This window comes from Rutilus rutilus (assembly GCF_951802725.1).
Source record: "Rutilus rutilus genome assembly, chromosome: 19".
NCBI classification, from domain to species: Eukaryota; Metazoa; Chordata; class Actinopteri; order Cypriniformes; family Leuciscidae; genus Rutilus; species Rutilus rutilus.
This window is the reverse complement of record NC_140232.1, coordinates 23,397,624-23,506,836: the sequence shown is the minus strand read 5'-3', so window position 1 is coordinate 23,506,836 and position 109,213 is coordinate 23,397,624. Positions and strand designations below refer to the sequence as shown.

The window sequence follows — 109,213 nt, the reverse complement described above, 5'->3', positions numbered from 1 at the left end:
GGATCTTATATGTTGTGGGCCTATTTATTTGCTGGAGGTCCTGGACATCTTGTTCAGATACATGGTATTATGGATTCTAGCAAATACAAACAGATAAAAAATCTAAACCTGACACCCTCTGCTAGAAATCTTATAATGGGCCGTGGTTGGATCTTCCATCAGGACAACGGTCCAAAACAAACATCAAAATCAACACAAAAATGTGTAACTGAGCACAAAATGAAGCTTCTGCCATGACCGTCCCAGTTCCCTGACCTGATGAGTGGAGTGAACTGAAGAGAAGAAGCACCAACATGAACTTGTGAATCTGAAGGATCTGGAGAGATTCTGCATGGAGGAATGGTCTCTGATCTCTTGTCAGTTATTCTCCAAACTCATCAGGCATTATAGAAGAAAACTCAGATCTGTTATCTTGGCAAAAGGAGGTTGCAAAAAGTATTTAATAACAGGGTGCCAACAATTATGGCCAGCGTGTTTTGGAGAAAAACATTTATTTTATAATGTGATTTACCCCCACTTTCAATTCTTTTACTTCAATGAAAGGTTAGAATTTTGTGAATTTTTTGAATGAAAGATCAAAAGGATAAACAATGCAGATTTATTTTTTACAGCCATTTTTTATCATATTTATCAGGGGTGCCATCAATTTTGACCACCACTGTACCTTTTTCATCTCCGTACGTGCTGTAACTCTGTCTGACGCACCCACCGCTAGCCTAGCTTAGCACAAAGACTGGAGGTAAATGGCTCCAGCTAGCATACTGCTCCCAATAAGTGACAAAATAACGCCAACATTTTCCAATTTACATGTTGTGATTTGTATAGTCACAGCGTGTACGAATAACAAGGTTACATGAGACACAGCCATCTTCTAACCGTATACATACTGGGAACTATATTCTCAGAAGACGAAGCACTGCTACTTCTGCGGAGTGATTTACTCCAATTCTGAGCGAACTCTCTGCTCCTCACCACAGGGCTTCTCAGGTGCTGCGAGCAAATCACTCCGCCCAAGTAGCAGTTTTTTTTTTTTTTTTTTTTTTTTATTATTAAACATTTACTTACAAAATACAAAAGTTAAAAATCATAAACCAGAGAAGAAAGCCAGAGGTTCAGGGACTGATAAATATTACATCAAATTTGAATTCAGAAAAAGAAAGAAAAAAACAAAACAAGAAAATAAACCAAATTAAATTACAAAATGAGGAAGTATCAATTAAAAATTAAATAAATAAATAAATACTCTCCCCACAAAACATAATAATAATAGAACAATAATAATAAAATTTATAAAATATTTATACAAAAACGCCAAAAAATGAGCATACATTCAAAGTTTTAGTTGCCTTTTTGTTACAAGAGGTAAGTTCTTAAGTGTACAGACACCCGCAGAGCGTTGAGAAGCATGAGAACAAAAAATGGCATTTCCCCATTGGGATTTCCAAAAAGGCAAATCCTTAGAGATGCTGTGAGTTTCTTGAAGAAAACAAAAAACAAAAACAATTTGTCGGTGGTGGTAGTTATGTTTGAGGCCTATAATAAAATTTTACCTAGTAGTGTGTGTGTATGTGTGCGCGTCTAGCAGAGAGAGCGCGCATCAGAGAGTCAGAGAGAGCTCAAAGTGATATTGATGTTGGTCGGGTTCGGGCTGAAAAATTACAGACGTTTTCGGGCTGGGGCCGGATTAGGGCTTGAACACCACGGGCCAGGTCTCGGTTAGGGCTTGATGTTTTGCCCCGTGCAGGGCTCTAGGCAGTATGCTAGCTGGAGCCGTTTACCTCCAGTCTTTGTGCTAAGCTAGGCTAGTGGTAGTGGTGGGTGCATCAGACAGAGTTACAGCACGCACGGAGATGGAAAATGGTATGTATGGACTTATCTAACTCTGGGGGATACGGCGAATAAGCTAAAGTCCCAAAAAGTCGGCGTGTTCCTTTAAAGTCAGTCGACAACTGACCAATTAATATAAATGTCTTCCTTTATAGTCGCTTTGCACCTATACGTGTTGTTTCTAAATTTCCTTCAAATTTTGACTAAAGTGAAAGTAGTTTTGACTTATTTCCAGCTCCTCACACTTGTTTTCAGAGGTTAATCTGTAAATGCTTTTTTTTATGTGCAGTTTTATAAAAAAAAATTATTGATTTGGTGGTTTACTTTAGAATTTCAATATCCATGATATTAAAATATGAATTATTATGTTTATTTATTCCATATCAGTATTATGTAAAAAACAACAACATGTTTTTCCCTTTGTATTTAGGAGCAAAACAAATAGTCATCTATTTTATTTCCCAAAATATTTAAAAATGTCAATTTTGCATCAATCATTTCCATCACAAAATGCTATTAAATAATAGGCTATTTGATATATTTAGTGGAGATAACATGAAAATGTTTTTGATGTTTAGGGAAAATGTTATAAATGGCGGAATTTGATGCAGCTTCACAGTAGACAATTAAGTAAATGAATAAGTGAGTGTGTGAAACGTGTTTTCAGAGATTTATATCTATTCTCAAGACAAAAGTGCCTTTATTTGAAGAAACGCCCAAATGTAGGCCTATAGGCAAGAAAGGTCAGCTGATTCTTTTCTGTTTTTTTTTTTTTTTTCCAGTTTGTTTGGCAAAGAATGGATATGCTGCAAGATGTTTGTGGAAATACAACCTGCACAAGATCTGATTTTTGAACTACTGTCTTCTTGTCTCCCAGTTTTCAACAAAATCCCCCCTTGCTCACTCATCAGACCATGCAACTAATGGCACAGCTAATGTGAAGGCTGAGGAAATGTTTCAATTGCTCAATTGCTCATATCAGCTGTCTAGACTCCACTGAGATTTATGTGACATGTTCACTTTAAGGATTACTCTTCTCATTACTATTATTGTTCCACTTAACTATGATCTTTGCTTTTGTCGATGTGCTCATGCTGAATATTTGATAGATGGGCAATGCTGCCCGATGTGTGCTCCTGGTAAGACTGCTCATAATAAGTTATACCATATAGTTTACATATTTTATTTTTATTTTTATGCTTTTTATTTTTCAAGTCATCTTCATTTATATAGCGCTTTTAACAATGTAGATTGTTTCAAAGCATATTTTCAATCTATCTTCTTTATCAAAGTTTGTTAAATATAACTTCAGTAGTGATGATAATCTGCTTTATTCTGCATTAATGATTTTTTTCCTGCATAAAAGCAAAAAAAAGAGAAAGTTAGTATACTATGACAATGCATTTTGCATCACATTGCCAAAGTTGACAAATTGTATGTGCTGCTTTTCAGGAAACTGTGTTGTTTGGCACTGCACAGATGACACCAGTACAACGTGTGTTCCATGCCCTGAATTCACTTACATTGATGAACCCAGCGGCTTCACAAAATGCTTTACCTGTACCGTGTGTGATGCAAGTGAGTGTTTCCTCCTTTATATTCGTTCATCTGAAAATGAAAAAGTTGTTATAAATTGTATTAATTTGAATCTGTTTGATCTTTTAATGCAGGTGATTTAGCATCTGAAGAGATGCTAGCTAGTTGCTCAGGTGTAACTGTTCCTAACAGTAACTTATGTAATATGGTTTCTGCTGACTTGTTTCTATCTTAGACAGAGGAATAAGAGTGATTAAAGCATGTACTCGGTCGTCAGATACTGTTTGTGGGCCACTGGAAAGATTCTACTGCATTGAACGAAATAAAGACAGTTGTAGATCCACTGTGCAACACTCTGAATGCAGACCTGGACAATATATCAAACAAGCAGGTAAATGATAAAAGTATATAAATATACATGTACAGTGCATGAAATGCTGTTTATTGTTATCTGTGGTGCATTAGTTGCAGTTAAGGAAACAGAGCATTTAAAAAACAAAACAATAGTAACCTTTTATGTTGTCAACTATGTGTCCATTGTCTTTTTAGGTACTGGCTCCACAGATACTGTGTGTGCTGACTGTACAGGTGACACATATTCAAACGGATCTTTCTCATCCTGTTTACCACACACAAAGTAAGTACTCCCTTAAACTGCTTGTATGTGCTGTTATCCATTTTTGACAAATCTGATCCTGGATATCATTCACAGATGTGATGCCATGGGACTTACTGAAACAAATCCAGGAACTCAATCATCTGACAGTCAATGTGGAAATCCCCGGACTGCTTCAACAGCCATAGCTATTAGTGTTATAGTTCCTTTAATAATAATTATATTAGTAAGTGTTTTTACAATTGTACATATTCGAAAGAAGAAATGTTCTAAACATTCAGGTAAGCTTTATTCATTTTTTTCTGAATATTTATGTAGTATGAGATCTATATTGTTTTATTATTCAAGAAACGGCTGAAGACGCATCTTTTTCAGCAACACCTGATCTATAAATACTAACACTTTATCTTCTATATCTATTATCTTTATATACTTTTTTTTTTAAGTACACGTACTGCGTTAGATTAAACTGGGAAGGGTCATAGCACTTGCATATTGTTGTCCTATTGTTAGTTTAACTGCTTCTATTGTTCTCATTTTTAAGTCGATTTGGATAAAAGCATCTGCTAAATGAATAAATGTATTTATGACTTTTCTATGCAAAATCAACCAAATTAAATACATAATATAGGCCTACAGTATAACTGATACTGTAACTTTTATTATAATTTTGACAATCATTAATTTACACTATACTGTATATTTGCTACAATAAAAAAAGATGGTGATGCAGTGAGAAATATAATATTGATTAAAAAACTAATAATTTGTCTTCATTCAGTTCGTACAGGAATACAGGTATACTGAAAGTTTATTTTTTTTTTAACATTAAATAGAAAAAATACAGCAAATATCTTTTCTATGTTTTAAATAACAAAATGTATGTTTATTTGTTTTTTGTTAAAAGGAGACAGGAAATGGTTTAAATGAAAAAGCCAGCACAAAAGGTAAGAGTAGTAAATCACAGAAATACAACACAGTTTAACAGCTCATGTACTGTACATATAGGAGAAACTTCAGTGACATAATATTCTTTTATGACCGTGAGAAAGCAATGCACAACATTTTTTTGTGCTTGTACAAGCTGAAACGTAATGCTTTCCTTCACTGTGTTTTCAGTTGTTGGTGGCAGGATAAATGCTGAGACTGCATTCAGATTGGAAGAACAAGTCCTAACAAATTGTGAATGACTACAGTTTCCAGACTTGTCTTCACATTCTCTAAAGAATTTGTCATGCCTGACGTCCAGCAGATACAGCCACAAACTGTCCTTAAAACAAACTGAGGCACCCATTTGACCAGCAACGGCTCTGCTTATAAAGTGCTGTACCAATAAGCCTCAGAAAAGAAAGTAGCAATATGAGTGTTTCAACAGTATGAACATGAGGAACATTACAAAACTGTGATAAAACACTTTTTTTTTACAGAAATACTACCTTCAGTGACTTTTGCACAATTATTATTTTTTTGATTACTTTAATGTATTAATTTTTCATTATATGAAATCGTCATTTTAAAACACTAATGAGTGCTCACTTACAACTCGTGCATATCTGTGTGTTTTTGTTAACTTCTCAGTAGCTACTTAAGTTATTGCATTTAATACAATGTCAGTATTCTATATCAGTTCATTCTGATTGTATTTACAATTGATATTAGTGGTTTGAATTATTTCTTATAGAATTTGGCATTCTATAGCATATCCTATCCATAACCAACTCCTCCTTGTCTGATTTTAGTGAACAAACTGTCAATGTGGACCAGAGCGCCTTTGCACATACTTCTGAACAAATTTAGACTATTCCCCTACTTGTATAAATAGTTACATCTTTCTCCTTTGCTAATGTGACTGTATTGTAACATCCGGGAGACTTTTTACCCTTTATCTTTTCATATGTATACAGTAATTTTGGAAAATATTGATTTAACCACCATTGTAGGAATTATACACTTTATACAGGTGAAGTGGATAAGGATGGTGAGAAATATACGGTTCTTACCGTAGAGATTATAACATGTTTCACTTTTAAAGCTAACACTTTATTTGTAAATTGTAAATCATTAAAGTGATACTCATCCATGTTTTTTAAACTGGTATACAAACCAAGAAAAGAGACATTACTTGTAAAATTCTGCCTACAATGAAAAATAACATCTCTAGCACGCTGATCAGAAAGCTATTACAAACATTAACAAAACTGAAAAATATAATCACACCCTTTAAACTAAATAAGCAATGTTTAAAGAGCTGAAGCATGTTTAAAGAGTGAAAGTGTATCAAGCTCATGTGTCTCTCTAAGCAAAACAGACTGATCAGCAGCTGACTGTTGCATAACTGTAATAAAATCTTAACAATGGATTACTTTGTATCTTTCAGGTTTAGTTTTAGTTCTGTTAGTTTCACTCCCTCAAGGACCATACAAAGGACTTTTTAGACCTGGTGTGTCTCACCCTCGGACCTCTGACTCTGCATATTTTTCCACACTAGTCTCAGCGAGCAGTCCAAGGCATGCTTGCCCATGAACAGTCCTCTGAGAAATTCTGCCACCTATGTGGGAAGTAGTGGATCTTAATTCATGTCTGCACTGCAGAAGAAGACGTCTCTAGCCCCACTCCGGACCCAGACCCCAGCCAACTGTCCAACATGCCCATCACAGACATCTTGCCAAAGCCCACCACAGGCACAGAGCCTGAGCCCACCGTGTCAGAGTCGACACCTGGGCACAACATCGCCCCAGAGCCCGAGCTCAATGGAAAGTCTTAACATGTGCTTGAGCCGCAACACCATCATTCCAGAGGGTCTCCTCGTGGAGTACTATAGGGGATGGACTTGAGCCCCGCCCATACTCCCACCGCTAAGGATAAGCTGTGCCTGGCCTTTGTAATGTATTGAGGAAATAGAAGAGGCAATTCCCCAAAGCCTCTCATCTCTGCTGGTCCCGCCCAGATCCAGTCTCCTAATGGCTTTGCTGGTCCTGCCTAGCTCCAAGGGTACTTCGCAATATCCTTCCTCGTCTCCTCGCTCCTCTGTCCTCCATCCTATGACCCGGAAACCGATCGAGCTCAGCCATCTTGAAGGACATCTCAATTCTCTAATTGCACCTCTAATTGTTTATCGACTAAACGTGACGCACGTATAAATTCACCTCCCCCTTTACGTCGGTCACAATAATTTTAATTTATACTTTACCTTTGCAGTTTATATAAACCACACATCTCACATATTTCAACAGGGTATCTTGCTTTATTCATATTTATTATGAATTTCTTAAATAAACAAACTTCAACAACATAAGGGCAGATCCTTTGAGTGCTGCTGATGACGCGGTGAAGTGCTCCAGTGATAAAGTATTCCAATGTATAAAGAAGCTTTCATTCGATTCCTCCGTCCTCCTTTTCTTTCCTTGCAGCCTTCCCTCGTATCCTACAGGGGGAGGAGCTGAGACGCGAGGAAAGGAAACGAGGATGCACAAATAAGAAATGAGAAGCACCCCAAGTCTCCTTTGAATCCACTGGTCCCGCCCAGCTCACACATTATTCACATTAATCAATAGCTACATTGTTACATTTTTGTACGTTGTGTAACAAAAAATCTGAAATTAAAAAAACTTTTTTAATTTTTAACATTGAAATAAGACAGTGAAATGTTGAAAACACCAGAAAAGTTCCCCGTGTGTTGTGGACTTAAAGAGACTGTTCTAGCGCTAAAAACTAAATTATGTCCCAAAAACAAAACAAAAAAGACACAGTGCCATGTGGGGTGGAAAGGGGGAGGCTTCTGTGGTGGTCCAATTGACACGGAGACTCCTAACACCGCCCCTGTTAGTTGACACATACCTTCGGTTTGGAAGTTGGTTGTCAGGAATCAGGATTTTTATTTTTATTTCATTAGAATTCATATGCAAACGACCTTCAACGGTAAGTGTTTTCAATTGATTAAATCGAGATGACTGACGTGACTGTACGTCACTGTCGTAGCCTACATTACATTAAATATTTTTTGTGTGCAACTTGTATCAAGAAGCTGCTGTTTTCAGACATCGTTATGCACAGCGAAGATATCCTCGTATCTTTTAAAACATCCACTGTGTTTGAGAGAAATAAACTAATTCGTCAACATTTAGGCTACATTTATTTAATATCCTAAAATGTTAAATAGCCTTTCCTACCGAATGGGCACAAGACACAAGCTTAGGGTTGCCAGGTCTGCGTAGCAATAAGGCCGCCAAGCAATAAGACTGTGTCCGAAATCTCCCCCATGTCCTTAAATATTACTTATGTTGATACACTTTTATTGTAGAACTCTGTTTACAAAAAAAATAAAAAAAATAAATAAAAACCTATTTAGCCTCAATTAACTGAAATAACTATTAAATAATAAAATAAATAACTAGAGAACTGGGTGACTAAAATCATCTTGAAAATAAATACTATGTCATGAGATGAACTCCCCGATAGAGTAAAACGTTTCCTGCTTATCGTTGAGCAGGTTCAAACTCCGGTCCGAACGGCACTCACCACGAGCTACGGGCTCCTCTGTCACGGAGCATATTTATTTAGCTATAGGATTTTTTATTTATATAGTATATAGTAGCCTATATTTTATAATTTTTTATTTTAGATCAACTAGAAATTATGTTTAATTTACTAATTTTTATTTTGAAATGTATGCAATGAAAATTGGCTTGAAGCCAGAGCCAATAGAGTGGTGCAGGTGACACCACTTTGGTTCCCTCGACAAAAACCCAATAGGATTTTCCCATAGGCTGCAGGTGTTACAATATATTCGGTTCCTGAAATATTTGGTTCCAATGGGTGGAGCTACCATGAATATTCACGAGACCATAGCGTGCATGGGCGGGGCATATACAAGCGAGTGGAACAGAAATTATTAGCGTGAGCGCCTCAGATCGCGTTTTGTCCTAAACTACTGCTAACTGTTCGTTTCTCACGAATGACTGAGATTAAACTTTTTAAATGTATATTATTGCATGTTTAAATAAATATTTACAAATATATTCTTGTGTTTTGATTCTGTCTCCCAAAGTTGTCTGTAGGCTATTATTGAAATAGCTTGATGATAGCTCAAGGCAACATAGGCTACTTGGAGTTGCATGTTGTTGCATGCTTTGAATGTTGCTTTACACTCAACTGAAAATCTTTTTGATACACAACTGTCAAAGGTTATCATAAATGTTAAGCTTCAGTTGCTTTAATAGTTGTTTTCTCTAGCAATGCTTTAGAACATTGGTCAAATTAAGTGATAATTATTTCAATTGTATTGATGTAGACATAGCAAGGTCCAACTAAGTAATTTTATACTTAGTTTGTGCAATTTTTAGTTTTGAATGTACCATTCCAAAGGAAAGTGCACTTAATTGTAATAAAACAGAGAGAAAACTCCAGCAAATTGATTCATTTAATTTAGTTTTTTATTTGGCAATGCCAAATTAAAAAAATTTCTTTCATTGATATCATGCATGGGAGTACAAAATTAAGGGTGTTTGCATCTAGGGCAAATAAAAACCTCACTGTATAATATAGTATAAAACCTCATCTAAAAGTAGTATGGTGTTACTTACTCACCTCTCATTGTGAAGTTTTGTGCCCTTCTAAGAAGGACATATTTTTAATTTCTTTTAGAAACACCATGAGGAACCTTTCCAGATGTTTTTAATCCATACAAGGTTTTAAACATTTCCTTATCTATATTGACAGCCCAAGTGACAAATTCAACAAAGATGGGTTGGTTTATTTATATGAATTGTGGTTGAGACTCGTTATTATTTTAAAACTAATTGGATGTTGAATTCTTCACAAACAATATGTACTGAACCAATTATTTATTGGCCAAAGCTGTGTACAATAGTAAATTGCACAGACATAGAGGTCAGAAATAGAGGTCAGTTTCTCAGGTGTGGTGGGATATGGGCATATAATTAAAAAGTATTCTCATTTAAAGAATATAATACATATAATTTTTATAATATAAATCTATATGCATAAAGTTATCTACCTATCCTAAATCTGATCTATTCTAGACTGTTTAAAACTGATAAACAAAAACATCTGGTTTTTTTAAAGCATTCATTCATTAACTCGAAATTATTTTTATAGTAAGATACAGTGTCTTAAAATTACATATTTTATTCATATTCAGCTGTAAAAACAAGAATGTTAGACAAGAGAAAAAAATGGGATCAAGGACAAAATTAACCCTCTGATGGTTTACGGGGTCTTTTGGGACCCCAAATGACATTTACTCAAATAAAAAAAAAATTTCCCTTTGTCCAAATGGTATGAAACCTTCTACGGCTCTCAACACTTTCTAGATCTACAAAAAAAAAAAAAAAAAATTGGAATGATATCTGTTTTTATGTTAGCGTGACAAAAATTGTGACACTTGTGGTCTTCGGGGTCTCTGGAGACCCCGCAATCAAAATAGACAAAATTCATCATCAAAATCAGAAACAACGCAGAACACATCGACAGAAATGGCACAAATAAAGTGGCACACTTCCACCAATGCAAAAAACATCCACAATGCTAAATTATATTGTTCACAACACGCGTGTACACACACACACACAATTGTGTGTGTCTAGAATCTAGAATTAGATTAAAAATAAATGATTGAAATAAATGATAAAATCTTAAGACTCCAACATTTCTCTTTGTAACATTTTGTTCAGGTTTGGTTCTAATCATAATGTAACATTATTGAAAAACTGGGTTTTTTTTGGTACAAAAAAATGCTAAACTTTGACAAAAATATTTTATTTTTGTTATAATTGTGATATTATAATATTTAGATATGAATCCAACTGAATCCAACTTGTGAAAAGATATCTTTCAGGTAGTCAAATAGCAAATAGTATATAGTGGAGCTCTATAGCCATCTAGTGGTTAAAATTATTATTTTTTATTTTAAAACTGCATTTTCCAAAAAATGGGCAAAAATGTTACATTAAACCATTTAAAATTATCCATGTTATCCCCATGAATGAAAGTTAGAAATTTGGGTCTTTTATAAAGTGAATTTTACATCAAATGCTGTTTTTTTGTAAAAAGGCTATTTAAATATTTATTTATTTATTTATTTATAGAAATTTAAAATTATTATATAAGAATAAAATTACATTTGTAAAAAAAAAAAAAACTATTATCTTGTTACAAAATTAAATGTTATTGTCTGGGGTCTCTAGAGACCCCAAAAACCTCAAGTGTAGACATAAATAAAGACCATCAGAGGGTTAATACAGCAGGACTAATAAAATATTTACTATATTATTCAAATATGTATTTATAAATATACCTTTCCTTAATATTTTGGTATACCCATGCCTTTTTCTGTTCACTTGTTTATAAAAAGATTACATAAGAATGATAACATTAAAAAAAACTGATAAGATGTAGGCCTAATGTTTATCATTAATGGTTAGTCATTATTATCAATTAATTTGACCAATGTTCTAAAGCATTGCTAGAGAAAACAACTGTTAATGCATCTGAAGCTTAACATTTATGACAACCTTTGATAAAGTAAAGGTTGTGTATCAAAAATATTTTCAGTTGAGTCAGTATAAAGCAACATCCAAAGCATGCAGCATGCAACTCCAAGGCGCTCACGCTAATAATTTCCGTTCCACTCGCTTGTATTTGTCGCCCCGCCCACGCTATGGTCTCGTAAATATTCATGGTAGCTCCACCCATTGGAACCAAATATTTCAGGAACCGAATATATTGTAACACCTGATTACAATCTCTGTGATCAACAAAAGTTAATTGCACGTTTTGTCCATCAAGGTAAGTATCACAAGATGAACACAACTTTAATGAATTTTGAAGCCATGCATTTTGCAGTCGCCAGAAGTAAAAAGCTAAAGGTAGGCTATGCTATAAATGAACTACACCACGGTCCCACGAATTCAAAGTCACCACCATTAAGCCTCCGACAACTCTCAGTTTTTATCTAAAAACATTTTCTCAGAACGTTTGAGTTAGAATAGTTTATAAGAGCACTATTATAAGCATAACAAGGCTTTAAAAGCAGACAAAGCTTACCTGTTCGGTGTGATGATGTCTAATCTCATCGACAGCCTATGTAGTCCCATTTAGCCACTTGTTAGCAACCACCTTTTTCAAGACATGTAACAGCTTCAAAAAATCACGAGTGGGGTAATATTGATGTATTTTATGTCGTAGAATAAAACGTGAAAGTTTCTTGAGCTTGTGTTCACCACAGACCTTATTTCAGCCATTTAACCAAAACCTCACTTCAAAAAACCCATTGACTTCTGGGCGATAGAACCGGAAGTGCTAAAATGTTAACTCGAGTTTGGGCCTACAAAGTGATATCATACCTGCACCGCTCTATGGTGAAAGTCTTTGCTCATGCCCCTTTTTGGAGGTTTTGTCTATTTTTGAAGTTCACTCCCCATTTTGGAGATCTTTGATCTGCAGCCATACCTACTTGGAGAAACTGGCTCAAATTAACTATATATGCCTATAATGCCTATCCCAGGATCTGCCACTGGGGTCTATATAGGCTACACTTTTTTTTTCTCACAATTTAGAGCAAGGGTGTCCAATCCCCTAAAAGTTAAGCTCCAGCTCCAATTAAACACCTTTGAACCAGCTAATCAAGGTCTTACTTGGCATACTAGAAACTTGAAGCTAGAAAGGTGTGAAGAGGCAATTTGAAGGAACAGTGAACTCTGCAGGACAGTGACCCTCCAGGACTGATTTACATGTTTACATCTGGCATTAGCCAGATCGGCCGTTCTGGCTGATCGGATCACAAGTTTTTGACGCTAAATACAGGTGTACAGGTTCTCAAACGTTTTGAGCCTGTCCAGTTTCGACACCCTCGACTTGGACATTGTTGATTTAGAGCATACAAAAATAAATGTTTTTTATGATTCTTAATAAATTAGTAAGAATTCTGACTGGTTAGCATGCTAGCTAACCAGCGTATATGGTAGGTAAAAATAATAGGGGCATCAAATAGACGTCTCTGTTGGATCCTTAAAATGGATTATGTCATTGACTCTGCTCATCAAAGTTTACAAAGCTGATATACATTATCGCTTTATTTACATATTTAAATAGAACTGTAGGTTATACATCGTGTCATGTTTTCTACTAATTGTACATGGACAGCAAACTGTTTGTTGTTGTTGAGTCATTGACGATGTCATATGAGTTCTCCTTACTTAAGAAATTAGACTTAACCACAAACCATGCAGTTTTTCCACAGCAATATCACAGAAGTATTGCTGTAGTAATCATAGATCTTGGCCTAGGGTCGCCAATCTTGTTCTACTAGTAAAGATCTACCTGCTTGCTCAAACCTGAAAATTAAAATGATTTGATCTGTTTGAACTTTTCTTTTGTTCACGATTAATGTACAAAAGTCAAGGCAAGTTTGATTAAAAACACAAAGGACAAAAAAATGGTTTTATGTATTTGGATCTATGTTTAATGCATAAACATTAATTCTAGGCTTTGAGCATCGCATCAATTGTTTGGGAAACTTGATAAGGTCCAGAAATAACAGAGACTAACCCTGAACACTTTTAAATCAACACTTTATTCATGTTTATGTTGGTGTAGAACTTAGTACTGTCATTTTGTCATTTCAGCTGTTTCCAGAATGCAACTTTTGGAGTATTGCTTTGTGTGAACCTGCAGAGACACTTAATTCATCTCCAGGAATCTTTCGGTTACAACAAAACTTTTAGTGGCAATCCATTTGGCCAGCGGTGGCTCTGATCATAATTACTTCATCTAATGCTGAAGAAACCGGCTCATACTATTTGTCTCCACTTTAAAACTGAATAAATAAATCTGCATTTCACTTTATATGAAAATGATTAAGTTAGGATTTATCTTATCCATTGCTGCAGTTGTCACTTTGCACTTCGAACTGTGTTTCAGTGTATGTGCTCCTGCTGAATATGAGTTTAATGGAGAATGCTGCCCCATGTGTGTGCCAGGTACAGTATACACTGTGTAATGTTTGGTTCTGCCTTAGAAAATACTGAATGAGTGACAAAACTTAAAAATGTTCAGACTTTATTAGGCAAACAAAATGAAGTTGTTTTCTCAAATAACAGTAAACAAAGGAAAGTTGTTGTTTGGCTGTTAACAAATGTGTGTAAAAACTGCAGTTGAGAAAGTATCTATCACTTGAGGAAGTAAAGTCATCCCTGTTGAAAAATCCAGCATTGCTGGGACCAGCAAGGGATGTTTGGTGCCAGTAACACCAGCTCAGTTTTTCTTGAGAACAGCATGTCTATACTGGTCCACCAGCTAGACCAGCACTCTAACCACCTTAAACCACCCTGGACCAATGTTGAAGTTATGTTGGATTTTTCAGCAGTGATATACTTATCTAAGAAGACATTCATCAATTTATACAAAAAATGTATATTTATGACACACTGAGGATGTCACTGCATGATTTTATGACTTCACTAGAGAATTCATGTTTTTCATATTTTACCTTTGTAGGAACCCATGTTCATTTTCATTGCAATGAATATGTCAGCACCACTTGTTCTCCATGTCCTGCGTTAACTTACACAGATGAACCCAACGGACTCACAGCATGTTTTCCCTGCTCTCTGTGTAATGCAGGTGAGCATGTTTCACAAAATTAAGACTTGAAATAAAGAAGCGATTTCTACAGAAATGAAAAAGTGTGTTATGGTTTCAACAGGACAAAGAGGAGTAAGTGTAAAGAGAAGCTGCACACGCTCTGCAGACACTGTCTGTGAGCCACTGGACGGATTCTACTGCATTGAGCAAAATAAAGGCAGCTGTACATTTGCTGTGCAACACTCTGAATGTCACCCTGGACAATATATCAGACAAGCAGGTGGGTGAGGTGTATCTGTGTAGAATAGAGAGAATAGAATAGAAAGCAGCCATTATTAGTCTTGCTAAACATGATGACAGACCCAAGTAGTACTTATAATGATTATTAAGACAGTTATTGTCTTTATATTCTTACAGGAACAGCATTTACTGATACTGATTGTGGTAACTGTGCAGAAGGCACTTACTCTAATGGTTCTTTCACTACCTGTCAACCACATTCAAAGTAAGAGATTATCATTAAGTGTTAAAAAGATTGTTTTATAAACGACTACAAATTCTAATATTGCTCTCACAAATTTACAGATGCGATACTGAGGGACTTGCAGAAATAAAACCAGGAACAATGTCATCTGATGCTGAATGTGGGAATTCAACAAATGTTAATGCTTTTGACAGTTTTTTAAATTGGACTTCTGAAACTATAGCTCCTTTTCTCTAAACTCTACACACAAAACCACATAACATGCACACAACATGCAAAATGTCATGCATCTCTTGCGAAAGCTAACACTTCATTCAAAATGATTTAACTCTGCTAAAAATAGTGTTTTGCATAGTAACTCTATTCACAAATCATCAAATGATTAGCCATATACACAAACACGAATGTGAAAAATGTAAAACAGTATTATGTGCTTGTTCAGTGTGCAGTGGACTCTACAAGAGTTTGTCATGGCAGTCAAACATAAAAGTATGTGCACAAATTACATACAGTATGTATGCACAATTGTTGCACAATCGATACATTTTACAGTTATTGAACTGAATCAACACTGAACTGACTTGAGCTGAATAATGATACCATTGGTTTGTTAGAGCTGCTTATCAGGAGAATTTGGTGAACAAATTATGTGCAAGTGTTTCCACACTTTTCCATGATTGTTGGATGTAGGTAATCAGTAGTTGAGTGTGGAATTTAAATGCCAGTGTTTCTCAAATTAAACACAAGAGTGTGTTTAAAATTTTGCAAACTGAGTGTAAAGCAGATAATGCAGACTTGGTCTGGAGAATAGGTATTGCCCATGAGTGAATGGTTTCACCGAGTGGCAAGTGCACTTTTAATGTGTAAAAGCAATTAAAAAAACTAAAACCAGGAGAAGTGTCATCTGATGCTGAATGTAGGAATTCAACAAGTGTTAATGCTTTTTATGTTTTTGATATAAATATGTATATTATATCATTATAATTATTCATATCTAAATAATGACTCTTTATAGTAACCAGAATTAGTATATAAGAGCCTTTGATACACTATTTTAGCAGCTGCGTATTACAGTAAAATTTAATTGTGTAGTTCTTCATTTTCACTGACATTGACTGTAGTCTCTAAAACTTTACATGGAGTAGAAAATGCTCCACATCAAATCAGAAAAAGCTCCTCAGCAGCTATAAAACATGTTTTATTGCTTAAAAGCCAGTTTACCAGGAGTAAAGCCACATTGAAAGGAGTTATTGAATTTTGTGATACTATTTTGGTCTCTTAAGGAAGTCATGAAAGACACATTCTTCATGCTTGTGCAAGCTTACAAGTAATGCTTTCCTTCACTCTTACACATTTTCAGTTGTCAGAGAGCTTGGAAGTTACACTAAAGAATCTGAACAACTAAACAGAATTGTCTACATTTTCCACTCAAATGTATGCTTAAAGTCCCGCTGTTTGAGTCCTTGCGACAAAACCAAAATTAACAACAAATGACTTTGCTTTTATGAATGATATGTCTTCAGTATGCTAAATTGAGATCTTCCATTAATCAATCCATTACTTATGAAGTAGGCCTATACTCAAAAAGCCTTAAAAAAAGAAATGCAGCAATGCGAACGTGCTCACAGCTCACATTAAGCATATTACAAAACTATCTAATCTGCATCAAGAACTTTCTATACAGCACTTGTTTACAAACACTATATTCAGTAACTTTTACGAAATGATATATTTTTATTGATTGTTACTTAAATGTATTTGTATTCATTTCTATAGGGAAACTATCTTCAAAAACAATAAAATAAATGATGAGTGATCACGTACAGTGGATGCAATGTGGGAAATCAGTGTGCTTTTGTATTTAGTGATTTCCAATTTAGTAAACTTCTCAAACCTATTGCCAGCATTATACATGTACTGATTCTGGTTGTAAGTACAATCACATATAGTTTTGAACTATTCATACCATAGTGCTGAGTCGATAAAGGACAGGCAGATTTTTCAAGCACACAAGACATATCTCTTCAGACCATTGGAACAATGGATATTGAGTGGAAGGACAACTGTAGCTTTAAAAATGTTGATTCAGACACAAGAACAATAGTACTTGTTATGCTACACTCTCATTAAGACCGTTCTTATCTTAATAATATCCTTACAGGAACATCATCTACTGGTTCTGTATGTGTTGACTGCATGGAAGGCACTTACTCTAATGACATTCAAAGTGAGTGGTTAACATACTCATAACATTCATGAGTGCAAAAAAAAAACATTAATTTTTTTTATTTATAATTTTTCAAAACAAACTACAATTTAGTGCATTAAAGGGGTCATATATGTGATAAAAGAGTTGTGTCCTTTGATTTTTGCGTTTATTCTGTTTTCAAAAACATTACCTGAGTTACTATGGGATTATAAGGATGAAGAAGGATAGACTATATTATTCCTAAATACCAGAAGTACGAATGAAAGTAGTTTACATTTGCCAAACCTTGCGTTGTGTAGCACCCACCATTCAGTAAATGAACAGCTGGAGTTTATTTTAAACAATGCATCATTTCAGTCTGACCAAAACTTCTTGATCCCTGCTTTACAGTCTTTTATTGTTGAGATAAAACATTACAAAAACTATTTTATTGCATTACAGTTCTTGCAGCAGCATTATGGAAGGTCAACTATGCTGTTGGAAATGTTTTTATGATAGCAGTCTTTCATAAACCATAAGCCACATTCTATAGATACCAATCAACTGTTTTGTGTTTAATAAGTCAAGTAAGGTGGTTGAAACGGCCATTCCGGTTTGAACTCACCCACTGTATGGCTATACGCAATTCTATTTTTAAAGCACCCGATAGTGACACCAAAGGGTAATGCGTCGAAATTGACGTCGAATTGACGTCAGAACCCAGTGTCAGAATGACGTCAGAACTCAACCTCATATTGACGTCAACATCAACCGTCGGACATATGTTGGATATGTGGTTGGATATGAAAGTCGGGTTGTTTGTTTCTGACGTCAACACGATTTTTATTTCAACCACAATACAATGTCTGTCCAACGTTGGAGATTAACGTCAATCTGACGTTGGATTCTGACATCAACCTGATTTTCATTTTCAACGTGGGGTTTGGTCTTCTAAATGCGAATTTTGTCATTGTTTTGGAGCACACTAGCTTATAGATAACAGTAAGATTTATAATATTCATAATAAAAGCCCAAAAAAATTCAAATAGGGCAATATTTGAGGAAACAGCCATTTGGTTGTCTGAAACCATTGTTGACGTTATTGAGTGCACTTATTCAATCTCACATTCAATCTCACGACTGGAACTTTGTTCTAGAAATACATTTGATATTGATATGAGGTTAGGTAGACAGACATAGATTCAGAGGCAAGGTACTGTAGCCTACATAGGCGACAAAAATGCAACAATAATAAAACAACGCATTGACATTTACTTTTGATACTTAAGTACTTTTAAAAACAAGTACTTCTGTACTTTTACTTAGGTCTTTACAACTTTTACTTGTAACGGGGTAATATTTGACCAGTAGTATGTACTTTCACTCAAGTAAGGAAGATGTGTCCACCTCTGCTTAAAAATGAGTGTGCTTGGTTGGGAAACACTGAAATGAATGGGGTTCAAAATGCTATTCAGTGTTTGGAACTATTGGTTGCCCATGACACAAGTTACTTTCCCATGGGAGCAGGTAGGCTAGTGTTCGCCAATAGTAGGCCTAGCCTATCCAGCTACAGAACCGTAGCGTCAGCAGTTTGAGAGCGCAGCCACAGAACCGGAAGTGAGGGACGGGGCCTTATAAGTAATTTTCTTTTGTTAAATATAAGCTGTTTTCACATGGATTTTGATCGGATCTATGTCTACAATATTAAACAACAATGCTTTTAAATGAAGTCACTTTTCTGTTCATAAAATATGCATAAGATATCATGTACAATGATGATTTTTTTAATTAGCCTATTGTTAATGAATAGCCTAATGCAAGCTATTTTTTTTATGGCATAAATTATTTGCATAAACAGAGAAAAAAATTCACCACATATTTAAAAATAAATTAATTAATAAATGTGTAACCATATAGTAAAATGTCTCCATAATTGACTAGCCTATGTGATCATATTATTTCCTTATGTAGCCTATGATCATGTTGTGAACTTGTGACAAATATAGTAGCCTACTTAAAGACACGGAAGTATGGGCATTTAATGTCAAATATAGCCCTCCATGTATTTAATCATTTTAAATCCTTGAACAAGTGAAACATGCATTTAAGCCAATGAGACATTTGAAAACAGAAGCATGATGGATAATACGTCGGTGAGATGTGTGTGATATTTATGGTGTCATAATACGGTGAACGAATATTATTAAGTGTTTATCTGCTAAAAATATTGAATCTGTCCACGTCTTTCACATTTTATCATTAAAGATTTAATGTTTTAAGATGATTATTTTTTGTTTGCATGTTTTTTAAATTTTTTTATTATGAGCCGTTTAAATATATTTTAACCTAGACTTTTTTTTTTAAATATCCCCTAAGCTATTTGTTTTCATACAGAGAAACACACGTTTCACTGTTGTTTCACACGTTGTTCAAGGCTTTGTATTATATGTTTATTTTTATTTGACATTAAATACATACTCAGGGTCTAATTATTATTTGTTACAACATGAACATAAAGGAAATAATACGATCAAATATAGTCAAATGGGAAAAATAAATCTTTTTTTTTATAAAAAAGGTGTATAGATTTAGCCTTACTAGCCTATAACCTTGAAGTAAACTGAAAACTACTGTGTTTGTATCCATTCATTGACATTAAGCATGATGAGGCTGTTTTAAAATTGCTCATTGTACATCATGATCAATTTTGCATGAACAGAAATGTGACTTTATTTAAAAGTATTGTTGTTAAATATTGTAAACATCTGATCAAAATCCATGTGAAAACATTTTATATAATAGTATATTACGTGTAAGGGTTGCGCAACTATGACTATCAAAGCAACGTGACTATATGGTAAGCCGTTTTAATGTTTAATCCTTAAAACCTACTAGTCTCTATTTTCATGCTACTAGTACTTATTTTTTAGATACTAGTATCTATTCCATTAAGTACTTGTACTTATTCATTAGCTACTAGTGCCTATTCGTTAGATACTAGTATTTATTCCAAATGTTACCAGTAAGATTTTTTATTTTACTAGTAAGATTTTTAATTGAACTCTCCAATGGCCGTTCTGACTAGTCATAACATAAGACGAGTTAAAAAAGCAGTTGTGACTAGTCATAACATAAGACGAGTTAAAAAAGCAGTTGTGACTAGTCATAACATAAGACGAGTTAAAAAAGCAGTTGTGACTAGTAAAATAAGAATAGTTACTAGTAACAATTACAAAATATACTAGTGTCTAATAAATAGGTATCTAGTATCTATTGAATAAGTACTAGTATCTATTGAAAAAGTACTAGTAGCTAATGAATAAGTACTAGTATCTATTGAATAAGTACTAGAATCTAATGAATAAGTACTAGAATCTAATGAATAAGTACTAGTATCTATTGAATAAGTACTAGAATCTAATGAATAAGTACTAGAATCTAATGAATAAGTACTAGTATCTATTGAAAAAGTACTAGTAGCTACACTCTAAAAACTCCTGGGTTATTTCTTCAACCCATTTTCTGGGTTATTTGTGTTGGGTTAAAATTATGGGTTATTTTTTCAGAGAGTAACTATTTTCTGGGTTATAGGGCTAATATTTTGACCCAATTCATGGGTTGTTTGGGTTTCTGGGTTATTTTTCAAAGAGTAACCCATGTTCTGGGTTATAGGGTTGGCTTTCTCTCTCTCTCTCGCCCGCAGTTGTTCTGGAATTTTCTCACAACAGTCGTTTGAAATAACCGTCGCTTTCGCGCTCGATCCGTTTTGGCCTGTGCTTCATCGGTGCAACTTCATCTATATTCAAGGTAAGAGAGTATTTTCAGTGTTGATGTAATGTAAACTTTTCTGTGTCCATGTCCCTGTTGCTAGTTTATCACCATTTGCTAAAAAAAATACGTTGAGACTAGCGTTAGCCGTGGTAATTCTGTGGTTGGCATGTAGCCGCGGCTATCACGACAACATCTAGGACAACTCGAGGTAAGTTAACGTTATCACACACCGGACGCGATTTTGAACACGGTCCTGAGCCGTTGCTGGGTGTCGCGCATACTATATATCTATGGGTGTCGTGGACAGATGCCGGATGGCGCCGCCGGTGTGTGTACACTCATAGAGTGTAATAATGTGTTCGAATTTTAAAGACGGCTTTAACCGCGGCTACACTGCGCTTCGAGTCCGGTGTGTGAGCCCCTTGAGAGACTGCACGTCCGTTGAGCGATACCTCGAGTTGTCCTAGAGACGCGACGCGGCACTTCTCGTCCGGTGTGCGAACCCCATAGCCGCGGCTACAGAGCGACGAGGCAACACAATAGTTGAGTTATGTTTTCCAGCTGCGCCGTGCTTATCATATTATACAGTGCTCTACTGGCTGAAGTAGTGAGAGTTAAAGAAGCGGGTCAAGTCTTCAAATTGTTGCTAACCTCTATATTGCTATGTTTTCTCCAGGTCATCTTGAATGGACAGTTTTGTCGCTGATAAGATAACTGAGTGGCAGCTGTCTGAGCTGACAGATAATTTTAGAGGTGAGCATTTTACTCTTATTGCCCTTATATCATCTCTCTATACCTACATTTTTTTTTAATAAGACTTAAATGTGTCAGTGCAAGATTTTGTGAAAGTCACAAATTCTTCGCCAGTGGGGTATACACAACGCTAAAAGATTATTGTGCCTTGTCTTTAAGCTGTTATGCATAAGAATGGGAAGATATTCACCTTTGCATTAATGTCATTACACTTTTTAATGAAAGAAAAGATGTCATTCACACAAAATGGGTAACGTTAATGCTGCAAAAGAACCACATTAGTTAACTAGCAATTTGGGCACGTAAAAAAAAAAAAAAAAAGCCACTGCATTCCCTTAAAAGTGATTATTTGTTAGCTTGATAATGAAAGAGTGTCTGGTGAGTGGTTCACAATTGTCTCAACTTATTAACAATACTCATGTTGTCTTGTTTTCTGTCTTTCAGATGAAGACATAGGCCTAGATGAGGAGGCATTTCTTCTCTTTGATGAGGACACTATCAAACATCTTGTCCCCAAAGTTGTCCCCAGGCTTAAATTCCTGAGGCTCTTCTGAGAATTGTTGTTTATTTTTCTATTTTTTATTTCTAATATTGTTATTACAGTGTGACCTAAAATAAATAGGAAAATAAACATGTCCAAGTGTGTGTTTTTTCATATAGATTTTAATTTAATGCAATAAAAATGTAAAAGTGCTTGAAGTGTGTAATATAATGTAAAACAAAGTTTTATTTTCTGAAATAAGGCATACTGGGATAGTGAGGTTAAGTTAGGTTATTTTTGACCCAACTCCTGGGTTAAAAAAGGATTAACTCATTTTTGGGTTATTTCTACCCAGATGTTGGGTTTTTTAAACCCAACATTTGGGTCAGGTATTTAACCCAGAATTTGGGTCAAAAAGCATAACCCAATTTTCTGAGTTGAAATAACCCATAAATTAGTTGGTCCCTTTTTAACCCAGGAGTTGGGTCAAAAATAACCCATTATGGGTTATTTTTGACCCAGGAGTTTTTAGAGTGTAATGAATAAGTAGTATCTATTTAATAAGTACTAGTATCTATTTAATAGGTACTAGTTTCTAATGACTTCCTAGTATTTATTGAATAAATACTAGTATCTAGGAATAGGTACTAGTATCTAAAAAATAAGTACTAGTAGCCTACCTAATAAATAACTACTAGTATCTAATAAATACGTACTAGTCACAGCTGGAATACATACTCAGAACTGAATAGGTGATATCTGAATGACAGATCCCCATAGAAATCAATGGCAAATTTTTTTAATTTGTTACTAGTAACAAAAGAATAGTTAGGCCTACTAGTCACTATCAAAATAAGTACTAGAATCTATTTAATAGGTACTAGTAACTAATGAATAAGTAGTACCAATTTAATAGGCACTAGAATCTAATGAATAAGTAGTGTCTTTTTAATAGAGAATAAGCATCTAATGAATAAGTATCTATTGAATAAGTAGGGTGAATACTGGTAAAGTGGGACACTTTCTGATAATTTACCTTCCGCATAATGTTTTATTATGATCCAAATGTCTTAGCCCCTCATATGATACTATTCTAAATAGCTTAAGTGCTCTATTCTACTATACAGAATAAAAAAGAAATAAACATTAAACACAGGATGGATGACTCTTCCTCAAACACACATGGACCCCAAACCACATTTTTCCAGGCGCTACTGTCAAACTGGGACACCTTTATTGGCAAACTGGGACACTTCAAACACATTAAATTGTTATTCAAATGTAGGCCCAATGAATTAAATACACAATAACAATATAAACAACAACAACAAAAATAATAAAAATCACTTTTTTTAAGGAGGGGTGCAGGTACAGCAGATTCTTTCCACCCCTCCCTCCCTCCCTCGCCTGTCCACAATATTTTGTATTGGGTTTAGTTTATTTCATATAAATAAAAAAAAAACAGAAATCTTCATAAACATTTCTTCTTATAGGCTAATTTTATTCCACACAGGCTAAGTTTCATTTCTTTTTTTTTGAAAAGTTTTTTGCAAATATTGCAAATGTCCCAGCCATCCAAGCTTGTATCCTCCATCTTTCTTTCTTTTTTTTTCTTTTTTTTTTGGAATTGGCATTGTTTTTTAAAATCATTTTACAATCTTTGTTGAAATATCTAGCTAGCTAACTAAATTTATTAGGGGCATACAAAAAGGGAACTCAATTCCTCCATTAGAATGACTTAAATGGCTGTCCCAGTTTGCCAGTAATACCCTGTCCCAGTTTAACAATACGCTATTGGCAAACTGGGAGTGTCAAAATCATATATATATATAAAAAAAAAGATTCATATGAATGTGATTTTTACAAATTCTAATTCACCATTACATCCTATCACAAAATATATAACAATTACAAATGATCCATGAGTGTTTTAATTTTTATAATCTTAACATTATTCACCTCAGAATGCTATGTCATTTTACTTTACCATCACGGTTCACTGTAAGGTTGTTGAACATGGTGTGCTACACACCCCGGAAGTGATGTCATAGCCACAGAATCTATAGCTGTGTCCCAAAGTGAAGGCTGCGTCCTTCGAAGGCCGTATTTGAAGGCCGGATGGCCGTATAGGCCGATTGCGTCACCGCGGCGCGACAAAGGACGTCCCAATTCAAAGGCTGCATCCGTGTGCTGCGTTCCAGTCCACTTTTAGACACGCACTTGCGAACTTCCCTAAGCACTTCCCCTTGGGGGAATCCCTGCCGCCATTTTGAAGTGCGTTCGTGAAGTGGACGAGGGAAGTTTATATGGACAGACCCTCGTTCCCTCGATTTTGACCGAGGGAGCGAGTCGGCTTCAAATGTAAACTTCAGGCACCTATATGTCCCACAATGCAGTACGATTGTGACGTCACCACATATCTCATCTAATCACCACCACAACAGACAACTCTATGATATATTAATTATATATTTTTTGTTTAAAACAACCCAAACACACATAAACATTTGGATGCTGCATTAAACAAATTCTTAAAGGAAAAAAAAATGTAAATAATAAATCAACTCCACAGCTGATTCCAAGTGATCAAGGGCTTAGGATGTTCCAGTTCAGCCCATTGCAGTTTCCGCCAGTAGTGGGAACTCGCAATGACGTACATCCGAGTGAACGAGACGGAGGGAAGTTTGCGAGTGAAGGGCATGACAGTTTTGGACTGGAACGCAGCATTGGAAGGTCGCATTTGAAGGCCGATTGCGTCACCGCGGCTCGATGAAGGCTGTCAATTCTCCATCCTTCGAAGGCCGTATTCGAAGGCCGGTTGCGTCATCGCGCCGCGACGAAGGCTTCCCTGATTCAAAAGCGACGCCAAATGCACCCTTCGTTTCCCCGTGAAAAGAAGGATACATAAATGGACACTCTAGCGGCCTATTTTACCCCATAATTCATTGCGCGCCGTTGACGACAGCATTTATTTATTTATTTTTAAAGGCGGCCGAGACTAGAGATCGGTGGTGGACAGCAAATTCACAAATTCACATTTAAATGTAAGTATTATGTTTTCATTTACTCAAATAGCTAGCGAAACCAGAGTTAAATTTTCTTATAAACTTCTTCTTAACTCCTTCGTCACCATTGCGTGGCTTCATTTGTCAGGTAGTTTTAGGCAAAACTTGTGGTAATAACGTTATTAGTTTAAAGTCCGCGTGAACCGGAAGTTGCAAACGACTTTTCTCCAGTGCTGTGACGTATTTCCCAGTGAAAAGGAATATTGAACAGAGGGCAGGGTTTTACCAGAGAATGTCTAATATGGCGAGAAGTTTCACTCTCACTACACTTCCGGCTTCTGAACTGGTTGCAGTTCCACTCTGATTCCATATGAGGGCGCTCACAGGACGAGTGCAGAATGAATGGAGGTCAATGGCGGTATACCCCTCAAAATCCACTTTTCTCAGGATATAATTTTTTGTCTAGTAATTTGAATGCTGTATTCGAAAGGAGATGCAAAGAAATTACACATTGCTGGGTGTTAGATTTTTTAGAGTCACTTATTTTCTTTAAAAAAGTCTTTCAAAATGTCAATGACGTCAGAATGCTGACGTCATTAGCAGAATGCTAGCGTGTTATGGGCAACAACAACTCAACCTGTAAGAAATCAAAAGGACATAAGTACTCGTTCATTCAACTTTCGACCTAAAACCCATGTTGAACTTGCAAAATCTACAATCAGATCTGAGATTTCTCAACGGCAATCGGGTGAGGGAGACAAATTTAGCCGTCTAGCCCCATTGACTCCCATTCATTTTGCACTCATGGCGAGCGCCCCCATTGGAACTCTGGTGGTACTACAACCAAAATTCGGTACAATAGGGCTTAATAGGGAGTGGACAGGCTCTCCGTAGACGGGCTCTGGTTTTACTCTAGCGCTCCTCCTCTCCATCTCTAGCTCATAGCAGACTAACCGTTTGAGGGGAGTGGTTAAGCGTTTCCCAAACCAAGCCGTCAAACATACGTCATCAGGGAAGGTCCTCCAATGCAGAGGGGAGGGGCATTTTCAGATTTTGATTAAAGATTACAAAGCCAAAAAATTTTTTTGTGTGGATTGACTTGCATGGATGAATTGTTCACCACAAAACTAACAATTTAGGCAAACAAAGTAAATATGGTCAATTTTGAATTCATGTGGACTTTAATGACCTATTTGTAATATTTGCACTTGTGTATTATAAGAAATATCACTCACCCAATAAAGCCCAAAACAATAAGAAAAGCAGTAGATAAGGCAATGGGGTTTCACTTTTATGTGTTTTTGTAGTGCTGTCATGCAAGCTATGTGGTTTTAACCAAATGTTAGTATACAGAAATATGATTTCTTAAGTATTTTGTATTTTGTATTTCTTAAGTATTTTGTATGCATGTCATGATGTGTCATATTTTGCAGTGTTAACAATGCACTTAAGATTGCTCCTCTGTGTTAAGTACCCTTTTCTGCTTTTTTAGAACAATTCAGGAAAAAATGGGTCTATCTATATATATATATATATATATATATTAAAGAAAAGTAATACACACATCTTTGCTGAAATGTATTGTCCTGTTGTTGTTAACAAGCCATGGTTAATTTGCTCTGCCTTTAGGATTGCAAGTGTCCTGGGACAGGAGAGGGTGTGAGTGGGAAACCCACTGCTGCAACTTGGCCCTGGTTTGTCCTCATGGATGAGATGTTGGGACAGAGGCATTGCACCAACCCCCCGTCCTCATCGCCTCAATCCCTGAGGACACACCAGGGCCGAGTTCAGTAGTGGGTGCCACGGTGAGGAGGAGCCAGGCAGCAGCACCAGCACAAAGGCGGTGAGACAGGACGAGTTTTTGGACTTGATCAGAGAAGAAATGCAACTACAGAGGGAGGCAGAGGCGAGGAGTGCACAGGAAAGAAGGGAGAGGATGGACAGGCTGTTTTCTCTTCTTGAGAGAATGATTGAAAAATATATATATTTTCTACATATTCTTGTTTAACTTTTTTCACTTTTATTTTTTAAAAGAAAAATTATGTACATTTATTTTATGCAACTTTAATTGTGTAAATAAAAGAGAATGAATTGTTCTGGACATTGTTTATTTTTGTAATGACAGTAATACTTTCAGCATGAAACAAATTCTATACCTTTTTATTTTTTCAAATAAAATTGGTAAATGAAAATCATTTGTTCTTTAGGCTACATTAAAGTACTTTTTCCAACTATTTACAAAATACGTTAAACATATCAAAATCAACATAAACATTTAATTTTACAATACATAAAATAAGAAAAAAATTATGTAGACTCTATTGAGCTGAGCTGCTGGACCGGGATGGGCTGCCCCTGGTAAGGCCTCCTGCTGGTGGGACATCATCTGGGATGGTCTCCAGAGTGTTTGAGTGCATATTTCCACTATCCACTAAGTTGTCTACCAACAGGTTTGCAGGGCTGATTCAATCGACGGCTTTCTGAAAAAAGTACTTTTAATAACTACTGCATTTATATTAGGCTACTACTGCATTACTGCGTAGGCTATGTTGCATTTTACTTCTGTATATTTTCAATATACAGTAATATCTGGTTGTTACATTATACTTTTGTGTAGTGTAATGTAATCACATTGTGATGTGAGGGAAAAAAGTACTTCAGGTTACTTCACATTTGTAAGTGAATACTAACGAAATATGCAGTTCCGAAAATTAAAGTAACAAAATGTAGGCTTATTGTCACAATATTAACAAATTGTTGCTAACTACAGCAGCGTCCCATATCAAAGGGCGCATCTGAAGCGCTCGGACCGGTCTAGCCTACGAAGGATTGTTCTTGTCGCCTGGCAACCGTGACAGCTGCAGATGACGAGCGCGAAAAAATACTGGACTTTTTATATTAAATTGGGTTTTGTATTCAAACAGGGCTAAACCGAAAATACATGATCCGGCAGCGCCGGGGCACACCATGTCCTCCAGTAAAATATAAAACATAAAAATGACAATAGCCAATTCTGGCTCCATAGCTGTTTACTTATCAAAATGAATGATCACAGCAGCTGTCCTCTCGCACCGTTGCTTGGCGCCAGGAGCAGTGATCGGGAACACCTGGTTGCACAATTAGGAAATCCTAGGAAGGCTACATGGTGCGTCCTTCAGAGGACGCATAGGCTGCATCCTTGTCTGCGTCCTTCGAAGGATGCAACCTTCAACTTTGGGACACAGCTCCTATTTTTTTTTATCACATACTTGCTAATGTATTCAATGCAGTTCTGTTTCTTCTTTGTAAAAAAAAATTGTTTTTTAAATGTAAAAAATTATCACATACTTGCTTATGATGAGCGCAGTGCTGATTTTTAGTAATGGAATAATTTATACGTAAAGATAGTAATTAAGAAGCTTAACTGTCCCACTTTACCCATTGTCCCACTTTGCCAGTATACTAGTACCTAAAGAATAAGCACTAGTATCTAACGAATAGGCACTACCTAAAGAATAAGCACTAGTAGCTCATGATGAAGTACTGGTACTTAATGGAATAGATACTAGTATCTAAAAAATAACTAATAGCATGAAAATAGATACTAGTAAGTTGGCAACAATTACTTTATCTTAATTTTTTTTAAAAGCTGTGATATAAAATCTATGTTTTTACAGTTAGTTGTGAGAAGGGGGCTTTAACTTTTAAGAAAATACAATTTATGAGGTCACATGACCAGGATATCCTGTTTGCCAGTCCTTTTTGCTCATGGACATTGACATGCAAACATCACTGTCTGGGGCTCCTGAAGATAGCCTTTTATTCAGAATTTTGAAAAAAAATTCATCAAATAAAAAAATTAAATCAGTATCTGGGGTAAGTAAACTTTAATTTTTTAACATTAAATTCAGTTTTGATTTTATATGTTTTTTGTAATATGCTAAAATACATTTGTTGCCATATGGCAACTATATGCAAATATGGAAACGTCTTGGTGCATTCAACCTAATGGAGTCCCATTGACTTACATAGCATGAAACTACTCTGAGACTATGTTTACAACTTTTGCTTATATTTTAAAGGAAAAAACATTAGACCTTCACAAGCTGTTGTGGTGGGGAAAAATAAAAGAGGGCCCCAAAGCTTTGTCCCGCCAGATCCTGTCCGCAGAGACCGCACAGACCACTGGCCCTTGCATGCATCTGAGAAGGGCAGATGCAAAATGCCAGGATGCAAGGGCATTGTAAGAAGCAAGTGCTCCAAGTGTTTAGTTTTCCTCTGCTTCACTGACTTTCACAAGTCATGAAGAGAATTAAATGAAATGAAACAGCAAAAAAATGACTGAATGAAATGAAACGAATGAATAGTGTATTTCAGTGAGACAGGTTCCAGGTCCCTGGTTATTACCAGACATTTCAGATAACTGTTGAAATTATATAATGTTTTTACTGTATACATGTTTGTTTAAACATTTCACTAAGTATGAGATGGATTTGTTGAGTCTTGTTTTAAATAAAATTAGTTGTTTTAATTTTTAATTTTATTTTATGGTACTTTCCACGATTGCATATTGTTGCCATATGGCAACAATTTACCAACGACCCCCCTTTAAACTTTTTTTTAGATTTTTTTTTATATATATATCTGTTATTTAGCTCATGTTAAGTAATAAAAACATGCAAAACATTTTTTACCATGTCTAAGTAATAATTCATGCAATAGAGGGTTAACGATTAAATGTTAAAACTGCTGCTTGCCATAATGTGTGACTCCACCCCTGCCACATCGTACAAACTGTACTCCGGACTGGGGCTACCTGTTGTTCTTTCTAGGAAAGGCAGACAAGAGGACTAATCTGTTTCTTCATGTGTTTCATCTTCAAATTACTTTCTTAGGTGAGCCTTTTTGTAATGTGATTGTCTAATTCGTTGATTTTACAATTGGTATAGCAAGTGTTGATATCAGTGCGACATTAATTCGTTACCATATGTAACGTTAGGCCTTTCGAGTAGGCCTAGATAAAAACAAGTTTGACGCAGTTCTTAAAAATGGTTATTGCATATTGTCAAAACATCGTCTGTTGTCACTTTTTAAAGTAGCCTACTCATACAACGTTTCGCTCAAATACGTGGCCGTTCAGTGAATACAAATATAAAATTATATATAGCAGAATTACTGCGAGACGTTCGTAGTTGTGATTTCACAAGATAAACTTTCATAACTCTAAATAGGAGTGTCGACTACCTATCAATAAGAAACCTACAACGGCTTTTGGTTTCAGTTTAAGTCCCAGGGACTTTCCAACAAAATGCAAGTGAAACTGTCTTTACACCTCGAACGCTAATAACCTCTGCCCGATGATATAACAAGTCAGTCGTTTCACGAGTTCGCCTGCCTTTCCAGTGTTAAAGGGATAGTTCACCCCAAAAATGAAAATTTTGTCATCGTTTACTCACCCTGAAGTTGTTCAAATCTGTGTGGTTGCATGAAAGAATGTCGGTAACCAGACAGTTTACGGTAGTCATTGACTTCCATAGAAGGAAAAATCATCAATCATGTCTATTTCAGTCATGTCCATGATTGTGTGTGTGTGTGTGTGTTCACACAACAAGTGCCAAAACGTAAAAAAAGTAAATTAGGTAAAAAAATTACATAACAGCACCAGAGGGTTAAATTATGCTTTATGTAAGCATGCCTGGATCTGTTTTAACATGTTTATTGTTCATAAGCTTTGTAAGAACAAGTCAGACCTTGTCACAATTGCTAAATATTCAAGATATCTTGCCGTTTAAATTCCTTTTAGTCAAAAATGGCCACAATGAAAACCCAACACTGCATATCCAATTTCCTTATTAAATGCATAATTTTTGTCATTATTTTATTCTGTTCTCTGAGGCCAAGGCTCCCTCTGACCGTTAACCTGTTAAGATCGGGGACCATTTTTGGGGATGCTATCCTACCCAAATTGAAACGCTTCCCATACCCACATGCGTTTGTCAAAATAGACAATTTTGGTGTCATTTTTACAAGAAACCCTTTGAAGTAACATAAAACAGTGCTAAAGGTGATAAACATTTAAGTCTGAGCTGTAATACAAGTTTTTTTTTTATTATTTTTTTTTACCAACGACAGCTCACAGAAACGTGAAAATGGTCTCATTTGAAAGATAACATCATAAGCTAAAAGGTGATATAAAGTTTGTGGCTGACTGAAGCAGTTATCGGAGTTGGAATGTGATGCTTGTCTCTTTTCTCAGTGTGATCCTATTTCACTGCGCGATTCTTTTGAAGATCATTCGACCTATGATTTTCTCACAATGAAATAAACTATATCGGCAAATTCCGTAGAATGAGAGCTTTCTTGTGATATGACTTGACTGTTTTGTGAAATATATAAAAAATACATATTCTTCGCCATCATCAAGCGGAAATTCATGTCTGGGACCAATGCATATTTAAGCTATAATATTTAATTAAATATTTATCATAAAAACAAAAGTTATGGTATACTTTGTAAAGTTTAGATTGTAAAGATAAGCTTTTGTGATACCATAAATTGGGTGATACCATATAGGGAAGCCTATAAAAAGTATGTGTAAACATTATAACGAAGTTTTTCGGACCAGTACAGGGTCCGTGGAGTTAAACAGGTAAATAGAAATAAAAATAAACCTTTTTTGCTGATCAACCTCTTTGCATGTGAAATGAGTACTTTTACTAATTGCTGCTCAGATGGCCTTTTTGGACTAGTGACATTTTTAGTTTTCAAACATACAGCATATTTACTTTGTATATCAAATAGCCTACTGATATGACCACTTTAACACAACTCCGTGGCACCTTTAAAGCAGGCCTCATAATGGTGTAGCTTCACCAGTGCGCCGACGCACTGATTCATTCTTTGTTTAAATACTTCAAAGTTACTATTAGATTTATTGTTATTATTACCTTGACAAACTATACATCATTAAAAAGATATAAGATTCAAGTTTCAGTGTTTGACAACGACCACTATCATATTCTGAGAAACTTATAGTGACAGTTATGTCTTAATTTGTGTCAGGAGTTATGTAATGAAAAAATGTGTCGATACCTTTAATATGAATTATGAGCGTCAGCCGCTCCCATTTAGAAAAAAACTCCTGTGTGGTCGTCATCATAGATATTATGATGTCTATGGTCGTCATGAAAGCGCTTCACAAAACAACGTCCCTCAGGGCTTTTAGCTCAAAAATGTGCAGATTTGGAGAAATATTGATCGATTCTCATAGGTTTATGTCAGATTTCTATAGAGAGGAATAATATTTATTGAATTTATACCCAAATGTGCCGATGTAATCATTATGAGCACTGGATACTCTGTGTTTTCAATACACACTGGCAGCCTGAGGGCGCCCTTTGCACATTTAGTCCATATATGGAACACATGAAGAAGAGCCATGTCATGTGACATTCCAGGAACTCACTGACATAAACAGAGATAGCTGTAACATGCAGATAAAGATGTTTTGGAGACAATAAACATGATTGCAACGATATATGATTTATCTGTGTTCTTCGAGCCATGTCAGGTATTTTCATAATAATAGATTTATAATGTAATGCTAATCGATATAGACTTTATCATTGTGCAGAATACTATAAAATAAATTTTCTGTCTGATTTTTTTTATCCGAAGCCAAATCAGATCACAGAAGGTTATTTAAAACACTCGACTTGCGTTATAAAGTAAGTTTGGAGCAAAAACATGGTTTTAATCTCACAAATGTCATGTATTGATGGTGTGCTAAGCTAACATGCTACCTAGCCCAAGATGCACCTGCCACCTAGCTGTTATTTTTATGAAATTTTCTTAAATAGGAATGCTTACTGAAATGTTTATTTTTTCAAGAAGGGCATTTGATACAGTTTCAAATGTGAAGTGAGAACTTTGATAAAATAAATTAGGTATTAAAACAGCGTGAATAGCCAGTCGTTAGTAATTATAATGCAGACAAAAGAAAAGCATATTTAGAACCATAACCAGGCCGGAGAGGTGTGAATGTGTGCAGGGGAGACTGAGACTGAATCGGGCTTGTTTGCACCACAAAACAATATAGACAATAGACTGATTAGATGCTTAGAAGATGACAATAAACATCAGTTTGCATTTTAGAGTCTAATCAAAATAAAGTCATATGACACGATCTTTAGAAACATTTAATTAAATACAGAGTTTTAGACTTATCATCTTCAGATTTTATATATAACATGGTCAGACATGTGGCTTTAGCTGCAGTGCATTTCTAGATTGATACAATTCCTACTTCAATAATATTTCATAAAAATACATCTCTAATAACTTTACAAAACTTTGAAGCTATTTATAACAATTTTGTTCATTATGACAATAATTAATTCTTAATTTACAATAAACTGCCAAGTGTCAGCTTTCAAATGAGACCATACTTGTGCTTTTAGTGCAAAGGGTTCATCAACTGTATCTGTTTTAGTTTGGGTATGCCATTTCTGGGCATTTTTCAAAAGTGGGGGCTGGCTAACAGGTTAACATAGAGCATTGGCTATAACCATTTTATTTCAACTCTTCACAGAATTCAGCTGATTACTCTGCTTACTGAAGATGAGTCATGTCGAGTGTGAGGAGGAAGAAATGTCTGGTGGAGTGTTCTGCCAAAACATCTGAAGACTCCATCAAGCTGATGCTGATCATCTAAAGGCAGACAGCCTGTCATCAGGATCTGAGATAACCTTTATATGCATATAAACACAGAACTAAAGCACCTCTCAGTCGACAGGAATGCCAAAGTATTCCGGCATCTAATCTACTATTTAATGTGAAGTTGTGAAAAAAATAGGTTCATGAAGTCTGAGGGAGAATCGTTTTCCTTCACTTTCGAGTGGACTAAATAAACCTGCCTTGCACTTTATATGGACATGTTCTTGTTAAGGACCATTATATCTACAATTGGCATTGTCATCGCTGCTAATTTTGAACTTTGTTTCTGTGGATGTGCCCGTGCTGAATATGAGATCAAAGGAGAATGTTGCCCCATGTGTGCTCCCGGTACAGTAAAACATTTTTATTTTGGGTTCTATACAATAATGGCTGGAATACACAACACAACTTTTACACAGATATTTGCCCTGATTTGCAGTCTGGAGAAGTTGATGCTAGTTGTCAAAAGTCGGAGCAAGTCTGCAGATTTTAGGCAGACAAAGTTGACTTTTTAGCGCAATTTTCCACCGGACAAAATTGCGATTGTTAACTCATGATTTCTGTTCTGTCTGTGCGCACCAATCTTGCACTTCTATCTACTCCTCAACCAGACCACCTAGAGACTTCGGGTTTTCGGCATTATGTTAAGGAAGGTCTAATCTCGGGAACGCGCAAAAAAAATCCAGGAAAAGATTTTGGATTTCCTGGAAATTCCAGAAAAAATTCAGTTTTTTGCAAATTTCTCGGCAACCATAATAGCTATCGAGTTGAAACAAATTGCAATCGATAGCTTCTAAAATTTATAATAATATTAGAAAAAAAGATTTGATCAAAAATCTTTCCTTTATGCTTCAAAAATAGAATTTTGAGTGTTGTGATCCCATGACGTGAGAAAATTGCGCTAAAACACTCACTGAGTTTTTATTACTTGTTTTTTAGCTTTAGACTGATTCCATCCAGTTGGAGGAGATCAGACCTCTTTTATATTTTGATTTGTTGTGCTTAAAACGACTTGAAAGTCATGTAGTGTGTTATTCTAGTTTAGTGTATGATGTCCAGTTTTTCCTCTGTAACCATTTACAAAGTTGGCAAGTGTATGATGCGTTGTGTTTTAAAATCTGGTCATATTTTAAAAGCTGTGTATATACTACACCAGCGTTTCTCAAACCTGAGAAAAAAATAATGATGGTATTCTAGAAAGCAACTTTAACTTACCGTCACATATACCCTGAACTCTCGGTTGATTAACCCAAACCTTAAAAAAAAAAGTCCAAACCTTGCTTATTCGAGATATGCAGGTTTCAAACTACAGTCTGGAGTAAGTTCAGTAAACCCCAGAGTATGAAACTCAGAGTTAACAGTGACCACTCAAAGACATTCTCAACTGAGCACAGAATCAAGGAGTCACCAGTAAAAGGAATTCCAAGAAAAAGCATGCCACATTACTTCTTTCTTCGTCTTTTGTTTGATGGCGATTTACATTCTTAGTGCATACCACCACCCAATGGGCAGTTGTGCAATCATTTTTTAATCTTTAATCAGTTTTTTATTACTGTGAACAAGAATTATATGGTTTGTTTGATTATAATTATGAATTAAAAAATAAAGATTGATTGAACTAAAAAACAGGTTTACAAAGATAATATGGCTGTTATTAGTTTATTTTAATATGGCTGTTATTTATTTTATTTTATTATTTTTAGCCATTTGTCTTTCACATTTGTTGTAAGGTGAGATATATTTTATATTATAGAAATTATAGGGATAACATCCCATTGCAAAAGAAAACCTTTTGAGTGCAGATCCACAGTGTGTGAGATGAGAATAAAATAAATGAAATAAATAAATTAGAGTAAATAAACATTGCTTTATGTTATAAAAGTGCTTTATTTTATATATATATATATATATATATATATATATATTGTGGAAACATAATTTTGTGTGAAATCTGTCACACCCACTGGAGTCTCCTCAATAGGGCACGTATGCTCTGAATACCTCTTAAGGAAACTAACCCTGGAACATAACCTGCACCAGATCAGGTTATAAAGGTGCTATGGCTACGTACTTACCCTGAAAAATACCTCAAGTTTTTCAAAATTGTATTACACAATGAACTCATTTAAACTATTGATTCCGTAAAGAAATAAAAAAAATAAGAAGAAGCTGTTATGTCATATCTTATGTGTAAATGTTTTTGGCTGTAACCACCCATCTATGGTATGACTAGAATTCAGCTGATTAAACACATGATCTTTTTTTTTTATTTTTTTAGGAAACCGTGTTTATTGGCATTGCACTGAAGATACCAGCACAACTTGTGTTCCATGTCCTGCATCAACGTACACAGATCAACCCAACGGACTCATGGCATGTTTTTCCTGCACTGTGTGTGACACGGGTGTGTGCCCAGTGATAAATGCAATAACTTATGATAAAGCTGTCTAATGCATTACACTTTAGATATGATTATTAAATGCTTTTTTTGTGTGTCCAAAGTCCGAGGACTAAGAGTGCGGAAATCCTGCACACGCTCTGCAGATACAATTTGTGAGCCACATGAAGGATTTCACTGCATTGAACCAAATAAAGACAGCTGTAAATTAGCTGTGGAACACTCTAAATGTAAACCTGGACAATATATTAAACAAACAGGTGAGTGTGTGTATATACTCAATTGTAGAAGTTTTAAAACAATAATGCAAATAATAATTATGACCGCCGCTAGCATAGCTAGCGAAAGCGGTCATATAGGGATTGTCAAAGGTTTTTTTTTGTTTTTTTTTTCGTCACCTTACTGAATTTTCCGTCAACGATACCAGGGATACCGAAGCACCGGGGAACATGAAATTTGGTGGGCATGTAGCCCCACTAGACTTCTAAGGAAAAATTTCGTTTGGTCCCCGGGGGCCACTCCCCCCCCGCGCTGGGCCCCCCCAAACCCCAAAAAATGCAGTTTTTCCTAAATAACTACCTGAACCGTGGCACCGAGGATGATGAAATTTTTATGGTATGTTGGTCTACTAGACTTTTACGGAAAAATTTCGTTTGGTCCCCGGGGGCCACTTCCCCCCCTGCGCTGGGGCCCCCTTAAATTTTTCGTCAACGATACCAGGGAGACCGAAGCACCGGGGAACATGAAATTTGATGGGCATGTAGCCCCACTAGACTTCTAAGGAAAAATTTCGTTTGGTCCCCGGGGGCCACTTCCCCCCCGCGCTGGGCCCCCCCAAACCCCAAAAAATGCAGTTTTTCCTAAATAACTACCTGAACCGTGGCACCGAGGATGAAGAAATTTTTATGGTATGTTGGTCTACTAGACTTTTACGGAAAAATTTCGTTTGGTCCCCGGGGGCCACTTCCCCCCCTGCGCTGGGGCCCCCTTAAATTTTTCGTCAACGATACCAGGGAGACCGAAGCACCGGGGAACATGAAATTTGATGGGCATGTAGCCCCACTAGACTTCTAAGGAAAAATTTCGTTTGGTCCCCGGGGGCCACTTCCCCCCCGCGCTGGGCCCCCCCAAACCCCAAAAAATGCAGTTTTTCCTAAATAACTACCTGAACCGTGGCACCGAGGATGAAGAAATTTTTATGGTATGTTGGTCTACTAGACTTTTACGGAAAAATTTCGTTTGGTCCCCGGGGGCCACTTCCCCCCCTGCGCTGGGGCCCCCTTAAATTTTTCGTCAACGATACCAGGGAGACCGAAGCACCGGGGAACATGAAATTTGATGGGCATGTAGCCCCACTAGACTTCTAAGGAAAAATTTCGTTTGGTCCCCGGGGGCCACTTCCCCCCCGCGCTGGGCCCCCCCAAACCCCAAAAAATGCAGTTTTTCCTAAATAACTACCTGAACCGTGGCACAGAGGATGAAGAAATTTTTATGGTATGTTGGTCTACTAGACTTTTACGGAAAAATTTCGTTTGGTCCCCGGGGGCCACTTCCCCTCCCTGCGCTGGGGCCCCCTTAAATTTTTCGTCAACGATACCAGGGAGACCGAAGCACCGGGGAACATGAAATTTGATGGGCATGTAGCCCCACTAGACTTCTAAGGAAAAATTTCGTTTGGTCCCCGGGGGCCACTTCCCCCCCGCGCTGGGCCCCCCCAAACCCCAAAAAATGCAGTTTTTCCTAAATAACTACCTGAACCGTGGCACCGAGGATGAAGAAATTTTTATGGTATGTTGGTCTACTAGACTTTTACGGAAAAATTTCGTTTGGTCCCCGGGGGCCACTTCCCCCCCTGCGCTGGGGCCCCCTTAAATTTTTCGTCAACGATACCAGGGACACCGAAGCACCGGGGAACATGAAATTTGGTGGGCATGTAGCCCCACTAGACTTCTAAGGAAAAATTTCGTTTGGTCCCCGGGGGCCACTCCCCCCCCCCGCGCTGGGCCCCCCTTAACCCAAAAAAATTCAGTTTTTCCTAAATAACTACCTGAACCGTGGCACCAAGGATGAAGAAATTTTTATGGTATGTTCGTCTACTAGACTTTTACGGAAAAATTTCGTTTGGTCCCCGGGGGCCACTCCCCCCCCCCCCCCCCCCCCGCGCTGGGGCCCCCGTAAATTTTTCGTCAACGATACCAGGGACACCGAAGCACCGGGGAACATGAAATTTGGTGGGCATGTAGCCCCACTAGACTTCTACGGAAAAATTTCGTTTGGTCCCCGGGGGCCACTCCCCCCCCACGCTGGGCCCCCCCAAAACCAAAAAAATGCAGTTTTTCCTAAATAACTACCTGAACCGTGGCACCGAGGATGAAGAAATTTTTATGGTATGTTGGTCTACTAGACTTTTACGGAAAAATTTCGTTTGGTCCCCGGGGGCCACTTCCCCCCCCGCGCTGGGGCCCCCGTAAATTTTTCGTCAACGATACCAGGGACACCGAAGCACCGGGGAACATGAAATTTGGTGGGCATGTAGCCCCACTACACTTCTACGGAAAAATTTCGTTTGGTCCCCGGGGGCCACTCCCCCCCCGCGCTGGGCCCCCCCAAACCCCAAAAAATGCAGTTTTTCCTAAATAACTACCTGAACCGTGGCACCGAGGATGAAGAAATTTTTATGGTATGTTGGTCTACAAGACTTTTACGGAAAAATTTCGTTTTGTCCCCGGGGGCCACTCCCCCCCCCCCCCCCCCCCGCGCTGGGCCCCCCTTAACCCCAAAAAATGCAGTTTTTCCTAAATAACTACCTGAACCGTGGCACCGAGGATGAAGAAATTTTTATGGTATGTTCGTCTACTAGACTTTTACGGAAAAATTTCGTTTGGTCCCCGGGGGCCACTTCCCCCCCCGCGCTGGGGCCCCAGTAAATTTTTCGTCAACGATACCAGGGACACCGAAGCACCGGGGAACATGAAATTTGGTGGGCATGTAGCCCCACTACACTTCTACGGAAAAATTTCGTTTGGTCCCCGGGGGCCACTCCCCCCCCGCGCTGGGCCCCCCCAAACCCCAAAAAAATTCAGTTTTTCCTAAATAACTACCTGAACCGTGGCACCGAGGATGAAGAAATTTTTATGGTATGTTGGTCTACTAGACTTTTACGGAAAAATTTCGTTTGGTCCCCGGGGGCCACTTCCCCTCCCTGCGCTGGGGCCCCCGTAAATTTTTCGTCAACGATACCAGGGACACCGAAACACCGGGGAACATGAAATTTGGTGGGCATGTAGCCCCACTAGACTTCTACGGAAAAATTTTGTTTGGTCCCCGGGGGCCACTCCCCCCCCCCCAACCCCCCCCCCCGCGCTGGGCCCCCCCAAACCCAAAAAAATGCAGTTTTTCCTAAATAACTACCTGAACCGTGGCACCGAGGATGAAGAAATTTTTATGGTATGTTGCTCTTAAGGGCCCACATCAACCTAGCCCATAATCACTCATTTGTGATTTGCGCCCCTCCCATAAAAAATGAAAATGCAATATTATTCTGCTTTAATCGCCCCTATCTTCAGTGGAGATGTTCAGAACTGCACCATATTTCATGTGTATGATTAACTTGACATCCTCTGGGGGTATCCTCTGCTAAGTTTTGTAGAATTTCATCCATGGGGGGGTATAAAATAAATTCATTTATGTGCACATTTAGTGACTGTACACTCATCGGCCTGTAGATGGTGCTGTTGAGCGAAGGGTTGCTGGTTTAGGATGATACTGTCACACACACACATGCAGGAATACAAACAAACGCAAGCATGCACACACACTGACATCCACACGCACAGACACACACCCATACACACACATACAAATCCACATGCACAGACACACACACACAAACACACACGCGCACACATGTACGCACACATACATACACGCACAGACACACACACACACACACACACACACACACACACACAGACACACACATACATACACACACACACACACACACACACACACACACACACACAGACAGACATGCACATACTATTACTTTTTTTAGGTATATACATAAACACGCAATACAGCCAAATTACTCCACGTCATTTATTTTTGTGGAAAGCCAGTGCAGGTCATATTTTGTACCGCGATGTGGTACATCTAGTTTTTAGTACTTTACTCATATATTTAGTACAAGCTTTTTTCCCTGTATTGAACAATTTTGACTCAATTATGAGGTAATCTGTATTTTTTGATTACCAGTAACCTTAGTATCAGCTTTGTTAACATTTTGTATCTCATTCAGGCTCTCAATATTTTACACAGGAACAGCATTTACTGATACTGTGTGTGCTGACTGCACAAATGGCACTTATTCAAATGGCTCTCTAATGGCATGCCAACAACATACAAAGTGAGTAGTGTGCACAGATTTACAAATATTAATTAAAGATTACACTAATAAGAATGGATATACTAATATTATTGAGTTAAACATTTTCAGATGTGAGATTAAGGGACTTACAGAAATAAAAGCAGGAACAACATCTTCTGATGCTGAATGTGAGAAAGTGACATCAGTTGGACTTATAGTTGGAGTCACAGTTACAGTTCTTGTTGCTGTTTTGGTGCCATTAATAGCATGCATCATATACAGAAAACATAAAGCATGTTGCTGTAATAAACGTAAGAACTAAATTCTTATAAGAAAATTACATTAAGTACTAATTTTAACATGTTAGTATTATTAGCATTAGCAGTGTTAATACTTTTTATATTGCAGATGAACGTTACACAACACCACAGCAAGCAACAGAGGATGATCCAGAACCAGTAAGTGAATATTTGACCAGTTCTTCTATGTTAAACATTTAAAATAGGATTATAATAGGAAACAGTCTAAAGGTTGTACATAAAGGTTTATTATGCTGAAATAATTTCTGTTTTTGTACAGAAAGGACAGACTTCGTTGAACCTACTTTGATAAACCAGGTTTAGGTAAGAACCAACAGCTGATCATTAGGTCCTTATATAATGGTGCTGAAATGAAACCATTTGTGTAGTTCTTCCTTTGAAAAAGTGCTTGCTAGTGAATGTCCTGACATTTTTTTAATCTATGTCCCACAATCTCAAAATGACATCCAGTTACTTTTTATCACTGACTAGGTAACCAGTATGTTGCTGACAGTTTAAAACCGCCATACTCATAGTATTCGTTTGCTGCTCTTCTTAAGAACAGATTAAGTTTTTCTTTTCAGTGTGTATTGTGTCACAATGTAATGCAGGCTTTGCAAGAAGGCTGTTATTGATTGATGGGGCAAATTATGTTGGCCCTAACAACTCATGAGTAAGCATTATTACTCATTTTATTGTGTGAAGAGGGTGTTGTAATCTTAGTCTTGAAGACAAAGCGTAAAAAATGGCCTGTTTAATTTTAAGGGTCAGAGTCATGATTGTGAGACATTAAATAAATGAGTACTTTTGGTGCAAAAACATTTTACTGACAAAATGGACTTTAGGAAAAAAATTAAATTTTAAATATGCATGACACTGCAATTATTTTCAGATATTCGTTTCCTGTCTAGACTATGATAGGAGAAACTGAGCCATTCAAATCTCTTAATTGTGTCTCAACCAAGTGATTCACTCTTTAAAATTGCTTGAAAAACCACATGCTGGCGACATAGTGTAACAAGAAAACAACCAACACATGTGTAATGTCACTTTTTAACCAATTGTAAATGTTTTCAGTGTATTACTATTAAAGTCTATTAAATATAGGCCTAATCTATCATAAAACGAAGTGTGTACATTTCTTTATTTAATTTGTAGTGTTTGTTTAATCAGGCCAAGATAATGAAATATCAGTCTCAATTTTTCCATTATACACACATTATGTCATTAAAACTGAACCTAAATTATAAAACTGACCAGAGATCAGTTAAAACCAGACTCTGATTCAAAATTTCCAAACATTTCAGAACAGTGCTATTCTAACACCCATCACTATATATAGTCTACCCTCTCACTGCTTTCCGTCACTTGCATGACACAAGTAGTGCCGTGAAATAATAAAAAAACATGAAAAAGTGTAGGCTATTATACAGGCCATTTTTATGTTGAGACAGACACACACAGGCCTTTTTACAGATCACATGAAGAGAAAGAGAAAAATGGCTAAGCAGTGGAGCAAATTATTAATAATCCTTTTCTTTCCACAGAATCACAACAGTTCAGAATCCGGCCCAGGCTCTGTTGCTTAAATGCATACTAATAGGTTGATAGAAAAATATAGCAATATGTTTTTGAAATTCCGTTTAAAAAAAAAAAAAACTGAAAAATGTTTTATTATCCATCAGATGACAAATTCATTAAAATAAATTTACAACAACTAATGAATTGTAATTTTTATTGCAACATGTAATCTTGTTATGATGCATACATGTCAATTCAAACAATGAAAAGTAATATACAGATGATGCATGTGCAACAACAATAAACTGCATAGTTCTTATCTACCGTCTTAACACATTATAACTATCATAATATTGTTGGTTTCTATCAATATCAAAGGCTATATGATTAGCTTTTTTTTTTTTTTTTTTTTTTTTTTTATTTAACCTTTATTTAACCAGGTAGGCACATAGATGACTCATTCTCATTAAAAGCGGCGACCTGGCCAAGATAAAGCGTCAAGGTGCAGACAACATAAAGTTACACATAGAAGAAAAAACAGCATAATAATTACAAACAGTTGTTCAGTCAAAAGTACATCGTACAAAAATAAATAAAAATACAACTAGACAGTATTCCTAGTGAATCAATGGTAAAAACTATTTTTACACAATAGTAAAAACAAGATATTTTAAACTATAAAGTGCAATATGCATTAATTAATCAAAAAAAAATAAAAACTTTTTGCACAAGGGAAAAATAACAATACTAACATGAACAATGATGTGATAATTTGTATGCTCCATGTCTCTCGCCAAAGAGGACCATGTCCTAAAAAACGTTGAACCTGCTTTGGACAGTGACCATGGATGGCCTGATTCCAACACCCCTGTCAAGAAGAGAACATCACAGCCGTTTTCTGTTAAAAGCAACATCATATTATTCTTTGTCCATTGTATTATGTTATTCCCTTTGTTTACATGTTAATGTACTGGCTAAATCACATCGTGATCAACATTTCAAGAATACATTTAAAATGTATATTTCAAGTCAAAATGAAGTAGCCTATGTGTTCTGAGTTTGTCACACCCTATTTTTTACAGTCTATGGTCACACCACAGAAAAATAACGTTTTGTGGGTGAGACGTATACGGAAGCAGTCCTTGAGTCTACACAAAATGGCGGTCTAAAAAACAACGAGGACAAAGAAAGATGGTGTGTTTTTTTTACAAGCTGTACGACATGACAACAACGTTTGTGATTGACATTTTTCTTTACGGTAAGAGCAAGAGTGTTCCGGTTGTGGAGAATTAAAAAGACAAAACGCATAAAAGACCTAGTAGTCACACTGCACCGACAGACGACGATCAATGCGAGCAGACACCATATTGCAGTACTTCACACGACCGACAAACACCGATCGAACGTCGGCAAAACCAAGCGCCGAACGAGGACAAGTAACGCGCTAATCAGACAAAAACCGGTGTCTGTTGTCGTTGATGGCGTCTGTCGTTGAAGTGTGAACTGGCATTTATAGAATAATGGCAAAGAAATCTCGAAAGTGAAAGTTAAATATTCTCATTCAGTTGATCATTAAATAATTACAGTTTCAAATATCAGTACCTAAATTGGTGTATTCTTTTTTCCCTAACAGTTCTTTGTACATTTCTCGGGTTTGGAAAAGCTTGTGGCCCGAGTGAATATAAATCATCTGTTGGAGAGTGTTGTCCAATGTGCAATATTGGTAGGCTCACAAAAATTATTAAGCATATTTTAAATAATAAATGATATCCTATTAACATTGACATTTTTACAATGTGCAGCATTAAATCATTTTTCTCCCTTTTAATTTCTATTTCAAATGACAAATTTCAAGCTAGACCTAATACCCGGATGAGCGACGCGTTGTGACAAAAAAACCCTACTGTTGTGACACATCTGAAATAAACTGCTTCATTTGTAGTAGTTGCTGACGTTTCGTGAATTATATTCTATATGTATTGCATTAGTTTTATTATAGTTTAACTTTACCATTATATGATTAATATTTGAAATATCAAACAATTAAAAACAGAATAGACGTATACGCAGATGTAGTAGCAATTACGGTGTATATACAATTTTCCTAGAATATACATTAGGATAAAAAATTATTCACCCATGCAATCGTTGCTGAAATCTTGCCTTGCGCTTACAGCTGATGCTTCATGTAATTCTGGTGACTGATGTGCCGCTATACGCTTACAATATGTGTCCTCGCGGTCGTGGAGAGGGTCTGTCTACGTCTTGGGTCCATCCATCAATGCCTTCAGGTCCTGGGCCGTTTCTAGCCATCTTGACACCCTATGCGAAATCGCGATTGGCCATGCCACCTTTAGATACTGGTGAGAGAAACAAAGCCCTATGAAGGTAAAATGATGCCATAAAGTATTGCATGCGCAGGGTAAGATTTGTGAAAGTGTACATAAGATTGCAAGCGTAAATTAAATTTGCATGCGCAAGAGAAGATTTGTAAAGGTGTAAATCGCCTTTCAAGTGTAAGAAAAAAATATTTGCAGCATTTAACTGTTATTCGTAAGTGTAATTCATATATTGTGAAGCTGCAGCTTCATGCTAACGCAAAATAAATAGGATCTGTATTCCTCTGACTTCCATTTTTCCGCGCGAACACTTTTGGCACGGTTTTTGCGCTCAAATACGGCCAAAAGTATTGCAGGCCCGTGAACAGCAATTTGCGACCGAAAACAACAGAGTTAGGAACTGCAAAACAGATTCACTGCATAAAATCAAACTTTGTGTAAAAAATAAACTGTTGCAAATGTCTAAATGTGTGCATAGGGCAACAAAGTTCCCGAAATAACCCGATTTGTACAGTTGCGTCTTTCTTTTACCTGCGCTTCCAGTTTTGGCACGATTCTCTCACTCATTGAGTTTTGCAAGCGCGAAGAGGAGGGCGGGTCCACCTTCTTCATGTAGCCAATCAGATGAGCTTCTCACTGACTCTAGGTTTACTCTTATCTGATTGGTTCAATAAACACGCCAGTCACCAGAACACATCTTTATCTTCATTTGGCTCAGAAACCTTCTGGTTGCCGAAATGGTACTTTTAATGCACACATACATGTTAAATAAATAGATAAACAAATAAATAAACAAATAAGTCATGATTGCTTAATAAGCTGTGCACCATAGGATGACTATATGAGTACATACTGAATTTCGAGCTGGTGTGTTAAAAAAAAATTGTATCTGAACTACTGTATGCATAATTTCACCTGTCTACTGATAGGGGGATTCCACTATTATTATGTTACAATAATATTTTTTCGTGTGTTAAAGAGCATCTCTAAATTATGCACCATTTATCACCTGCAATGCCATCGTGTAACCACTAGATGGCTGTATAGCCCTATATATGAACATATCAAGACGCTGTATATTCCCTGGTTGCTGGGTTTTTATTCAGACATAATTAGTTACTTTTTGTAAAGGTTGAGTTTAAGTTGATTTAGTATCAGTTTTTCATTACAGTCAAATCTGGACAAAAAGAAAGCATTTTGTAATTTATACTAGCTACATATAATAGCTTGATCAGTCACACGAAAGTAATCACTAAATCAGAATTAATATTGGCAGTGCGACCAAGACAATATTTCAAAATATGTAATTGAGTGTTAAATGCCTCGAACAGAGACATGATGTGAAAAACACTGCATCAGAATTGTATTATTACATAAAGAATGGGTATTAAATGTTTTGATTGTAAAGTTTAACATCTGCTCAGTGGTGTAACAGATTATATAACATATCAAATTTCAATCCAGTAACGTTAACACCAGCTTGAAATTCAGTATGAATGTTAGTCAGCTTTAATCAGCCTAATGGTGCACAGCTTATTAAGCAATCATGACTTATTTGTTTCTTTATTTGTTTATCTATTTATTTAACATGTATGTGTGCATTAAAAGTACCATTTCGGCAACCAGAAGGTTTCTGAGCCAAATGAAGATAAAGATGTGTTCTGGTGACTGGCGTGTTTATTGAACCAATCAGATAAGAGTAAACCTAGAGTCAGCGAGAAGCTCATCTGATTGGCTACATGAAGAAGGTGGACCCGCCCTCCTCTTCGCGCTTGCAAAACTCAATGAGTGAGAGAATCGTGCCAAAACTGGAAGCGCAGGTAAAAGAAAGACGCAACTGTACAAATCGGGTTATTTCGGGAACTTTTTTGCCCTATGCACACATTTAGACATTTGCAACAGTTTATTTTTTACACAAAGTTTGATTTTATGCAGTGAATCTGTTTTGCAGTTCCTAACTCTGTTGTTTTCGGTCGCAAATTGCTGTTCACGGGCCTGCAATACTTTTGGCCGTATTTGAGCGCAAAAACCGTGCCAAAAGTGTTCGCGCGGAAAAATGGAAGTCAGAGGAATACAGATCCTATTTATTTTGCGTTAGCATGAAGCTGCAGCTTCACAATATATGAATTACACTTACGAATAACAGTTAAATGCTGCAAATATTTTTTTCTTACAATTGAAAGGCGATTTACACCTTTACAAATCTTCTCTTGCGCATGCAAATTTAATTTACGCTTGCAATCTTATGTACACTTTCACAAATCTTACCCTGCGCATGCAATACTTTATGGCATCATTTTACCTTCATACAAAGCTTTTTAAACCTGTGATGTGGGCAAATCGGTTACGCAGTCGAAAACGCTTCTCTGTTTGTTCACGCCCTGGTGTTCTACATCGGCTGCGGCTGGATGATCGGCGAGAGTTGCCGAGTGCAGGCGAAGAGGAGCTGCAAACGGAAATGTGAAGTGGTTCCCGTAGTGAGGCTCGCGCTGTGTTTGCATACTTTACCACAGCTGAAGATAAATAAATCCAATATTTGCCAAATACACAGATATTTCACAGACATATTCATTCAATACTTCATGAAGCCTATATGATTCATAGAGTGTCTGTTTGAACAAGAATAAAGTTCAACATAAGCCTATAGCTACTATCAATGAAGTGGAGCCTACGTTTTTTAATCAGTTTTATTTTGAGAAACATGACACAATATAACATCGCAACTACATGAAAAGAGTATTAAAAAACTGATTTGTGAGCTTTAGTAGAGCTAAAGGTGTGAGAATAAACACTAAACACGTGATCGTTGTCATGCAGTGAATCCGGCCTGAGAATGTCTAATAAGGGGAAAACTTCCACTCTCAGTAAACTTCCGGCTTCTGAATCCCTCAAAATCCACTTTTCTCAGGATATAATTTTTTGTCTAGCAATTTGAATGTTGTATTCGAAAGGAGATGCAAAGAAATTACACATTGCTGGGTGTTAGATTTTTTAGAGTCACTTATTTGCTTTAAAAAGTTTTTTAAAATGTCAATGACGTCATACACATCGTACGACCAGAGATACTGCTTTACGGCAATCCTTCAGTCACTTTGGTGCTTTCGCGCTCTGCACCTTCTTTTCTCTCGAGGCATCGACAACACAGCTGACACAAGTAAATACATGTGCTAGAAGAGTTTTTGTTTTGTTGTTTTAAAAGTCCGCCTTAACATTCTGGTCCCGCTTCGGATGCCACGATGCCATGACCAATCAGCGTTCATTAGCAGAATGCTAGTGTGTTATGGGCAATAACAACTCAACCTGTAAGAAATCGAAAGGACATAAGTACTCCTTCATTCAACTTTCGACCTATAACCCATGTTGAACTTGCAAAACCTACAAACAAATCTGAGATTTCTCAATGGCAATCGGGTGAAAGAGACAAATTTAGCCCTCTAGCTCCATAGACTCCCATTCATTTTGCACTCATGGGCGATCACCCCTAGTGGAACTCTGGTGGAACTACAACCAAAATTCGGTTCAATAGGACTTAATAGGGAGTGGCCAGGCTCTCCGTAGACGGGCTCTGATCCGGCCAATCGTGGAACAGCTGTGTCGTCATCAGAGCTCGTGCAGCTGCTCTTGAGAAGCTGCTCTTGAGAAGCTGCGCTGAGTTCCTTGGCTACTCTCGAATCGCTCTCGCGATACTTTGGTGGCATACGTCACAATCACGTGGCCTCGACGCTGTATCAAGTCGGCTTGTTTGAGATGTGCCTAGCCTCGCCTGAAATGTATGCGAGAGTAGGCGGCTGCAGTGAGGGGAGGAGTGAAAAAAGCGCAGGCAAGAGGGACAGTTCTCTCTTCTCGCAGTGGATCTGACACCTGTGAGATCAAAGATGGATAGTGCGGGATTCACGCTCGTGCACAGTGTTGCTAATAAACTGGATGTAATTTAAGTTCTGTTGCTTTTATATGAAAATAATTATAATGAACAAGACACCCATTTAATTACATACCAAGGACGAGTTTATCAATAATTTTTACTTTAATTACAGACATGTTTTATATATATATATATATATATATATATATACAGCGGGGGAAATAAGTATTGAACACGTCATCATTTTTCTCAGTAAATATATTTCCAAAGGTGCTATTGACATGAAATTTTCACCAGATGTTGGTAACAACCCAAGTAAGTCATACATACAAAGAAACAAACAAAAATAAGTTCAGAAATTAAGTTATGTGTAATAATGTGAAATGACACAGGGAAAAAGTATTGAACACATGAAGAAAGGGAGGCGCAAAAAGGCATGGAAAGCCAAGACAACTGCTGAAAACTTACAGTAATTAAAAAGCAATCCAGCCCCCTGTCAGTGGAAATTAATAACAGCTGGTTCAGTCCCAAATGATGGCCTACAAAAAGGTCTCTTTGCCAAGGTGTCACACAAGACGCATCTCATGATGGGTAAAAAGCGAAGAGCTGTCTCAAGACCTTCGCAACCTAATTGTTGCAAAACATAATTATGGCATTGGTTATAGGCGCCATTCTAAGCTTCTGAATGTTCAGGTGAGCACTGTTGGGGCCATAATACGGAAGTGGAAAGACAATAATTTCACCGTAAATTTGCCTCGACCAGTGCTCCTCGCAAGATTTCTGATAGAGGAGTGAAAAGAATAATCAGAAGAGTTGTCCCTTTAACCCTTTAAGCAGTAAGCACAACTTGAATAATGTACATTTAACAACAGCTCTCTGAAGAGCGCTCGCTCACAGAATTCACTTCTTTGTAAACGTCGATGGTAAAATGTGTTAGTTATATATGGCTCCTTTTAAAGCATAGGGTAAAAGTGTTTTTTAATAATCACTGACTCTCTGTAGCATGTATGAAACACCTAATAAGTGAAACAAATGATTGATCGTATATTTATGAAATTATGCAAGCTTATCGCAGATATGCTTTGCTTGCATCTGATGTAGACAGTTTGCTACACCTGTTAAATTCTGTAATCACAATCACTTATAACTGCATGCTTTAGTTTTAAACTTATACAAACAACATAGCAGTGTCTAATGCATTATAATACATTGGTTGAATGTCTGGTCTGCTGTCTTTCCAAACCCCCTGAGGTTAAAAACTTAACAACTGTTACTTTGTGTTGTTTGTAGGATCAGTAGTTCGCAGTGACTGTAAAGGGGATTTGAGCACCACATGTCAACCTTGCGCTCCAGGAACATTCATTAGTGAACCTAATGGTCTTCATAAATGCTTCATATGTGGAAACTGTGCTGAAAGTATGTTTGTATTTTTAATGTATTTTTATTAACTTCAGAAATTGTCATTTTCTTGTATTGCCTATATGAAAGTGTTGCTAAATGTGCGCTTTTAGATCAAGGCCTTTACATCCAGAGTAAATGCACTACAATAAAAGACACTATCTGTGACGTGCTTGATGGATATTACTGCATTGGATACTCCAATTCACAGTGCCGTCATGCTCTAAAACACAGTGTTTGTGAACCAGGACAAGAAACAAAAACACCAGGTATTGTTTCTGAATAATTTTTTTTTTAAATCATTGGCATGATTCAATATTTAAAGATGTAGTTCACTCAAAATTAAGGTTAATTTCTGAGAACACTCTGTATCTGCCTATAGGAACAAAGAATTCAGACACAGTTTGTGTGAACTGCACTGCCGGGTTTTATTCTCCATCAGGTCTGAAGTGCACCAAGTGGACAGAGTAGGTGAAATATTTTTACTCCCTGTAGTTACTTTTTTATTTGTTATTTATATTATTATTTTTTATTTCAGTTGTACAGCTAGGAATGAAATACAGACAGAAAATGGCAGCTCTGTAAAAGATGTCACATGCACACCAAAAAGACGGGGAAGATATGGTCTCATATTTGCTATGGTTTTAACATCATTAGCATCATTAGCATTGTTTTACCCAATTCTACGCCAGAAGATCACAGGTGAGTACATGCAGGATTTATCTGAATTAAAATTTTCACAAAATGCAGAATGGTTTGATTTGTGTGATGGATTTTTGCTGAAACTTGTACAGAAATGAACAAATTGTAATGAATTCATGTGATACTGCTTGTATAGAGATCAGTTTAATTTATCAGTTTAAGTTTTTTATTCTCATTAAGTTTGTAAATTGGGTTCAGAAATGCTTCTATAATATACATATAATTGTACAATGTAAATAAATACCCACAATTAAAATGTTGTTTTAGCAGATACTTTCCAGTTTTCACAATTTAAATGGGCTTATTTTATTGCAGTAGTCAGTCATGTTAGAGAATGTATTGTGTCTGTTGCACTGTTGTACTTGTTTGTATTTTCACCACAAATATTTTCTCTCTTTTTTCTAGATTGTAAACTTAAAGTAACGGTAAGTCCTTTAATTCTTTAAATTGAAATAATAATGCTGCATTTTTCGATAATTGAAATGTGTCAATCACTTATTGTACAGTTATACTTACGTTTGATCTTGAAATCTTGCTCTGATTTGAGTTCATGAAACAGTCTTCATGATTTGCCTGGATATTGACTGATATTGGTTGGTGTTACTCAACAGCATCCTGTTGAAGAAACCTCTGCAAGTCCAGAACAAAACCCGTGAAACACACCGTAAGAAGTGATAACTTTCTTAATTCTAGGCATTCAGGTGACATGAAGTTATAATAAACCTAATTTATGTACATATGTTTGTTTACAGGGAGGAAAACAATGTCAGTGTTAGTAACCTCACCTTCATGCCTGAATCCCTGCATGTCCGCTTATTATGAGAGTGTGACTGCATTGGGGTCTTCTCCGTATGCTGTGACCTTGACGTGGTGGAGAAGCTTGAGGACCTCCAGGAACTTATCCCAGTGGAACCTTTTATCACACCAGATTAATCCCAGGAGGGCAGACAAACTACAGCAAGCTAGCAGCTTTAGAGTAAACATGCATGAACAGCAATATCATTAAAAGATCAGGGGGTATTCCAGAAAGCAAGGTTAACTTAACTTACCCTCACATATACCCTGAACTCTCAATTGCTTTGCAGGAACCTTGCTTACTCGAGGTATGCTGGTTCCAAAAACGCATCCAGGAGTAAGTTCTGCCAACTCAGAGTATGTTCATGGTTAACACCTGACATTCTCAACAGAGCGCCAAATCGACTAGTCACCATGAAAACAGACGCTAAGAAAAGCATGCCATACTATTTCTTTCTGCTTCTTTTGTTAAATGCAGATTTACATTCTTAGTGCATACCATCACCTATTTGGTCTTTGTGCAGTCATTTTTCAATCTTTTCGTTTAATAATCTTTAATCACTGTTAATAAAACTATATTTTTTGTTTGATGCAAATTATATAATGAAAAGAAAGACTGATTTTTGTTTAGTCGTTTTGCTTCTACAATGCTTGAAAATTGCTTGAAAAGTAACATATATCATGTCATATATGCATTTTATTATAGAAATACATTATAGCATAGAAAACATCCTTTTGCAAAAATAAAATAATGTCTGAACTCAGATTAACGATGTGAGAAGAGAAAAATATATATCTATTTTTAAAATTACCTTGCCTTACTATCGCTTTATTTATAGATATAACTATATATAATATTGTGCGCAATCTGTCATGCCCACAGAAGCCTCATCAGTAGGGCATGCATGCGCTGAACACCTCTGAGGTAAACTAACCCTGGAACAGAACCTGCTCCGGAGCAGCTCATGTTCAGAGAGTAGGCTGCTATGGCTACTTAAATACCCTGAAAGTTACATCCGTTTTTTGGAACCGAAAGTTGAAGTTATCCGCTTACTTGCCCTTAAACATACCCGGGTGTGTCACATAACCTGCTTTCTGGAATACCCCCCAGCTCATCTCTGACACAAAAACAAATACACTGCAAAAAGTTGGTTTTGTCACTTGTTTGTTTTTTTCTTGTGAAAGTATGCTTTTTTCTTTCATTTAAATTGCATGTCAATATTTTATCAAATAAAACATACTTACATTTTTAAGTGAGGCCTACTTTTTTGGTCGTTGCACTGAAGGTTTAGGCTGAAACATTGCTGTGTTTCAGTCTACTGGAATGTGCAGGACATATCCTTGAAAATTTATTTTTGTACTAGTTAGTATTGACCATTGCTGTGATGAAAGCAATTTTGTATTGTCTTTTGTAAATATTTTATTTTATATGCCTTTTATACATATATGTCTTTGCACTACATCTAATGATCTAAGTTCCTTTCTGTTTTGATCTAAAGTATGTTCCAGTGCGACAAAAATGCAAATAGTTGGAAGAACTTGTGTTGGTGTCCAAAACGAAAACGGTTTTTCTGAGTGTTAAGTTGTCTTTAAAGGAACACTCCACCCATTTGCATTAAGCTTTGCATTGTTAGAAACCCAGTCATGCTATTGAATGGTCGTGCAACACTCTCTCATTTTCCCCTGAGACGGGAAAAATCCGTATTTACCTCTTACACTTCCTCCCACAATGACGCAAAAATCGTCATTTTGCGTCATTAGCCCTATTCGCACGGGATTAGTATTACCTGGTGACCTCTAGTAATTTGTAATAATTGCGGAGGTTGTCTGTGATCTTAATCCCGTGCGAATCGGTCATGTCTGTAATTTGTAAAGTAAAAATTCCCCCGCAAATGAACTACCATATTTCGCCGAACACCGAGGTCCTTTGATAATATTAATCCCGTGCGAATCGGCATCTCTGTGATTTGGCGGGGTCATTTATAATTTTTTCAAGGTTTTTGTTTCCTGTGCGCTTTTTTATCCATCTTTCGCGAAGAATGGAGGCTGCGTTGGAGTGTTTTAATAGTATTTTGGGTGCTGGGTCATATCGCTATACACCATGAAACGATATAACTATACAATTTGCTGAAAGAGAAAGCTGAAAACCATCAGAAGAGCAAAACAAAAATAATGATTAGATGGAGATGGATGACATATAGCAGCATGTGGTAAGGAACATTCTTCTGTTTATGATCATACAGCTAGACCTATAATAACAAGACATTTCCAAGCAATAGCCTATTGACATCATATCCGGGAGATAAATCAGTAATTTCGAGTAAAATCACAGGCTTCGTTTATCCCGTGCGAATGCGCCACACGAAATTCAGATGTGGGTGGGTAATTTCTAAATCACACGAGGTCCCCAGATAATACTAATCCAGTGCGAATAGGGCTTAAGTACTTAACTTTAGATTTTATAGGGATATCATAAGCCTCAGTTAAGTGACATCGATGAATTGGCATTAATTCACACTTGTTCAAATTCATTTTTAAACCAGAGGCTTGAGAGAAGGTGTGACTTATTTGTAATATTTTGGGGACCTCTGTTAACCGTTTCATGAAAATGGTAGTATCATCTGCAAACTGGCTGATGATTACTGGCTGGCCAAGTACCTGTAATGGGGCTATGCTTGAGTTCCTGATTAAGATAGATAGCATTTCTGTAGTTAAGTGAGTACTTCTAATTGACTTCACTTTTCTCCGTTGAACCCTGTGTCGCTGTGTCCATTTCTTTTACTGTCTATGGTTGAATCCAATGGCGTCGCTGTGTCCATTTCTTTTACTGTCTATGGGTATGTGCAGTTGCTCGTTCATTTCTGTGTTAACTGAAGTTAAAGAAGTTAGAGATCAGATGAAGCATTAGTTTATGAACTACTGTTTAGTCCACATGTGAACATAAACATTTATTGTTTGTATTGATGGATTTTCATGTCCTGTGCTGTCCACCACACATTAATGTGTAATGACGTGCAAGTCTGGAAACTGTAGTAATTCAGAATTTGTTAGGACTTGTTCTTCCAATCTGACTGTCTCAGCATCAACAACTGAAAACACAGTGAAGCATTACATTTCAGCTTGTACAAGCACAAAAAAAATTCCCCTATATGTACAGAACATGAGCTGTTAAACTGTGCTGTATGTCTGTGATTTACTAATCTTACCTGGCTTTTTCATTTAAATCATTTCCTGTCTTCTTTTAACAAAAAACAAATAAACATACATTTTATTATTTAAAACAGAGAAAAGATATTTGCTTATCTTTCTATTTAATGTAAAAAAGAAGAAGAAATACACATTCAGTATACCTGTATTCCTGTATAAACTGAATGAAGACAAATTATTAATAGTTTAATCAATATTATATTTCTCACTGCATCACCATCTTTTTTTATTGTAGCAAATATAGGCCTACAGTATAGTGTATATGAATGATTGTCAAAATTATAATAAAACTTACAGTATCAGTTATAGGCCTATACTGTAGGCCTATATCATGTATTTAATTTGGTAAAAAACGTTGACCCTGCTTTGGACAACAATGACCATGGATGGCCTGATTCCAACACCCCAGTCAGGAAGAGAACATCGCAGACGTTTTCTGTTAAAAGCAATATCGTCTTATTCTTAGTTTATTGTATTGTATATCCATTGTTATCCCCTTTGTTACGTGTTAATGTACTGGCTAAATTACGTCGTGATCAACGTTTTCAAGATTAAATTTAAAATGCAATGTCAACGACGTTGTGGGTGCGGCGTATGCGGAAGCAGTCCTTGAGTCTACATTGAGAGAAAAAAAAATATATATGGCGGTTTAAAAAACAACTATAGGACAGAGAAAGATGGTGTGTTTTTTACAAGCTGTAGCCTACGACATGACAACGACGTTTTTGTGATTGCCATTTTTCTTTACGGTAAGAGCAAGAGTGTTCCGGTTGTGGAGATTTAAAAATACAAAACGCATAAAATACCTAGTAGTCACACTGCACCGACAGACGACCAACAATTCGAGCAGACGCCATATTTCAGTACGTCACTTAGACATTCCACGACCGACAAACACCGATCGAACGTCGGCAAAACCAAACGCCGAACGAGGACAAGTAATGTCGCTAATCCGACAAATTTGTCGCTAATCCGACAAAACCCGGTGTCTGTTGTCATTGGTGGCGTCTGTCGTTGAAGTGTGTAATTTACTGGCATTTAAAGAATAATGGCAAAGACATCTCGAAAGTGAAAGTGAAAGTTAAATATTCTAAAAAAAGAAAGGAAGATATTTAGAAGAATGTCAGTAACCAGACAGTTTCCAGAAATTATTTAGGACTTATTTAGGACTTTGGGTTAGATTTAGTTTTTTTTTACAGTTTTCAGTGGTTATGAGGAGCAATATGAGAGAGAAAATTTGGTGATAGTTGTTCACGTAAATGGCTAAACAAATAAAAATAAACGTGCAGGCATATTTTGCAAGCACATCCTGTTTTTTTTTAGTTCAATCAATCTTTCTTTTTTAAATTAATATACTTATAAAATTCTATTATGTAATTCTTGTTTACTTAAAGTAATTGAAATATGGCGATTTATGGAATAAGAATGTAAATCACCATTAACCCTTAAACAGGCAAGAGTAGAAAATGATAAGCAACAAATAATTTCATGTCATTTTTTATATCATCTGGACTTAAGTAAATCATATCCAAAAGAATTTTTGAAAAATGTTATGTATTTTGGATTTTATGAGTTGTGACTCCCATATCACATTGCCTGTTTAGGGGTATAAAAAAAGGACCAAATCTATAACTGTAACTGCCATTGCATGTTTAAAACAATTATATCCTATACTTCAACTCATATAATGTTGAAATCGGACCTTGCGTTACCATAAAAATGGTATTTTTTTATTGGTAAAATGGTAAAAAAATGTTGGATTTAGGTCAGGCTGACTAATTGATCACAGATAACTTGAAGCAAATCATGTGACCAGCATACTCAAGACAGACAGGCTGTATCAGTTTAACCTGTAAATTTTATAATTTGTAAAAAAAAAAAAAAAAACTCAGAATACAAAGATTGTTACAAAAATGAATACAAAGTGAATCCCTTTTTTATACCCAAAAGTGGCTATGTTAGACTCAGGTCTAACATATATTTCAAAACGTGCTAAATAACAACATGAACAACATTTTTATAAATTTTCTTTTTCAGCACCTGCTATATGCTATATGCAACTTTTTCCCCAAAATAAACGTAACAATAGCCTTTTTATTTGACCATTTATGACTCAAACATCTCCTGATGAGCATACTATGACTGTTTGTCAGCTCACAGTGGGTGCACATATAAGCCTGTATCCTATTTTTCCTATTTTCTGTCGGGTCGGATTTTTCGCGCGCTGTCTGCGGATGTGACGTCAAGCGCGTTCATGTTAAACGTTTCAGATCACTCTGCCACCACCGCTAGTCAGCAAACAAACTTAGTTTCTCAAACAATATATGTATTTGACTGTTCTTACCTCTGTAAACATAATGTTGACTTCTTTGCAGCGGATGACTTGTGAAGTGTGCACGTACTACGAGAGCGAGCAGAAAGGAAGAGCAGTTCCGTTTTTTGGCCACAGGTGTCAGTCGCGAGTTTAAATTTCAGAAAATCGCATATAGCCTCTTTAAAGCGATAGTTCACTTTGAAATAAATTTTTGATATGTTTTAGCTTACCTCAAGGGCATCCAAGATGTAGGTGTCTTTGTTTCCGCAGTAGTTTCAATTTTGATATTTTTAGGTCAAACCGTTCTTGTCTGTCAGTCATATAATGCAGGTCGATGGTCACTGTCTCAAAACACAAGCACAGAGTCCAAATTAAAACAATTCCCCATCGTCCAAATGAAACAATTCCCCATCATAAGTACACATTGATGGCCTAAGACACGAAACGAGCGGTTTGTGTGAGAAAACGAACAGTATTTATATCGTTGTTATCTCTTGAAAACAGCACACGTCCAAATGATCTGACGGCGCGGGCGGGTATAGATATAAACATAGATGTCGCCTTGGCTACTGCAGTTCATTGGAACGAAACCGTAGCCAAGCGACATCTAGTGTATATATCAGGCGGGTATAGATGTATACACTAGATGTCGCCTTCGCTACTGCAGTTCATTGGAACGAAACCGTAGCCAAGGCGACATCTATGTATATATCTATACCCGCCCGCGCCGTCAGATCATTTGGACGTGTGCTGTTTTCAAGAGATAACAACGATATAAATACTGTTCGTTTTCTCACACAAACCGCTCGTTTCGTGTCTTAGGCCATCAATGTGTACTTATGATGGGGAATTGTTTCATTTGGACGATGGGGAATTGTTTTAATTTGGACTCTGTGCTTGTGTTTTGAGACAGTGACCATCGACCTGCATTATATGACTGACAGACAAGAACGGTTTGACCTAAAAATATCAAAATTGAAACTACTGCGGAAACAAAGACACCTACATCTTGGATGCCCTTGAGGTAAGCTAAAACATATCAAAAATTTATTTCAAAGTGAACTATCCCTTTAAGACAATGTTCATAATTAATGTTAGCAGTGTTAGTATTATTTTTTCAAAAGAAAAGTAAGTTTAATATATATTTACTTATCTCAAAATCTGAATGTCCTGCACCACTGGCAGCCATGTTGCATTTAGGTCAGGCTGACTAATTAATCACAATTTTTTTTAAACAAATCATGTGACCAGCATACTTAAGACAGACCAGGCTGTGATAAATGATAAAAGGATTTGATGAAAAAAATCATTCTTACGCCCCAAAAAAGACGACAAAAACTATGTTACACCCAGATCACATTGCCAGTTTTAGGGTTAAACAAAAGAAGCATGGCGCACTTCTTATAGAGTCAGTTTTCCACGAGGACTCCTGGATTCAGCGCTCTGTTGAGAATGTTTTTCTGTGACCAAGACCTGAACATGAACACAGGAAACACTGGGGTTGATATACACAGGGCTGTCTGTAGTAGGTACATATTTTGTAGTAGGTACATAATTACTTTCCGAACGCTAAAAAGTATGTTCTATATATGAATATGTGTACTATGAATGTAATCTGGACGTACTACATTTGCCATGCTGTCCTTATCACATGACCTACGTCAGTTGTGTTGCTTCACTGTCATTCATAAATCCTCTCCCATGGCCTCATGGGATAGTAAAGTGTCCATCTTATACACACTTCAGAATCTCGCCGGAAGTAGTAGATCATCCGGGTACTTTTTGTCTGCTCTTTTATGAAACTGTGAATTCAGACGTACTACTATAGTTTTTCACCTACTATATAGTGAGGTATGCGATTTCGGATGCAGCCAGGGTAATAGACTAGACAAGAAGACACACCTGGGAATAATCAGGGAACTAATCTAACAAGAAGACTACAAAATGTGGCATACACGACAGGAAACAGGAAATAAAACAAAAGTCCAGGAACAAGCACGGAGAACATAGTATAACAGTAGGTTGACTGAATTTACTACTGGTCATGTTTTTGGAACTGGCATACCCCAAGTAAGCATGGTCTGGTTTTAAAGTTTGGTTAACTTCAACCAAAAGTTCATATGTGATGCTTAGTTAACCTTGCTTTCTGAAATACCCCCCTGTTGTTATTTTTGTCTTGGAATGAAGCCCTGCTTCAAATCTTATGCATGTATGGTGTTTTATATATGGATCTGTTTTCTATGGAAACACTGTTCCTATAGCCCCAACCGTAGGGCACGGTATTCTGTCATAGGTTCATTACCCATGAAATGCATGAAGTGATAAATGTATATCTGTGTGTATACCAATTAGGACAATTAGGATTGAAGCATCTGCCAAATGCATACATTTAAAATAAATCTGGGTTTAGGTCATCATGTCAGTTGTGTAGGAAAATGATTGAGAACCAAATGTAAACATGTACACTTTGTGCATCTTTAAAACACTTGTCATTTTGTCATTTCAGCTCTAACTGCCTGCTCAACCATTTCAACTGGAGAAACACAATTTGTGATCTGATATTGAAAGAAATTTAATCTTGGTCTCCAGAAATCCAAATGCTCTACCAATGAACCTGAAGATATAAACAACTGATGAGGAATCTAAAGAGCTTTATATTAATTACCTCAACCATCCATGTTGATGAACTGAACTTCAGCCAGCATACAGATGATTTTACTGTGGTTTCCTTCTCTAACTTCTTTCTGGACTTCCTGCTCTCAAGTTTAAACCAAAAGAGCTTGACGGCATCACTCGGTGCAGAGAAATCCAATGTGTCTAACAATCAAGTACTTTATCTAATATGTTGAAGAAACCAACTGAGTTTATGAAGTCTGGAGATCTCTCTTGCACCATGATCAATTTTGGGATAATTTTATTCATTGCTGCTACTTTGAATTTCAAACCATGCTTAAGTGCATGTGCTCGTGCTGAATATGAGTTAAATGGAGAATGCTGCCCTATGTGTGCACCAGGTACAGTATACACTGTGTAATGTTTGGTTCTGCCTAAAGAACTGACTGAATCCTTGACAAAGCTTTAATCATTTTCTGATTTTATCAAGCAAACAAAATGAGCATATTTTACTTACCATTCCCATGTCTTACTTATGTAGGAAACCGTGTTATTTGGCACTGTACTGAAGATACCAGCACCATTTGCGTTCCATGTCCTGCATCAACCTACACTGATGAACCCAACATACTAGTAATATGCCATTCCTGCTCTGTGTGTGATGCAAGTGAGTATGTTCCACAAAATGAAGACTTGAAATAAAGAAGTGATTTAATTTATCATAATAGTTATAATTTATTATAAAGTGTGTTAAGTTGCTGCTCAGCTAAATAGGCCAATAAGAGACTATTTCTTTTCATTATTCAAATGTCATTAAAACGCCTGCAAATGTATAAAACTTATCAGAGATCAGGTAAATACCATGGGCAATTGTTCAAAGGTTCGCCGCTGGGTGGCGATCTCAGTGAATCTGCATGAATCAAGGGTTCACAGTCACAGAGATCATCGCCCCCCAGCGGTGAACCATTGAAATTTCGAAACAGTAAAATGATGTGTCTTTGGCCGTTTGATTTGTATTTCGTAAAGGTTTCGAAGCTTCATGAAGCAGTGTTTCGAAAGCGCACATCAGCCATCACTAATTAGGCAATTTGCGTTTTGGATAATTACTTTGGAACCATCAGGGATTCTAAAGTTATGATCCAATAACTCTAACAATAATATTTTCAAAGAAGCGTCGCAGAATTCTTGCATAGAGTGTACAGCCGATTGCTTAAATTTGCGTACTATTTGAACGAAGCAGATGAATAAATGATTCAGATATGCTACCCATTCATAAATATAGTCGTTTTCTAAGTTAAATGAATTAGTATTTTGAACGAATCGGTTGAATTAAAGATTCAACTCACTCATTAAGACAGTGACTTGCCGCCACCTACTGGCGGATTTAGTTTCATATTTAAAAAGTATATTACTTTTAATATTTCTAGATTAAAAAGGTTATATTTAAAACATTAATCTCTTAACATAATTTATGCAATTATAATTGCTATGTCAACCTATTTATGCCACATCTGAGCTGCATTAAACAGTATTATGTGTAAATCCAAAAATGGATTTTGTTGATACTGATTTCATTTGGTAAGAGCCATACAGTGTCTTTTTGCTTGGATTGAATTTATTGATTACATTTAAGAATCTGGATTAAGAGGAAACAGGTATTACAATAAATAAATAAAAATACCGTTAATATCATAAGTGCCTCACATGCAGAAACTGTTGAAAGTATGTTTATTTTTTATTGTTTTATGTATTTTTATTTGAAATATTGCATTTTTTGCCTATATACAAAAGTGTTGCCATATGTGCTCTTGTCTTTTAGGTCAAGGCCTTTACATTCAGAGTAAATGCACTACAATAAGAGACACCATCTGTGATGTACTTGATGGATATCACTGCATCGAGTACTCCAATCCACAGTGCCGTCATGCTCTAAAACACAGTGTTTGTGAACCAGGACAAGAAACAAAAACACCAGGTATTTTTTTTTTTTTAAATCATTATCATGATTCAATATTTAAAGATGTAGTTCACTCAAAATTAAGGTTAATTTCTGAGAACACTCTGTCTCTGCCTATAGGAACAAAGAATTCAGACACAGTTTGTGTGAACTGCACTGCCGGGTTTTATTCTCCATCAGGTCTGAAGTGCACCAAGTGGACAGAGTAGGTGAAATATTTTTACTCCCTGTAGTTGCTTTTTAATCTGTTATTTATATTGTTATTTTTTTATTTCAGTTGTACAGCTAGGAATGAAATACAGACAGAAAATGGCAGCTCTGTAAAAGATGTCACATGCACACCAAAAAGACGGGAAAGATATGGTCTCATATTTGCAGTGGTTTTAACATCATTAGCATCATTAGCATTGTTTTACACAATTCTACGCCCGAAGATCACACGTGAGTACATGCAGGATTTATCTGAATTAAAATGTTCACAAAATGCAGAATGGTTTGATTTGTGTGATGGATTTTTGCTGAAACTTGTACAGAAATGAACAAATTGTAATGAATTCATGTGATGCCGCTTGTATAGAGATCAGTTTAATTTATCAGTTTAAGTTTTTTATTCTCATTAAGTTTGTTAATTGGATTCAGAAATGCTTCTATAATATACATACAATTGTACAATGTAAATAAATACCCACAATTAAAATGTTGTTTTAGCAGAGACTTTCCAGTTTTCACAATTTAAATGGGCTTATTTTATTGCAGTGGTCAGTCATGTTAGAGAATGTATTGTGTCTGTTGCACTGTTGTACTTGTTTGTATTTTCACCACAAATATTTTCTCTCTTTTTTCTAGGTTATAAACTTAAAGTAACGGTAAGTCCTTTAATTCTTTAAATTGAAATAATAATGCTGCATTTTTCGATAATTGAAATGTGTCAATCACTTATTGTACAGTTATACTTACGTTTGATCTTGAAATCTTGCTCTGATTTGAGTTCATGAAACAGTCTTCATGATTTGCCTGGATATTGACTGATATTGGTTGGTGTTACTCAACAGCATCCTGTTGAAGAAACCTCTGCAAGTCCAGAACAAAACCCGTGAAACACACCGTAAGAAGTGATAACTTTCTTAATTCTAGGCATTCAGGTGACATGAAGTTATAATAAACCTAATTTATGTACATATGTTTGTTTACAGGGAGGAAAACAATGTCAGTGTTAGTAACCTCACCTTCATGCCTGAATTCCTGCATGTCCGCTTATTATGAGAGTGTGACTGCATTGGGGTCTTCTCCGTATGCTGTGAGTCGTGACCTTGACGTGGTGGAGAAGCTTGAGGACCTCCAGGAACTTATCCCAGTGGAACCTTTTATCACACCAGATTAATCCCAGGAGGGCAGACAAACTACAGCAAGCTAGCAGCTTTAGAGTAAACATGCATGAACAGCAATATCATTAAAAGACCAGGGGGTATTCCAGAAAGCAAGGTTAACTTAACTTACCCTCACATATACCCTGAACTCTCAATTGCTTTGCAGGAACCTTGCTTACTCGAGGTATGCTGGTTCCAAAAACGCATCCAGGAGTAAGTTCTGCCAACTCAGAGTATGTTCATGGTTAACACCTGACATTCTCAACAGAGCGCCAAATCGACTAGTCACCATGAAAACAGACGCTAAGAAAAGCATGCCATACTATTTCTTTCTTCTTCTTTTGTTAAATGCAGATTTACATTCTTAGTGCATACCATCACCTATTTGGTCTTTGTGCAGTCATTTTTCAATCTTTTCGTTTAATAATCTTTAATCACTGTTAATAAAACTATATTTTTTGTTTGATGCAAATTATATAATGAAAAGAAAGACTGATTTTTGTTTAGTCGTTTTGCTTCTACAATGCTTGAAAATTAACATATATCATGTCATATATGCATTTTATTATAGAAATACATTATAGCATAGAAAACATCCTTTTGCAAAAATAAAATAATGTCTGAACTCAGATTAACGATGTGAGAAGAGAAAAATATATATCTATTTTTAAAATTACCTTGCTTTACTATCGCTTTATTTATAGATATAACTATATATAATATTGTGCGCAATCTGTCATGCCCACAGAAGCCTCATCAGTAGGGCATGCATGCGCTGAACACCTCTGAGGTAAACTAACCCTGGAACAGAACCTGCTCCAGAGCAGCTCATGTTCAGAGAGTAGGCTGCTATGGCTACTTACACACCCTGAAAGTTACCTCTGTTTTTGGAACCGAAAGTTGAAGTTATCCGCTTACTTACCCTTAAACATACCCGGGTGTGTCACATAACCTGCTTTCTGGAATACCCCCCAGCTCATCTCTGACACAAAAACAAATACACTGCAAAAAGTTGGGTTTTGTCACGGTTTTTTTTTCTTCTTTTTTTCTGAAAGTATGCTTTTTTTCTGTCAATATTTTATAAAATAAAAACATACCAATTTTTTCAAAAAGCCTATTTTTTGGCCGTTGAGCTGAAGGTTTAGACAAAAACATTGCTGTGTTTCAGTCTATTGCAATGTGCAGGACATATCCTTGAAAATGTATTTTTGTACAATTAGTATTGACCATTGCTGTAACGAAAGCAATGCTGGTAAAAACTGTATTGTAATGGTATTGTAACACAATAGGCTGTTTATGAGCATTAAGTCCTTTTCTGTATTTTGTTTTGCCTTTTGTAACTATTTTATTTTATATGCCTTTTATACATATGTCTTTGCACTATATCTAATGATCTAAGTTCCTTTCTGTTTTGATCTTAAGTATGTTCCAGTGCGACAAAAATGCAAATACTTGACCTTAAATATTTCGGAAAAATAAGCAGAAAACAGTGTCAAGCGTTAGGTCAGCTCTTTAGTTTATCTACTATCAAGCTGAGAAACAAGTTGGAAGAGCTTGTGTTGGTATCCAAAACGAAAACTGTTTTTCTGAGTCTTTAAAGAGATCACAAATCATCATCATCATCATAAAAAATAATAATAAAAAAAATCACAATATTGAATGTTAAAAAGTAACTGCCTTACGGTAAACTGATCAGTCATTTGTCTTTTGACAACATACTGGATCCACTTCTAACATTCAATCTGTGTAATTTTTACCAGTACTGGAAACCAGTAATCTCTAAAGAAATGAAATCACTGTGTTGAGAGATTCTAATAATTAATCATTTGGTATTTACATTAACCTCTTGGCTTCTGTGATTGATCTAATGTACATTTTATGTGAAACAATGTAGCATTCATAGTTGTGAGGTAATACAGTAACATCTGCCATACACTGATGTGTCCGTAACCATGTTTGTAGTGTCCTAATCAAGAGCTAAAAATAAAAAGTCATTGTGAATCAGCTCTCTGGTCTTCAAATCATTTGCTCTATTATGAATTTGAAAACACTTTTTAACATGTTGGCATTGCAAATAATGAGAGAATGCAACATAACGCCACAAACATTTCTGAATGAAATTGTTTTCTTTTATATAAAGACTGAAACATCATTGTCTGAAGAAAAAGGGAGAACGAATTAAATTGTATATTGTACCAAGATAACTTGGTTAAATGAAGACGCTGCAAAAAGTATTAAATTGTAGCTTAGCAAGGTAAAAACAATCAACATTTCAGCAAAGAATAGCTGTGACTAAACAGGTCTAAATAACACTAGTACTGCAACTGCTACACAGTTCAAAATTATTATAGCAAAACATACAAAGATTTCACTTTTTAATGTCAGGTTTCACTTTTTCATTTACCCAGCAAAGGGTTCTCCAAAAGTGCATTTTATTTATTAAATCACCTTTTTAGTTCAAAATTAGGCTGTTACAATTTAGAAGAATTTAACTACAGAAAAACAAGTATTAATGAAGGCACATGAATCATACAAAGATGTAAAAAAAGATGATGGTATATAAAGTTGCTTAAAAGTATTGCAACGAACTATAAATAAGACAAACACAAAACACTTAGGTACTCAAACACTGAATAAAATATAACTGGAAACTGAGATCCAGTAAACAAGTTTAAAAGGGAAAAAACATAGTAAAGATGCTGTACATTTTTTTTTAAACATTTAATGGTGGTATTCCCAGTCAGATTCAGTCTCTCATGCAGTGTACAGTTATTTAAACATAAACAGACACAACTAAACATTCATGCTTCGTTGCATCCGCTCCAGCGCAGCCTCTTTCTCCTTCAGGAGATCCTTCAAACGTTTGATCCTCTCCTGCCGCTTTATCTCCTCAGCATCCAGCGTTTCCGACGAGTAGAGCGCTTGGGTTGGAAAGTTGTCTATTTTGGGACCTGGGTGTTTCTTAGAGAATGGTATGATGGGGTCGTTTGATGATGTCTGCACCTGGCTGGTGTTTTGCTGAGATGTTTCAGCATCCGTGTGGCTGCTCGACATGTTAGCGTATTTTATTCCGCTTAAGCACGGTACGATCTGGTTGTTGCAGTCCTGTAAACTGGATGAAGAGGATGCACTTAAACTATTAGGTGAGGAGATGTTATGTGAGGATTCACTTGCAGAGCTTTCCATGTCTTTACATGGACTTCTTGATAACCGTTTCTTCATTGCTTTCTTAACAGGATCTTGATCTTTTGGTTGACGTCTCTGAGGCTGGCGGCTCTCCACTGGGCTTCTTCTTGTCCCTTTGTGTGATTCGACAACAGTACATGGATTGGGTTTCTCCTGTGTATGGAGTGACGAAGTGGCTTCTGCAAGCCCTAAAACAGTCCCACAGGGACAGGCCGTACACACCTTCCCTTTTTTAGAGCGTGGTGGCGTCTTCCTTGCAGAGGTAGATGAGAAGGGATGACTCGCAGTCTGTGTTGCGTTTTGCTCGGGTGAGGGAGTAAGACAGCATGTGTTACCAGAACAATCTGCTGGCGTTTCAGATCGCATATGAACCTTATCAGCTGCAGATTCTGTTGGTGAACAAACCTCCTCTTGACAGTTCTGTGAGATCAAACCATTTTCCATGGGAACAACTGAGAATTTAGAGGCAAGTGAAATGTTTGAGGGGTTTAGAGAGGGAATGTCGTGACTCCCATCCTGCTCCCGCTTTTTTCTTTTGACCTTCAGACCTTCATCCTCCTCCGTTTTTGTGTAGGGAACCTAAAGATAAAGAAAATGAACAAAAACACATGAAACTAATCAGTGTGGTGGCTATGAGTCATATCTCCTCCAAAACAAGTTCAGTCAGGCAAGTTACTTTTTCCCAAGGACAAACTGGAGAAAGAGAGAAACGTGTAAGAGCGGGGCAGGAAAAAATTAAATAATAATAAAGCATAAAAAGTAAATTTGTCCTTAATTTATGAAATATGTATATACTATAATAATATTTATTCATATTTTAATTAGCTACTATTCTTCTATTTTAAGTTTTCATTTTAATTTTAGTTTACATTTGAGAAACATTTTTGTCATTTTATTATTTTTGTTTTTAAATATTTCTATTTAGCTTTCTTTTTTTCAGTTTTAGTTTTAGTAATTTTTATATTTCAACTTAAACTTGTTTTATTTCAGTTGGTTGCCAAGACAACATTTCTAATTTTCATTTTGTAAGTTTGTTTTTCATCTAGTATTTACATTTGATTTTATTTCAGACTTATTTCGAGTAGCAAATATTTTTCAATAGTTTTAATAGTTTTAGTAAACAACAATACTGATTTGGAAATATTTTAAAATAATATCTTCTTTAAAGGGATACTCCACTTTTTTCGGAAATAAGCTCATTTTACATCTCCCCCAGAGTTAAACAGTTGAGTTTTACCGTTTTAGAATCCATTCAGCCGAACTCCGGGTCTGACGGTACCACTTTTAGCATAGCTTAGCACAGATCATTGATTCTGATGAGTCCAGTAGCATTTCTTTCAAAATGACCAAAGAGTTTCAATATTTTTCCTATTTAAAACTTGACTCTTCTGTAGTTAAACCGTGTACTAAGATCGGCGGAAAATGAAAAGTTGCGATTTTCTAAGCCTATATGGCTAGGAACTACTCTCATTCCGGCGTAATAATCAAGGAACTGTGTGGCTGTACCATGGGTGCAGAAGGCGTAATGATATGACGCAGCGCCTGAAAATAGTCCCCATCTCGGTAACTTCTTCCAACGTGACCGGGACTAAGTTTGTCTAACCTATTAGACCTATTTTCAGGCGCTGCGTCATATCATTACGCCTGCTGCACTCATGGTACAGCCGCACAGTTCCTTGATTATTACGCCGGAATGAGAGTAGTTCCTAGACATATAGGCTTAGAAAATCGCAACTTTTCATTTTCCGTCGATCTTAGTACACGGTTTAACTACAGAAGAGTCAAGTTTTAAATAGGAAAAATATTGAAACTCTTTGGTCATTTTGAAAGAAATGCTACTGGACTCATCAGAATCAATGATCTGTGCTAAGCTATGCTAAAAGTGGTACCGTCAGACCCGGAGTTCGGCTGAATGGATTCTAAAACGGTAAAACTCAACTGTTTAACTCTGGGGGAGATGTAAAATGAGCATATTTCCAAAAAAAGTGGAGTATCCCTTTAATACACATTAAAACTGCATGCACTGTACATTACAACACAGTCTGGGTGCACAAATATGCAACTCACCTGGATCATGTGCTGTATTTTTGACTGCAGCTTTGAATCCTGGAGGACTTTACGAAGGCCATCTAATGTGCGTTTGTTTATGATAAGTCTCTCTGTTTGTTGATCTGGCTTCACAGCCGGCTTTGGTCTTTGCAAGCGAATTTGTACATCAGAGGTGATGCCGAATTCTTTTTTCAGCTGAAAGTCACTCTTGGGTTGACGACTCTGATCAGAGGCTGGATTTCCAAAGACCTGAAACAGAAGAGAGAAGAACGCATCAAATACATATCAGGCTTTTGAAAGATATTACATTACTATTTAACAAAACTTAATTTTGGTATATTACCTTTTCAGTATTATCAGTGGCATGAACACAGACATTTTGGCGCTGTTTCAACAGGCTGACAGTTTCAGCGACAGCTACATCAGCTTGATATCTTGTCTCTAGTGGACTTCTACTCTCCAAGTCTTTATCTGCCTCCATATTCACATTTTCAGAAACACAACTCAAGTTACTTTCAGCTATTTCATTTTCCTTGACCTGCTCGTCATCCACATTCATTTTGTCATCACCCGTTTTGGCAAAAGAATTATCCAAAACATCATCTTTTTCCATTTCTGCATGTGCCGTTTTCCCCCCTTCATTCAGAGAGACAGATTTTGAGTTGATCTCTATGTGTTGAACTTCTTCCCCTTCATTCAGAGAGACAGATTTTGTGTTGATCTCTGTGTGTTGAACTTCTTCCCCTTCATTCAGAGAGACAGATTGTGCCACTTTTTCACCTGACTTTGGTGGAATATATGACACAAATATTACATTAGAGTCTTCATCACTCTCATCCACCTCTGTTTGACTCGGTGTGGGCAAATTACCCGGGGCGCCTCCCAGGCACGTGGACGTCTCCTCATCATCATCACAGAGATCAATGATTTCACTAACACTTTTTGGGGGGGCTCGCTTAGAAGAGTTTGACCCCAGAGCGGAGCTGGCGGGCAGGGCAGGAGAAGTGCTGACAAACACCTTTTTTCCACCTTCTCTGATCATCACATCCTTGGCGATCTCCGAATTTTTCTTGGCCACAAAATAGACTTTCCCGTTGCACATGACCAATGCGTTGTCCTTGCCCGGAGTGATCTTTTCTTGGCTGGCCTGAGGAGGTGTGGCTTTACTTGCCGTCATTTCATTTGCCGTACCGACTGAGTTGAGATGCTTGACTGCTTTTAAGATGTCAGAGCTCGCGTTGGGTGTCGATAAAGGTACAAGGCAAGGAGCGGTTGCGCCTGTTCCCTCCTGGACAACCCATTTAATGGGAGTGTTCGCTTCTTCATTAGTTTTAGCAACACAAACGGGCGTTTGCAAGTTTTCAGGAGGGTTTATTAGACTCGGCTTAGCAAGCAAAAGCATTTGCTGGTCAGAATTTAACTTTACAGAGTTCACAGGTGACACAAGCACAACTGTGGGTGGACCCTTCCCAAGGTTAGGAGTGTAATTCACAGAGTTCATTATCCGGCATTTGATGGACTGCGGGAGTGCAGTTGCCGGCAGAGTCCTAACTTTCGCATTCGGTGGGATCTGCAGGAAATGACCGTTTGGGAGAACAGGTGACTTAACGGTAACAGGCAGCGTTTGAACCGCAGTCATGCTCTGTCCATTGGGTTGAGTTGGTAACTGGACCGTATACTGGGAAAGCGAGTGTGTCGAAAGAGGAACATGCACTTGCTTTGGATTGTGAATGGTGAAGTTATTAGTAACACTGGGTTGAGTTTTGATGGAGTTAGTTAAAGTTCTAAACTCTGGCAGGGATTTTAGAACAACCCGTCCATCTGCTATGGGCTGAAGCGAGGGAAGTCGAGTCTGTGTTTGAGATGAAGACGCAGCAGGAGGATGAACAGATTTTGAAAAAGCTTTCAGTTGTGGATCCACATTGTCTCTTTCCGTATTAAATGGCGTCTGATAAAACTGTCCGTTCACTTTCTGAACAGGGATCAACTTCATGACGTTTTTCCCATCTGGTCCCACTGCAGGCATTGCTTGGTAGTAGACTCCAGTTCCACTAAAAGATGAAGAAGAAATATAAAAATTAATATTGTATTAACTGCAAAAATACTATACAAATCAGAACGATCAAGGACTGAGTAATAAGATCAAACTCTATTATACTATTTTATATATATATATATATATATATATATATATATATATATATATTACACACACACCACTGTTCAGTAAAGGGGGTCAATAAGATTTTTTCTGACTTTTTCAGCACACATTAAATTGTTCAAAAGTGACAGGAATATTTTCTGGCATTATAAATGTATTTACCATTTCAAATAAATTTTTCATAAATGTTGCATTTTTCATAATCAGCATATCAGAATGATTTATGAAGGATCATGTGACAGTGACGATGTAATCCAGAGTAATGAAGCTAAAAAAATCAGCTTTGCCATCACAAGAATAAATAACTTTATAAAATACATAAATTATAATTTTATTTATATTGTAATATTTCACAATATTACTGTTTCTACTATAAATCCAACCTTTCAAAAACATTAAAAAAAATCTTACTGACCCCAAACTTATCAATGATGTATGTTTATGGTTTGCATTATTTAATAACTGTTGTCTACCTGTAGCATTCAATGTCACAATAATACATAATTTCAATTAAAAAAATACTAATAACAAAAACATGAAAAATAAAGTAACACATAACGTTAAGTACTTAATTTCTCAAGAAACGTTAGTAACCAAGTGTAAAATTGTAAACATTAAGCATCATTTGAATATTTATTCGGCAAATCTGTCAGTTGTTATCTGTCACCACATTCAAGGGAAACTTTGTAAAAAATAGGTCTCGAGTTTCTATTTATGTCTTTTTAAATTTGTATCGGTTTTGCTTGTTTCCAGAGGTAAGATAAGCGCGCGCGACACCCCTGAAACACTCGCCATTTTAGACGAGCTTGCAACTAGCGAGAAGAAAACACGCACGATTGTTAATGTGTTGACGCAGAACTGATAAACTTACCCCTCCATCACGACTACCTGTAGACATCACACTTCAAGAAATTATTATTGTCGATGTTTTCCTCCGCGTACCGTTAGATTTTATCCACAAACTTGAACAGCTCTCTTCACAGGATGTGAAAAACTCACACCGGAAATACGTACATCAAAATAAAAGACACCTGACTGAAACCTTTGTAAGGGGAGAAGAAAAAAATAACAACGAAGAAATTTTTTTTATAAAGACACAAGAAAATAGAGAAAATGAACAAAAGAACAAGCAAGAGCGAATTAATTATTGAATGAACAACGAAATGGATCAGGAAAGGAAAAAGAAATGAATGACAAACGAAGAAAGAAAGAAAAATGAAGTATGAGAAAGAAAATGGGTTAAAGAAAGGAGATTAATTAATGAATAACATACGAAAACGGTCAGGAAAGAAAGCGAAATAAATGAAAGAAAACAATGAAATTAAATGGAAAAACAAAAGCACAAAAGAGAAAGCAAATGGGACGAAAAAAAAAGTGAATGCAAAAAAATGATCAATGCAAGATATTGTATAACAGTGATCACATCAAAGGTTACATATTAAATTGAATGAGTTATATTGTTTAATTAATTATTCCAAGTACAATATTTAACAGAACAACAATGCCTTTATATTTAGAGGCTTTCATTCTCCAGCAGTAGTTCCAGCTTAGTTGCCTCAATTTAAATTCAGTATATGGTAAAGGTCTGTTTAATTTAATAAAACTCACAATGGGAACTCAATTTCCTAATCAGGTAGTGATGAAGAGAAGACAGAACCTGAGATATTCCACGATTATCACTGGATTTCTGCAGTGTCTGAAAATACACTGACAACAGCACCCAAGCTGAAAAAGAGCATTATTTATTTCTGTCTCTATTGTTAGTTGAACAATAAAAATGGTAAATATAAAAACAAATACAATACACATGTACACTCAAACCATGAAATACAGTCTGCATAAAGATTCCTTGACTTTCATCTATTTTCCTTTCTCTACCCAGGCGAAAAAATTACACCTGGCCTGAGGATTGGAGGCGTGGCCTTGAGGACGGGCACATACAAAAAACTGCCGGCCTAGATTAGGTCCTGCTTTTTTCACAGTCCTTAAAACACAGGGCTCGTTGTGTGATTTACAAAGTGGCGGCTGAGGAGGCCCATGCAAAACAGTTTTCCAAAAACCAGTGCATGGCCCTTTCTTACAGTCCTTTGACTTGTCTATGGATGTAGATTCTCCTTCCACTTCATCCTGATTTTCATTCTCCATCTCCGCTGCCTTGGAGAGATTGGTCTCCTTTTGCGCATCACTGGGGCAGCTTCTAGTGTCACTCTCACTACCCGGGCCATCCTGAGAGGATTCTGCCTGTTTCGGGCCCCTTGAAGGTATCAACGGTGTTTGTTTAGGCTTAAAGAAAGCTAAAAGACTTCCTTTTGCATTACTTTCGGTTTTCGTCTGCTTGCTTCTTTTGGCTTTGTGTCCATTTGTGTCTGTTTCTCTATTTGTAGGTCTCTTCTTTGCAACACTGTTCCCCTGTCCTACAGGATTCAGGTTTTCTCGAATTTCCCCAGCATCCTGTGATCCAGGTAGACTCTCTACACTCCCTTTAGAAACGCTCTGTTTCTCAGGAACTTTCACTAAGAAGCGTGAAAGTTTCTGCTGTTTGCCGATGAACTCTGGCATGTGGCGCGTGCACAGGGGCGGGCACTTGGGACTAAACTGGAGGGTACAGCTGAGCTGCGCCCATACAGGACAATGATCGGATCCCTCCACCTCTGGCATAATGTCCACGCCAATAAAGGCCGTCTCTACCAGAGAGCGGTCAGAGAAGATGTAGTCGATGCGCGTGCCGTAGTTGGTCTGCCTGGCCCCCGTGAGCGTGGACCAGCAGGTGAAGGCGTTGGAGCGCTTTGGGTGAAAATGGCGGAAAGAGTCCACAAACTTGCCACCAGAGGCAGAATTCTGGGAGATGTCTGCAAGATCATCTTCAGTATTTCCATTTTCTGTATTTTCTTCCGTTTCAAACAGGAAATGATCCAGCCACTTCCTCCCAGGATTATCTTCAAAGTTATCCTAAATAACAGAACAGTAATACGAGAAGGGTTGAGTTAGTTTGCATGTAGTGTAAGACTGGAGAAATTAGAAAATGCTGGGGCGTCTGTTTGAGGAACGACTACTCCCCGAGAAGACAATTAACATCTGAACTCTCTCTTCCAAAAGGAACATCCCCATGCAGGCCATCCTAGACACAAGTCTCACCCCAGCATCATCTTAATCTACATCTCTTTCCCTTGACCCCCCATTCCCCCATCCCTTCTCGCTCTCATGCTGAGATCACCTGAAATAGCTCTTCCAAGTAAATTTAAGATTTTGCCCTATCCATTCACAAGAAGACCAATTCGCCTGGTGAATTTGAATTCAGAATTTGAGACGCCTGGTCACCTAATTTCTCTATTTTTGGTGTTGCATTGGGTGACCACAGTAAAATCTCATTGGTCCAAAATACTATTCCACATATCACTATACGGAGTGCATCATTTGGGTTCCGGAAGTAACATTTATTTCAGTTTCTCTATAGGGGATTTCTTTTTTAACTTATAAACTTTTAAAGACAGACCTACTGTAAGCTATGGAGGTTGTTAAATCAATGGTATATTCTTCTCTCTTAAAGCCATTAGTTATTTTGCCAAGAGATCTCTTATTTATTTTATCATAATATCAAGACATAGGAGAGAGAGACAATGGACCAAACAAATGTCTCTGTTCCAGCTTCTCTGTTCCTCTGGGCAAAGAGATTGGGATTTATATGCTATGCTAATAACCAAAAATACTACTTTACCAGAGGAACATATGGTTTCTATTTAACATGGAATGTATATCCCATCGCTATGCTTCGGTGGAAACTTCATACACTACATACACATTCCATGTCTCGAACTACCAGCACACACTCTCTCACCCGCGTTCATGTAGTCTAGCTAGTCCCAATGTCTCTCTCACACACATGTATTCAAGAACACTATGATTCACAAAATACAATGATTATGGATACAAATAAAAAGTAATAATACAGATACTTAATACAACTGATTATAAATATTAATAAAAAGTAATAAAAATACTGAAGATGATATTAAATGAGGAAATTTTAGTCTTCACCTGCATTATTTTAACTTTTTAAAATAATTGTGTTGAACAGCAGACTTCCATGTAAAAAATTTAATTACCTAAGATTCTAAAAAGAGAGAATTACTTCCAGAACCAAGGCCACTGAAAAAGTGGAAAGGCATTGTTGCTCTCTATTAAAAATCAAATATGACTGGCTGAAAATGTGCTGCATCATCCAGCTTTTTTGCTTTTATTGCGTGGACTTTTATCACTTCTTGTGCCTGGTTAAATTGTGTCAACTAAAATCATGATGAAGGAACATGGTTTAAGGACTTACCACATCATCTGGGTCGCAGTGGTCTATGGGTCTGTGAGAGGTGTTCACATCACCCAAAACGATCACATGACTGAAGAGAGACAGAGGGATGCATTAATCAAACAAAAAGACACGTTATATCTTAGAAGAATCTTGATAACAATTTGAGGACATTTTTTGGTCCCCATGAGGAAAACAGCTTATAAATCATACTAAGTGATGTTTTTTGAAAATGTAAGAATGCAGCAAGTTTTCTGTGATGGGAGTTAGTGTAGTTAGAGTTACTGTAAGGGGATAAAATATACAGTTTGAACAGTATAAAAATCATTATGCCTATGAAAAGTACCCAAAAAACATGACACAAACACAGTGTGTGTGTGTGCGTGTGGCCTGGTAAACCCTACATTATGGGGACAAAATGTCACCACATGGATGGCAATATCCGAAATCCTTGTTCGTGTGGGGACATTTTTTGGTCCCCATGAGAAAAACAGCTTATAAATCAAAAAAGTGATGTTTTTTTGAAAATGTGCAGAAAGTTTTCTGTGATGGGTAGGTTTAGGGATAGGGTTAGAGTAGGGGAATAGAATATAAAGTTTGTACAGTATAAAAATCATTATGTCTATAGAAAGTCCCCATAAAACATGAAAACACTACGTGTGTGTGTGTGTGTGTGTGTGTGAGAGAGAACAGGTAATGGTTTGATCTCTCTCTCTCACCTCCCCGAGCTCAAGACGGCTTCAGCCCTGCACTGGAGGAGTTGGTAAAACTGCAGCTTGTACTGTTTTCTCTCAGGTTTGTCCGGGTCAGCTCGGGGACAATAAACATTGATAACAGTCAGCTTCTGTGGTCCATCTGTGCCACTGAAAGTAAAATAAATATCTCTGAAGCTTTCACAACTTAAGTTTTTTCTAAAACTATTAAATGTCTAAAGTTGAGACCCTTACATGAAGTGATGCTGGGTGATGACAGCCCTTCCTTCATTGTCTAGTGCCAGAAGCTCCTCACTGGACAACTCTACCTGGTCACCATAGCAACCAACAGACTCTCCCTGATTGGCGAGCAGACCTGTCAATCCTTCCTCGGCCAGGAATGGAGTAGCGGTATCTTTACAGTAGGTCGCGACACCTGGTCACCGAGTAAATGTTGTTCATCTCATACTCAGTCAAACAGTACTTGTCATTTGCAATATTGGTAGTAAAAACGACACTAAATATATTTTAAAAATGCAAAATATTGGAATGAATCTAATGCTAAAATCAGTTCAGTTTTTTAAGTCCTTTAGCACATTTTACTGACATAAATGCACTGTAAGCTGTTTTAAGTTACCTGAGTATCCACCTCGTCCTCGGCTAAAACTAAAGTATGAATTGTAGCCATCAACAATCGCTGTTTTCTCATCCAACAGGTCACCTGAAAACAATGTATGCAATTGCTGAGCTGATAAAGTTGTTAAAAATAATGACCCAATTCAAAATCCCGCGTTACTTAAAACACTTACGGGTAACTTTAGTCTCTTGGACGCAGATTATATCGGCATCGAATGAATCCAGAATTTTCTTGATACCATTTTTAAATGTTCGTATCCCGTTTATGTTCCATGTTACAATCTTCATGTTTATTTGTCAGAAAGGTCGGAGGACTCAAGCAGAACGCAAGTGTGTGAAGCACCGACCTTATTTTTGTCTAGCTCATAGCTTTTCAAAATAAAAGTCTTTACACATATGCACCAGTTTGCAGTTTCCACCATGCATTTTAGTGAAACTTTTTTTTATATATATATAAAACTATTCATTTATAATATATACATTATATTTTATATATTTTCTAGAGATTAAGGTTGTGTATAGACCCACTTCTAAAAGAAACAATTACAGAAGTCAAAAGTACATGTAATTTGTTTTAAAACACATGCCTTCATTTGATTACCGCCATTTAAACACAAAATTAAACATTTACACATTTTCTATTAATGTTACAACTCATTCTATTCTTGTAATATCTGATATTCTTTCAGATAAATTAAGACCTTTAAAATCAGTTACATTTAATATTTTTTCTAACATATAAGCCCAAATACACCAATTAAATCTAGGCAAAATATGTATTTAAAGATTTTTTTTGTATTGCTTTTACTCAATTCATAAATTTGTAGTCCGTGCTAGTTTTCTACAATATCTGATTAAATCATGTAAGAAAGCATACAACATGTTTAGTAACTGAAGCCCTGCTTTGGCATAAGTATATTTCAAATGTAAACATGTTTACTGAGATTCAAAATAATTAGCATCCAAAAAAAAAAAATTGTCAGGGGACATCATGCACTGCACTGCAGACAAACACACATACCAACATCTACAGCCGAGTCTGAGTTATCAGTCTTGATCTGAGTGTTTACTAAAGGGAAGGGTTTGTACGTGTTCAGCTAAGTCAAGGATGACAACATGACTTTTCCATGTAGGACAACATTTTCCAAACTGCCTCTTATTGAAGTACGAGGATTTTATACGAGCCAACTGAAGGAATCTTCTGACCATCAGGACAGGTACAGCACACCCTTCCCTAATGAATCGTACAGTAATCTGATTTTGTAAACTCCGCAATCTGTACAACTGAATACAGGGAACTTGTAGAACCATTTTTTTCTCACTGGCATTTTATTGGAGGAATTAGATGTTCTAGAAGTGCAGAAATGTTTAGAGAAAAAACAAAGAGCTGATTTATTTTCTTTTAGAATGGAGGTAAAGGTGTTTGTTGAAGGAGTCCAGCGCATTGTTTGTGGAGTCACTGAGAAAACAACATGTCAGGAGGTGGTCATCGCTTTAGCACAGGCACTTGGTAAGTAAATGCCTAGGCCAACATCTCAGAGTTTATCATTCCATAAAGCATTATTCTACATAACCATGTAACGACTATGGAAAACATAAACATGAAGAAAACACTTAGTTTAAAGGTCTCTTAAAAATCTTTGAAGCGATAGTGCACCCAAAAATTCTGTCATCTTCATCATTTACTTAACCTCATGTTGTCCCAAATCAGTATGATTTTATTCTGTGGAAAATATGGATTTTTTGGACCCCATTTACTCCCATTATATTGGCAAAAACATTCATCAAAATATCTTTTTGTGTGTGTGTTCCACAAAACATACAGGTCTGGAATGACAGATCAGATAATGTTCTGATCTAAAAAAAAAAATCATCTGACTCTCCGGACAGTAAAATACCAGACATTATTCAAGAAACAGCTGGAAACTAATCTCTTCCACAGGCACTTAACTGCATCTTGCGAACTTTAAAATTAAAATAATAAAAACTACTTCTGTGCTTTCACTATTTATAATAATCCTCCCTGTTCTAGCTTTTACTATTCTGGACAATGTTGTAAACTTTGTATTGCTAGCACTTCTTGTGTTATTGCCTCCTTAGGATGAAATTGCTTGTTGTTTTCCTCACTTGAAAGTCGCTTTGGACAAAAGCATCTGCTAAATGAATAATTCGTTTATTGTAAATGTATATTCATCCCAAAAATATCACTTTTTAATATTGTTCTCACTCTTAGGTCGGACTGGTCGATATACTCTGAGAGAAAAATTCAAAGAATTTGAACGTAATGTGTCTCCGGATGAACTTCTCCTGGAGTCCTTGGAGAAATATGGTGAGCAAGTTAGGGAGGTGCAGCTCACTTTGAAGCATATCGGCCCATCGCCTGGGGAAGAAACAAACCAGGCCTTGGCCCTATTGAGGCGAGCGGAGGGTACGGGGAGAGCACGGAGAGGCAGCGGGGCGATCGGCCTACACCGCCAGAGTCTCCCACCGCTATCACACCTCGGCGTCCAATCCGAGCCACCCCCTGAGGAACCCAAGAGACCCAAGCGGAAGTCGCTGACGCTAATGGAGGAAGCATGGGGTTGGCTGGAAAATTTGGGCAGGGGCGGGAAGCAGCAATCAGGACGAGATAAGAAGAAAGACAAGGAAGGCAACAAAGGAAATGGGCACTCAGATAACACATCTCTAAAACCAACCAAAAGTTTACCAGCCTCTGGGACACCGCTGTCGAGGGAAAAAAGAGACAAAATTAGAGCACCACATCAGCCTTTGATTAGCTGCCTTGGGAACCGTGGGAGATGCACTGATAATAGTGCTGAATGTGAGAGACGGGAGGAAGAGGTACTGAAGGAGGACCTGAAAACCATCAATCCAGTGGTTCCTCTGGACAAAACAAGCCACGTTGAAACCGAGAGTGAGGAGATTTCACATTTAAGGAGACTAGTTGGCCAACAACAGGATTGTCTGCAAGAAATAAAGCTCAAAATCGAGTCAACGGACCAGCTGATCCTTGAGCTTGAGCAGCAGCAAGACACTAGGGAATTTTCCGAGTCCCTGTCGGAAGAAGAGGAGCAGCTCAAGTTCTGGCTCAATGAGCTCAAGGCGGAGGAAGTCTTTGAAAGAGACCTTCAGACGCAGTTCTTTCAGACAAAAGAAGCTGCTTCTGAGTGCAAAGCTAAACTAGAGGAGTACAAACAGAAACTGCAAGCAATGGACCTAAGAAACTCCCAGCAGAAAACAGGACATGAAAACCTCACTGAACAGAATAGCCAACTAGACATGCTAAAACATGCCCAAACAAGCGTCAAACAAATACAGATCTCAGCAGACAGATCGCATGGAGACGGAGGAACAAAAAGGGTGGTAACAACGCTTGAGTCCAAACTCCCATATGTGTTTGTTTCAGCAAACCAGATATCACATCCTCCTCTAAGCAGACCAGCAGACCTGAGGGAATGGTGGACACGATGGTCTCAAAGCCAGAATCCAACGTCAGTTGGAACAACAAAACCAAAGATAGTGCATCGCTCTGAAATCACCATACATCTGGGAAGCACCAGAGTTTAATCACATGAAACCCCTTCTTCTCCATTGAGGGATATCGCTCTCTTTTTTTTAATGCCACAAAAGTTTGCAAAGGCATTATTTGTCTAAGGTTCTGTACAGTGCTTTACTAGAAAAAAATTAAACATAATACCCTTTTGATTCTCATAAAATGTTTAATTCAATTGTTTCATTCAAGACCATTAACAAAAGTATATAGGAGAACCCTAAGGTTCAACACAAACCCAGAGTGCTCCAGAGAATATTCATGACAGCAATAGCTTCATTTGTCATAAGAAGCACTGCAAATAGCCTCTATCAACATAATTTCTCTGCATGTTTTTAAATTTTACTTATTACAGTTCTCCCCTTTTCTCAAGTTCTGCACACTTTGCTTGATTTATTTAGGTTTTCAAAAGGTCCACCCAAGTAAAAGCACACAGTACATACAGTATTTCTCAACCCAGAGGTTTGGGGGACGCACACCAGTATTCTCTACTTGAAAAAAAAAAAAAAAAAAAGCCACCCTACAATTGCTCTTATATTTTGGTGGCTGTTTGGGGATAGAGGAGACACCAATTTTTTTGTTTTATTTTTTTTTGTTTTGTTTGTTTTTAGGCACCTTTTTCTTTCTTTATTCATTAGCAGATATTGAGTTTAGGTTAAACTCAAGAAGGAAAAAAGAAGAAAAGAAAATTCAAAAAGTATGTGCAAAGAAAAAGATCTTAAAAAAAGAAAAAGAAAAGACCACAGGCTACAAGATGCCATTAGGAATTCTGCACATGCCCAGACGGAGCTAGTGAAATCAGGACAGGAATTAAAAAAGGCTTCTTAAAAAAAACCAAACAATATAATCTCAAAAATTGTAATTTACACAATCAAAAACCATACACAAGTGAGTTCTGAGCGCAGAGAAAATTTATTTCATTTTCAAAACTAGGTTAAAAGCTACTCAAAGGAATTAGGTGTGGAAACCGTGAGTGAAAAGAACTTTAAGGTCATATTTTATTTCTCACCAGAAAGAGACCAACAATGTGTCATTATCACCTGGGTGAGAAACTCAACATGGGGAGAAGTATTCAAGTGATACAGGAAGAATAAAGTATATATAACGGAAATCAAAATACAGACAGGCAAAAGCTACTCTAAAACAATAACTCACTCACACAGCAGCAGGTGCAGAATTCCTGGCATTTCAATTTCAGCAGAAATGAAAAATGGGTCAAACAGTCCCCACATCTCAATCTAAAAGATGTGAGAACTACAAACCCCATATTTCCCCTCATATTCTCTGCATAACACTAACAACCTTACAAGTGAACTTTTTCCAAACATATGATGCATACCACACACTCACACAACACGGGGGGGGGTTTTGCTCAAATTACAACCACACAAAACCATCACACATACAATGAAGACGAGATGAGGAGTATTTTTTTTGCAAGGGATCCTGTGACAAAGGAAGGGACCTGTGTGTGCTAATGTTCGAGTCTTGATGTGTTTTTTATTCTGTGAATTGTTTTTATGGGTGAGAGAGATAAAATGAGAGTGAGAGAAACAGACACATACAAATCCCTTCCTATGGCCTTTGTCTGATTGCTTTTCTCCAAGGTGTTTCATCTGTAGTGAAGAGGAGAGGGGTGAACAGTTCTCAGTCAGTAATACCAGGCTGGCGGAGTTTCCTCTCTACACTGAAGCCCTGTATGAACAAAACACCAGGTCAATATCAAGAACATCCAACTGTTAAAATTCCAAAAAAATGCTGAACAGAAATGCAGCTTATTTTTACCTTTGAATTATCTGGGCCACGAGGCTGTCTGATAATGACAAGACGGGGAGCGTTGGTGTCATCCAGAGTGATGCTCTTCAAGCGATTGACAAGCCTGTCAGGTCGAGGTGTTGCTACGGGTTTTGGACCCTCACTGTAAAAAAAGAAAAAGAAAAAAAGATTTGTTTAGATTTGATAAAAAGCAAATATAACAATAACAACTTTGTATTACATTTAACCGAGAAGTCTTACCTGACTCTGCGAACATTGCAGGCACTGCATTTGCCTGTGCGTTGGTTCAAAATCACAGAAAACTCTACTTCATCACCGGCCTGCAGCTCCAGACCATCCTGCACCTCCTTGACGTGGAAAAACAGCTTCTTGCTTTCTCCAACTTCGTATGTGATGAAACCAAACTGAGGAAACAAAAACCAGACTACTTTTAGCAAGTGTCTAACACTTTCTTGCATCATTAAACTCACAGTGGACATGAGTTTACCTGATCTTTGACACACTCCACCAGGGCTTTGCGCTGAGGAACAATGTTGCAGGCCATCTTTTGTCCTGTCTGGGCCATTGTACACAACTGAAACTTCACCATCTCACCCTTTTGCAGACAGTCACCTTTATTGGCCATACCAACGATGCCGAATGGATAACTCTGACCCTTACTGGAGCCTGGTAAAGTGATTGAGCAGAGAACAATTATTAAAATGGTTTTGAACACTGTTTACACAAAACTCTAGATACACAAAATATTAAAAAGACGTCAGGAGATGTCACTCACCATCTTCTGTGATCTCAATAAGGCCTTGATACTCTGTCTGAGAAGGGTCCACACTGCGCAAGGGCCGAACCACTTTCCCCAGGAACACAGTATTACTCACATCCTCTCCTACTCCATTCACTGACACACACAGAGTTGTGTTACTTGCATGAACCAAGTATTATTAATGCCAAGCCCATAGAAAGTCTCTAACATACCAGCTGCAACTTTGGTGACCTTCTCAGCACTGATTTTGTTTCCTTTACCCTTGGAGAGAGTGTACTCCACCGTATCTCCCAGGTCCATGTTATCCACATCCCCACACACCTCACTGCAAACAATTCAGAGTAAACCATGACAATCAAAAAACAACAAACCAAAAAAACAAGTAGAAACATCAGGTAGAAACTTTACCTGTAGTGGAAGAAGATCTCCTGATCATGATTGGATGTTTCTATGAAGCCAAAATTATCCTTCAGTGTTGCTATGTATCCCAGAAGCCTCTTGGTGCCAACAGCGCGATTAAGGACCTTGAAGGACACAGCACTTTGCTGTCCGGTGCGTTTCACCTCACTGATGGAGAATTCCACCTAGTGGAGACAAGGCGGTTTACATTTAATCAAATTCAAAAAAGTTTTTTTTGGTTTTTATATTAGATTATTAGATTTTTATTAGATGTTTTCTAGATAACATTTGTCTCCTAAAATGGTTATAATAAAATGCTTCCTAATAAACATAAAATGATAAATATAAAATTATTCCAATCTTTCAGGTGAAGCGGAGTTTAACATAAACATTAACGTACCTTGTCTCCAAGCTGTGGGTAAATGCCCCCATCCAGGTCTTTAATATGGTAGGGAATAGTGCTTTTCTCTCCACTCTCTTCATACGCAATCAAGCCTTCTTCTGCATCCTGGTGACGGCACAAATACACACATTCATATAAGAACCAACAACTTTTAACATGCACACAAATTACAGAGTGCACCTCAGCTCTGGTTATGTTGCACTTGGTCACCTTGGACTTACATTGATATACAGCATGAGTCTCATACATATTCATGATTTTTTTTTAAATGGTCAAAAGAAAATACTGAGTGCACCTTCAAGGGTGATTTTAAGTGCAGAAATAATCAATACTTGTGAACTAACATTTTTATTCTTCAGCTAGTGTCAGTGATGATGGCCAGCATCCACACATCAGACTGCAAATACTTGAGAACCATGTAAAGATTGAGACTGTCCAAATACCCACACATGTGGTCTTGGCCACTTGAGAGCACATGCACACAACAGGAAGTGTGTGCAAAATCAGTGCCCTTAACACACGAGCAGTATTCAAGGCTAAGTGTATCCCATCATGCATCATGTTCAGAAACTCAAGTGCCACTGAAACTTCGACAGGAGATGTCAAGGAAAACATTCCACTGCAAGTTAAATTAATTAGATATTAAATATAATTTGGTAGTAAAACAAAGTGTTGCCAATTTTATTGGTGCAAAGATGGGTGTATTTTGTTCAACATTTGCTTTTTATCTCTTAATTAGAAGCACCACAATTACTAAATTGTGTCGTAAAGCTCTGTAAACACTTACATTTTTATGAGAAAAGTGTCCTGTCAGGTAATCAAAAGTTCTACACACAGGAAATATGTCATGTAAGAAGACAAGTGTGGGTTTTTGGACAGGCCCAATGTGCCTCTGGATATCAGCAGCAGCAATACATTTTGCAACTCCTAACTTGCAAAATAAATATCCAAACAGAAGCAAAGCATGGGGAAAAAAATGTGTATTTACACAATGAGTAAATAAAGAAACAAGACATTTGATGAAAGATTTAGTCATTATGCGCACACTAAAACTAGGGGTAAAACTGCTCCCATACAGTTTGCCACCCACGCTTCAGTACATCTGTACCACAGTTGAAAATGTGTATGAATTGTGTGGCATCCATTTTCAAGAGTAATTGCATGAGCAACATAGAAACCGAACCGTTGTACCCCTCACTAAAGAATGCACACAGTGAGTGGCACAGCTTGAGTTGGTATGGTTATGAGGTTAACATGTCTGTATGACTTAAAGCTGTTAAATCATTCCCAGCTCATGCCAACAGGCCTCATAACCAAACAGACAGACAGATCAAACTGACCTTTTCAACTTTACCCTTAAAGGGGAGAAATGCGGAGGATTAGACATCTGTGATTTATTCTAACCAATCGGAACATATTTGAATTGCAGGTGAATCAAATTAAAAATTAAATACTAATTTAATAAGCTATTTAATTACTAATAAGCTAAATCTCATCCTTGGTACTTTAACAATTTGCCTCTTAAATGCGTTAAAGATCATGTTTTCAGAATAGGATTTTCTGACAGCATGACTGAACTGGTCTACATTGTGGAGGAGAGGCAGCATGCAGGAAACAGCAGCCTACCTTGTCTTTTTTCTAATGAAGACGAGCATGGTTCAAAAAAAAAAGGAAAAAAGGAAAAAAATTAAAAGGAAAAAGGAAAAATAAAAAGAAAGAAAAGAAAGAGGGTCAGACAAGAGGCAGTAGCATTTCATAGCACCTCAAAGCCTGATATTGTATTTCGTGCTTGCGTCAATCAAGAGGGAGACAAGCAGATAGAGGAAATGAAAGCTAAAGTCTGGAAAGTAAAATTATTTAAAAAAAATATTTAGCAACTGAATTCCTCCATGTTCAAAGTCATTCATTTCTAATTATGACTGGTGGTTCTATACCAAATTTCCAGAGATGTGTACTTTAAGGACCCTTAGGGGCCATTCACACAAAGAAATACATTAAAATCAACTACATTTACACTACCGTTCAAAAGTTTGGGGTCATGAGATTTTTGAAATTAACACTCATTTAAAAGACACATTAAATTGATCAAATGACAGTAAAGACATTTAAAATATTACAAAAGACTCAAAAGATTGTTGCTCATTGGAACTTTCTTATTAAAACGAATCATAAAAAAAAAAAAAAAGGAATCAAGCTTTCCACAAAGATATTAAGCAGAACTACCATTTTAAACTGTGATAAGAAATACTGTATGTCTATAGCACCATTCAGCATATTAGAATTATATTTGTGGCTGCTGAAAAATCTGCTTTACTACCACAGGAATAAATTACATTTGAAAATATATTAAAATATATTTTAAATTGTAATAATATTTCACAATAGTGCTCTTTTTGGGCGTTTTCACACCTATAGATCATTTGATACATTTTGTTTGATTTGTTCTGAAACAGGGACTTAATTTGTTACAATGTTGCATTTTCTTCTTGGTTCCGTTTGCTTTCACAAGGCAACCTTTCAAAGCATACCAAAATATGTTTAAGCAAGTCCTCTTATTGGTCAGTTTCCTGTGCGTCATCCATCAAGAAGATTGAGTTTGCTCCATGAGCTTATTGTGGCTTTATTTGTAACTATTGAGACACATGCAAACACTACATGAATGTAGCTATCTTTCCCGTTGTTAAATTATATACTACAAATGTATTACTACTACAGCAAATTCAAACACGCTCTCTCTGGATCTCCCAGCGCTGTCAAGAGGTTAAAAGTGTCAAGACACGCAAACAATATAAGAATGTTATAATGCAGCTAGAGCAGGAATCAAGGCTTCATTGCACGCACGGAGAAGCACTCATTGCAGCAATCTCGCACGGAGAAGCGAAAGTTATTAGTGATAACTAATGTGCTCACTCACAGAATCAGACACTACTGCCATTTATATAGCACATTTCCTGTTATGAATTATAATACCATTTGGTTTGTTGGGTCGAATTGCTTTCACACCTCAAGTGAACCGCCACAGAGTTTGTTTGCAATCAGGCCGAAACCACCTCGTTCAGGCGGTCTCGGAACGATTGTGTTGGTGTGGATCCGAGCGCGACTGCCTTGTTCACATATGCCTAAACGAACCGAACCAAGGGAGAAAATGCACCAGGTTCCGAAACAAACGCTCAAGTGTAAAGGCACCCTTGCTGTATTTTCGATCAAATAGATGCTGCCTTGGTGAGCATAAGAGACTTCTTTCAAAAACATCTTGCTGACCCCAAACATTAGAACAGTAGTGTAGCTTCAGGAAGTCAAGAGTTTAATTTACCTTTTCTTTGACCTTGCTGGGGCTGTAGTTCTTGTTGGTGGTAGCAGGCACGGCTTCTTTCTCCACCACCCCCATAAAACGCAGCTCAGACTGAGTGTGGAATGACACTGTGCCCTTGGGCAGCTTTTTGATCCGCACGGCATGGTTTCTTTGGGCTGACAGCATGTCCTGATGAAGGCAAGAGGGGGTGTTTTAAAGCTAGACTGAGGCAATGCAAGATCAATTTTACTTTTGCCCCTGCTTTGTTTACACTAGAAACAGCTGACCAATCTGGGTTTTTCAAAGGCTAATTCCAATATCTAGAGAGCAGGATGTCAGTCAAATTGTCACAAAAAAACCTGCACTTATTGAAGATGAGAAAAATCTGCAACACAAAAGTGGTTCAGGTTCGGTAATATCTAGGAACTCACAGGGACCACAGTGAATTCCACTTCATCAGAAATGTGCAGTTGGCTCTCTTCCAGAACCTCGCTGAAATGGAAGAACATCCGGGCGTCACGGTCCACACATTTGATGAAGCCAAAACCATCACGCACGGCAGCTATCACACCCTGCACAAAAAGACAAGCAGAAAGACAAAGCCAACATTAGCAAAAAGTAAAAGTATTGCAAGAAAAACCACTAAGACAAAGTTCTGCAGTTGTACCATTTCACGGGTCTCCTTGGTGAAATGGAAGGTGTCAGGGAGGATATCGATATTTGTCGCTCTCTCTAGTTTGTCCCGACGGTCGGTGGATATATTGAACTGGACATGATCGCCCTCCAGCAGAGTCACTTTGGACTTGGTGTCCTTCTCCCCAAATAGCAGCTCTTTGTCAGTGAAATTAATTCTGGCACTGATTCGCCCAGGCAGTGGGTCGTTCTGAGTGAGACAAATGGAGTCTTATTTGATTTAACATGTATCTATATGGTAATGTTATCAAGAGAGTCAGGGAAGACGAATGACAAGAGCTGATTCACAAACCTGATTCTTGGTAGGAACCTTGGGAATAACCTTGGAGACAGTGCCCTCGAAGGTTTCAATACTAATATCCTCAAATATAACAGTGCCCTGAGGCAACAGTCTCACATCTGTGGCCACTTCCTTGCCCTATGAGGCAAAGAGAAACATCTATAACGCTGTTTGAAACAGCAACGCATCTCATGCATTTCACTCAAAATGCACGAAAGTAAAATCTTTTGAAACTTTTCAATGATTATAATTCCATCAATACAATTAACATCAATAATAAAGTTTTGCTTTCAGAAGTCCTTTATTTCCACTCAAGCTTACGTTTCTTTCTTTAATGGTGAATTCCACGTCATCTCCAGCTTGTAGAGCCTCCAGATCCCCTTTAAACTCACTGTAGTGGAAGAAGATCTCCTTCACAACATCCCCACGTTCAATGAATCCAAAGGCCTCCTGCAAGACACAATTATACAGGCGAAATATATTTAAATCTATATTTTCAAAATTAAATTTGAGCATTCATAAACTAATTATTCTGACACTAGTTAGAAATCTAATTTTGAAAAAAATGTGCAGCTGCATTCTAAACTGGCAAGTTATAACAATGTAAAAAAAAAAAAAAGTCATAATTTTAAAAACAAATTAACAACCAAAAAAACTTGATTAACCCAGACATAAGAGATAATAGCAGTCTGAAGTACATTTGCCATTCACATTTGCTTTCCCACCAGAGGGCAGGAGATCACTAGTCCTCATTATTCATTCAACAAAAAAAGCAGCTACTAAACTGCAAAACTCATTTTTGAATCAGATCCTTACCTTGGTAGCACAAACCACTCCCTGACATCTTGACTGTTGCTTATTTACCAATACAATGTTGTGAGCACTAACAGCACCAGTACTGAAAAAAACACAAAAAATAAATCATTTCCACATAAAAAAAAAGAGCACATTTTGACATTTTACCTGTACAATTAGACAGAAAGAAATCAACTTACTGCTTGTTGGTCTCCATGTAAAAACTGACTTTATCTCCAGTATCTAAAGAAACATTTCCTTCCACATCATCAGGGGCATATGTCAAATAAAACACTTCCTGTGAGAAAATTCAAACCACAAACATTTTCAGAAACATCAACTACCAAAATCAATGCACCATGTAGAAGCTAATATGAACCATAGTACTGTGTGTTTGTGTTTGATTCAGTGCATTTCTCTAGGTTTGCTCAGCTAAATCTGCTTTTATAGAACTTAGAGGAAAACTGGTCACAATAGGGGGAGGAAAACAAGTGATTGTGTTTAAAATGTTTAGGAAACTCTGCAAAAGGAGGATAGATGACACATACCCCGTTCCTCTCATAACACACACTGCCTGTGGGCACTTGACCAGGTGCAGACTTCCCGTCCAGGTGAGAGGGGATAGCTGAAACAACCTGGAGAAAGGGACCGTACAGACAGACAAGACAAGGTTAGAGGTTGCATTGGTGAGAGAAACAGGATCAACCATATATGTTAAAATGCTAAAGAGGTCCCTAAACATAGATGCTTAACATGTAAACTAAATTAGATTTTTAATTAAGAACAACATTAAGGTTAAGATTTGACTTGTACGTCTTAGTTCAAGGAACCAGACATAAACTAAATATATAAATATATGACTGACAGACTTGACATTGACAACAAATCAAGATTTGTTCTCCCACAATTGCATATTAAATGAGGATGAAAAGTCCACCCAACAAGACCACAAAACACGAAGACAATCAAGCTCATCGTGAACCCACACAAAACAAAGCAATAACATCAGGTCAGTTAAGGATTGCTAGATGTTATTCCTGATAATTGAAACCAGTGATGCATGTGCATTTGCCTGATCAATATGGATTAAAAATGAGCTTGAAATCCCCAACAATGACAGACATTAATGGGACAAGGACAATAAAACACAAAAGTAAAATGTGTTCCTTAACTGGATGAATAAAACCATGCAGCACAGTTAAAGGAGAGGCGTGCAAGTCAGGCCCCACCTGCCCAGAAATGCGCTCTTCTGGCAACATTTCTGCCTTGATTTTTACCAGCTTCACCGCAATTGGTTTGCCAGTGCGTCTATCAGACGACACCTCAAACTCCACATCATCTGAAAAGTGGTGGGACAGACATGACACGGAGTAAGTCAATTCCTGCATTAATATTCATGTTGGAAGCAAAACAAAATATTTACATTATGGTTCCTACTACCGCTTGTCAATATTGAATCTGGCAATACATTCGAGATGATTTGGCAGGAGAGGTGTATATTGTAATGATTTTAATTAGAGCTAACCACAAATTCTAAAATATCAGCCATTTCAACTGAAAGATGAAGGCTACAATAAATGTTGTCCACTAGATATCCAACGATAAAGAAGCTTTTAAGCCTAATCTTTACTGATCAGTTTCCATCCATTTGAATGGAAAAAAATGGATAGATCTAGTTAATTTGTATAACTATGGTGTACTGACTGTATAGTTTTATATAATTAGTGTACATAGAAATCTGTGAAATGCTTATAGATCAATTTAGACCCCAATAAAAAAATGTTTTCAAGTTGCCAGACACATTTGAATATAATGCTGTCTTTTTAAAATGAAGAGACAATTTTGTGTCTTTCACAATAATATATTATAACATTTGTATAAAGACATTTATTGTTGTGGTACGAATAAAACATTTTAAATGTGGAATATGATATCACACTTATGATCAAACTCTAACATTCAGTGAAGATACAAGATGGATTTAGCTTATCGCCAATCATCCACATGGGCCATTAGTGCTTGGACCCTGATGATTGCTGCTTTATATTAGAAATAATAAGATATATTTATAAGATAAATAAGTGGCTATATTTACCTTTTTATTTTGCCATAAGCTTCTCAAAAGATTGTCACTAGTCTAGTTTCACAATTCTTCCTGATCACGCAACTCAAGTATGAGATTGTTAAGATGGAGATAAAAGTCTCAGATTTAAACTTCAGTAGCAAAAAATGGTAGAGTGGGTAGATTTAATTCTTTCATGAATCTGTTCAAACTGTCTGTTTCAATAAAGTGATTCTTCATAATGCTGATTCAATGATCAAAAACATTTAATGTTTTTGGTAACGAACTTGGCCAAAATGGTTACTTTCAAAAGGCTAATAAATACACTTTTTAGTTATACTGCTCATCCCTAGTTCTCTACTTTCTCCCACCCCATTTGACCCATACCTCCAATCTTAAGCTCCTGTAGGTTGCCATTGTACTGTGAACAGTGGAAGAAGAGACGGGCCTGTCTCTCAGAGCACTGAATGAAGCCATATGATGTAAGCAGTTTTTCAACCACTCCTGTCTCACGGATTCCCATGCTTGTTCCATTGGCAAATCCACCATGGCCATTATTATGCAGCAGACTGGGGTCAAAACTCATCTATGGAGAAATAAGACATGTTCAAAAATTCACTTCAATATTCAACCTTCAGCTCTCTCCACACATACGAATGTTCCACAGAAGATCAGAACACAAGTGCGGAAATGGTCAAATGGGATGAAACAAGGTTTTAAATGCTGCACAGACAAAAAATTAAAGAAAAAAAATATTTGAATGTAGATGTAAGAGTTTCTCTCTGTGTGGCCTGCTTGAACTGGTTCCTTGATCAAAATGACCAAGCTAAATAAGCTAAAGACCTGTACAATACTAAAGAAAACAACCCTCAACAACTTCAAATTCCATTGGTGTCGTATTAAACCTAGAAATTACGTTCATGCATTTAATCCACCCCACACGCATTTAGTTATATATTAGAATATACACGCAAACAAACTCGTCACCACATCCAAAGTTACAACTAAGTCTCTCTGGACAACTTCATCCACAAATAGAGTTAATTGTAAGTCAACGGTCAGCAGGCATGTGGTCAAAGTTAGACAATAAAAAACAGATATACCATGGCTCTAAAAAGCTCCACAAAGCCAAAGAGCTTGAAAACTCAACTCCAAGCATGCAGTTACAGTGTCAGGTATTGACACTGTGGGAACATCAAGCCAGCACACACACTGTCCCATCATGACCACTTACAGATCGCTGATACAAGGGGGTCCGCTTTTGCTTTTTGCCCCCTACTGCGCGAGAGGAATGGCACGAAACTGAGGCAGAGCGGGGGATTGGCTGGCTTGAGGTGGAGGGTGTGGGGGCAGCAACAGGGGCATCAGAGGCCTCCATCTTGAGTGGGAGGTAGGGGGTGGTGGGACACTGGGGGGTATAAGGGGGGAGTGGATTTAAAAAAAAATAATAAAAAAACTAGCTAAATGAAGGATCATCAAACAGGAAGAGCCAATACATGGCATCAAACACATTGGAGCAGACTTTACAGAGTATTAAATTCTGTAAAAAAATAAAAATAAAATAAAACTCTTATGAGGCCTGTCAAAGGGGCTATCAAACCACTGTGATGACTTAGATGGGGTAAAAAACAAAAGCACAAATATATACTCCTTTTGCCTCGTTACGGTGCTGCCAAATGACAAATGGGAATGTCAATATACTATACCAACAGATGACCAAATCCATTACAACAGCTGTACTATTATTACTAACAATATTTTCTTTATACTGCGATGCATTCCAATGTCATGCTATCACGCATTTTACCTTGACTGCTCCATTCAAGGAGAACAAACGTGTTCAATTTTAGTGATGGTTTTAATAAAGCATGTGAAATGTGTATTCAGTCAGAGAGGTTTCATTTTGCATTAAAGCATGAGAATGACTGTAACACTTCAGATGTAAACAATCATCTCTGATTCTAATAATTTTCTTCTAAGGATTACAAAAAAAGGTCCTAAAAACATCTGACCACAATGACTTTCATTGGGCCTCATTCATGAAACAAGCAGAACAAATTTTTGTGCAAATCGTTCGTCAAGCTGTTCTGACGCAAATTTTCGGATAAATGAAAGTGATTGTATTTTCAAAATGTTGGCATGAAAAATTACACCTGCTCCCTACTACGCGTAAATGGTGCTTAAAACATGTGATCGTTTCGTGTTCTTTTAGGTAAATGGATGACTGCATTTTGAGAACACTAATAATATTTCAAGCATGTGTTTGCCCATATTGGTCACCTTTAACTATTGAGGTTAAACGTATTTGGCTCGCTGTCCGTAGTGATGGGGCTCGAGAAAGCGGCTTCAACTCGAACTCTGAAATATCCCCAGGGACTACTAGTGCTTGGAAGATAAGTATAAATGGGTGTTTGTCGTATTTTTTCCTAGTCGCTAAGCTGAAAAATGTTGCACTTTGGGTAAAACGCAGCTCTCGTCACTTCACTTTTTAACCAGCTATCCAATCCCAGTGGAGGAGGGGTGAGACAAATACCACAATGACCAACCATCACAGCCTACTTGTACAACGACAATGAAGTTAATATTTTTGGTATCATTGCATTTTTATATTCAGAAAATTGCTGATAAAACAAACTATCTGCGAAATCCTAGTTACATTGCTTCTGTGGATATTCTGTATAACAGCAACCAAAGGTTTTCAGCTGGAAAAAATGCTGCACCTCCAAAATGCTCAAGCTCCCCTAGCTGAGCATTTTCAGCTGGCTAAAAAAGCTTTGGTGCACACACTTTAAATGGAAGATATTTTTTTTGGCATATAGCCAATTAGTCTCTTTTGCATTTATGCAATATCTGGAGGCAAACCAGAGAAGAAGTCCAAAAAATTCCACAGAGTTCCTGGACATGTTATTTACGTAGCTGCAATTCATGGACGGGGATTATGCTGATTGTGAATGAGAGTGCACACCCGCCCTATTCACGAATTATTGAAATTCAATTTACATACACACGTTTAACTATAAAATCTGAGGTTTATGAAGAGTTTGTGAATCCAGAAGAGTTTTCAGGAAGATCTATTTTATGTGCAAATTACTCAGAATTTACTCATTTATGAATATTTCATGAATGAGGCTAATTGTAAGGACATTTTTATTATTTGTTCCAAAAAAAAAAAAAAAAAAAAAAAAAAAGCCATACAGGTTTGGAATAATATATGAGAGAGTATATCATTTTTGTTTTACGGTGAACTACTCCTTTAATTCTTCTCCCTGTGCTGGAAGACATGCTCGAGGAAAATCAGAATGTGTTAGTTTGATGAAGCGACTGGGAATGGCACTACTAGAATACACAGTAACATAAAATGGTTAGATGACACAGACTCCGACCAGCCTCGACCACTGGGCCATTACATCGAAAGAGATACAGGACTTTAAATGCCTATAAATACTTTAGTACTAAATACTTCACTGTAGTGTCTAACAACAAAACTTAATATCCATTTTCTGTCAGTCAGACACGGTTCAACAGCAGCCAAATCAAATGTAAAGTAAACAATACACATATGTACCAGCCACTATATTAGTCTTAGCGAAAACAATATCATCGTTCTTGCCTCGCCACCTCTCGTTGCTGCTCGTCTCTATGGCAAGTGATCGAGGCCAGCCTCTAAGCCTGCTGATCAGGATGATGTGGTAAAGGAACAGCGCAGAGAGGGGCAACAGTGTGTGTTCAATGAACGAGTCAAGTTCGGGAGAGTGGGGGAAAGTAGGGTGGAGAGCGGATGGCTGGGCACTTACGGAACGGCCGTAGGGTGACAGGCTGAGACCGACGGGCGAGGTGCTGTTCAGGTCAGCGCTAACAAAAGCTGCAGGTGGCGACGCCGGCAAGGTAAACTCAACAAAACCTTTCCAGGGACTACCCATAATTCTCCCATTCACAGTGGCCAAATCTACTACACCTGGGATTGATCAGATTAAGCTGTTTCCCAGAGTCTAGATTTTATTTTATTTTTAATTCAGTCGTCGTGTTGCAGCTCCTCCCTTCCCCTCTCCCCTCTCCTTTTGGTTACACACCAAACAAAACACCTCTGGATTTCTGCAAAGGTGAAGAAAGGAGGGAAGCTGTGAAAATAAACTGAGGGAAAGGCAACAAGAACAGCCAGTGAACAAAGCAGCACAGTAGGATCAGTCGAGGTGTGTCTGTTGGTGTGTGTTGGGGAGAGGACCCTACAGACAACATGCAAGTGTGCCTCATCTGCACAGAAGGTTGGGCCAAGACCTAATAAATTCTTCTAAAGACAGCTTAAATTAAGTACTTATGATCTCTTTCCCTCAGAATCTGGAGTATTTTATGCCCAACTAGAAGGAAGAATTGTTGAGCAAATGTATGCCAAAGAACAACTACTTTAGACAGAGGTTGGCACATAAGTAAACAATGAAACCTAGCACAGCTTTAGGTCACTCAATATTCACACTTTGAACAAGACAAACAGGACAAAATGTGTGAAAAATTACAGTACATTCATAAGAATTTAGAAATTTAAATATTTACCCCGAAATGAAAATTCTGTGATTTATTCACCCTCATGTTGTTCTGTCATGATTTTTCGAGATGAGTCGATTTTTTGATTAATTGTTTTTAAGATGTGGTCGATTCGATATCGATTCTCAAAAAACACGAATCAAGCCACGAAAGCATTTTTATTTCTATTTTAACCTTATTACTAGTCTTCTCCACTAGATGTCATCCTCTACCTATAGCGATGATACAGAGGGGACCTTTACATGTTTAACATGGCGATGCAAGAGCACCTTTCAGTGTGAAAGACATTCCCCGACAGTTCACTGTCCCGTTCGGGCCAGTGCTGCATGGTCACGAAAGTTTGTCATTTGCACACGTTTTCAAGCCTTGCCAATAAGCGTTCAAGCGCAAGAAGACATGCGCGTTGTGCAAGAAGTTTTGTGCGCAGTACCTGTAGCGGTTCCTGACAGTACATTTTGGTAGGGCAGATTCTGGGTCTTAGTACCAGTTTATGATAAACATTTTGTAAGCTGAACGCAGAACACTTTTGGCAGAGGTTTCGTTATTCAGCCTAAGGGTGGTACGCCAATGTGAATTAGCAGTCTTTAAGTTCAATTTGATACGCAACTCCACATAGTCTGGGTCAGGTCAGTAACTAGTTGGCATGTCTGTTCTTCCTAATATACACATAGCTGAAGCGGACTGATATCATCTTGGTCTGGAGTGAGGTTTACATAAGGTAATGAGAAAACCTGCTGCTGTCTGTGTTTATGTTAATCAAACTACAAAAAAATAAATCAATCACTGCTCTTCACTGAATAACTTTTGAAACTTTAATGCTTAATCTTTAATTTATACAGTGAAGATTATATGCAGCAGTGTTTTTTTACATTTACATACTATTCAATTTCTGAAAAGCACTGATTATTTCATTTGTATCTTTGTTCTATTCTAATTTATGCTATTGCTTGTAGCTTGATTATTTGTTCTTTTTTTTTATTAATGACTGTTTATTTGTCTTTAATAATCTTTGAAATTTATATTAGTTAGATAGTAGTTTTAGCTGTGGTATCGAAATTGGAATCAAGAATTGTTAAATTTCACTGGTATCTAAAATTTTGGCGTAATAACCTTATTAATTACAATAGGTAATAAATACAAACATTGGTCAAAAACAACAAAAACACTAATGTTTTTTTTCATTTATTATTAATTTGTGTGTTGGGGCTAGTGAAAATTTAATCACTGAATTAAACCGAAAATCTCAAATCGAATTGAGATCTTGTGAATCGGGACATCTGTATCGATACCAAGCCCTAGTCTTCTGAAAAGACATGACTGTCATGACAAATCTTTCATTAAAAACAACTTTGTTTCCAAGATGAACAAACATCTTATAGATTTAGAATGACATGAGGGTGAGTAAATGACCATTTTAATTTTTCAGTGAACTATCCCTTCAGTTCCCTATTTCAATCCTTTAACTGCCAGTTAAATTATATGTTGAACTTGAATGTTCTCCGTTCCAAAACCTAGTGAAATGCCTTATGCACTCAAAATACCTATTCAATATTTTAGCCACATTATAAAGCACAATTGCATGCAAGCATCCTTCATAGAGAAGGCAATCCCATAATGCACTGCTGCAGTGAAAAAAATCCATCTAAGATGTGGTCCAAGAAAAAGGAATTGGTGTGTGTGTATTATATATATATATATATATATATGCTCAGACCCTGAGCATCATTGACAAATATCTTATAAAATGTGTGGTCAGTGACGCCGTTCCCTATACACAGAGTACGTGCAATTCAAAAGTGATTGCAATACCCCAAATATTGATAGCATCTCCCGGACAAATTATATACAATATAACTACCCAACTGTTTGAGAGAGAACGCAAAAGTATTGAAATATTTTTTCCTCCCATCTCATACTTTTTCCATTACCATGTCCCTTTAGAGGCTCCGTAGAATGTGTAATTTCTGAAACAGACTATATTATCTAATATTTGGGTTTTAATGTCTTTTTTTATTTGATGCTAAAGATGCTAATGCTAAACTCCTTCCATTTCAGTTAGGATGCTGCTCAGAAGGCTGCTCACTAGTTTCTGGAACAAAGCAACACATTTTCAGCCTTTTTAGATTTAAATTAAGAGACATAAACAAATGAAAAATTGGCCTGATTTGGCACACTGTACATTATAAATAAAAATAAGCCAGACAAATCAGGATTATTCATTAGGTAATGAGTAGAAAGTGTAAGGAGGAGTGTCGGGCATGACTTACCTTGTTCTGTTGTCTTGGAAGGCTGTAATGATTTGGACCAATCAATCACTTAATCGATGCTTCAGATTCGTCTCACACACGCGCATGCACACACACTTGTAAGGTTCGGCTCTCTGGCACACGTTCTAATTACAAAAAGTTGCAAAAATAAAGGACAAAAAGCAAAACAAAAAATAAAGAAATTCAAATAAAAAGGCAAGTGTAGGTGTATGAACACTTCTTTTGAAAAAAAAAAAAGTTAACAAAGAGAAGAGAAAGACTAGGTGAACGGGGGGGAAAAAAGATCAGGAGGGAGGGATTCGGTCTGCAATTGACAGAAAGAAAAGGGTCAAAACTGAAAAGACTAGCAGACAGCAGCCCTCTCCGCACCCCAGGAGAGGAAGAGGTGCGGGGAGGATGAGGAGGGCTTGGCGCAGCGTTGGGACGTGTGCTTTTTCAAAGCTGTTGAGTAGGCACAAACTTCTTGTCTCAGATCAGGTCTCGTCTTCGCTGTTAACGTTGATGGTTGGTTGCTACGCTCTTTGCGGCCTGGTTCTGTTTCTTAAATCTTTGGTTTGCTCGTTTGGTTGCTTCGTGTTGCTTTAGTTTTCTCGTTTTGTAGCAGTGCAGTTCTTCGTCTTGGTCTTCAGAGTTGTTGTACCATTGGGTCGTTTTGGGGATGTTTGTTATGTTTTCTTTTTCCTTGACGTTTCTTCTGACCGATAGATGATCTGAACTTGAAGTAGGTTTCAGATGGTACAAAAATCAATTCGGTTTCACTTCATACTGTTTAGGGGAAGAAAACAAACAAACAAAGGATATTAGATCACAGACAGATAAGTTACACATTAAATGCATCTAGTCTAATATACGCTATAATAATTGATTTCTGGCCAAATTTTGCCCCCTACAGCATTGAACACACCCTCATGATTTAACAATCAATCCCCTCAGTCACACTCATTTCATGTGGGTTAAAATGGCATGTTACTCTCCTGTTGATACACAGGCCTAAAAATAAAGTTTCCTTGGTGGCCTGGTGTAGAGAGCGAGCAGCTGACTGAAAACACGTGGATCAACAAGTCTCAGCGTGAACCAGCAGTTGGCTGAGCATTTATGGAATACATTAAATTCAAGCAGTCAACAACTGCAGATAACCAGCATGCCAACCATTCAGTTCCCTCTGGTCTATTACACAAGAGGTGGGAGGATCAAAGAGCTTGATATATAGGCCAGTTCACAACTTGATATGATGGATCAAGTAAAGGCTTAAAATGGATGGAGACAACATCTAATTTCGTACACAAGAAACAAAGAAATAAATATTTAAAGTTACAATGAAACTGAAATAGGGACAGATCTTTTCTTCCATATTGCGACATCCGAGTGTAACAATTTATCAAAAAAGGAAAAAAACGTATCTAATCGGTTCTATGCACTGGTTGTTGATTTGATTTTGCACTCAAAAGTGGAGGCAGGTGAACTTGCAGGAGCAGGTTTAGCAGAATTAACTACTGGAGAAGTCCCGCATACTTCAGAGAGAAGTCTGCCATTTTCACTGGAAGGTCCAGTTGTGACATTATGATTAAACATAACGAGATAAACATGTGCATGGATGAATTCATAACATTAACACATACATTTTGAAAATAGAGGAATTTTTATTTTATGCTGACTTTAAAATGGAAGTCATAGGCAGAATTTGACCTGTTCCCCATTCCATGTAAAAAAAAAAAAAAAAAAAAAACACAAATAGTGCCAGACAAACAAACCTTGAGAGCACATTGTGTGCCTAGATTTACAACCTCGTGGTTCCAGTGACAATTAAAGGAACAATTCCCTTTAAATAATAATTCAGATAATTCCAAAAAATATACATTTTAATCTTTAAATATTAATCTTGTCGTTTTACAGCTTCATTGTCACTGTATGGAAAAGATCAACCAGACACTCTGCAATATCTATTTTATAAGTTGGCGATTTCGTATTAATTTTATAAGAAAGGTTTAAAAAAAAAAAAAAAAAACAAGCATGAGGGTAACGTTACAAATTGCCAGGAGTGTTGAAATTACACGAGGGCGAGTAACTTACAATTTTATATTTGGCTGACCTATCCCTTTAAAATGCAATAAAAAAAAAATATTGTAAACATGCCAATATTGGTACAATCAAAATGTGTGGAAAAACAAGTAAATTGATCCCGTTACAGCGAAGAAGTTCATAGACCTCAGCGCGTGACGTCGACAGCCTCGAGCGCGTGCTGCTCAGCAGGGCTTGACAGCGGCTCATATACTAATCAAAAGCTACAAAGTATATCGGAACCACTATTCTTCGTTCACAAGTTTTATTCGAATAAAAAGGAACGGAAGATTTCTACAGCATGCGTAAACAAAGAATTAGGACATGAAACTAAGTGACGCAAACAGCGCTTGGGCAATAGCCTGGAGTGGATCCATCTGGATCTCATCCAAAGACAAAATCACTAGCAATGCCATTTCAGACAAGACTGAACTCCGACGAGCGTTTCAGAAAGTGCACTGTGAGGATAAAGACCAACAACAAACGGTTAAAAGAGAATATTTTCAAATATTTTAGAGAATATGACCGTTCCCAACATTTTTAAACAAGGCATTTCCATTTCTTATTCAGACACAACTGGAAAACCATGGAAAGGGTTTTAACAAAGAATTGCACGAATGTTGCTATTACAAAGAGCAAGTTCTTTCACCGAGTGAAGCGGAATATAAATTGAAGCATAAATATTCATTATAAATGATTTTTTATAAGGTTTTGTCGATTTGAATTACTTTCCTGGGCCTGCAAAAATCCCAATTTCCAAATTTCCTGTTATTTTCCAGTTGTCATGACAATGGAAACGCTCATTTTAGTAGTAATTCGTTTGGAAAACAAGTAAACTCTTCTCCTGTCCTGACAAAAGGGGGTTTGATTTGTTTAACTCAAGTAACGGTGTTTCGACATAAATGTAACGTTACAGACTATGATCCAGACGGGCTTAAAATAAATCACTCATCCCGACAACAAAGGCACCCGGGGCGGCTGTCGGGTCACGCTGGACCGCTGCTGTTGCGTTGGATGCTCGACTGGGCGGTTCATTTCTTGACAAGTGACCTTTGCAAAACATCGCCCACGACGGATGTGGTCAAAATAATACGTGTGTATTCATGGTTTAAAGCGACTCTTCCACAGTATCAGTGAAGCGCTGGCTAACATGCTAAACCGCTAGAACACACGCAGAGGAAACACTGCCCCCACCCTTAACCGTTTAACTGTTTAAAAACACGCACGGGTATTTAAAAAGAGTGATATAAACGCAAATGTCGGAAGCTCATACGTTCATATACCCGCGTGAGAATTGTGACATCACAACATTGAATAAATATAGAGGAAAAACTCACCCCAACAGCTTTCAGCACTGTCACCAGCGCCGCCATAAGCAGCACGGCACATTACGTAGTGAGGGGCTGTGCGAACTCTCGCGATATTAAACCAATACCGTGTGAACTGTGGGGGACACGTCTGGGTCACACGTCACTTGTAAAATACAGATAACTTCTGTTCTACATTTCCTGTTTTTATATAATATCGGTGATTCCTGTAAGTGGCCCAAGCTTGGACTTCATGTATCAGATTTGTCCAAATTGATAGAAAATCCCTAACTCACTAAAAGTAGTACCTAACAATTAACCCACCAAAACACGTTTTACTGTGGTGGTCTATGACATGACACTATGGTAATGCAATTTTTTTTGTTTTTACATGTATTTTGGTAGTACATGATGTTCTTTTTATACTTCAGAATTCCATAAAATACCATCACAGTTACACCACATGGCTGCACTATCACCATGAGTGATAATAAGTGGATAAAAGTGCCTACTTGATTGCAGGGAACAAAGTGATTTAAGTGCTATTAAGTAATGCAAAAGATATAATTCAAGAAAAATAGTCATGTTGGCAATTTTTTTTTATTAGAAAATAATAAATATTATTGTCAGACCTAATCTTCACTTTTAGGTAAAAATATGAAACATGTTTATCATTCTAAGACATGTACTATAAAAGTGGCTATAACATGGTCACACTAAAAGAGACTATGCTTTATTCTCTATATGAAGCCATAAAGAGACAAAAACTGGCACACACAAAAAATAGATACAAGTAACACTTAAGATGAACTGCACACTGATTTTTGTTTTGTTTTGTTTAATTCAAAATTGTACCTAATCTAAATTAAAATAAAAAGAACAAGTATCATCATATTATGACAAAATGATTATTGTAACCATGAGTCGTAAGGCACTTTTTATGGCACTCTTCTCCATGTGAGGGACAGAAGGATGGATGTGGTAACGCTGATTGTTGAAAACGGCAGTCTATGGTTTCTCAGCAAGCATCCACCATATTTCACGTTCAGGTTCAGTGAATGACCCATTGATTGTTTTCAATACTATAGCATTCTCTTTAAATGAGCCAATAAAACACAAAACAGCCAAACATCACCCAATGGCTCGCCCAGTTTAGCTCCGACCACTTTTGAATGGTGTGACTGGCCATGTAACCCTGTGTGGAAACAAAATACTGCGATAAAGCAACTTTTACTAATTGGATTTGATAGATTTTTATTAGTAGTTGATTATTTATATTAATACAAAATTGAATTAAAATTTAATTAAATTGTGTATATGAAAAAAGAATGCATATAAAAAATTGCTCACCTCCTCAGCGTGCATGTTGTCCATTTCAGAGTCAAACAGTGATCCCAAGTATGTCAGGTGGAATATTGACAACGCACTGAAGAACATGTTAACACCATATACCCACACAGTCTACAAAAAGAAAAAAGAAAAAGGAGATCTCAATTTAATAATATAACTTCATAAGGAATTGCAGTGGAAATCCATGAACTACAGATTTCACAATACAGAAACATTTGATCCTGGAGTGCAGGACTTGGTTAAAATAACAGATCACCTTCTTATTTTGGTGATGGCAGTCACTTGGACAGCGCTTTGACAGTATACAAGCACTGAAAATAGCCGCCAACCGCTTTCTCAGAACTACAAGAAAAAAACAAAAAGAGTCTGTATTTCAGTTCTGTTGCCTAGACTACTGATGTCATGTCACTTCAATGACAGATGAATGTCATGTCTACTGGAATGTGTGCCATGATGACTGCATGCATTAATATTAATATGTTAATATAATTGATTTACTGATTGTATCAAAGATCTGGTCATTTTATTGATGGCAAGAATGCATGAATGAACTAAAGAATGCATGAATGAACTAAAATTATTGTTTACCATGTTCAACGTAAGTGATGAATCCCAAAGACAGCAGCACGGCCCCTAGATGAAAGCTGAGACCCTGCCAAACAACACGTAATTAATTAATGATAGAAAATACAGAAACACTAGCAATCAAATTACTGCTTTTAAAAGTTTGGGGTCAGAACGGTTTTTTTCCCTTTGAAATCTTAATACTTTTATTCAGCAAGGATGCATTAAATTGATCAAAAGCAACTGATACATTTATAATGTTACAAAAGATTTCTATTTCAAATAACTGCTGTTCCTTTGAACATTTCATTCATCAAAAGTTTCCACAAAAACATTAAGCAGCACAACTGTTCCAACATTGATAACAAAAAAAGAAAGAAAATCCTCGACCAAATCAGCATAGAGATCATTCTGATTTCTGAAGGACTTGACACTGACTGGTGTAATGGCTGCTTGAAATTCAGATTTGACATTACAGTAATAAATTACATTTTAAATGTATTCTAAATTGTAACAATATTTAACAATTCTACCGTTTGTATTGTATTTTTGATCAAATGAATACAGCCTTGGTGAATATAAACTCATAAACTTCTTTCAAAAACTTTACAAACTCTTATTAAACCCAAGTGAATTTAGTGAATATAGTCCTATATTAACCACAAGAGGGCTCCACTCAACTACAACATTTTATGTCACTGATATAGTACTGGTTGATTACTGTCCTGTGAAGTTCTAAAAATAATTAATAAAACAATCACACAATGTTAAAGGTGTTTTAATTTCATGCTTTACAAATTTTTGCCAGAATTATCTACCAAATTGGACCCGCCCCCATCCCTACAACCAAACATCCTTTCTCCAAAACCCACATTAATAGTCAGCAAACCCAAACAGATTCAAATTCACACTTTGTTTTTGATTGTAAGTGTAAAAAAAAAAAAAAAGTTACATTTTTGTCTCATTTTTTTAGCCAGAGACATTTCTGATACATGTATATCTAATAATTATTGTAGCTTTTATTCTTATATAGCTTATTTATATTCCTAAAGGTCAAACTGGTACTACAGCATGAATGACTTTATCTTAGCTACACAGTGAGTAGCAACCTAACATGTACAACCTACAACAGCTCACTAAGGTGACAAGGAATAAGCTGCCAGGGTAGGCAGCTGTGATTGAATTATCTATCCACAACAGCTGTAGACAGCAGTTTAAATCTGGGTCATGGTGTTCAGAGATAACAAACCATCTTTATTCAAGCTGTCATGTTAGAGGGAAACTGTTTTCCGGATCAGGTGTTGTTTTATTCTTATACAAACTCAAATCTGTTTAAACAGATTGAACCTGATTCTGTGCCAACAAACCTTCCTTGTGAAAATGTTTATAACCAGAGAGCTGAAAATCATACTTACATGTAACAATGCACTGGCGGTGTAGGTCACCAAGATGGCAGGAAAGGTGCCAAGTTTGAGTGCATTTTTAAAGACGTCTGTGTGTTAAAGTGTACGGAGAACATTAATATATAACATATGAATCAGTAATATATCATAAACCTGGATAAATATACATACATGCGTTAAGCCACTTGGACATGGGCAGATTCCAAGAGGTGACAACTTCCACCATAGACCTCGGCAATTCCACATTCATAGGTTTAGCTACCGTGATATCCCTTTGAATTAACAAGACGTCACATTAGGTCTCAATAATTCTTATTTTACAAAGAAAGATAAATAAAGAGAGAAAAAGCATGAGCACATGCCATTTTAGGTGGTCTTTGTGCTCCGAGAATCCAGCTCCAGCCATCACAGTGGTTGTTTCGCTCAAGTAGCTGACAAAATAATTGCTGAAGTGGAAGGACACTGCATTTTCATAAGCGTGAAGCCACCTGAGGACAAAAGACCAATAAAAACGATATTAAACAGACAATTTCATTTCCTCTGAATATGGAATCTCTGAGGAAGGGAGGGAAGAGCAGCTCACCTACGAGGAAGTCCATCTCCGTAGATGGGAATGAAGTAAGGAAAGAGATAAGGAGCAATACAGTTGGAAATAACCAGGCAGATCTGACTCCTCAGAAAGCTCAGAGCAATCTTTCCGAACCAGCCAACGCTCTGCAGGAGATAGTTAGATAGTTACTGAATAACAAGCTCTTTGCTGATGGAAATGCGCTCAGCACAAATCAAGATGATCTTCTCTTCATTAAAGAAAATTGCAAAACACATTCAGTTCATTTTGATGTCAATATCTGCATATGCATATAAAGAGACTTTCTGAAAACTGTATTGAAACCATATGTATTGGAAAAATGGCTATTTGTACATATATTTTTTATACAGCTACAAAGCTAGGGGTTGGTAAGACTCTTATGCTCACCATATTTATATATTTATTATCAAAATAGAGTAAAAACTGTAATATTGTGAAAAATTATTACAATTTAAGATAACTGTCTTAATAAATATTAAAGTGTAATTTATTCATGTGATGGCCATTTCTCCAGTCTTCAGTGTCACATGATCCCTCAGAATTAATTTTAATATGCTGATTTGGTGCTCAAGAAAAATCTTATTATTATCTATGTTGAAAACAGTTAAAAAAACAGCATTTATTTGAAATATGTTTTTTTTGTGACAATGTAAATTTCTTTACTGTAATTTTTGATCAATTTAATCATCCTTGCTGAAAATGAGCATTCATTTATTTAAAACCTCTGTTTGCACATAAATAAATGTTCACATTAATATATACGAAAGGAGATTGTAAAACAGATGGCAAAAATAAGTGAGCTCACAGAAATAAAATAATATAAAAATAATAAAATACTTCTAATAAATACAATTTTTTTTTGTATTATTTGTATTTTTAAATACAAATACCATTTTTTGTCCATTAATTGCATCTGTGTAGCGGGCGAAACTGATCCATGGGCCAAAGATGACGGTTCCAGGAAAGTAGAGGTATCCCATGAACTCCAGTGGGGAGGGAAAGGAGGACGCAGCGCCTCGATCAAGGTCAAAGGCCAGAGAGATGGCCTTCATGGCCACCACCATCTGAGAGCCTGGACGCAACCAAACCAGTCAGTACGGGATGTGATGCGATAGTGAGTGACATTTGAGAAAAATTTGCTTGAGTAGAATATGCAGATTAATAATGAATCAATAAAGACACACCTCTCATCTTATGCCAGGTTGCTGCATCTATCATATGAAGCTCCCTATAATGAAAATGAACAAAACATGTGACCACTCGTGATCAAATACTAGCTGCGTCTAGTTTTTTCAATTTGAGCCAGGCAGTTTTCTGTGTTCATTAAGCCCTAGCTATGCAGTGGATGACAGACCCCATGAGCATGTAGATGAGGATGACGACGGAGAGGAAGACCCCTCGGCTGCTGGAGTTTATGCTGAGGAGCAGGATGAGGTAGCAGAGGAGACTCAGGATAATAACCCACATCGTGTGCAGCTCAAAGAACACGTACAGCACATACAGACCGCCTGCCAGCGAGCTCAGATGCTTCACATGACACGAGACACCTGTCAAACACAGACACGCCATTAGCACTGCCGCATCAAGACTCAACAGATGGACCGCTTCAGTAACATGAGTTCCATATAACAAGATCAAGTGTGGACATTTGCGCTACAATTAGGGATGCACAATATTGGAAAAACTGACATTGCGAGATTTTGTTTATCTGCAATATATATTGTGCTATAAAATAATACAGGAATATTCACCAGATGACTTGAATAGCCACTGATAATAAAAACCTCAAAAAATACTATTCATTCTGAAGACTTTTTTTAATGGCAATTTGTTTTTAGGAAAAGCTTCACTATAATAAAAATATAATTTTAAGTTGTAAATAAAACAAAGAAAGCACTCTTTCTGTAATTATTTGTGAAATTTACTAGCCATTTCTGAGTGAAAATGTCTAGTATATCTTACATTTATTGTTTTATTGTGGTTATTATTAAATAAAATAAAACTATAAAATTACAACACCGATATTTACGCCTCAATGCTGTATCGTGAACTCTACGTGTGTAAATGATTCTGAAATAAGTAGCACACATAAAGGCCCTTGCACACTGAGTCGCAATTTTCAATCAAGCTTACACACTGCCTCCGAAACTTTCGTCCGTCATAAGAAAATTCGTATCAGGTTCGATTTTCGTCGTTTTTTCGCATCCGTAGCAAGCATTTTGAATGATGTTTTGAAAATTCAGAGCCACCGAATCACGAATACGAAAAAACGCATGTCTCAATGTGCAAGGACCTTAAGCCATAATATGATATTGATTTTATTTCGATATATTGTGAAGCCCTAGCTACAATACATTTAGCTGTGAAACGGATGACAAAAAGCACTGAAGTTAGCCATTCAAGAGACATCTAGGCCATGCTCCCATCCTTTGGGGTAAGACTAACAGCCTCACAGGTGTTTGAGGGCTGGGGTTGTGCACGATGGATGGACTCACCTAGTCTACAGATGACCCGACACAGCAGGCAGAAGAGCAGAAGCTGCCAGACCTGCTCTAAACCCTGCTGGGCAGTGGGCAGCACACAGCCCTCTGCTAGAGCCTGCAGGAACTCCACACGTCCATAGGAATCCATAGTAATGTCCCTAGAACGCTGTTAAACACAGACTGGGACAAGACAAGAGAAACAGAGCATTATTCTATTGTATGGTTATTGGATAGATTTATCGTAGGGCTCAACAAGGGCTATAGTGTGAGACGATTTCAGGCCAGTTAATGGAAAAGTCAGCTATTTGCCCAGTGCTGCGTTGTCATTAAATCTTACATATGTTTATCTTGTGCCTTTCATAAATTTGAAATGGAATACATTAGGTTTTAAATGACGCATTGACCTTTTTTGTTGCAAATGTGCTGATTTAAATGCGTCAACAATGCAACGTTATCTAGCTCATCTATCAGTAATATTCTGCATCATTGCCACTGTTTGCTAGCAAAGATGTGTAACTGTAATTGAGTTTTTATAAGCAATATATATAAATATACATACACATACATATGGCATTGTTAAATACTAAGTCTGCAAATAATATCTAGATACATCTTTGCAATGTGTGTGTGTGTTTGGGGTTCAGGTATAACTTACTTTATGGGGACAAAATGTCCCCACAAAGATGGCAATATCCAAAATCCTTGTCCTTGTGGGGACACTTTTTGGTCCCCATGAGGACAACAGCTTATAAATCATACTAAGTGATGTTTTGTGAAAATGTAAATATCCTGAAAGTTTTCTGTGATGGGTAAGGTTAAGGGTAGGATTCGTGTAAAGGGATAGAAGAATAAAGATTTTTATACTGTACAAACTGTATATGTCTATGGAATGTCCCCATAAAACATGAAAACCCAATGTGTGTTCTGTAACACACATAAATACTTTGCTAAAAATAAGATTTATAATTTTTCTGTGGTGGGACCAGTGAAAATATTGGCATTCTGTATGTTAGAATACGTTAAAAAGTATAAACCAATCACTGATGTTCAGATTGTTTTCAAGCAAAAGTGTGTTTTTGAATATATCTTTCATGAAATGAATTATTATTATTAATTTATTATTGAATATTGCAATATCATTTATTTTTTATTATTTCTAGTACATTTTATTATTTAGCTATGAGCTAAAAAAAATAAAAATATCATTTTTATGGATGGGGTTAATGAAAATGCTGAACTGCTGGCCCATCCAGGAAAGCAGGGGGGAAATCCTTGTAGCAAAACCTTGTTGTTGAGTCCATGCTTTATGTAGTCCAGGACTGACAGGGAAAGAGCATTTCTGGAATGAAAATTCCTGCATGATAACTGGGCCAGTCTGTGTTCATATAACCGTTTCACATCCCCTTTATTCCAAAACAGAGGTCGTTATATAATGCAGCTGTATGTGGATGAGACGAGCTTTAGCCCTACAACATCACTGACTATCTGAGATTCATTGAATTTGCATGCCATTTAGAAGTAGTTTTATCGTATAGATAAACACAGATATGCTACCTTTTGCATCGTGCAAATCAAAATTATAATTCATCGAGATTCATGAACTTGTAACCGAGTTCAAAGAGTTGTCGCGGCGACATGTAACACAACTAAATAGCTCGACTGTGAACGAAGAGCTCGGCTCACTGCTGCACTTCCACGCGATTCTTACCGATCTCCAGAAGCACAGAAGTATCCTGCGCTACAACCTCACACCCGGAAGTAGGACGAGGATTTTTCCAGTGGAATGTGCCGTCCAGCTTATCCAGGTGTCTTTTCCATTCCGTTAGCACGAGCATAAACATCTGTGAGACTCAGCGCAGAGACGCAGCCGCTGTCGTGGTAATGAACACACCGGAGTTCAACCAAACTTGACTCGCGCGTGCTGCTTCTGCGTTCACTGTTCACTGTTCACTTCCTCCGCAGGGCCGGTGGAGGTGCTGGAGTGCCTGGGATTTATTTATTATGGGAATGATGGTCGATGCGATGCATTTTCTGGTTTCCTTTGGATTCATTTATCATTTAAAAAATAATTTTACGGTCTTGATTGAAATCGCGCTTATCTGTTTCCACCCGGGTTTCCTTTTCTTGTTCCTAAAGATGCTGTTGAAATTATTCAGGAGAAATTTCATTTATTATTATCTGATGAAAATGAATTGCTCATTGTTTTTGCTTATTGAAGAAAATCAGTTTATGTGCCTTATCGGGGAAGCTTTGTCAAAAGTCAAAAGTCCAAATGCATAATCTTGTTTTCTCTAGAAGTAGCCTAGTCTTCGTTGGTTTCACCCTCACAACACCTAATTCAAAAACTAATTCTAAAATAATTATTTTCAAATTGTAAATGAACTAAAATTCCAATAGCAACACATTTTTACTAGCTATTTTCCCAGATAGCACACATGGGGCCTACATCTGCAAGATGTCTGTTAGAACACTTAATCTGGAAAGCATGCTGTGTACAAACATCTTAGAGACGTATTTAAGA

At 37.0% G+C, this 109,213-nt stretch overlaps 10 protein-coding genes across 13 annotated transcripts in view; 6 read left to right on the top strand and 4 right to left on the bottom strand.

The window, feature by feature from the left end:
* LOC311279152 (tumor necrosis factor receptor superfamily member 14-like) overlaps nt 1–6,059 on the top strand; it is a 7,958-nt gene extending 1,899 nt beyond the window's left edge. The window contains exons 2-9 of the mRNA XM_084390451.1: nt 2,610–2,966; nt 3,280–3,405; nt 3,599–3,754; nt 3,913–4,000; nt 4,076–4,260; nt 4,761–4,777; nt 4,887–4,926; nt 5,099–6,059. Of these exons, the coding sequence (XP_084246577.1) occupies nt 2,840–2,966; nt 3,280–3,405; nt 3,599–3,754; nt 3,913–4,000; nt 4,076–4,260; nt 4,761–4,777; nt 4,887–4,926; nt 5,099–5,169 (810 nt within the window). The 5' untranslated portion in view covers nt 2,610–2,839 and the 3' untranslated portion in view covers nt 5,170–6,059. The remainder of the gene's footprint in view (nt 1–2,609; nt 2,967–3,279; nt 3,406–3,598; nt 3,755–3,912; nt 4,001–4,075; nt 4,261–4,760; nt 4,778–4,886; nt 4,927–5,098) is intronic.
* Nucleotides 6,060–7,761: 1,702 nt separating this feature from the next.
* Nucleotides 7,762–16,892, top strand: LOC311279159 (tumor necrosis factor receptor superfamily member 14-like). The gene is made up of 6 exons (XM_084390465.1): nt 7,762–7,897; nt 13,624–13,977; nt 14,495–14,620; nt 14,703–14,861; nt 14,999–15,086; nt 15,167–16,892. The coding sequence occupies exons 2-6, from the start codon at nt 13,845–13,847 to the stop codon at nt 15,300–15,302; spliced, it is 642 nt and encodes a 213-aa protein (XP_084246591.1). The 5' UTR covers nt 7,762–7,897; nt 13,624–13,844; the 3' UTR covers nt 15,303–16,892.
* Nucleotides 16,893–30,009: 13,117 nt separating this feature from the next.
* Nucleotides 30,010–42,865, top strand: LOC311279156 (tumor necrosis factor receptor superfamily member 14-like). Its single transcript, XM_084390460.1, has 9 exons — nt 30,010–30,137; nt 33,833–34,305; nt 36,236–36,361; nt 36,460–36,615; nt 40,676–40,763; nt 40,854–41,035; nt 41,133–41,182; nt 41,304–41,347; nt 42,571–42,865. The coding sequence occupies exons 2-8, from the start codon at nt 34,170–34,172 to the stop codon at nt 41,331–41,333; spliced, it is 768 nt and encodes a 255-aa protein (XP_084246586.1). The 5' UTR covers nt 30,010–30,137; nt 33,833–34,169; the 3' UTR covers nt 41,334–41,347; nt 42,571–42,865.
* A 787-nt stretch (nt 42,866–43,652) lies between these two features.
* LOC311279157 (tumor necrosis factor receptor superfamily member 14-like) lies at nt 43,653–52,893 on the top strand. The gene is made up of 9 exons (XM_084390461.1): nt 43,653–43,802; nt 44,178–44,267; nt 50,036–50,161; nt 50,257–50,412; nt 50,526–50,610; nt 50,682–50,845; nt 51,251–51,270; nt 51,457–51,509; nt 51,598–52,893. Exons 1-8 carry the CDS (start codon nt 43,736–43,738, stop codon nt 51,499–51,501), a joined length of 753 nt encoding a protein of 250 aa, XP_084246587.1. The 5' UTR covers nt 43,653–43,735; the 3' UTR covers nt 51,502–51,509; nt 51,598–52,893.
* Nucleotides 52,894–55,451: 2,558 nt separating this feature from the next.
* LOC311279153 (tumor necrosis factor receptor superfamily member 5-like) lies at nt 55,452–63,669 on the top strand. Of its 3 annotated transcripts, none has more exons than XM_084390453.1 (9): nt 55,452–55,596; nt 59,668–60,175; nt 60,316–60,441; nt 61,594–61,749; nt 61,852–61,936; nt 62,009–62,172; nt 62,578–62,597; nt 62,784–62,836; nt 62,925–63,669. In XM_084390453.1, the coding sequence occupies exons 2-8, from the start codon at nt 60,004–60,006 to the stop codon at nt 62,826–62,828; spliced, it is 768 nt and encodes a 255-aa protein (XP_084246579.1). In that variant the 5' UTR covers nt 55,452–55,596; nt 59,668–60,003; the 3' UTR covers nt 62,829–62,836; nt 62,925–63,669. The 3 variants fall into 3 exon arrangements, with proteins under 3 accessions (XP_084246579.1, XP_084246578.1, XP_084246580.1); XM_084390454.1 differs by lacking the exon at nt 55,452–55,596 and adding an exon at nt 59,129–59,178; XM_084390452.1 differs by lacking the exons at nt 62,578–62,597; nt 62,784–62,836; nt 62,925–63,669 and having other exon boundaries at nt 55,467–55,596; nt 62,009–62,414.
* Nucleotides 63,670–65,113: 1,444 nt separating this feature from the next.
* On the bottom strand, nt 65,114–71,506 carry lrif1 (ligand dependent nuclear receptor interacting factor 1). Its single transcript, XM_084390449.1, has 4 exons — nt 71,366–71,506; nt 68,677–70,384; nt 68,352–68,582; nt 65,114–66,863 (listed from the first exon to the last, which is right to left on the bottom strand). Exons 1-4 carry the CDS (start codon nt 71,371–71,373, stop codon nt 65,892–65,894), a joined length of 2,919 nt encoding a protein of 972 aa, XP_084246575.1. The 5' UTR covers nt 71,374–71,506; the 3' UTR covers nt 65,114–65,891.
* A 714-nt stretch (nt 71,507–72,220) lies between these two features.
* apex2 (APEX nuclease (apurinic/apyrimidinic endonuclease) 2) lies at nt 72,221–76,487 on the bottom strand. Its single transcript, XM_084390450.1, has 6 exons — nt 76,296–76,487; nt 76,124–76,207; nt 75,742–75,922; nt 75,514–75,657; nt 74,816–74,885; nt 72,221–73,443 (listed from the first exon to the last, which is right to left on the bottom strand). The coding sequence occupies exons 1-6, from the start codon at nt 76,408–76,410 to the stop codon at nt 72,355–72,357; spliced, it is 1,683 nt and encodes a 560-aa protein (XP_084246576.1). The 5' UTR covers nt 76,411–76,487; the 3' UTR covers nt 72,221–72,354.
* Nucleotides 76,488–77,135: 648 nt separating this feature from the next.
* On the top strand, nt 77,136–80,166 carry rassf11 (Ras association domain family member 11). The gene is made up of 3 exons (XM_084390448.1): nt 77,136–77,339; nt 77,529–77,632; nt 78,356–80,166. Exons 1-3 carry the CDS (start codon nt 77,239–77,241, stop codon nt 79,687–79,689), a joined length of 1,539 nt encoding a protein of 512 aa, XP_084246574.1. The 5' UTR covers nt 77,136–77,238; the 3' UTR covers nt 79,690–80,166.
* csde1 (cold shock domain containing E1, RNA-binding) lies at nt 79,822–100,485 on the bottom strand. 2 transcript variants are annotated; one of them, XM_084390446.1, is made up of 20 exons: nt 100,334–100,485; nt 96,939–97,703; nt 90,520–90,718; nt 89,243–89,409; nt 88,619–88,705; nt 88,271–88,368; nt 88,092–88,173; nt 87,597–87,725; nt 87,288–87,413; nt 86,970–87,185; nt 86,734–86,874; nt 86,324–86,491; nt 83,008–83,115; nt 82,617–82,792; nt 82,421–82,533; nt 82,224–82,343; nt 81,936–82,114; nt 81,689–81,852; nt 81,458–81,590; nt 79,822–81,367 (listed from the first exon to the last, which is right to left on the bottom strand). In XM_084390446.1, the coding sequence occupies exons 3-20, from the start codon at nt 90,716–90,718 to the stop codon at nt 81,320–81,322; spliced, it is 2,454 nt and encodes an 817-aa protein (XP_084246572.1). In that variant the 5' UTR covers nt 96,939–97,703; nt 100,334–100,485; the 3' UTR covers nt 79,822–81,319. The 2 variants fall into 2 exon arrangements, with proteins under 2 accessions (XP_084246572.1, XP_084246573.1); XM_084390447.1 differs by having other exon boundaries at nt 89,300–89,409; nt 100,334–100,465.
* A 400-nt stretch (nt 100,486–100,885) lies between these two features.
* porcnl (porcupine O-acyltransferase like) lies at nt 100,886–108,662 on the bottom strand. The gene is made up of 13 exons (XM_084389190.1): nt 108,401–108,662; nt 106,705–106,872; nt 105,564–105,756; nt 105,394–105,437; nt 105,100–105,281; nt 104,204–104,334; nt 103,983–104,108; nt 103,792–103,892; nt 103,633–103,709; nt 102,242–102,305; nt 101,910–101,995; nt 101,654–101,764; nt 100,886–101,498 (listed from the first exon to the last, which is right to left on the bottom strand). The coding sequence occupies exons 2-13, from the start codon at nt 106,838–106,840 to the stop codon at nt 101,400–101,402; spliced, it is 1,350 nt and encodes a 449-aa protein (XP_084245316.1). The 5' UTR covers nt 106,841–106,872; nt 108,401–108,662; the 3' UTR covers nt 100,886–101,399.
* Between the last annotated feature and the right edge of the window lie 551 nt (nt 108,663–109,213).

Bases quoted from the DNA above. Each gene is read 5' to 3' on its own strand.
- LOC311279153 (XM_084390452.1), top strand. From the start codon at position 60,004: ATGTTGAAGAAACCAACTGAGTTTATGAAGTCTGGAGATCTCTCTTGC. The intron at 60,176-60,315 runs GTACAGTATACA...TTACTTATGTAG, and splicing joins CTGCCCTATGTGTGCACCAG to GAAACCGTGTTATTTGGCAC. The intron at 61,750-61,851 runs GTATTTTTTTTT...CTCTGCCTATAG, and splicing joins ACAAGAAACAAAAACACCAG to GAACAAAGAATTCAGACACA.
- LOC311279157 (XM_084390461.1), top strand. From the start codon at position 43,736: ATGGTGTGTTTTTTTTACAAGCTGTACGACATGACAACAACGTTTGTG. The intron at 50,413-50,525 runs GTATTGTTTCTG...ATCTGCCTATAG, and splicing joins ACAAGAAACAAAAACACCAG to GAACAAAGAATTCAGACACA. The intron at 51,271-51,456 runs GTAAGTCCTTTA...GTTACTCAACAG, and splicing joins ATTGTAAACTTAAAGTAACG to CATCCTGTTGAAGAAACCTC.
- apex2 (XM_084390450.1), bottom strand. From the start codon at position 76,410: ATGAAGATTGTAACATGGAACATAAACGGGATACGAACATTTAAAAAT. The intron at 76,208-76,295 runs GTAAGTGTTTTA...CATTGTTTTCAG, and splicing joins CCAAGAGACTAAAGTTACCC to GTGACCTGTTGGATGAGAAA. The intron at 75,923-76,123 runs GTAACTTAAAAC...CTCGGTGACCAG, and splicing joins AGGACGAGGTGGATACTCAG to GTGTCGCGACCTACTGTAAA.
- LOC311279159 (XM_084390465.1), top strand. From the start codon at position 13,845: ATGAAAATGATTAAGTTAGGATTTATCTTATCCATTGCTGCAGTTGTC. The intron at 13,978-14,494 runs GTACAGTATACA...TTACCTTTGTAG, and splicing joins CTGCCCCATGTGTGTGCCAG to GAACCCATGTTCATTTTCAT. The intron at 14,621-14,702 runs GTGAGCATGTTT...TGGTTTCAACAG, and splicing joins CTGCTCTCTGTGTAATGCAG to GACAAAGAGGAGTAAGTGTA.
- csde1 (XM_084390446.1), bottom strand. From the start codon at position 90,718: ATGAGTTTTGACCCCAGTCTGCTGCATAATAATGGCCATGGTGGATTT. The intron at 82,793-83,007 runs GTACGTTAATGT...TGTCTCCACTAG, and splicing joins ACCCACAGCTTGGAGACAAG to GTGGAATTCTCCATCAGTGA. The intron at 81,853-81,935 runs GTAAACTCATGT...TTGTTTCCTCAG, and splicing joins TGGAGTGTGTCAAAGATCAG to TTTGGTTTCATCACATACGA.
- porcnl (XM_084389190.1), bottom strand. From the start codon at position 106,840: ATGGATTCCTATGGACGTGTGGAGTTCCTGCAGGCTCTAGCAGAGGGC. The intron at 104,109-104,203 runs GTGAGCTGCTCT...TTTTGTCCTCAG, and splicing joins GGAGATGGACTTCCTCGTAG to GTGGCTTCACGCTTATGAAA. The intron at 101,996-102,241 runs GTAAACAATAAT...TTTTTCTTGTAG, and splicing joins CATCACTTACGTTGAACATG to TTCTGAGAAAGCGGTTGGCG.
- LOC311279156 (XM_084390460.1), top strand. From the start codon at position 34,170: ATGGACATGTTCTTGTTAAGGACCATTATATCTACAATTGGCATTGTC. The intron at 40,764-40,853 runs GTGAGTAGTGTG...AAACATTTTCAG, and splicing joins GCATGCCAACAACATACAAA to ATGTGAGATTAAGGGACTTA. The intron at 41,036-41,132 runs GTAAGAACTAAA...TTTATATTGCAG, and splicing joins AGCATGTTGCTGTAATAAAC to ATGAACGTTACACAACACCA.
- rassf11 (XM_084390448.1), top strand. From the start codon at position 77,239: ATGACTTTTCCATGTAGGACAACATTTTCCAAACTGCCTCTTATTGAA. The intron at 77,340-77,528 runs GTACAGCACACC...ATTTTCTTTTAG, and splicing joins TCTTCTGACCATCAGGACAG to AATGGAGGTAAAGGTGTTTG. The intron at 77,633-78,355 runs GTAAGTAAATGC...TCTCACTCTTAG, and splicing joins CGCTTTAGCACAGGCACTTG to GTCGGACTGGTCGATATACT.
- lrif1 (XM_084390449.1), bottom strand. The intron at 68,583-68,676 runs GTAATATACCAA...CTTCTGTTTCAG, and splicing joins CCACTGATAATACTGAAAAG to GTCTTTGGAAATCCAGCCTC. The intron at 66,864-68,351 runs GTGAGTTGCATA...CTTTATCTTTAG, and splicing joins AAATACAGCACATGATCCAG to GTTCCCTACACAAAAACGGA.